This window comes from Arachis ipaensis, chromosome B6 (assembly GCF_059453495.1).
Source record: "Arachis ipaensis isolate K30076 ecotype BB chromosome B6, ASM5945349v1, whole genome shotgun sequence".
NCBI lineage: Eukaryota > Viridiplantae > Streptophyta > Magnoliopsida > Fabales > Fabaceae > Arachis > Arachis ipaensis.
The window spans coordinates 4822992-4935822 of record NC_142441.1 but is presented as its reverse complement, the minus strand read 5'-3'; the positions used below and the strand labels follow the sequence as shown (position 1 = coordinate 4935822).

Genomic DNA, 112831 nt, shown 5'->3' with positions numbered 1-112831 from the left:
TCAAAACTGCCAGAATCATAGATAAGGTCAAAGAAGATTTGGTTGGGCCCATGATCATTAAAATCAGAATCAGTCTCCCCCTGTATCAATGCCAGTTCATCACGTCCTTAATTTTGTCTCCTGGTTTCCTATGAGACAAAATAAACAGAATTAGGAAAACAATCACAATTTCAACAGAATTCAAGTTTATCATTCCCAAGTTGTTCCTTAATGAACAAAATCTATCCTCACACAAAGGTTTAGTGAAAATATCAGCAAGTTGTTCTTCGGATTTCACAAATTGAATGTCAATAGTACCCTTATGCCCATGTTCTCTAATAAAATGATATCTAATTTCAATGTGCTTAGTTCTTGAGTGCAACACAGGATTTTTAGAAATGTTTGTTGCACTCATATTATCACAAAACAAAGGAATACTATTGATTTTCAATTTATAATCCTCCAACTGAGTTTTCAACCAAATTAATTGTGAACAACATGCAGACGCAGATATATATTCGGCTTCGGATGTGGATAGAGCTACTGTGGCTTGTTTCTTGTTCGACCACATGTTGAGTGAGCTTCCAAGGAAGCAACACATTCCAGATGTGCTCCTTCTATCCACCCAATCTCCCGCATAATCTGCATCACAGAAACTCACTACACAAAAGTCATCAGATTTGGGATACTATAAGCCATAATCACTTGTTCCCTTAATATATCTAATGATTCTTTTGACGGCTGAAAGGTGGGATTCTTTTAGGTGAAATTGAAACCTTGAACATACACTCACGCTTTAAACAATGTCTAGTCTAGAGGATGTAAGATGAGTGAACCTATCATTCCTCTATACCGTGTTTCATCCACATCTTTGCCATCATCATCCTTTTCAAGCTTAGTGTTTGGATGCATTGGTGTTCCCATAGGTTTGGAATTTTCTAGGCCAAATTTGTTGATTAATTCTTTAGCATATTTTCCTTGGTGAACAAAAGTGCCACTAGGAGTTTGTTTAATTTGGAGACCAAGAAAGAATGTTAGTTCTCCTATTAAACTCATTTCAAACTCACTAGTCATGAGTTTTCCAAACTCTTCACACAAGGATTCATTGGCCAATCCAAATACTATATCATCCACATAATCTTGAACAAGAAGAATATCATCATTAGATACTTTAATAAATAAAGTAGTATCGGTGGTACCCCTTTGAAAGTGATTTTCCAATAAGAAAGCACTAAGCCTTTCATACCAAGCTCTTGAAGCTTGCCTAAGACCATAAAGGGCCTTTGAAAGCTTGAAAACAGGATTAGGAAATTATTTATTTTCAAAATCGGGGGGTTGTGCCACAAACACTTCTCTATCTATAAAGCCATTAAGGAAAGCACATTTGATATCCATTTGGAACATTTTAAAACCTTTATGGGTAGCATAGGCAAGAAGCAACCTAATTGCTTCCATTCTTGCTATCAGAGCAAAAGATTAATCAAAATCAATACCCTCTTCTTAATTGTAACCTTGGGTCACTAATCTAGCCTTGTTACGAACAACCTTACCATCCTCACCTAATTTATTTTTGAAAACCCACTTAGTACCCGTTACCTTCTTACCATTTGAATGAGGTACTAGTGTCCAAACCTCATTTTTGTTAAATTGAGCTAGCTCTTCTTGCATAGCTTTGACCCAAGAAGGATCTTTAAGAGCTTGCTTCACATTGTTAGGCTCCATTTGAGACAAGAAAGCAAAATTGCTTTGTTCGACTTGCCTTTTGGTTGAGGATCTTGTTGTTACTCCTTGGGAGGGATCACCAATGATAAACTCATTGGGATAAACCTTCATGGACTTCTATTCTCTTGGTTTTCGGAGTAAGGTTGAGCTTTGATGAGCTTCAGCAAACTGGTCTGTTCCAGAATCTCTGACTAGTTCAGGAGACAAAACTAAAATGTCTCCTCCATTCTAATGAGACAAAATTGGATAGACAGGTTCTTCACTTGGGACAGCATTGGGACTTTCTTGACTTGGTTGATGGTTCATTTCTGCTTTACTACCTGTATCATCATCTAAAGTGGCACTGAGAATTGAATTAGTATCACAAAAAGACAAATGTATGGATTCCTCTATGGTTCTATGTTCTTTGAGGTAAATTCTGAATGCTTTGTTAGTGGTAGAGTATCCAACAAACATTCCTTCATAGAATTTTTAATCAAATTTGCCAAGATTTTCTTTATTGTTAAGTACAAAGTATTTGCATCCAAAAATGTGGAAATACTTAAGATTTGGTGGGGTTCCTTTCCATAGCTCATAAGGCATTTTCTTTAAACCCTTCCTAATTATTGTCCTATTCAAAATATAACAAGCTGTATTTACAGCTTCAGCCCACAAAAATTTTGGAACATCATTTTCACAAAGCATAGCCCTAGTCATTTCTTGAAGACTCCTATTCCTTCTTTCAACTACCCCATTTTATTGAGGAGTTCTAGGGCATGAAAAGTTATGTGCAATTCCAAAATCATCACAAAATTTTTCAAAGTCTTGATTTTCAAATTTTTTTTTCCATGATCACTTCTTAAGTGGGCAATTTTCAAATCTTTTTCATTTTGAATTCTTTTACAAAGGGTTGAGAAAGCATGGAAAATATCATTCTTATGAGTAAGGAAGAGTACCCAACCGAATCTAGAGTAATCATTTACTATTACCAAACTATAATGTTTACCTCCTAAACTTTGAGTTCTTGTAAGACCAAAAAGATCAATATGTAACATTTATAATGGCCTTTTGGTAGAAGTTCCATCTTTTGGTTTAAAAGAGGATTTTACTTGTTTACCTAATTGACAAGCATCACAAGTAATATCCTTATCAAATTTAATGTTTGGAATTCCTCTTACCAAGTTTTTCTTAACAAGTTTAGAAATTTGATACATGCTTGCATGACCTAATTTCTTATGTCATATCCATTTTTTAGATTCAAGATATGTAAAGCAGTCACTTTTTGATCTTTCAAATCCTTAAGAGTTAATCCATACACATTGTTATACCTTTTAGCTTCAAACAAAATATTCCCAATTTTTTCACAAATAACTAAACAAACCAATTTTCTAAAAATAACTTCATATCCAAGATCACATAATTGGCTAATGCTTAGTAAATTGTGTTTCAGCCCATCAACAAGTAGAACATCATTTATAAAGGAAGAAAAGCTTTTACCAACTTTGCCTATTGCCACTATCTTTCCTTTGCCATTATCACCGAAAGTGACAAACCCTCCATCATATTCATCAAGCTTAATGAAGAAGGTTGCCTTTCCGGTCATATGTCTAGAGCATCCACTATCCATGTACCACATATTGTCCTTCCGCTTGGATGCTAGGCACACCTAAAAAATAAGCTCAAGTGACCTTAGGTATCCAAATCTTTTTGGATCCTTTAACGTTAAACCATCTCCTTTGTCCCAAGCCATTGTAATCACAAACAACTTTACAAACTTTGTTTCCAATCATTCTTTCAATAAAAAAGCATTGAATGGAAGAATGACCATTCCGATTGCACAATCTACAAAACCTTGGAGTTGCTGTTTTGCTAAAAGCTTGTTGGGTTTTGAAACCTTACATCATTAGAAGATGATGCCATGTTTGTAAAAGAAGGTTTCTTAACAAATTTTTCAGATCTATGAAATCCCAAACCAGCTTTATCATAAAGAGGTTTTTGACTAGCCAGTAATTGATTTAAATTTTCTGAACTTTGAGCAAAGGTGGCTAAGTCCTCTTTGAGTTTTTTTACCTCTTTGAGCAACTTCTCATTTTCTTCAAAACAATTTAGATATGCAATCATAGAATGTTGTTTTTCACAACCTTTTATTTTAGCTTTCAACCGCTTGTTTTCCTCAACAAGATCAACAGCGGTTTCAGCTTCTCTCAATTTTTCTTTTAAAAAGTCATTTTCAGCTTTAAGAATGGTGACTTGTGATTCAAGATCTTGGTTTTCACTTAGGAAGCATCTAATATTTTCAAAAAAGTGGTCTATCATGAGATGAAGATCTTCAGTGTCAGGGTTATGAAATACTACCTGTTCAACGTGATCTGCCATGAGACATGGTTGGGACTTGATTTCTGATTCTTCATCATCTTCTGAGTCGTTTTCCAAGTCCTCCCAAGAAGCCATCAGTCCTTTCTTCTTTCCCTTCTTCGGCTTTTCCTCCTTCTTCAACTTAGGGCAATCTGATTTGAAATGCCTAGACTCTTTGCAGTTGTAACAGATCACTTTGCTGAAGTCTTTCTTTTGTTTCCTTGAGCTGCTTCCCTTGCTTATTTCCTTGAGTTTCACCATTTTCCTGAATTTTTTGGCAAACAAAACACATTCATTTTCAGAGGAGTTATCACTGGATTCATCATCCAGAGGGTTAGAAACAGATGTGAGAGCTATTCCTTTTCTTTTTGAGTTTTTTTCAAATAAGTGTTTTCAAAAGCAAGTAAATTTCCTCTCAAGTCATCATATGTCATAGAATCAAGACCACTACTCTCAGATATTATCAATGCCTTTGTTTCCCACTCTTTTGTGAGACATCTCAAAACTCTCCTCACAAGCACAGCTTCAGGATACTTAATCCCCATAGCATCCAAGCCAACAATGATGGTGTTGAATCTTTCAAACATTTCATCTATTGATTCTCCTTCCTTCATTGAGAACATTTTATATTCTCTGTTCAGCATATCTACCTGGTCTTCTTCACTATGGTGGTTCTTTTATGAGTGACTTGAAGTTTGTCCCATATTTCCTTTGCTGTTGTGCATCGTGATACCCGTCGGTATTCCTCGAAACTGATTGCACAGTTGAGCAAGTTGATAGCCTTGGCATTGAGCTCCACCTTCTTTCTGTCTTCTTCGGTCCAACTGGCTTCGGCTTTAAGAGAGACTACTCCTTCAGCACCTGTGGTGGTTGGAAATTGAGGACCCTCCAGGATGATCTTCCACAGTCTATAATTTACTGCTTGCACAAAAATCTTCATTCTCTCCTTCCAATAGGTGTAGTTCTTCCCATTGAAAAGAGGAGGTCTGTTGCTTGACTGTCCTTCTGTCAGATTGTAGGACACCAGGTTTGAGCCACTGTTCTTTGCCATCTGGATCTTTTTCTCCAAGCTGCAAAGCTTGATCTCTTTGAGACTAAGCTCTGATACCAATTGATGGTTATCAGTGGCTAAGAGAAGGGGAGGTTGAATCTTAGCCCCCTTTTCGCTTAATAACACTTGCTGGCCTTTGAAATAACTTCTGGAGACTTTTTGCTTTTTGTCTCATACCTAGCCACGAGACTTTTTCTTTTTATCTCGTAGCCAGGCAAGAGATATTTTTTAGTTTTATCTCCTATGCAGCAGAAACAGAAATGAAGTAGAAGAGAGAGAGAGAGAGAGAATCACACCACGAAGTATCCTGGTTCAGCTGCCAAGTGCAATGCAGCGTACATCTAGTCTCCATCACAATAATGATGGAATTTCACTATAATAATCATGATTACATACACCAATTCTCCCTAGGAACTACCCTTCCTATCCGGGACAAGTCCAGAATCTAACCCTAATCCTGAACTTGACTTGGTCACCTACCAAGCTTTCAACTGCTAAGTGCTAACCCAACTTGCAAGGGGATTCTCACAGAATCATGAAACACAACACAAATGTACAAAGGACCTCTAGAACATCTATGGCTTTTTCTTTTAATTTTGTATACTCTGTCTTTTTCCTCTCTATGACTTTTTCCTATAAACCTCACTGTTTGCCTCTTTCCATGAGACTTAAGACTGACAAAACTAAATAGAAAAATACAATATGAAACACATTGAAGGAGAAGAACTTCTGTTAGCTTGGGTAGCTATGAGAACTCTGTGCTTTTCACTCTTTTCTCCTTGCTTCAAGCCCTGGCTGTTCTCCCTTATTTATAGAAGGGGAAGCCTCCAAAGTTGAAACTGTTGAACCGAGCCAACTTCTTCTTCTTCATGCAAAAACCGGTTCGGCCAAAGAGAGGAGAGAGGAAACCGAAAGCTATAACCAACATGCAATTACCTCTATATCATCCCTTCTCACCAAGCTTCATCAATCCGAGCCTTCCATCTTGACTTGCTCCTCAAGAAGGATTCCTAGCCCTTGATGAGTCCCTGATTGCTTGACAACTCCTCCTGCTCTTATCTTCTGCCTCATCTTCCATGTAGCTACAGTAGCTACCTCTTGTGGTGGTTGAGAAAAAGTAGAGACGAGCCATGCTTCCAAGGGATCTTCTTTCTCTGACCGAGATGGATTTCTTTCATTTTTGGGTATGGAAGGCTTGAGACTTCTTCACTACACCTTACTTTTAGTAGCAAAGATCTCAGCTACACCATACTGTAGATTTTCTTTTTCTTACCGCCATCATCACAATGGCTTCATGCTTGAGCATAGCTTCACTGCTACAGTGCCTAAACTCTGATAGCTTGCAACTTCTTCTTCTCTGTGACATGACCAAAAGTGATGAGAGAAAGGAGAGAGAAGAGAGAAAACTTTCAATGTGATTTGAACAAAGGAATTAAATTGAATTAATTTTCACTTCCCTTTTTGCTTAGTAACGTGTAGCACATTAAAGGCTATCAAATCAATTTCCTCTTTCTCTTTCCTATTTCCAATGTCTGTATTAATATGCATTTAATCAAAATTTGAAATCCATCAAATGATGAGAATGGGATCCGTTGAAAGGATGCAACCTTGGCTTTCTTCTCTTTTTGATTTCGCACCAAGCTAGTTGGTCTCTCATCAAAATTGATTTGGGCTAATAATTATTAAGTCTGGCCCAACTAGTACAATAACAATTCAGCCACAATTTTTTTAAAATATTTTTTGTAACCAAGGCTGAATATTAACTTTCCATTGGGCTTGCTATTTTTCTGCCCAAGCTAAAATCTGCACCACACAAAATTATTAATTAACAAATGTTAATTAAAGATTAAATTAATAATTTATAATTAATTATTTTAATAATGTTTGATCATCATCAATTTAATTTGGAATTTTCCAAACTCATCAATTATATTTAATGAGTTATTTATAAAAATTAATAAATTAATTATTGGGATTATAAATTTATTGTAATATTTATAACGGTAAAATATAATAAATATAGGGATATTGATTCTTGTAGGTTACAAATTTGGTTAGATACTATTAATTTCTAATTATGGTCATTGGTAATTTTGCAGCCTAATTTGCATATATTTTTATTATTTGTATATTTTTATTTGATTTAGAAATAATAGTTGATTTGGCAAAATTTGAGTGGTTGATTCTAAAATTTTACAAAGTAAATGATGTTGCTGACATAGCATTAATAGGAGAAAAAAGATATCTTAAAAGTAATATAAGTAAACTTATACATCTACTTTTATATATTAAGAATATATTTGGTGTTTGCTCCATTTTATTTGATGATGATCACTTGTACTTTATAAAGCTAATGGTGATAAGCTTATATATAATTGTGATATGCCGATTTTACACATTTAAATGTGTTGCTATATAAGTTTTGTATTTCATGACCTATTGACAATGCTAAAATTAAAAACATCAAAAAATAATAAGAAAAGAAAAAGTTGGAAAGAAACAGAGAAGATAGATTCTTTTGTTTATATGTTATAGAATCAATCAACGTCAATGGTAATAAACTAATAATTGATACAAATATGCAATATATAGATTAATCACCAATAATGCTAGTATTGTGTGTTACATAATAATATTTTATGTAAAAATAATATTTAAATTATTAATATATATTTAATTAATCAATTAATTTAACTAAATATATTGAACTGTTTAACCATTTTTAATTATCATTTCCATGCAAACAAATTTAATAAATAATTATTGAATCATAATTATCTCTTTCCTCTCTTTGTACTTCATAGTAAAATAAATTTTTGGTAAAATTTTTCCTCGTTAGAGCCCTTAGCCCATAGCGAGTTAAGTAAAAAAGTAAGTCCAAAGGCCCATGACTTACACTAGTATTATTATGGATCCAATGCAAAAAATCGAAAAACAGACCATACAACCTTTCTTCTTAGATAGCAAACTTATCTAATACGGTAAAATAAGGAATAATAGTCAAATTAGTTTTTAAAGTTGGGTTTATTTACAGAGAGACAGAATATTAAAATAGAGACATTTTGATAGATAAGATATGGATAGAAATATTGTATTCAAAGATATTAAATTAGTGTATTTTATATTCAATATGATAATAATGATACAGAGATAATAACAAGGAATACAATTTATTTTTTTTATTATTTTTATTATTTTTTAATGCGAAGTTTACTTCCAAGCAAAAAGATGGACTACTGGTCCTTTTACAGCATCATGGAGCCAAGGTCAATTATAATATGAATAAAGTTGCTCCAGCTAATGACCCCAGTCCTGATGAGCATCACTATGCTGTCATGTCCATTTGTTCATACCACAATGACTCTTGGGTCATCGACATTGGAGCCACCATACATGTGACATATAAGTTAGACGCATTTGATTCGTACTATAAAATCAAACCAATAAAAGTTAGGTTATCAAACAACCAAATCATCATTACATCTATTGCGGGTCGTGTCATTTTTTCAAAATCTTTATACCTTACAAATGTCTTATACATTTCATCGTTTACATATAGTTTAATTTCTGTTTCACAACTCATTGCATCACTTGACTGCCAATTTATTTTCAACAAATTTAGTTGTGAGATACACGACCTTCCAACATGGAAGATGATTGGAGCAGCTGATTACTCTAATGGCTTGTATACACTTAACACCCGCACCACTATACATAATACGCTTCAATGCAGCTCACATCACACCTACACAACACTGAACTGTGGCACCACAGATTGGGCCATGTTCCTTTCAATAAATTGCAACTCTTACATGATTTGTTTCCTTCAATTTTTAGTTCAAACTTCAATAAAATTGTGGCTGCAAAGCCGTGTGATTCTTGTCAATTTGCCAAACAAAAAAGGCTCTCTTTTTCTACTAGTCATAGCAAATCTAATGCAGTGTTTGACATCGTACACATTGATATATGGGGTCTTTTGAATGTTCTTTCTATCGATGGTAATAAGTTGTCACGGCCCAAAATGAACCATGACTGGCGCTCAGAGAAATAGTCCCCTAGCAAGCCTAACAAATTCGAATATAAGATATATAGGAAGGTTACAAATATTTTTGATAAATTTACAGTTTCAAGAATGAATAATTACATATTTTTAACAAAAATAAAATATAGATGGATCATGTCTGTGACATATGGAGCAGATGACATCTAAGAACTCAACAAATAATAGATACCCGTTGCAGATCATTAATCTTGAATAGAAAAGCTCACATAATCAAATATTTATTCCTGAAAAAATATTTTTAGAAAAAAAAACGGAGTGAGTTTTGCAACCCAGTGACTAGACAATACATCTATAATTCACATGAGACCATATAAACATTATTATAAAAATAATTTTAGTTAGAAAGTAATAATTTATGTGAATGAGTGAATCAATAAGGGAGTTCTCATACAGAAATCAAATCAAATAGTCCACGCTTGGGCGGCTCCACCTCTAAAGGTACCCCTTTCCTCTCGTGTATCTGTACGGAATAACAGATCCAACGTGTGGCCTACACGTTAGGCTAGCAACGCCCCTGCTAGCTGATGTCTGAGCCAGATGCATCTAGATTAACGTCATAACCACCGTTAACTACGATTTTCTAATACGAGCCTCCCTAACCAATTCAAAACATATTTTTTTTAATATAACAATTTATTCAATCTTTCAAACATATAAGATATCAAATCAAATCAAATAATACTTTCTCATCCAAATCTTTTTTTAATCATATTTTCTCAATCTTAAGGTATTTTAAACATAATTCACAATTTTAAAATTAGTGAGTACTAACGAATACTTCAATTCCTCAAAAATACATATTCGAGTAAAATTAAATGTTTCAAAATAATATAAAACTTCATCAAACGTGCATATAGTCTCATATAAACATATAGTCTCATGTGCATATTAATATGAGCTTAACAAAGATAAATATTTAGTTCTAATAAATCGATTATTCAATCTAATTTAAAACCTTTAATAATAATCTTTGTAAGTATAACTATAAGTTCAAAGCACTGTATATTAAAATAATTATAGATGCAAAGCTAAATAATTATAAATGTAAAGCCTACTCACAAATTGGTCCCAAGGGACTGAAGAAACCAAACCGGGAGTTCCAAAATAAAAGTTGAAAAAGGTTGAAATAGAATGGAATGAAAGAGCACGAATTTCGGACCGGGTCAGCAGAAAATTGCTGCTGCAACAACATAAGTTTCATTCTTACCAATATACACACAAATCAATGGAGCAATGACAGCATCATCACTGGCAGTCCTAGTAGCAACAACATGGGACAACCACAGTAAAAATGGCAGCGAATCCAACAAGAGCAAAGGTAGAAAGGGAATCAAGATAGGACAGAGTCAATAATAGAGCTTTAGAGCAAGACAAGGTAGAACAAGATTAGTCTTACCAAAGGAAATAAGACGATGGAGCATTAGCAGCTCCGGTGACCCCCACCGGCAAGGACAGAACAGGCAGAAGCAAAGTTGAGCTAGGGCAACTTGCAGAGTTTCCGGCGGTGGCTTCCGGCGACGTCAGCGCGGTTCCCGGCGACCAGAGGTGCGGTGCTGCAGCCTACAACAACGGCAGAGGCGTACCAGCTCCCCCTCCTCGCGAGACTCTCCTCTCTCTAACCATTATGTTTCTCTCTCCTCTGTGAGTTCCTCTCTCTCTCTTCAAAGCCCCATACCTACAACCACGACGGCAACAACAAAGCTCCCCTTCCAGCGGCAGGGACAGCCTCCAGGGGCGACGGCGAGGACGACGGGACAGCACCTCCTCTCTCGTGCCTCTTCCTTTCTCCTTCCCCCATTCCCTGTTTCGATCTCCTTCTCCCTCTCCCTACCTGATCCGCGACAACGACGGCGACGACGGCTCCCAACCTCGCCGGCCCTCTTCCTTCTTTTCTTCCTTTCTGCTCTTCCTTCTTTCTCTCATCCACTCTCTTTACTTCTCTTCTCTGATTTGGGGGGAGTGTGTGTTGGTAATTTAGGAATTAGGGTTAGGGTTTAGTTTGGAAGAAAAAGAAGAGTAAGGGTATTATAGAAATTTTATATTCTACCCTTCTTTTCATTTTGAGTTTTCTTGCTAAAAATTTCAAAATCCGAAAATGCTTCATTTTTGTGTGCAAGAAATAAAATCTACCCAAACCTTGTGTAGTAATCCACAATCACTAACCCATAATGTTTACCACCTAAGTTTTGGGCTCTTGTTGGACCAAATAAATCAATATGTAGTAATTCAAGTGATCTTTTAGTAGAGATGTCTTCCTTTGATTTAAATGAACTCTTTGTTTGTTTTCTCATTTGACAAGCATCACAAGTGATGTCTTTGTCAAATTTTATCAAAGGAAGACCTCTCACTAATCCTTTCTTGACAAGCTTATTTATTTGAAACATACTAGCATGAGCCAATCTCTTGTGCCATAGCCACTTTTCAAATTCTTTAGAGTGAAAACAAGATACATTTTGATCCTTTAGTTCATCAAGAGTAAGTCCATATATATTATCACAATGCTTAGCAATAAACAATACATCATTGGCCTTTTTACTTACAACACAACATTCCAACCTTTTAAAAATCACCAAATAACCAAATTATACAATTGACTTATGCTCAAAAGATTATACCTCAAACCATTAACCAAAAAGGCATCATCAATGAAAGTAGAGTGATTGTTACCTACTTTTTCAACAGCAACAATTTTACCTTTTTCATCATCTCCAAAGGTCACAAAACCTCCATCATACTTGTTTAGTTTGATGAAGAAAGTTGACCTTCCAGTCATGTGCCTCGAACATCCACTATCCAAGTACCACATATCTTTCTTATTCTTGGATGTTAGGCAAATTTGCATAAAATTTCAAGCAACCTTAAGGTATCCAAATTAATTTGGATCCTTTGAAGTTAATCCACCTTAGTTGTCCAAGTACATTAAAGTCACAAATAACATTGTAAGTTTGGTTTTCTACCTTTTTTTTTTCAATGAAGCATTGTAAGTAAGAGTGACCAGTTTTCTTATAATTAAGGCAATGATTTTCTGAAACATGTTGCTGAAATTGATTTAAATTTTTATGCTGGAAATGATTAAAAGAATGAGATTTTTTTATTTTTGAAAAATGATCATTTCTCATGACAAACTTATTTTTGTTGTTTTTGTTTCTTTTTGCAAGACCATTCAAATCAGAATTTTTGAAATTATATGGACGTCTTGAATAAGAGGTTCTTTTGTGAAATTGTGGAATTTTGAAAGCAACCTTATTATTTGAGACATAGCCCAGACCCAACTTGTTTGATATAGGTTCGGTTCTTGAAGATGATACAGTTTTATCATAATAGTATTTTTCAAATTTTTCTTCATAGTTGGGAACGTGTCCCAAACCAGATTTGTTGATTATAGACTTTATTTTCGAAGAAGAGGTCATGAAATTTGTGGAAGAGCTATAAAAAACTGCATTATCTTTTATCACATATCCTAAACCAGATTTTTCAAACAATGGTCTTTGGTTTGCAAGTAATTTGTCCAAGTTGCTTGAACTTTGAGCAAATTTTGCTAAATCACTATTTAATCTTTTAACCATTTCATTTAATCTTTCATTTTCAGCAATAAGCTCTTGAGAAGGATCCATAATGTGCTTTCCTTTTAGTTTCTCAAGTTTAGATTTCAGAAATCTATTTTCTTCAATAATATCCAAAGCACATTCGGTTTCATTCACCTTTTCTTTCAAAAAATTATTTTTAGCTTTCAACATTTCTTTCTCAGATTTGTATTTATTGTATTTGTTCAGCTGTTTTTCTGAATTGAGGGTGAGATCATCTATGATAACATGTAAATCATCTATGGACAGGTCATAGTCATTTACCTCATTAAGTTGATCCTCTCCAGCCATGAAGTAGATTTGAGCTTCGCATTCGGAGTCTTCTTCTTCGTCTGAATCGTTCTCAAGATCTTCCCAAGATGTCATGAGCACTCTTTTCTTTTCTTTCTTTCCTTTGACTTCCTTCTTGGGTTTTAGACAGTTGTATTTGAGATGTCCAGCCTCCTTGCAGTTGTGACAAATCACTTTGCTCATGTCTTTCTTGTACTCCTTTGAGCTTAAACCCTTGTACTTTTCTTTGTTCCTCATTAGCCTTCTAAGTCTCCTAGCAAAAAACACAAGTTCATCATCTGAAAACTGTCACTAGACTCACTTTTTTTTGTTCAACTTTTTGATTTAATAGCTATTCCCTTTTTCTTTGAGTCTTGGCTTGTGTGTGTGGTTTCATAGGCAAGAAGTTTCCCTCTCAGCTCATCATAGGTTATGGGACTTAGGTTATTACTCTCGGCTAGGACAGTTGCTTTTGTTTCCCATTCTTTTGTGAGGCTTCTAAGAATTTTTTTCACTAGTGTTTGTTCTGTGTGAGTTAAATCCATAGCATCAAGGCTGTTTATTATGATTGAAAATCTCTCAAACATTTCATCAATACTTTCTCCATCCTTCATGTTGAACATCTCATACTCCTTTCCCTTAAACATTTCATCAAACCCATAGAATTTTTCTCACTAGTGTTTGTTATGTGTGAGTTTCTCCCAGATTTCTTTGGCCGTCTTGCATCTTGACACATTTCGATACTCCTCAAAGCTGATAACACAATGTAGAAGGTTGATGGCTTTAGCGTTCAGCTCTACTTTCTTCTTGTCGTTGTCATTCCATTCAGTTTATTCTTTTGGAGTCACTACTCCATCAACTCTTGTCTTTGTTAGAATTTTGGGGCCGCTCACAACAATCTTACATATATTGTAGTTAATAGATTGAATGAAGATTTGCATCCTTTCTTTCAAGTAGGCATAGTTCTTCCCGTTGAAGAAGGGAGGCCTGTTGTTTGACTGGCCTTCTGTTAGAGTGTAGGCAACTGTGGTTGTGCCCAAGTTGTTTGCCATTGGACCTTTGTTCCAAGTTGTGAAGCTTGATTCTTGAGACTTTGGCTCTAGATACCAATTGAAGGTTATAGAAGGCTTAGAGAAGGGGGTTGAATCTATGGCCTTCTTTTACTTTGCTGAAATTAACCCTTTAATTACAAACTTTCAGTTCGAATCTGTTTGAACTGTGCAGCGGAAATTTTATGAGACAATTCCGTTTTGTCTCATAAATATCAGAAAACAGAACTCAGAGAAGGAGAAGAAAAATAACACAGGCATGTATCCTGGTTCATTTGCCTTGTGCAATGTAACCTAAATCCAGTCTCCACCACAACAGTGATGGAATTTCTACTATAGTTAAAGTATTACATACACCAATGTCTTAGGATTCACACAATCCTTTTTCTCTCAAGTTCTAATCTAACTTGACTTGTTATGCTAATACCTAACTCTTCATTCTAAGTGCTAACCCAACTTAAAAAGGGGAACCTCACAGGTACAAGACATAAGACATGAGAAATAACCTAAAGAAATCTGAAATTACTCTAGGCTTTTCTCTTAAGTGTTTCACTCAGCCTTTTATCACTCATAGGCTTTTTCTTGATTCCTTTATTTCAGCCTTTTACCTCTCAAGAAATTACAAAAAGATATACATTGAAAATAAATTACAAACTGTAAAACACGAAGGAGATTAATGCAATAACAGCCTCTATCGCTATAAGTTGAACTGGATTCAGCTGACTCTGATTGAGTTCTTCATCTTGGCGAAATGTTTCTTTTACTTAGAAAATACTGTCCAAAATTGATGAAGTCTTCACAGAGAAGCTCTTCAAAACAAACTTAAAATATGGTTCTCTCTCATTGTCTTCAGAAAATGAAAATTTTCTTATTTGTACCTTGTGTAAGATCACAGATAGGGTTTCTTCCTAGGTCAACTTCTTGGACTTTGAACTTTGATAATTCATCACTTCACTTTCCTCAATCAACCCCTAAATTAGGTATTTCAATTCTGATTTTCTTACTTGACCGAGGACAACTGAGCAGCCCAGGATTATTGTTCAGTGGTAAGCCCCAAATCCACATCATTAAGAATGTGCTTTGGTTCCAAGTAACTTTGTGGACCATTGATTTACAGCAGCATAGATGAGAGATTTCTTTCTCTATTTGTCCCAAAATGGTGTCGCAGAAAGTTAGAGAATGAGTGAAGAAAATAAATCACCTTTAACTTCTGACTAAGCTTAGCTCATTTTGATTTGGGTGATTAGACATTTGCTTTTGTGATTTACCTTTTATTTCTTTCTTCTCTGGTGAATGAACCAGGAATAAGCTTTCTTCTCTTTCTTTATGTTTCTGACCGAAGTAAACTTGTGAATGATGGCTTTGGATGGCTTCCACTTAAATGATGCATCTTGGGCTGGATTTGCTTCACTTACCTCTCAACCCATGTGATTTCTTTGTTATTTCTTTTGGGCTTGGTTTGTGTACTTTGTATACATCAGCAGCTTCTGTATCTTTGTTCCATTTGAATTGGGCTGCACTAATCATTTGGGCCTGCATCACTTAGATTAAACTGATCAAAACTAATTGGGTATTTGACCCAATAAAATAATGTTTGTCATCATCAATTAAGATTAGTTATATACTTAACTCAACAGATTTTCTTTACAGGACCCAAATCCTTCATAGCAAAGGATCTGTTGATAAACCACTATTTTATGGTTTATCTTGTGCTAATTTGAGTGGTTTTTATCAATTCTTTGCTCACTTATTCATATAATTTGCATGATTTTACAATTCCTTCCTAATTCTGTGATATAATTGAAAACATGTTTCCTAGGCCTTTAAACTGTCAATTTTAATTATTCTTTATTATCATTCGATGTCGTGATCTGTGTGTTGAGTAATTTCAGGCTTTATAGGGCAGGAATGGCTTAGAGGATGGAAAGGAAACATGCAAAAGTGGAAGGAACGCGAAAAATGAAGTTTTGAGGAGCTAGCAGCGACGCGCACGCATGGGCGACGCGTACGCGTGCCTAGCGCAGAAGCCAAGCGACACATACGTGTGACTGACGCATACGCATGACTGACGCGTACGCGTGACATGCGCCACGTGCAGAAAGTTGCAGAAAGCACTGGGGGCAATTTCTGGGCTCCTTTTGGTCCAGTTCCAAGCCCGAAAAACACAGAATAAGAGATGCAGAATGGGGAAAACACAAGAGAGAACTCATACACTTCTCATTCATTCACAATTTAGGTTTTAGATGTAGTTTCTAGAGAGAGAGGCTCTCTCCTCTCTCTAGGTTTTAGGATTTAGGATTTCTTCTTTCAATTTCCCTTTGGTTCAGGTTCAATGTTCTTTTAATTTAGTTTCTCTTCTACTTTTATTTATTCTAGAATTCTAGTTTATTTATTTTCCTAATTTGGTTTATGAACCTTTCATGTTCTAAATTTAATCTATATAATAGACGCCACGTGTGTTGTTTTTTTATATTAAAATTGACGAACGTGTCGTATATTTTATTATTTTAAATATCGACAACCCTGCTGTCGATAAATTTGAACGATCTAGATTACTTTCTAAAATGGAATGAAAGGTCTAAATTTAATCTATATAATAGACGCTATATGTGTTGTTTTTTTATATTAAAATCGACGATTTTGTCGTCTATTTTATTATTTAAAATATCGACACCTTTGCCGTCGATAAATTTGAATAAAATCGACAAACAGGCCATCAATTTTTATCACTAAAAACACATTTTCTCAACTCCTGCTTCCAAAGTTCAGAAACGCATGTCTTCCCCAAATTCAAGCTAGGTATTTTTATTACTAAAAACGCTTTCTCTTCAACACCGCCTCCGTCCGACACCACCACCGGCGACCACCATCGCCTACCCTCTCTCTCTTCCTTCTTCTCTTTCTTCCCCATTTCTCCATTTCTTCGTTCCTGCGTGCGACACCCCTGTTCGTGGAGTCACCCTCTGTCCGCGTCTTCAAGCACCGACAAGCAACCACCAGCGGCGGCGACCTTCTGTGCCACCGCGAGATCACCACCACCCCACCGCCTCTCCGTTCTTCTTCCTCCTTTCATCAATGCAGGTTCCCTTCCCCTGTTCCCTGTCTTTCTTTTCTTTATTTTCACTACTTTTTAATTCTGTTTTTAGAAATTTTGGTTAGGCTTAGGTTTGTTAAAACTTGTGTTTCTGGACTGAAATTATTGTTGGCTGTATCTTTCTGAAATTACTGGGTTGAATGTTGCTTAGATTAAATTGAAATTTACTGTTTTGAACTCTGCACACCACATGTTCGGAGAAATGCCTGAATGGAATTTTTGTATGTAAGGCTTTATTATTATGATTATTATTAGGGAAGAATCTAATAGTTATGGAATTTTGTATGTAAGGCTTAGTGGCGAACAGGTCTGGGAAAGAGTTAGACACTATCCTAAAATAGTTGACACAGGAGGACAAGTGAGATTGAGCGGATATGGGGTGGAACACAATTGGACCAAAAGGAGTATATTTTGGGATCTCCCATATTGGAAAGATCATTTGGTTCGTCATTGTTTGGATCTAATGCATATTGAGAAGAATTTTTTTGATAACATAATGAATACCGTTATGGATACTGAAAGAACAAAAGACAATGAAAAGGCAAGGTTAGACATGGCTGTGCTTTGTAAGCGACCATATTTGAATTTGGTGCAGGTACGCGAAGGTCATTGGGCAAAGCCTAAGGGCAACTATGTCTTGACACTCCAACAACGAAAAAATGTTTGTAAATGGGTACAAGAGTTGAAAATGCCAGATGGATATGTTTCAAATTTACAAAAGTGTGTCGATGTCAAAGGAGGAAAATTGTTTGGGATGAAAACTCATGATTGTCATGTATTTATGGAGTGTTTGCTTCCGTTAGCCTTCAAAGAGTTACCAGACCACGTGTGGAAACCGTTGACCGAAATAAGTCAATATTTTAGGTACCTTTGTTCATCTACTCTTCGGGTTAGCGATCTTGTACAAATGGAAGTTAATATTCCTGTTATTTTGTGCAAGTTAGAAAGAATTTTTCCACCAACTTTTTTCGACGTAATGGAGCATCTACCAGTTCACTTGGCATATGAGGCACGTGTTTGTGGACCAGCTCAATATAGGTGGATGTATCCCTTTGAGCGTGAAATAGGCACGTATAAGAGATCAGTGAAGAATCGGGCTAGAGTAGAGGGTTCAATTTGTCAAGCATACCTGGCTAGAGAGACATCAAGTTATTGTTCTTATTACTTTGAGCCACATGTCATGTCTAAGAGAACAAGGCCGAATCGGAATGATGATGGTGGTGTAAGTTCATCTGAGCCTACCCTTTCTATTTTTGATCAACCGGGTATTGCTGGGGGAGCCAACAAAGACAGATGGTTAACTAGTATGGAAATGAAAGCCGCTCATTTACATATCTTGTTGAATTGTCCTGAAGTCGATACATTTAGAAGTCAATACGAGCAGATCCATGGGAGCAATAATTCTTTATCCAACTTTCCATCATGGTTCAGTGAGCATGTAAGTTTTTACATTTTGTTGACTGTATCAAAATATGTCAAAGTAAATCTTGTTTTTCTAAATACTATATTTTGTTTGACAAAATCAGGTAAAAAATCCCAGTAATGGCATAACTTGTCCTTATTTATTGAGTTTAGCATTCGGGCCAAAAACTAGGGCGATGAGTGTAGGTATGTTCAAGGTTAATGGGTATAGATTTCATACTCCTGAGCATGCAACTGGAAAGAAGACAGATAATACAGGCATATATGTTAAAGGTGATGGAGGGAATGATGCATCTGATTGGTACGGCACTCTTAAAGAGATTTTGATTGTTGAATATCCAAGTCTTGTTAGTTTAAGAGCCACCTTGTTTTATTGTGAGTGGTATGACCCTACTAGGCCTCGGGGAACGCGTAGACACAAAGACTACAAAATAATTGAAGTATTATCCACTAGGAGATATGGGAGTTACGATCCATTCATCCTTGCGCAAAAAGCTAGACAAGTGTATTATATGCCATATCCACAAGGCTGTAAGTCTAATTGGAAGGTTGTGATTACATGTAAACCACGAAAAATAATGGAGGAGGCACAAAATGAATCTGAAACCGAGGTGTATCAGAATGATGAGCCTCCACATGCTAGGATCATTTCAGAAACCGAGTTTCCACCATCATTAGCATCTACGTCAGGAGATGTTGATATGATACAACTTCAAGTAGTTGACCTCCAGGTTCCTAACGTAAATAATGAGGAGGACGATGACATTGAGAACTATGATGACGATGATGCTTACATTGACGATGATGGAAGTTCAGAATTCTCGGATTGAGGTTTTAGTTGTAAATTCTTAGTTTGCAAATTTGTTAATTTACTTTTAAGACTCTTGAACCTTGACTTTAAGAACTCTCAGTCATTGATTCCTTTAAACTTTGAAGCATGCATTTTTCGACATTTTTCTAAATTAAATTACAATTTTTATTCTTTACCCAATTTCACTTTTTTTTTATTAAAGAAAAATCTACTTCTGCTATATTCTTTACCCAATTTCACTCATTTGTGGCATATCTCCCAAAACACGCTAATTTTTACTACTAGCTGATGACACTACTAGCTTATTTTACTTTAATTGCATATTTGCTAATACTCCTCTTGCTGCTGCTGCTTCAATGAGCTAGCTTATTTTACTTTGAAGCATGCATTTTCCTCTCATCTTCCTACTCTTCCTTCCCATGCATTTTCCTTCCTACTCTTCCTACTCTTCCTACTATTTACTGAATTCAAATCCGCAAAAGTATTTTACTACTAGCTGATGACACTACTAGCTAATTTTACTTTAATTACATTTTACTTTAACTAGTATGGATAATAACTTGCTTATTTTAATGTGTACAGGATATGGTTGGTAGAGACGGAGATCGCGGCCGTGGCCGTGGCCGTGGCCGAGGCCGAAAGGGGAGGCCTAGGCTTTCTACTGGTCAGCCCCTTGACTTGCATGCGGATCCATACTCTCTCGTTGGGTCATCATCCGACACGACTGCTCCAACCAATGGGAGACCGCCATCTATTGCTACTACTACCCCTTCCCATCAGGAGCCTCAGATACAAATGATGCCTACTCCGGGTGTGCCAAGATTATGCACTCAACAAGCCAATGAACCTTCCAATACTGCCTCACATGGTGTGCAGAGTGATCCAGCTATTGTAGCTCCCAGTCGACCAGGATCTTGTGGGGAAAGACAAACCACATCTAATAGTACCCAAGATGCTCAGGGTCAAGGAACATCCACTGCCACTGGTCACTCCAGCACAAGTGCTCCAAAGCTTAGATATGATGGTGCCAAATGGTTTGTTATTTGCTTTAAATTTTATGAATAGCATGTCTCATTTTTACTAAGTAATATGTCATTATCATTTTTTTGGTTTTTGATGTAGTTGGCACCCACCTAAGCTTGGATTGAAGCGTATTTCTCAGGTTTTTAAGGAAAACTACAACAAGCCTTGGCTGAGTTTTGATGAGGCAGATGATGATATTCGGAAAATATGGTGGACTGAGTGGAGGGTAAATTTTATCTACCTTGTTTTATGTATTTTTTGTTGTAATGTTATTAACTTATTACTGTGTTAATGACTTAATTAATTCAATTGTTCTTATTATATTTTTTGTTTATTTTGGTTTCCTGAATTTAAGTTGTTCCTCTTATCAGCATTCTAATCTGTATCTGCTGTGAGATAATTGATTTCAAAGGTGTATTTTTCTGGACATCCCTGCAACTGCAAGTGTTGGTTGTTTTTGCTTCTACTTTTAAGTCTTTGCGTGAAGTACTAATGAATGAGTTAATGAAACTAACATAAGTGGAAAGGGGTGTATAGTGATATTAATACTTTAAAGTCTTTTTAATAAACTCTCTTCTGCTTCATTTGATTATTAAAGCCTAATATTGTTGAAGTTTACCCCTGCTGCCATCCATGTGCAAACCTTTGATTTGAATTTAAATCTGCACAAACATCAAACATGACACCCATTGGATTCTCGACAATAGTACTATTAAACTTGTGACTAGCCCAATCATGTGTAGTTGTGTACAAAGTTATGCATATCTATTATTATGCTTCTCTGTTTTACTTTTTTTTTTAATTATTTTCTGTGTGGTATGAGAGAGAGATAGAGAGAGAGAGAGAGGGTGTGTGGATGTGTTTGAGTGTGGTGTTAGTGTTGAGAGAGCGTAGCTGTCTGTCTGCTTGCTTGCTTTTCCCTAATTTATGACTAAAAGTGACTTATGAGAGAGAGCAAGTGTGTGTGTATATGTGCAACTGTGCATTGCAAATTGAAACTAGTTGCAAGATAAAGCTTAAATTATCTTTAGATTTAGCTTAAATTATGATTACAAAGTAAACCAAAAGTACTATAGATTAGTCGTATTCTTGTCCTTTAAATTGATGGCTTATATATAATTGTACCATAGACCTAAAGTTGTGGCTTTTGAGCTCTGAAGGATCATGTCCACAATCTAAATTAATAGCTTTCTTTAATTTAATTATTACCTTAATTTTTTCAACATTGTCTTAGATGAAACTAGGCACTCAACTCGAACTAGAAAAAAGATCAGCATATTTAGATGATTTTCACTACATGATTGTATTATCTAAACCTCATTATTGTTTTTCATTTTATCCTAATATTTTACATAATTTTGCTATTAGAGAGAATTCTGATATCTTTAGATTATTATTACTTGTTAAACTCAGCATTACTTGTTATTTATTTGTCAGCAAAATAAATTTGTATCTGTTCAGAGGCTAAATTTTATTCCAATGATTTTTTTAAAATAGAAATGCTTTGACATTATTGATACGGAAGAGGATGATATCTATCAAGCTTGGAGGTTTAGGGCTGCCAAGCGCTTGCGAGGTATGCTCCATGCCATTCGCAAAAAAGGTGCCCGTCCATATTGGATCCCACCAGAAGTTCTTGGTGAATTGATGAGACGTTGGAACACTGATGCCTATAGACAATTACAGGCGAGAAATACAACTGCCAGGAAATCGACTCGAGGTACTTCTCTTCACACTGCAGGAGGCACCACCTTTCCAGAAGCGAGGTTACACTTGGTAAGTTGCTTATAGAATTTGTAATTTATATTTATATTATACAGAATTTGAATATAAATTGATAACATAAATAATATGTATTTGCATGCACTATACATAGAAAGGACACAGTAGATAGCCTGCTTTATAATTCCTACTAATTATTAGATATTAGATTTGGTTGTCCCTAGTGAATCTATTAGAAATGCAAACAAGGTTGTCCCTAATCTAGGCTTAGTGAATCTAGAGTAGTCCCGGGGCCTATGATTCACTTCCTTGGTCACTTAATGCACTTAATGCACTTCATGGGAACCTGTGCTACTTGATTGCTGTTGCTATTTTTAATTCAGTTGTGAAACTTTCAACCACTAAATCAATCATCTAAGAGTAGACATTGTTGCTGTCTTTCTACATGGGTATGGCATTACTACCACATATAGAAGTAAAGAATTTGTTCTTTAGTTCAGTTTTTGTTTAGGTACCAATTGTTTATTCAAGCTATTCCCTTGCATTTTGATTGTTTTTTCTTCCTTTCCCTTTAGTTATCAAAACTTAATACATCTCCTGAAGTTGCATTGATTTTCATGAGGTTTATCATTAGTAGTAAGGTTCTGCACGAATTTCCTTGCTTATTTTATATCCAAATCTTCTGCATATGTAGATATGATTGAATTGGTTATTTGGTTATGCTTTGGTAAGCCTTAATCAATAGAGAGTGAAATCTGTTCTTAATAATGATCTTGATCTAGTTTCTTCTTGAATTGATGCAAACTGCTGAGTTTTATTTTCTGCTTAATCAATTGCTTAGTACAATACATCCCATATTACATGATAATTTGGTTACATTATGTAGAATCATTCGCTTGGAAGACAATCACGTATGGATGAGTTTTTTGAGCACACTCATACTCGCAAAGAGGATAGGACTCAATGGGTTGATGAACACTCCCGAAAGACAAAGGTAACTTACCTTTATTAATTGTAACTATTTTGTTATCTAATTGTTATACATTATTAATACTTATAGTAGTTTATCAATCATTTCTCCTCATTGTAGGATATATTTCAAGAGCGTATGTTTCAGGCTGAGCAAGAGCGGCAGGCTGCTATAGAGGCTGGTGTAATTGATCCACCACCTGTCTCTGAGGAAAGCATATGGATTGAGACAGTGGGTGGAAAACGAAGAGGTAGGGTATATGGCATGGGTGAGGTAAGGGACTCTTCCATGGTGCGGCCTCGAGTTGATGGGCCAACCACGACCACCAGCGCTGATGTTTTGGATCTTAGAGAACGAATCATAATACTCAATAGGAAAGTTGAACAACATGCCGCTAAATATAGAGAGCTTGAAGACCGCTACCAAAGGGAGAAAAGAGAGTGGCAACAGACTGTTGAATCCTTGCGTGAGGATCTCAACACCAGTAACTCACAGATGGATCAATTTAGTCATCAGTTGAGCAGTTTGACTGAGTATGTGAGAGCCATGGGTCCTAGTAGTTCTGGATCACGTGTTCCCCCACCTCCTCCTTTTACTTTCCCAAGCTCTCAAAAAAGCACAGCCCCAGCCCTAGGTAGAAAACTCCCACCTATTCTGCAGCGACCAGGACAACCACAGAGTTCTCAAAGGGAGGATGATTCTGACGATTTTGATGACTCAGATGATTATTTAGACGAGTATGAGTAGGTTATTTAATTACTTTACTTTGAATATTTTATATTATTAGTAGATTGCAATTTAAACGAATATAACTCTAAGTTTAGTTATTTATCTTGTCTTGAGTCTTTATGTTAGAGGGTTATTTATTATTTTGATAAGTTTGTAAACTCCTTATCTAATATTTAGTATAAATTCTATTTTTATATTCAAAAGTTTATTTGTCTTATTATCTAATATTTTGTTTAAATTTTATTTTTATATTTAAAAGTTTATTTGTATTAACGGTTTACTATTTTTCAAATAGAAAAAAAATAAAACATATAACTATTAAAATCGACGGCAAAGTTGTCGCTTTTAAAAGTTAAAATAGACAAATCTAAATAATTAAATCGACGGCAAAGATGTCGATTTTATTCAAGCACATATCGACGGCCTTGGCGTCGATTTTATTAAACATATTATAGACAAAAGTGTTGTTGATTTTATTGAGTTAAATATCGACACAAAGGCTGTCGATTTTATTGAATCAATTATCGACAAAGAGGACGTCGATTTTAAATAATAATATCGACGGCAATGTTGTCGATTTTATTAAGAATGTAAAATTCTCACATCCATATTACAGACGGAACTAACGTCGATTTTATTAAATTATTATCGACGGCCATGAAAGCCGTCGATTTTATTAGCATTTTGAAAAATCGACAAGCTTTATAGCGACCAACTGCGCCGTTTAAGCCGTCGATTTGGCCGTCGATTTTAACGACGTTTCTTGTAGTGAGAAAACGTTGGAGAGAAACATAAGAGATAGATTCTTTAGTTTATATGTTATAGAATCAATCAACATCAATGATAATAAACTAATAATTGATGCAAATATGCAATATATAGATTAATCACCAATGATGCTATTATTGTGTGTTACATAATGATATTTTATGTGAAAATAATATTTAAATTATTAATATATATTATATTAATTAATTACTTTAACTAAATATATTAAATTATCCGACCATTTTCAATTATCATTTTCATGCAAACAAATTTAATAAATAATTACTGAATCATAATTATCACATAATAAAATAAATTTTTGGTAAAACTTTTCCTCGTTACAGCCCTTAGCCCACAGCGAGTTAAGTAAATAAGTAAGTCCAAAGGCCCATAACTTCCACTAGTATTATTTTGGATCCAATGCAAAAAAGCCGAAAAGCAGAGACGACACAACCTTTCGTCTACATGGCAAACTCATCTAATATGAACAGTAAAGGATAATACTCAAATTAATATCTGAAAGATAAGATATTTTTAAATTTTTCTTAATTAAATTAAGATTAATGTATTGTTTTTGTCTTTAACGGTTGGAGTAAGTCTTAAAATTGTTCTTAACGTTTCAATTGTCCTATTTAAGTTCCTAACATTTTAAAATTGATTCAATGTTGTCCTGCCATTAGGAATCCGTTAATAGAATTGATGGCGGGACAAAATTGTGACGATTTTGAAATGTTAGGGATTTAAATAGGACAAAAATCTTGGAGACAAAAATAATACATAGAAATAAATTTTAGTTTTATCTTTCAATAATATCAATTTTTTTACCGTACATAATATTCAATTATTTTTTAATCACACCTAAGTAAATTACACTTAATCACATTACTTCCATTCTAAATATTTTTTTTATAATTTTACACTTAAAGTTATAAATTAATATAAAAATATAAAAAAATTTATTTAGAATGAAAGTAATGTGATTAAGTGTAATTCACTTAGATGTAATTAAAAATAAATGAATATTATGTACAATAAAAAATTGATATTATTAAAGGATCAAATTAAAATTTATTTTTATGTATCGTTTTTGTCCCCAACGTTTTCGTTCTATTTAAGTCCCTAACGTTTCAAAATCGTTTCAATTTTGTCCCGCTGTCAATTCTGTTAACGGATTCCTAACGGTAGGACAACATTTAGCCAATTTTGAAACGTTAGGGACTTAAATAGGACGATTGAAATGTTAGGAACAACTTTATGACTTACTCCAAACGTTTGGGACAAAAACGATACTTTACTCTAAAAATTAATCATTTAAATATTACGAATTAATTATATCTGTCCTTCATTTACTCAACTCACAATTTTTGTCAATAATTAATAATGATAGTATACATGATACATAATATACTCAACCAGACCGTTGACTAAATATGTTTACGAAAATCTATCAATTTAGTTATTATATCGTATTGGAAATATAGTTTTTGTAATGGGAGAAAATAACTAAATTAATAAATTTTTATAAATATATTTTGTCAATATCCAATTAGACATATTATATATATTATCAATTAATATTTTACAACATTAATTTTTAAAAAAAAATTATTAATAAAACGACTGGAGAATAAATATAATTAATTCATAATCTTTTAAAAGATTAATTTAATTAAAAAAATTTAAAAATAAATTAAAAAAATATTATTTTTCAAGAACTAATTTTATTATTAACAATAAAATAATAAGAAACCTGTAAAGTGTAATATCTGGGTGACCCGAGCATCCAAAGCACTAGAATAAAAAACGGCAACTTTTGCACGCATTGGTGAGGTATCATTTATCATTTATCAGTGTTATGCTATCCACCTTATCTACTTCCACTTGTCATAATATTATTGAGGAAAGTAACACAAGGTTTGAATATCTAGAGTTGAGTCTTCATTTGTAATATAATGCATTTGCTTTAGCTGTTTGTCTTTGTCGAAGTTTTCTAAATAGGACATGAAGTTATGATCTCAAGAAAAGACATGCATATATATGAGAAGTTTATTAGCTTGCATTATGGAATCACATATTTACATAAATAGTTAGCATTGATAATTAAATATTATGGAATATCCGAATAAATTTAGATGACACTCCATTTTTTTTTATGATTACTTGTGATTGGTAAAAGCGTACGAAGTACATAGCCATAGACACCAAAGAAAAGAAAAGTGGCAGCCAGAATTCCAAGAGGAATAGAAAGGTTGAAGAACAAGCGGAAGAGAAAAAGTTGGATAACAGAGTAGATAGGTTATTTTCTACGACTGAACAATACACTAAGATGACGAATAAATCTTAGGTAGCGTTTGTTTTTGAAAACAGGACGCAACAAATATTTAAAACGTGTTTGGAAGCAAGAGACACAAAACACATTGTTTTTAATATACTATTTTATATTTTTGTATCCACTCCTTTACGAAAGACAACCATGGACACATGATTTAAAAAGGTAGACACGGATTTTTTTATCAAAATTTTTTTTCTTTCTATCAGTAGATATTTTTTATTATTCTACTATTATCTCTTCTTATTTTTTCTAATTTTAGCTTCTTCTTTACATCATAGTTCTTCGTTTTTTTCAGATATTCTCTTTTTTGGTTGAATTTCTTACTTGACTGGGATAATTAATTTATTCTTTTTTATCGTTCATTTTCTTCTTTATGGTATGCTGTATTAATGGAGACTTAATTCACTTTTCTGCTTTATGTTACTTTATTTATGCTTAATTTTGTTAATTTAATATCATTTTTATCTTATTGGTTTATAGACCAATTTTTCTTGTAATTTTTTGTACTCCTACATACTCTTATTTTTTATTAAATTAATTTGTATTTGATGTAAAAAATTTGGAATTACATGACTATTTTATTCATTTCGTATAATATCTTAGTTTTGTCCATGTCTATCCAAACATAATACAGGACATTAGTGTTTTATCCATTGTATCCAAATACAATACAAAAAAAATAATTTTTAGTATCTCTATTCTATTATCTCTGTCTTAGTATCATATCCTATCCTATCTTCAAAAACAAACGCAGCCCTAATTATTTTCTATATTAATTAGTTCTGAACAACTTCACTACCATTGGAGATAGGTAACTACTAACAACTGCCATTTTATTTTATTTTTTGATGGTTAACATAAGCTCAAACTGAGCATAGTAGTCCAAAACTGCCATTTGATTCTTAATGGTTAACTAACTATATATGATCTTAATGGTTATTAATGTTAACAACTGTGTATTTAGTTGAAAGTAATGGTAATGGATTTTAGTTGGCTAAATTTGTGCTTGAGGCCTGAAGAATAAAAAAGAATTAATGTTTATAATATTAAAAAAAATTAAATTTTTTAATAAAAATACAAATATATCTTTCATTATTTATTTATTTATACTCCTTTTAAATTTTTGGTCATTTTTCTAATTATTTATTTTTCTTATTTATATGATCTTTCATCCTTTCTTCCTCGCCAACTGAACCTGCCAAGTTCACCATGCTGGCAGAGTCTTTGGAGTCAGCAACATCATCAAGTTCTTCTAGGTCCTTACTTATATTTTACATTACAACAACAACAACAATAATGCATTTACTTTTTTCTCATAATTTTAACATTTTTTTATTGTTGTTTCCGTGTCCAAGAGGACAAGTAGAAGATAATATTATTATGTCTCCAATTGCCTAATTTTTAATGTTCCTTCAAACTATAACAGTGACATAACACATACATACATAATTTATTCCACACTATGCCTTAATACCAAATTAAATAACAGTGGTGTATATATGTTTTTGAATAAGATAAAAAGTATTTCTACAATAAATATTAATTAGACAAATAGTAGTCTTCTATAGATAGTACTTATGTGCCTAAAAAATAAATCATTTGGACAATTTTTCTTATCTTATTATCTCAACTAAGTGTGTGTTTGGATTACAGTTTGCAAACGGGAGTTTGCATAGAATTGATTTTGCAAACTTGATTTTGATCAAAAGTAAGTTTGTGTTAAAGTGATTTATGTTTGGTAATTTTTGTATCAAAATGGATTATAGTAAAATAAATATTGTTTGGCTTATACCATTCAAAATCACTTCTAGATAAAAAATTACTAAAATGGACATCAACTTAATTTTTTTTATATTATTCTATTATTTTAATTTAGATATTTAAATAGATCTTATTAGTTAATTTTATAATAAAATTAATATCTACTTACTAAAATAAAAATAACATATAAAAATAGATAAAATATATTTTTAAATAAAAATAAAAAATATAAATTTTAGATATATATATATATAATCAAATATGTTACATTTTTTAAATATTAAATGTTACTTTAGTATTTTTTATATCGTACTCTTATTCTAGTACTCTCAATAATCTTATTCTTAATATTAATTTGGAAGCCAACGTTTATAATTTTATTATTATCTATGATTAATTTTTTATTTAATTTATCTTTTTTAATGGAATCATAATCTATATTATAAAAATTACACTAAAACATAGTATATGAGAATTACAATTATAAAAGAGAGTACTGAAAATAATAAAAAAAATTAAATATTTACTTTATAGTGATTGAAACAAATTTAAAAGTTTTTGATGATCTTTTTATATAATATATTTTTAGTATTTTTAGTACTCTTTTTTTAGTATGTTATAATTTTTTACTATTATTATTATTTATAGTTAATTTTTTATTTAATTTACTTTATCTAATAGAATCAATAAATTATATTATAAAAAGATAATAACAAACATAATATACAAAAATCACAATTATAAAAGTGTATAATGTCAAACAAACAATTGAAAAAAATAAAAATAATAAATAATAGAAAAATAGAACTCATATAAATAGAAATAACAAGAATTTTATAAATAATACAATAACATATATGAAGGATAAAGTTGGTAAAAGGTAAATAAAAGGTTAGTATCTATGGCCAAAAGCGCGTTAAGAAAACGCAGAAGCTAAAAATAGTTGCTTATTGTAAACGTGGTTTTGGCAGCAAAATCACTTCTGCGTTCAAGAGAAAAAAAATTTGCCAAACCAAAAGTTGAAGCTTTCAAGAAACTTAAACGTTCTTCCCTTCCAACGGGTTTCCCAAACACACCCCAAGGCGTTACGTTACAATGCCTCAAATTAATTATTTCATATCATTTTTAACTACATAATATTTTAGCTTGTGGTGGTAGTGGTGGGCCTTAATTCTCAAAATTGTAAAATAATTTGCAGGAATTATCGGAGACTCAAAGAATCGATACAATAATAAACATAGTTTGTATATTAGATTTCTGTTGTATCCAATGAGAAAAAAAAATCACATAAATGGAAAAATTTAAATATTTATGATGATGACTAAAATTTTAAGAGGAATAAAAATTATTGATATAAAGATTATAAAAAAAATTTAAAAAATAATTAAGGATCTAAGATTTGAGTCATACACTCATACAAACCCCACTGTTTATGTAAAATAAACATTTTCTACTTAAATCACACTTATCAGCAATTCATCGGCAGCTTGATGTGATGGAGTGTTTCCGCCAATTACATTAGTCTCTTAAAATTTGTGATTGGTTAACTTTTTAACACGAGTGAAATAGATAAATAAATAAAAACAAACATCATTAGCATCCAATGCCGTTATGCCTTCCACCAACCCGTGGCGTGACCGCGTGAGACATTAATTCATCTTTGGCGAAGACTTTGGATTTTAAAACTTATAATTCATTGACTTGGCTGCTATAAAGACTCTGAGTCTCTCACTGCATATTTGCATTCTCATCTTCTCCATACTGTCTCATATTTTCTTAGATAACCATCATGGCTGAATCATTCATCTTCAGCATTGCTGAATCACTCGCAACGAAGATTGCTTCTCTTGCATATGAAGAAGCGTCTCGGGTGGTTGGTGTCTACGATGATCTCCAAGACTTGAAAAGCAGTCTCTCATATGTGAAAGCTGTGCTGTTGGATGCTGAGCAGAAGCAGGAGCACAACCACGAACTGCGGGAGTGGCTGAAGCAGATCAAACTCATCTTCTATGATGCTGAGAACGTGCTTGATCAAGTTCACTGTGAAACACTGCGCAAGCAAGTCATCAGAGACTATGGCACTCCCAAGGACAAGGTAGGCCACTTCTTCTCGAGCTCTAATCCACTTGTGTTTCGTTATAAGCTTGCTCTTCAGATCAAAGATATTAGGAAGAGATTAGACAGAGTCGCGGCTGATAGAGATAAGTTTGGGCTTCAAGTAATTGATGTTGATAGGCGAGTTGTGCATAAGAGGGAAATGACTTACTCCCATGTTGTTGAGTCTGATGTCATAGGACGTTCTCATGATAAAGAAAAGATTGTAAAGCTCTTGATGGAACCGTGTCTTGACAACAATGGTGACTCCAAACATATCTCTGTCATTCCCATTGTGGGAATTGGAGGTTTGGGAAAAATCACTCTTGCTAAGCTTGTCTTCAACGACAAAAGGATAAGAGAGTCTTTTCCGATGAAAATGTGGGTGTGTGTGCCTGATGACTTTGATATCAAGCAATTGATTATTAAAATCATCAATGCTGTTACTGTTAGTGGTGCTAATTCTGCTGATGCTCTGGTGGCCCAACAAACTTTGAGAGTGTGTGTAGTTCAAGTATTACTTTGTTACAAACATTCCATTCCCATGGGAATTAAAGATACCCAAGGGGAAGGTGGGAATTGAAATGATGGTATTTTGATTCCCTGGAATCAAACTTATTTAGGAATAGCTTTTCAAACTTTGAACCAAACATGGGAATATGATATTCCCATCTTAAAATTCCTAAGAATTATTTATAATTCCTCCAACCACACACACCCTGAGAGACATGGACATTGAACAATTGCAGTATCTTCTTAGAAATAAGCTAACTGGTCAAAAGTTCTTGCTTGTCTTGGATGATGTATGGAGTGAAGATCGTGCCAAATGGATTGAACTTAGAAGTCTCATCAGAATCGGTGGTGATGGAAGTAAAATTGTAGTGACAACACGTAGTCATTCTATTGCTTCTATGATGGGTACTGTTCCTTCTCACGATTTAGAATGCCTTTCTTTGGAAGATTCCTTATCTTTGTTCGTTAAATGGGCTTTTAAAGAAGGAGAAGAGGAAAAGCACCCCAATTTAATCACAATCGGAAAAGAAATTGTGAGGAAGTGTAAAGGAGTTCCTTTGGCAATAAGAACATTGGCAAGTTTACTATTTTCAAAATATGACATAAATGTTTGGGAATCAGTGAGAGATGATGAGATTTGGAATTTACCACAGAAAAAGGGTGACATCTTACCTGCACTAAAATTAAGTTATGATCAAATGCCATCCTATTTGAGAAAATGTTTTGCTATGTTCTCACTTTTTCCGAAGGATTTTGAATTTCAGACTGGTGACGTTCTTTCACTTTGGAGTGCACTAGGTTTGCTTCGATCATCAAGCAAAAATGAAACTTCACAAAATGTTGTAAACCGATATTTGAGTGAATTGATTTCAAGATCTTTTCTTGAAAATGTTAGCGACTTAGGCACATCCTATTACTTTAATATACATGATTTAGTGCATGATCTTGCACTATATGTTGCAAAAGATGAATGCCTAGGAATTAGTTCTGATAGTCAAAGTATTCCAAAAAATGTTCTCCATCTGTCTTTTATTGAATTTGATTTGTTTCTCGAATCCTTCAAACCAAATTTGTTAGGTGTGAGAACTATTGTAGGTATAGGAGCCAATAATGAAGATTTGTTCCCTACATGGGTATTAAGTTGCAAATACTTGAGATTTTTGGATCTGGGTGATTCCACATTTGAGATTCTACCTCGATCAATCAGCAAGTTGAAACATTTAAGATATCTTTCACTTGGGAATAACAGAAGAATAAAGAAACTCCCTGCTTCTATTTGCAACCTCCAAAATTTGGAAGAGTTGAATCTTCGTGGCTATGTGGAGCTTCAAACTTTGCCAGAAAAATTAAGAAACTTGATCAATCTGCAAAGAATGTCGATAACCACAAAGCAATCTGTCTTGCCAGAGAGTGATATTGCAAACTTGTGTTCCCTTGAATCTCTAGACATTTATGGTTGTGACAACCTGGAATCCCCGTTTGTAGGGGTAAAGTTGCCTTCCCTTCGATTTTTGCGGGTTATGAGGTGCAAGAATTTGAAATCTTTGCCACTTGACACACACCATTTTCCTCAATTAGAGGAATTCATTGTCGATGAATGTGATAATTTTGAATTGTCCGATGTACATGAGGACATGAACTCTGCCTTGAGGTTGAAGAAACTTTTCTTTTGCATGATGGTGAACTTCCCTCGTTCTCTCCACGGATATGCAAACACATTACAAACTTTGGTGTTTTTAAGGTGCTACGAGCTAAAGGAGCTTCCTGAATGGCTGTTAAATATGACTTCTTTGAAATTTCTTCATATCTGGGGTTGTCCAAGGTTGTTGTCTCTCCCTGAAGGCATCCACCATCTTAAAGCCCTTGAAGTTTTGCGTATCGAAGGTTGCCGTAAATTGTACAAAAAGTACCGGCCACATGTTGGAGAATATTGGCACCAAATATCCCATATCAAGCATATTCAAATCTTCCAATAGCCGGAGATGGTGGATTGATCTCTAGTTGGAGAGGATTGTTATGACAACCACGAGACCACGACTGATGTTTATGAAGTATCTTTCATTTTTCCAGTGTGCATAATGTATGATGTTCTTGTTTCATTTTGGACTGTGTCTTTGATGATTAACAGCGTCAGTTTGTTGCTTTCATAATAATTGTGGTACTTTCTCTATCAGATTGTAATTCAATAAATTTTATTTAACTTCTTGTCTCGGTTGAATTTCTCTACAATCTCAATGAGGCACATACATATATGAGAAATCAATTAGCTTGTTGAAGCATATATTTGGGTAAATAGTTAGGATTAGTATTTAAAAATTATGAAATTAATGAATAAATTTGGTGTTCACTCCATTTTATTTGATGATCACTTGTAATTTATAAAGTTAATGGTGATAAGCTTACGCATAATTTGATAAGTCGATTTTACACATTTAAATGTGCTGCTATATATGTTTTTCCTTTTTTGGCCTATTGACAGTGCTGAAATTAGAAAGATCAAAAAACAAGAAGAAAAGAAAAGTTGTGAAGAACAGAGGAGATAGCTTCTTTTGTTTGTATGTTATAGAATGAATCCGCAATGATGCTATTATCAGTGTGCATTACTGCTTTGGATTTGTGCATCTGTTACTTTCCTCTCCTCATAGTAAAATATATTCTTGGAAAAACTTTTCCTCATTGTCATTATTTATCGATGTTCTATCTTAAAATTTTTCAATTCATAAAATCTCGAGCATAAAAATAAGAATAAGATGACTTAGAACTTTATTAATAACAAAATTAAATAATTTAGATACAAAAAATATATATACATTCTAATAGTTACAAAAAAAGTGAATTATTTTTATTTATATTTTAAGTTAGTAAACTGTAAACACTAATTTATAAAATATTAGTCAAAAACAAAATTTTGGATAAAAAATAGTATGGTTAAATTATTTACTTTACATAGAGTTAAAAAAAACCTACACCTCAATAATAATATAAGGTAGAAAACATACCCTAATATGAATCGTCACTACTTATAAAACTACTTTCCATAATATATAATGTTCTTGTTTGGTTTTGGACTGTCTTTCACGATGGATGATTTTTTCAATTTTTATTTGTTGCTTTCTGACTGTAATAATTGAGGTACTTTCTCTATATCATATTTGTAATATAATACATTCGATTTACCTGTTTGTCTTTGTTGAAATTTTCTAATTAAATAGGACATGAAGTTATGATCTCAAGGAAGGACATACATATATGAGAAGTTTATTATTAGATTGCGTTGTTGAATCACATATTTGCATAAATAGTTATCATTGATAATGAAATATTTTGGATTATCTGAATAAATTTAGATGGTAGGCACTCCATTTTATTTGATGATCGAAGTACAGCTACAGGCACCCAAAAAAGAAAAGAAAAGTGGCAGCCAGAATTCCAAGAGGAACAGAAAGATCGAAGTTATTTGCTAGGTTGCAGAATTCATCAAAACTGAATATACATTGAGATGATGAATAAAGACATCTCGTAATTCTATTCTATGTTAGTTGAAGTTATTAAACAACTTAACCACCATTGGAGATAGGTAACTAGTAGCGACTGCAGGTTTACACTTTTACTGTTGCATGCACCACATGTTTTCTCGGTTCTCGTCCTTTAAGTCCATTCCTACTACTCAGTCACCGCTGTTTATTAATCCCAATGTTGATCTTTTTCCTAGTGATGATTTTACAGATTCTATCTCGAGTGACCCTCCACAGCCTCCTGTTCTTCTGCCTTCTCCATCTCCCAATGATTCCAGACCGGACGATGATCCTGCTCCTACCGCCATACCTCCTCCTCCCGCTCGTTCTTCTAGGGTAAGGAATCCACCTCCTCATCTTCTTGATTACCACTTCTTTTCTACTATCCTTCATCAAAATGAACCTAAGTCATTCAGAGAAGCCTCCTCAAACCCGAATTGGCAACAAGCAATGCAGGAGGAAATATAGGCACTTGAAAAGGCACACACTTGGGATTTGGTTGATCCTCCCTGATCAGGAAGTTGTTGGCAGTAGATGGGTATACAAGATCAAGACTCGCTCTAATGGCTCTATTGACCGTTATAAGGCCCGCTTGGTTGCTCAAGGTTGTACGCAAGAGTATGGTATTGATTATGAAGAGACTTTTGCTCCTGTCACTCGTCTTACATCTGTTAGAGCTCTTCTTGCCATTGCCGCGGTTAAAAAATGGTCTCTCAGTCAGATGGATGTGAAGAATGTGTTTCTTAGTGGGGATTTAAAAAAGAAAGTCTATATGAAACCACCTCCAAGATATCCTTGTCCTTCTAATAAGGTTTGTCTCCTTCGCAAGGCATTTTATGGACTTAAGCAAGCTCCTCGTGAATGGTTTGACAAGTTCAGCACTACCATATGCAGTCTTGGTTTTACTTCTAGCCCTCATGAGAATGCCCTCTTCATTCGTACAAGCAACATGGAGTTGTTCTTCTACTTTTGTATGTTGATGACATGATCATTACTGGGGATGATGTTGATGGTATCTCTAATCTCAAGGCCTCACTTCACCGTACCTTTGAGATGAAAGATCTTGGTTCTCTCAGCTATTTTCTTGGTCTCGAGGTCATCTCCACCGATGATGGCATCTATCTCTCTCAGGCTAAGTATGCTTCAGATCTTTTTGCTCGCGCTGGGATTACAGATAGTCGCACTGAGTCTACTCCTCTTGAGCCTAATGTTCGATTTACCCCTATGGATGGCACTATTTTGGATAATCCGACTCTCTATCGCAGTTAGTTGGCGGTCTCGTCTACTTGACTGTCACCCGACCAGACATCGCCTATCCGGTTCATGTACTTAGCCAGTTCTTGTCAGCTCCTCGTACTACTCACTATGCGGCAGTTCTTTGCATTCTTCGCTACATCAAAGGCACTCTATTTCATGGCCTTTATTTTTCTGCCCACTCCTCTTTGTCTCTTCAAGCTTACTCCGATGCTGATTGGGCTGGTGATCCCACTGATCGTCGTTCTACTACTGGTTACTGTTTTTTTTGGCGACGCTCTCATTTCTTGGCGTGCTAAAAAGCAAACGTTCACTGCTCGCTCAAGCACAGAAGCTGAGTACCGTGCTCTCGCTGACACCACTGTTGAAGTTATCTCGGTTCGTTGGCTTTTCGAAGATCTAGGTGCTCTTCAGTCGTCCCCTACTGATGTTTTTTGTGATAACCGCAGTGCTATTCAGATCGCCCATAATGATGTGTTTCATGAACGCACCATACACATTGAGATTGATTGTTACTTTGTTCGGCAACGTATCCTTATTGATGCTGTTCATCTCATTGCTATTGGAACACTAGATCAGACTGCTGATATCTTTACGAAAGCTCATCACCCGATTCGTTTCCAGACTTTGTTATCAAAATTCAAGTTGGTATCCTTAGCTCCCACTTGAGTTTGAGGGGGGATGTTAGAGAATCATTAGAATCAATTAGTATCGTCTATATTTATATAGTATATCTGTATATTAATTGTAAGATTCTATGACTTTATTACTCTGATTCATTTAGCACCTATAAATACCCCTTATATATTGTACATTTGATCACACTCAATAATACACTTTTCAGATTACTCTCTCAGTCTCTTGTTTCTAACATTTGTGATGCACTTATAGGTGACATTGCACAAAGCTATCTGTCTAAATTGAGATATGAACTCAGGGTGGGAATTCTTAGGAATGAGGGCCAACAAGGTTTGGTTGATGTTTTTAATTTCCAAGGGATTTCTCCAAAGGATTTCAATGTATTGACAAAAAGAATCCTTCACCGTCTCCCAATTTTCTTTATAGAACAAAGCTTGGAAACCATCTTTCCCCGGGGATTTGAAAGATCTAATATTAAAAAGGGTTGTCTTAATATCAATTCTGCTGGGAAAAGCTTTTAGATCCTTCTTCATGCTGTCTTCAACAGGGGAGTAGGTCATGCCAGTCACCAAGTCTGTATTTTGATATTGTTCTTCTGAATAAAGGTTCTTGAAAAACTCAATAACCATAGCTTTAAGTTCTTCGAGATTGTCACACCAATTTCCATTGTTCCTTCTCAATTGAGGATGCGATTCCTTTTCCTTTTAATATTCATTTCTATACCAGAAATAAAATAACATACTAAAATTTCATAAAACAATAAACTGAGTTTACCGATTTAATCAAATAAAAAATGACATGCTCTTTTCCATCTAATTTCTTCCTCTCCCTCGACACGGGAGACCTGGTTCGTATTTCTTTCTTTCTTTCAAAAACAATTGAAAAAGCTTCTCTCCAGTTTCTTTCTTTTGTTTTTGTATTTAATTTGTGAGCCCCACTTAATTGAAAACCCACCAACAACAATATCCCAAATTAATTATTTCATATAATTTTCAACTACATAATAATTTAACTTGTGGTGGTGGTGGACCTTAATTCTCAAAATTGTAAAATAATTTGCAGGAATTATCGTAGACTCAAAGTCGATACAATAATAAACATAGTTTGTATATTAGATTTCTGTTGTACCTAAGGAGAGAAAAAAAAAAAGGAAAATCACATAAATAGGAAAATTAAATATTTATGAAGATGACTAACATTTTAAGAGGAATAAAAATCATTGATATAAATATTATAAAAAAGAAATTAAAAAATAGTTAAGGATCTCAGATTTGAGTCATACACTCATACAAACCTCACTGTTTATATAAAATAAACATTTTCTACTTAAATCACACTTATCAGCAATTCATCGGCAGCTTCATGTGATGGAGTGTTTCCGCCAATTACATTAGTCTCTTAAAATTTGTGATTGGTTAACTTTTTAACACGAGTGAAATAGATAAATAAATAAAAACAAACATCATTAGCATCCAATGTTGTTATGCCGTCCACCAACCCGTGGCGTCAGACATTAATTCATCTTTGGCGAAGACTTTGGATTTTAAATCTTGACTTATAATTCATAGACTTCGCTGCTATAAAGACTCTCAGTCTCTCACTGCATACTTGCATTTTCATCTTCTCCATACTCTCTCATATTTTCTTAGATAATCATCATGGCTGAATCATTCATCTTCAGCATTGCTGAATCACTGGCAACGAAGATAGCTTCTCGTGCATATGAAGAAGCGTCTCAGGTTGTTGGTGTCTACGATGATCTCCAAGAGTTGAAAAGCAGTCTCTCATATGTGAAAGCTGTGCTGTTGGATGCTGAGCAGAAGCAGGAGCAGAACCACCAACTGCGGGAGTGGCTGAAGCAGATCAAACTCATCTTCAATGATGCTGAGAATGTGCTTGATCAAGTTGACTGTGAAACACTGCGCAACCAAGTCATCAGAGACTATGGCACTCCCAAGGACAAGGTAGGCCGCTTCTTCTCGAGTTCTAATCCACTTGTGTTTCGTTATAAGCTTGCTCTTCAGATCAAAGATATTAGGAAGAGATTAGACAGAGTAGCAGCTGATAGGGATAAGTTTGGGCTTCAAGTAATTGATGTTGATAGGCGAGTTGTGCATAGGAGGGAAATGACTTACTCCCATGTTGTTGAGTCTGATGTCATAGGACGTGCTCATGATAAAGAAAAGATTGTAAAGCTCTTGATGGAACCGAGTCTTGACAACAATGGTGACTCCAAACATATCTCTGTCATTCCCATTGTGGGAATTGGAGGTTTGGGAAAAACCACTCTTGCTAAGCTTGTCTTCAACGACGAAAGGATAAGAGAGTCTTTTCCGATGAAAATGTGGGTGTGTGTGTCTGATGACTTTGATATCAAGCAATTGATTATTAAAATCATCAATGCTGTTACTGTTAGTGGTGCTAATTCTGCTGATGCTCTGGTGGCCCAACAAACCTTGAGAGACATGGACATTGAACAATTGCAATATCTTCTTAGAAATAAGCTAACTGGTCAAAAGTTCTTGCTTGTCTTGGATGATGTATGGAGTGAAGATCGTGCCAAATGGGTTGAACTTAGAAGTCTCATCAGAATCGGTGGTGATGGAAGTAAAATTGTAGTGACAACACGTAGTCATTCTATTGCTTCTATGATGGGTACTGTTCCTTCTCACGATTTAGAATGCCTTTCTTTGGAAGATTCCTTATCTTTGTTCGTTAAATGGGCTTTTAAAGAAGGAGAAGAGGAAAAGCACCCCAATTTAGTCACAATTGGAAAAGAAATTGTGAGGAAGTGTAGAGGAGTTCCTTTGGCAATAAGAACATTGGCAAGTTTACTATTTTCAAAATATGACATAAATGTTTGGGAATCACTTAGAGATGATGAGATTTGGAATTTACCACAGAAAAAGGATGACATCTTACCTGCACTAAAATTAAGTTATGATCAAATGCCATCCTATTTGAGGAAATGTTTTTCTATGTTCTCACTTTTTCCAAAGGATTTTGATTTTCAGACTCGTCATGTTCTTTCACTTTGGAGTGCACTAGATTTGCTTCCATCACCAAGCAAAAATGAAACTTCATTCGATGTTGCAAATCGATATTTAAGTGAATTAATTTCGAGATCTTTTCTTGAAAATGTTTGTGACTTAGGCACACACTATTACTTTAATATACATGATTTAGTGCATGATCTTGCACTATATGTTGCAAAAGATGAATGCCTAGTAATTAGTTCTGAGAGTCAAAATATACCAAAAAATGTTCTCCATATATCGTTTTTTGAATTTGATATGTTTCTCAAATCCTTCAAACCAAGTTTGTTAGGTGTGAGAACCATTGCAGTTCCAACTGAAGAACATATAGGTATAGGAGACAATAATGAAGATTTGTTCCCTACATGGGTGTTAAATTGCAAATACTTGCGATATTTGGATCTGGCTGATTCTACATTTGAGATTCTACCTCGATCAATCAGCAAGTTGAAACATTTAAGATATCTTTCACTCAGGGATAACGGAAGAGTAAAGAAACTCCCTGCGTCTATTTGCAACCTCCAAAATTTGGAAGAGTTGAATCTTAGTGGTTGTGTGGAGCTCCAAACTTTGCCAGAAAAGTTACGAAACTTGATCAATCTGCGAAGAATATCAATAACCACAAAGCAATTCGTCTTGCCAGAGGATGACCTTGCAAATTTGTGTTTGCTTGAACGTTTACATATTTATGAATGTGACAACCTGGAATCCCCGTTTGTAGGGGTAAAGTTGCCTACCCTTCGATTTTTGTGGATTACGAGGTGTAAGAATTTGAAGTCTTTGCCACTTGACAAACACCATTTTCCTCAATTAGAGCAATTCGTTGTCGATGAATGTGTAAAGTTTGAATTGTCAGATGGACACGAGGACATGAACTCTGTCTTGAGGTTGAAGGCACTTTTCTTTTGCATGGTGGTGAACTTCCCTCGTTCTCTCCACGGATATGCAAACACATTACAAACTTTGGTATTTTTAAGGTGCTATGAATTGGAGGCGCTTCCTGAATGGCTGTTGAACATGACTTCTTTGAAATTTCTTCATATCTGGAGTTGTCCAAGGTTGTTGTCGCTCCCTAGTGGCATCCACTGTCTTAAAGCCCTTGAAGTTTTGCGAATCGAACGTTGCCCTAGATTGTACAGAAAGTACCAACCACATGTTGGAGAGTATTGGCACCAAATATCCCACATCAAGCATATTCAAATCTTGCAATAGCCGGAGATGGTGGATTGATCTCTAGTGGAAGAGGATTGCTATACAACCATGAGTCCATGACGGATGTTTATGAAGTATCTTTCATTTTTTCCAGTTCCCATAATGTATGATGTTCTTGTTTCATTTTGGACTATGTCTTTGATGATTATCACAGTTTCTGTGTGTTGCTTTCATAATAATTGTGGTACTTTATCAGATTGTAATTCAATAAATTTTATTTAACTTCTTGTCTCGGTTGAATTTCTCTACAATCTCAATGAGGCACATACATAGGTGAGAAATCAATTAGCTTGTTGAAGCATATATTTGAGTAAATAGTTAGGATTAGTAGGTAAATATTATGAAATTAATGAATAAATTTGGTGTTCACTCCATTTTATTTGATGATCACTTGTAATTTATAAAGCTAATGGTGATAAGCTTACTGCTTACACATAATTTGATAAGTCGATTGTACACATTTAAGTGTGCTGCTATATATATGTTTTGCCTTTTTTGGCCTATTGACAGTGCTGAAATTAGAAAAATCAAAAAACAAGAGAAGAAAAGTTGGAAGAACAGAGGAGATAGCTTCTTTTGTTTGTATGTTATAGAATGAATCACCAATGATGCTCTTGGGAAAACTTTTTCTCATTGTCATTATTTATCGATGTTCTATCTTAAAATTTTTCAATTCATAAAATTTCGAGCATAAAAATAAGAATAAGATGACTTAGAACTTTATTAATAACAAAATTAAATAATTTAGATACAAAAAATATATATACGTTCTAATAGTTACAAAAAAAGTGAATTATTTTTATTTATATTTTAAGTTAGTAAACTGTAAACACTAATTTATAAAATATTAGTCAAAAACAAAATTTTGGATAAAAAATAGTATGGTTAAATTATTTATTTTACATAGAGTAAAAAAAAAACCTACACCTCAATAATAATATAAGGTAGAAAACATACCCTAATATGAATCGTCACTACTTATAAAACTACTTTCCATAATATATAATGTTCTTGTTTTGTTTTGGACTGTCTTTCACGATGGATGATTTTTTCAATTTTTATTTGTTGCTTTCTGACTGTAATAATTGAGGTACTTTCTCTATATCATATTTGTAATATAATACATTCGATTTAACTGTTTGTCTTTGTTGAAATTTTCTAAATAGGACATGAAGTTATGATCTCAAGGAAGGACATACATATATGAGAAGTTTATTATTAGATTGCGTTGTTGAATCACATATTTGCATAAATAGTTATCATTGATAATGAAATATTTTGGATTATCTGAATAAATTTAGATGGTAGGCACTCCATTTTATTTGATGATCGAAGTACAACTACAGGCACCAAAGAAAAGAAAAGAAAAGTGGCAGCCAGAATTCCAAGAGGAACAGAAAGATCGAAGTTATTTGCTAGGTTTCAGAATTCATGAAAACTGAATATACATTGAGATGATGAATAAAGACATCTCGTAATTCTATTCTATGTTAGTTGAAGTTATTAAACAACTTAACCACCATTGGAGATAGGTAACTAGTAGCAACTGCAGTTTTACACTTTTACTGTTGAAGCTAAGCTAACTATGATCTTAATTCTTAATGGTTATTAATATTAACAACTGTGTATTTAGTTGCAATTAATATTACACGATGTGACAAGACACCAATCTTATCTAATTAAATGGAAAAGTCTGATATGTTAACTAGAAGGACAGCCACAAAGACTCCCTAGCATCAACACATACATTACCAGCCTTATTCTGATCTCCATTATTGCTATCTCTATTCTTTCTGATTCTGTGATAAGTGATAACCATGGCTGAATCATTCATCTTCAGCATCGCTGAATCACTCGCTGCCAAGCTTGCTTCTCGTGCATACCAAGAAGCGTCTCGGCTGGTTGGTGTCTACGATGACCTCCAAGAATTGAAAAGCAGTCTCTCATATGTGAAAGCTGTGCTGTTGGATGCTGAGCAGAAGCAGGAGCACAACCACGAACTGCGGGAGTGGCTGAAGCAGATCAAACTCATCTTCTATGATGCTGAGAACTTTCTTGATGAAGTTGACTGTGAAACACTGAGCAAGCAAGTCGTCAGAGACTACGGCACTCCCAAGGACAAGGTAGGTCGCTTCTTCTCGAGTTCTAATCCACTTGTCTTTCGCTATAAGCTTGGTCATCAGATCAAAGAGATTAAGAAGAGATTAGACAGAGTTGCGGCCGATAGGAATAAGTTTGGGCTTCAAGTAATTGATGTTGATAGGCGAGGTGTTCATAGAAGGGAGATGACTTACTCCCATGTTGTTGAGTCTAAGGTCGTAGGGAGGGAACATGATAAAGAAATGATCATGAAGCTCCTGATGGAACCGAGTCTTGACGACAACGGTGGCTCTAAACATATCTCTGTTATTCCCATTGTGGGAATCGGAGGCTTGGGAAAGACCACTCTTGCTAGGCTCGTCTACAGTAATAAGAGGGTAACTGAGTCTTTCCCATTGAAAATGTGGGTGAGTGTTCCTGATGATTTTAATGTTAGATCATTGATTATCAAAATCATCAATTCTCCTAGCGACTTTGCTTCTTCTACTGATGCTCCTGCGGGCCAACAAAACTTAAGAGACTTAGAGATTGAGCAATTGCAACATCGTCTAAGAAACATGCTTGAGGATCAAAAGTTCCTGCTGGTCTTGGATGACGTATGGAATGAAGATCGTGTTAAATGGGTTGAGCTGCAAGATCTCATTTCAGTGGGTGCTCAAGGAAGCAAAGTAATAGTCACAACACGTAGCCAGTCCATCGCTTCCATGATGGGTACTGTTGCCTGCTCGCACAATTTAGAAAGTCTTTCTCCCGAGGATTCATTGCGATTGTTTGTTAGATGGGCTTTTAAAGAAGGCGAAGAGGAAAAATATCCAGAATTGATAAGGATTGGAAGAGAAATCGTAGAGAAGTGCAAAGGAGTTCCTTTAGCTGTGAGAACATTGGGAAGCTCACTATTTTCCAAACACGAGACACAAGAGTGGGAAGCACTGAGAGACAAGGAGATTTGGGATTTGCCGCAAAAAGAGGATGATATCTTACCTGCATTAAAATTAAGCTATGATGAAATGCCATCCCATTTGAGGCAATGTTTTGCTTTGCTCTCCCTTTATCCAAAGAATCATGCATTTATTTCTTTAGACGTTGCTTCACTTTGGGGGGCAGCAGGTTTGCTTTCATTGCAAAGCCAAGATAAATCGATGGTAGACATTGCACACCAATATTTGAGAGACTTAATGGCAAGATCTTTTCTCCATGACGTTTTTGATTGTGGTTCTTTTTATTTTTTTTTAATACATGATTTAGTGCATGATCTTGCAGTATATGTTGCAAAAGATGTGTGCCAATTGGTCAGTTCAAACACTCAGGATATATCAGAAAACGTCCTGCATTTGTCTTTTGTTGAGAATGGTTTGCGTTGCAATTCCATCAAGCCAAGCTTACAAGGTGCAAGAAGCATTCTGTTTCCAGTTAACGAAGTGGGAGCCAGTGAAGCTTTCTTGAATGCATGGGTGTCAAACTGCAAATACCTGCGATATTTGGATTTAAGTGATTCTACATGTGAGACTTTGCCTCAGTCAATTAGTAAGTTGAAACATTTAAGATCTATTTCTCTTTGTAATAATACAAGAATAAAGAGGCTCCCTAGTTCTATTTGCAAGCTCCAAAATTTGCAAGTTTTGCGTCTTGATGGGTGTTCAAATCTGGAAACTTTACCGAAAAAGTTAAGAAAGTTGATCAGCCTGCAAAGATTGGAGATAACCACAAAGCAATCTATCTTGCCAGAGAGTGACATTGCAAAGTTGAATCGTCTTGAATATTTATGCGTCCAAGATTGTGATAATTTGGAGTCCTTGTTTGTTGAGACAAGATTGCCTACACTTCGAACTTTGCAAGTTAGTGGCTGTGCGAATCTAAAGTCTTTGCCACTTGATACTCACCATTTTCCTCAGTTAGAAACTTTGGTAATCCCCGGTATTGCCAATGAAGATTGGCTTGATAGATCGGAGGATACTAATGCTGTCTTGAGGTTAAAATCTATTTATTTTTATGGAATGGTAACATTGCCTCATTCTCTCCAACAATATGCAAGCACGTTACAAACTTTGGTGATTGCATGCTTCTACGAGCTGGAGGTACTACCCGAATGGCTGTGGAATCTGAGTTCTTTGAAATCTCTTTATATCTCTGAATGTCCGAAATTGAAGTCTCTTCCCAGTGATATCCACCGACTAACTAGTCTCCAAGTTTTGGGAATCATAAAGTGCCGTGAGTTATATAGAAAATACGAGCCACAAGTTGGAGAGTGCTGGCCCATGATATCTCACATCAAGCATACTTACATTAGGGACACATGGGAGTAGCTAATGGAAGATGAAGAAGATTGGAGTCAAACTTCCTTCTGTTTCTTCATCAGTTTCCATAATGTACACTGTTGTGCTTGTTTTGTTTCGAACTATATGTCTTTAGTGGTTTTGCTAGTTTCTGTATGTTCTTTTGTAATTCAAAATGGTAATTCATGAAGTCTGATTTAGTGTTGTCTCTAATGAAATTCTCTGACATTATCTAAGTTGCTGAAACATACTTGAGTAAATACTTAGCACTGGTAATTGAAATTGTGGAACCATGAATTGGATAACCCACAATCTTAAGTACACAACACACCCACACATTCTTCACACACTTACCACATTTTTTCCTTGTTTGCAACCGATAGGGTTTAAACCTGAGACCTTTAAAGTGAGAAATGGGAAATATGCCATGTGAGCTAAAGCTCATTGGCAATAGCATTTTATTTGGTGTGATGATCACCAGGTGAGTAGGTGCATCGCAAAAGCATAGCAAAATATTGATTAGATATAAAATATAGCTTCTTTTGACTTCGAACTATATGTCTTTAGATATAATAATTGATGCAAATATGCAATATATAGATTAGTCACCAATAATGATATTATATCTATGTTACATAATGATGTTTTATGTGAAAATAATATTTAAAATATTATTATATATTATATTAATTAATTTAATTAAATATATTGAACTATCTAATCATTTTTAATTATTATCTTCAAACAAACAAATTTAGTAAATAATTACTAAATCATAATTATCTCTTTCAGTCTTTCCTCTCTTCAAAGTAAAATAAATTTTTAGTAAAACTTTTCCTCATTAGAGGCTGAGCCCACAGAGAGTTAAGGAAAAAAGAAAGTGTAAAGGCCCATGACTTACACTAGTATTATTATGGATCCAATGCATAAAACCAAAAAGATTGGTACAATGAATTGAGAGACATAGAGCTGTTAATGCCATGACCTAAAAAAAAAAAAAAGTGGTGTTATTGTAATCTATGGAGTGTCAATTTACTTCGCATGAATTGAGAATATTGTTCGAAAATACAACATAGTAGTAGCATAAAAATTTAATGGTAGAAATTAGAATGAAAAGAGATCATTTACATAGTATTTTACTAGTCAATTTTGTTAAACTACATTTTAAACCGATTATTCCAAAATTAACTGAATTGTTTTAGACATTAAAGTTTAAACTAATGAAATTTGGTCACTTCTAGACTGCCAAAAAAAAAAAAGAGTAACTTCCAGTTTTGTGTTAACTAATTAATAAATTTACTTTTTTTTTTCTTAATTAAATTACTAATATTCAATTCCTATTATCACTTACTAAAGAATTGGATTAACACATGCATCCCAATCTTTTCTTCAATGTCTTATGGGTGGCAACAAACAATTCACATGCAATAATTAAAAAGAGATAGTAATATGGGGTTGGGGAACCTAAGAAAATTCCAAATAAGAGAGAGAGAGAGAGAGAGAGAGAGAGAGAGAGGGAGAGGGTGAGACAAGAAAAGATAGATAGAAGGGTGATAATGCATGTCTAGCAAAGAGAGAGCCCAATCTCAATCACAATAAGATACCATCATATCATATGCTTTTTATTTCTCAGTACTTTTTTGGATGATGGGGCCATATGCATGACAATAAAATCACCAAGATCATCACTTTCTCCCACACCCCATCATCCATGCACATGCTTATTGCTACAATGCAAAGGAGGAGAGTGGAGTCATGTCTTCATAAAGTGCAAATCTTATTTTATTTTGGAGGCCAGGGTTCCTCTCACTAATTTCTCTTCTCTCCCTTTTTTTTTTGTGGAATTATGTTGTGTTAATGATGTCATAATAAATAAATAGTGTTAATGATGTCATAATAATTAATAAATAATATTTATAAATATTTTATATAAGTATATAACCTATTATCATCCTTATTATCTCTTGAAGATATGAAATATTAGGCATCTTTAACAATGATATCTAATGCTTATATAAATGACCATAAATATCTTTAGGATTATGTATTAAGAGCTTTAAATTTGATGCCAATATAAAATGTTTTATATAATTATTTAATTATATTCATTTTTTTAAATAATTATTTATATATTTAATAAAAAATATAATATTTTTTTGGCTGATATAACAATATATAATTTAATATACATATAAAATTATTTTAAACAGGGCATCAAAATTAAAATTATATATTAATAAAATTCTCATTATTATTGAAAGATGACCACCCGTTTTGCTGATAATCATGGCATGATTTTGCTATGCACAACTTAGTGATTTCATCTAAGTATTTTTTATTTTTTATGAAAGTAATATTTGTAAACGAGTTAAATCAAGTGATAATAATCATTATTAGTAAACATTCATGGGGAAAAAAAAGTGAAACTAAGTAGTAGGCATCAATAATATAATTGGTCAGATAAGGTTGCATTCTTACCTAAATTTTCTTCATATATGATAGAGAGGTGGCCACACCCTTGTTTTTTGGTCCTACTTGTATTCAAGATGCATCCTCCTCTGCCCATTCTTAAGGGCCCCCACTATCCCTAAAAAATAATTCAATTTTCTAATTTGCATATTTTTTTTTCTATTTTTGTTCTTTGTTTCTTTGTGCATAAAATGACCAAAAGAGCAAAAGGAATCACATTAGTAATTTAGTACCATGATAGGAAACTTATTTAATGGTCTCAAAAATAAAATATACTTAAATGTTTAACTGTTGGTTGTATTAATTTTTTTTGGATATAATATTGAAATGTATTTTAGATATAAATTTTTTTAACATTAATCAAGAAATCATTATAAAATTTATATTTACATCCATCAAAATCCTTATAATTAATAGATGTATATAAAATTCACTTTTGTGCTCATTCTTCCTTTGCTTTTTGTTGGAATTTTTCAAAATTTTCGGTGTAATTTTCATATGTATTATGGTTTGTAAGCAAAAACATCAACACCTTTCCTCTTTCTCCGCTTTATTTGCAGGCCAATGGTCCACAAGCATATTCATTGTAATTGACTTTGTACAAAACTTTTATGTAGTGAATCTATATCTATATCCATATTTATATATTTATATCTATTTCTATATTAAATAATACAATGCCTGGCACAAAGTATAGTGGTAACTTGTTTAGTAATCAATGAAGGCAATGATGATTACATTTGTGGGAACAATTAAAGGACAAAATGTGCTTTCTAAAGTATGCTTTTTGACACCACATTGTATATTGATTTTTCACTAAGAATAAAGTTAGATAATTAAATTTTTTAATTAATATTAATTAATTTTTAAAATTATTTTATTTATTTTAAATTATAAGATTTAAATCATAAACTCTTAATCTTTAAAATTAATATTAAGTAACTAAAAGTTGATTTCCAATAATTTTTTCTTTCACTAAGCATGATTTGTTAATGTTGTACCTAATTATTGTGATGAATACTTTGATTAAAAAATGCACACACTAGAGAAGGCATATATATATATATATATATATATATTAAATTAATTATGATGATGCCACTTGTTATAATGTTGCATTCTATTGGGTTTTTTCCTTATTATTCCCATTGTTCTTTTTATTTAGAAACATTTAGTAATCTAGTTATATACTAAAAAAACATAGATGAAAACAACAGATTAAAAACGATAAAACAAAAAAGAGTATTATACTTTGTAGAGATTCAATAAAATTTTCTTTCCCAATATTGCAGAGAATCCAATAAGGTGTTAGAGTTTCTGCATATGTAGTAGTGATGTCTGATCTGCAGAGGGGAGAAAATAAATAAATAAATTAATAAAAATAAGGCTTGCATGAATGGAGAGAGGTGGAAATCAAGCCCTATAGGGAAGACTTAATGGATAGTTTAATTTGATTGCTTAATCATAACCTTAATTGCTCTATCAACAATCATAATTTAACTTAATTACTTTATTTCAGAAGTTATACAAATGCAAGTATCTAATTTAAGAATAATAATGTAAACTCTTCTAGTTTACACACTTAAATCTTTGTATATGAATTATTAAGAAAAGTTCAAAATTACTTACAATCCAATTACCTTATAATTGACATTATAACTTGGAGATGGAACCATTAAAGGTTTTATATATGGTGTACTTAATCACAATCTGTGATTTAAACCGAGTATAACAAATTATCTGTCTGATACAAACCTCAAATCCATTTTCTTGCATACATGTTAAGATATCGCTTTCATATATAACTAGAGGTTTTTTTTCAAATATTTAGTTTATTTTTTAGTTATATTTGATTCTATAATAATACATAATCACAATTTCTACTAATAATATCTTCCAAATTCTTATTATTTTCAAACATGATTGAATTTCTACTCATCCAAATTGAACTTATGATTAAAGAGGCTTATATATTATATTCATGCATTCTAGAAACTAATTAGAATAATTAAATCTGAGTTTGCACCTAAGTAACATGCTTTAGTCATTACTATTAGTGAAGCAGAAAATTTTGATCATGTAGTTGACTGGGAGACCCTTGAATTGGAACACAAGCAAGTTAGGGGAAAAAAAAAAAGTTAATGAACAAATAATTTTTAAATAAAAAGACAGGTCCCAGAAAATCAGAACTTCTGCCTTGTTCAGAAATTTTTTTGTTTGGGTGTATACTTAATTAACAAATAAATTGAATGTCTTTTGGAAAATGGCATGACTCATTTGACTCATATCCAATATAAAATGTGGAGGGAATCCTAGGATTAGGTTTGAGAGTTTTTGTTTGAAAGACAAACTTGCATTCCCCATCTCAAATCAATTATAATAACTTTGAATAAGAGGCAATTGGGACATTACAAATTGATATCATATTAGGCCACTTTTCCTTATTTTAATTTGCTGTTTTTTTTCTAATGATTTACTTTAAATGTATATGATGATAGCAAAGAATAATAGGAGCACTTTATCAAGCTTTTTTTTTTTTATTTTACTAAAAAAAGGTAAATTTTTTATTTGATTAGTGAAAGTTGAAACATGCTATTTTTCTTGCTTACAATTAATATGAGGTTTATTCTTCATTCTTTTTTAAGAATTAAAACTAAACTAACATTGCATCTGTTTCCTTTTTTTGGTGTAATTATTGTTTCTTATTTTCAAATAAGTGATTTTATAAGTCAACTTTTGTATATAGTTAAAAAGAAGTTGAAAATTAATTTTAATCCACATTATCCGATTCCACTTTTTTTTTTTTACATTTTGTTTAATTATTTTATAAAGTTTGTACTTTGTACAAATGCGTGGAAAGCATTTATTTTTAATAAAAAATGAAACAAACGATTTAATGGGCATTAATATTAAGCTTCAATTCATTTACCAAACACCACCATATTGGGAAAATGTCATAGGAAGTTAGAAACTGTCTTCTTTTAGGTCTTGTAACATATTTTTTTATTTTTTTATATGTTTCAAAAACAAAATTAGAAAATCACTAACAACAAGAAAATAATATCTTTTTGAGAATATATATATATATATATATATATATCACAAATTAGTTCTAAAAACATTTAGACAATACACTTTGATTGATTCTTAAACAAATTTTTATTATTCTAAAAGTTTTAAAAATTATTCTATCATATTGATACTTTTGTCATTTTTAATAAAAAATTTAACATATTAATCAAAATATATCTTTAACAAATTTTATTATAAGATTATTAGATTTCAAAAATATTATTATAAACAAATTAAACCCTCTTACAAAATGATGGATAACATCTAAAATAATAAAAATGTATAAATTATTCGATAATCAATTTGAGTGTTTATGTAAAAGAATATTAAGAATAAATACAATATCTTAATATTGTGTGTAAACATAAATTTCTTAAAAAACAAACTTATTTTTAAATATAAAATAATTTTTGCTTCTTTAAAATATTTTTTAAAATAAATCATTAAAAAAAGTATATTGTTTTTTTTTAAAGAAAATTGAGCCAAACAAATCCTACAATCTTTATGAATCCACATAAATAGTAGAATAATGATCCATTATTAGTTGGGAAAAAAATCTTAACCCAAAGTACCAAACAACAGATACATAGCAGAACCCATAGGACCCTGAAACTCTTCCAAAACTATTACAAATTTACAACTAATACATCATTATTGTACTCACTCAGTAATTATTTTTCTTTATGGTTTACATCTCCCCATGAAAAGTACATCTCACTTGTTGTAAGTGTAACACTGACACCAAAAACAACATGCTGCTTATCACTTGAAATTTAAACACCATTTAAAAATTAAAAAAGATAAAAAAAAAAAAGAAATGTAAGCAACAACAATAATTCATTAACATATGATAGGTATAGATTAGTGAGTCCCTTCACTCCCTTGTTGAATGCACTACACACAAGTGGTGTGTTTGGAGAAGGATATGGCCCACATGTAGTCACATAGAAAATACTAGAATTTTATGCACCTTTTATTTATTTACCTAAACATTTAAAAATAAAAAACTTTTTTAAAATAAAATTTAATTTTGATGCAAAAATAAAATAGTCTAATATATCAATAAAAATAATTATTTTTTATATTAGCATATACATATTTTTTAAAATAACAGATATGATAAAATAATTACCTAAATTTTACTTTGTATCAAAATTAAGCTATTGTAAAATTTACATTTTCATGGTTATTATACATGTACTAATATAAAGAAAAAAGTAAAAAATTTTCATTTATGAATTATGGTTACCATGAATTTGCACTTAAAAGAATTTTAATCAGCAAGAAACTCAGCTAATTCATTCATTCATTCTCATCACTGCACTCATTTCTCGTGAAAACGCCATTTTTACACTGCCAACACACTAAAACAATTCCTCTCTCTCTCTCTCTCTCTCTCTGGTGGAAGCAGAAACACCTGCTCCGTGAGCACTGTACCTCCTTCTCTCATTCATTTTCGTCACCAACTCAACTCACTCAGCATTGCTTCACACTTATCAATCACTCTGCCTACTCTCTCTGCTTTTGTTGCTTCCATCACTTTTATCTTCTGCTGCCAAAGTATGCACCATGCACTGCACTATTCCCTTTTGTTTTCTTTTCTTTTCTCTTTTTGAATTTGTCCTTCTTCTTCTTGCTTCAGATATGGTTTAGTTTTGGACCGGACTCAAAGTTAAACCTTTTTTCCTTTTTTTGGGAAGTTCGCTTTCTTTCTTTTTTTTTTTTCTCTCTTGAAAATAAAAATGTCTTTTTTCTTCTAGGGAGTAGCAGTGGCGAGTAACAGTTCTTGGTAGTAGCATATGGGGATCTTTTATTTTCTTCAAAATGTTGGTTTCTGATCTGGGGTTATTGCATTTCAGGGCTATCTATTACTACTAGAAAGCTTCCAAAGATTTTTCATTGAAGCAAGCGGTTTTTGATGGTTTCAACTTGTGGCATCTCTTTCCAAATCTCCACATTAAAGAAAAAGGGAAGGTACATTGTGAAGGAAAGTTGCAATTTTTGTTGTTGTTGTTGTGGCAGAGCATTGATCACAGTTTTGGGGTTTATTTTTGGAAGAACGCTGTTGAGAGTGTGGGGGGTGAAAGCTCTAAAAGCACTTCACTTCAGCAGAGAACAGTGTTCGGTGATGGAAATTCTGTGCTTCTTGCATCTTCTGCTAGGTTGGTATCTCTCAAACTCTAACCTTGTTAATGCTCAGCTACAAGACCAAGCTATATTACTTGCCATCAACAAAGAGCTTGGAGTTCCTGGCTGGGATTCCAGCAACTCAAACTACTGTAATTGGCAAGGAATAAGCTGTGGTAATCATTCAATGGTGGAGAAGCTTGATCTTGCTCACCGGAACCTTCGAGGTAATGTTACTTTGATGTCTGAGCTCAAAGCATTGAAGTGGCTTGACTTGTCAAATAATAACTTTGATGGATTGATTCCTCCTGCTTTTGGAAAGTTATCTGATCTTGAAGTCCTAGATTTGTCTTCAAATAAGTTTTCAGGCTCAATTCCGCCGCAATTGGGTGCTCTCAAAAGCCTCAGATCATTGAACCTTTCTAGTAATGTGCTTGTTGGAGAGATACCATTAGAGCTTCATGGCTTAGAGAATTTGCAGGATCTTCAAATTTCTAGTAATCATTTGAGTGGTTTAATACCTTCTTGGGTGGGCAATTTGACCAACCTGAGGGTGTTTTCTGCTTATGAGAATCGTTTAGGTGGCAAGGTTCCGGATAATTTAGGCTCGATTCCGGATCTTCAAATACTTAACCTGCACTCAAATCAGCTTGAAGGCCCTATACCGGCAAGCATTTTTGTCCCAGGGAAGCTACAAGTTCTGGTTCTCACCCAGAATAATTTTAGTGGTGATCTTCCTCAGGAAATTGGGAATTGCCATGCCCTTTCCAGTGTTCGAATCGGAAACAACCATCTAGTAGGTAATATTCCAAAGACAGTTGGAAATCTTAGTAGCCTAACCTACTTTGAGGCCGACAATAATAATCTCTCCGGTGAAGTAGTGTCTGAATTTGCTCAGTGTTTGAATCTTACCCTCTTGAATTTAGCTTCAAATGGATTTATGGGAGCAATTCCGGCAGAATTTGGAAAACTTATGAACCTTCAGGAATTAATTCTTTCTGGAAATAGCCTGTTTGGAGATATCCCAAGGTCGATTCTGAGTTGCAGAAGTCTTAACAAGCTTGATATTAGCAACAACAGATTCAATGGGACAATTCCAAGTGAAATCTGCAACATTTCTAGGTTGCAGTACTTGCTCTTGGGTCAGAATTCCATAAGAGGAGAGATCCCTCATGAAATTGGAAATTGTGCAAAACTTCTTGAACTACAATTGGGCAGCAACTATTTGACTGGAACTATCCCTCCTGAAGTTGGCCACATTAGAAACTTACAGATAGCACTGAATCTGAGCTTCAATCATCTTCATGGACCACTGCCCCCTGAATTAGGAAGACTGGACAAACTTGTTTCCCTCGATGTCTCAAACAATCGGCTCTCGGGTAATATACCACCTGAGCTTAAGGGAATGTTGAGCTTGATAGAGGTCAACTTCTCCAACAATCTTTTTGGAGGCCCTGTACCAGAATTTGTACCATTTCAGAAGAGTCCTATTTCAAGCTTCATCGGCAATAAAGGGCTTTGCGGAGAGCCACTGAACTCTTCATGCGGAGATCTTTACGATGATCACAAGGCCTACCATCACAGGGTTTCTTACAGAATCATACTGGCTGTAATTGGTTCTGGTTTGGCAGTTTTTATGTCGGTAACTATAGTTGTCTTGCTTTTTATGATCAGAGAGAGGCAAGAAAAAGTAGCCAAAGATGCTGCCGGGATCATAGACGATGGAACCACTGAAAAACCAACTATAATAGCTGGGAGCATTTTTGTTGATCATCTCAAACAAGCAGTAGACCTTGATGCTGTTGTTAAAGCGACTCTGAAAGACTCTAATAAGCTCAGTAGTGGAACTTTCAGCACTGTTTACAAGGCCGTCATGCCTTCTGGAGTGGTCTTATCCGTAAGGAGACTGAAGTCCGTCGACAAGACAATAATGAACCACCAGAACAAGATGATTAGAGAACTCGAAAGGCTGAGCAAAGTTTGTCATGATAATCTAGTGCGACCAGTTGGCTATGTTATATATGAAGATGTTGCTCTTCTCTTGCATAATTATTTTCCAAATGGTACTCTGGCTCAGCTTCTTCATGAATCTTCAAGGCAACCAGAATATCAGCCTGATTGGCCTTCTAGGCTATCCATTGCCATTGGAGTCGCAGAAGGTTTGGCTTTTCTTCATCATGTAGCAATTATCCATCTTGACATTTCTTCTGGCAATGTACTTCTAGATGCAAATTTCAAGCCATTGGTTGGTGAGATTGAGATTTCTAAACTCCTTGATCCAACCAAGGGCACGGCCAGTATTAGTGCAGTTGCTGGTTCCTTCGGTTACATACCACCAGGTATACTATTTTCTGTCATGCAGTTCTTGCTATGATTCTATATTCCTTCCTATTTAGTGTGTTTTGTGAGCTTCATGTTACATTTGTTCTGTGTTGCAGAATATGCTTATACAATGCAAGTTACAGCACCGGGAAATGTTTATAGCTATGGCGTTGTTTTGTTGGAAATCCTTACTACTCGACTGCCAGTGGATGAGGATTTCGGTGAAGGCGTAGATTTGGTGAAGTGGGTTCAAAGTGCTCCGGTAAGAGGGGAAACTCCAGAGCAGATACTGGATGCAAGGCTCAGCACTGTTTCCTTTGGTTGGAGGAAAGAAATGCTTGCTGCTCTTAAGGTTGCGCTGCTCTGCACAGACACCACACCGGCAAAGCGACCAAAAATGAAGAATGTGGTTGAAATGCTCCGAGAGATAAAGCAAAACTGAGGACAGCAAGCCGCCCGAGTTTTCTATTCCGTCTACACCGTCGAAGGTTTTATGAATGTGAAACTATCATGGCTAGTTGGCTACCAGGAAACTGATGAGTTCAAACTTGCAACTTGGAATAGTAATCTTGTATCAGGAATTATTAACAGATGAAGGTTGTGTCAAAGTAAAATTAATATCATTGGCATTGTAGACCTTCATCTTTCTAGTTTGACCAAAGAATTAGGTTGGGGAGAGGTAACAGAAGCAAGAAGAGAACTTGAGGCATGATATATCAGTTCCTTCTTTCACATGAGTTAGCCAGCAGTTTTCATGTTGTATTTTACTCATTTGGGAGATGAATCCATTTTCAATTTTAATCTCTTCCCATTGAAATTGAAGGTTCTACTTGTTTTCTTTTTTAGATGCATATTGTAAATCTGAACTTTGTCCATGCATGCAGAGCCTTATGTGTTTCTAGTCATTGCACTGAAGTGATTTCACAACCCGATCTAATATGGAAAAATACAGATTTCCTAACACCATACTTAGAACTAAATTCTTGTTTTAACAAAGAATCAACTCTTTCATGGCCAAATATAGTTTCAACAAAATTAGGATGAGAGTCTAAAACAAGAGATGATACTAACTCCAACTTAAGAGAGGAAAAGGAAAACAGTACAGTTTGACATGCATACACGGTTTAAAAGAAATGTAACAATTACTCCCCAATCCATGGCTAAGGAGGCAAGGCACCAGTTAAGTGCTACCACTGTTAAAGCCTCGCTTTGGAGTGTTGACCATCTCCTTCAAAGACAGACAGAAAGCGGGAGAATTGCCTCATACATGCAACTCATATTGTACTCGATGCATTTGAGCCAAGGCAGCTTGCCAGCTTCTTGCTCTTGCTGAGGTAGGATTCAATCCTTCCTAACATATGGTATGATCCAATTGAATTAGTCGATATAATATAAACACATCAAGTTATCCTTTGCTTCTTTTATTTTTTAAATAACTGGAATGAGACCCGCGCGATGCACGGAGCAGTAAATTAATGATACTATATAATAAATATTAAAAATTGTTATATTTTGTAAAATTAAATTAAATATGTAAATTAAAGTTAAATTTAAAAGATATTTTATTTAAAATAATTTGTAGTACAAAAGATTTGGATATTAGAGTTATATGTACAAAATGACATTTTTATTTAGTGGTTTGATTTTTGTATTTATTTTAGTTGATGAACTGAGTCTTCTTATATGGCGCTTGTTCTTTGTTTTTTTATTGGTTGTTGTTAGAGTTGTTACTTTCTTCTTTCTGTGTAGATTCTTGTGAAGGCATGTTCTTTATGAATTGTTGAGTTATATGCACTTTCTATTGTGTTGTTTGTTCCATCTTTGCAAATATGTTCTTTCGAATATGTGTCTTTAATTTGTATAGTTTTCTTTCTCCTTAATCTCTTGATGGTATGTGATCTTCGTCTGATGTTATTAGTGTTGGCGAAGTTAATTCCTATAATCAATGAATAATTTAAATTAGAAATAAAAATGATGTCTAAAATAACTAAAATAAGTAATTTTTTTTAGTATTACCTGTTTTATTTATTGTAATAAGTGTTGAGGTTCAGTGTTTTTTGTTGGAACAAATGTCTTGGTAAGAGTGTATTATTTAGAACTTTTTTTTTTTAAATTAAAATCATTTACATTGAGCTCAAATATAAGTGAGGTTGCACAAATTTTCAATTGGGATGGTATTTCAATGTCATTACTTTTCTAGAGTGCCATTAAATTTAAAACAGTTGTACCCAACAATTTTTTTGCTTCGCCATCAAATAGTACAAAAGTTGTTGTACCACTTTGATCTGAAACCTTTAATTGAATTTCGAACCTAAAATAAGTATTGAGTTAGTAACTAATAATTTGATAGATGGAATTATGAAAAATATATCGAGTTACCTTTCTTCTTACACTTTTCACATTCAACATAATTATCTTCATTGAGTAAGTTTGAGATGGTGTGTAGTTCGAAAATAAATTTTTTGTGATAAATTTGATGTTATTTGAAGGAATAGTAATAAAAGACTTATATAAATAATTCAAATAGTATGGAATTTGAATATTTATAACGTAAAATTTATTATGATTAATAGTATTATTATGACATTTGTAATATGAATGTTTATTACATTGAATGAGTTATTTATAAAAATTAATAAATTAATTATTAGAATTATAAATTTATTGTATTGTTTACAATGGTAAGATATAATAAATATATAAATATGAATTTAATATCTTTGTAAGTTACAAATTTGGTTAGACCCTATTAATTTCTAATTATTGTATTTTTTTGTATATTTTGTTTTTTTTTTGTTGATTTGAAAATAATAGATGATTTGACAAAAATTGAGTAGTTGATTCTAAAATTTTGCCAAGTAAACGATGTTGCTGACATGGCATTAGTAAGAGAAGAAAGATGTCTTAAAAGTAATATAGGTAAACTTATGTATCTACTTCTATATATTAAGAATAGATAGATAGATTATCCTTCAATTATGAAGGAGAGGTAAACCAGTCTCAAGCAGCAGCTACATTAAAGCCTCATTTGCATCATAAAGCCTCATAAATAACCTTATCCTTTTTCTCAGCATACTTAACATCGTCTCTGACCAAAATTACTATGACAAATTTTACACATCCCTACTAAACATATTTGTAGTGTCATTGATTACTAATGATACCATGGTGGGATGGTAAAGGCAAAACAAATTTATAATTCCAACCCAAGAATACGTATCAATCAATTCAAGATTTCATCAGTAACATTTTATTTAGACATAAAAACATTCGACACTAAGGTCGGTAATGAAAGAGTAGGCATCACTAATTGAACTACAAGAGTATAGCCTCAAACATATAGCTCATGGATCCCATGAACAAGGTGAACCAGCCAACTAAAAATCAATTAACAAAATTCAGGAATCAAGACTCGGAACGAGACTTCACAATGAAATTCTGGCGGCTAATGGGGTTCATGACCACTGGTGGACCAGCAGTGCGTGGCCATGCCTGGAATTTCTTGTCGGTCTCTTCCCACCATCCCTTGTTTGCAACAGTGCCAGGGGTAGTTCCTGAACCAACAAAAAAGGAGTTAGCAATTACAGTCAGCTAAAAATGGCCACAGGCCAGATTAATTCTTACGGCAGCACTACCTACCTCCAAATATCTTTCTGTCTGAAATTACAGAATCACAGACATATGCAATTCCAAATGATCCAACAATAGCAGATATGATATACTTGCCTGACATGATTAGAGAGTAAACTGCACAAAACAGTAACTAATTAAGTAGGGCCAAAACTCAAAACATCAGGAATAACTCAACAGAGAGGATACCAAATCAAACAATGCAACAGATGATATATCGAAATTGTGAAGTTGACAAGTTGAGACCCATTTCAAATATAACCATAGGTTCTAAATGAACCGGATCATTAACCACCACCATGTTAGAACAATTGAATTCCTAGTCACCCATGAATATAATAAACTGTATACCCCATTAGCAGTAACATTACATATAAATTCTCAATAACACATAGTGAATATCCTTTATATTTCCAGCCACTCATAAGATTAAAAATAAACCCAAAATGTTGGGCTCGGGGAAACACTACAAGGATCAACATGATTAACAGCATGAAACAATATATGAATTACAGGTAACTAAATACGTCAAAGCAGCTGAGATATTTCAACTGAATTTTGTGAACAAAATACTGCTAACATCTATAACCGCCCAGAAACCAAAACACCGATTATGTCTGCACATAACAGAAGATGGATTATGCATTGTCCAATCTAGCACATAACAGAATTAAGGGAAATTTTATGTTATCTCCATCTAAAGGGCATCACTGATATTAAATACGATCTTTACAGAATATAAGAATTTAAAACGGGTAGCTTTGCGTTTAAATTATAGTTTCCATGTGAACGTAACGGAGCATCAAAATCACCAAAATTAGATACATCTGATAAAAAAAAACATCTATAGGGGAAATAAATGAATATTTAGGGCAAATTTTGGAAACGATAAATAGGGTCAGATTGTATGAGAACTACTTAATCAAAACCTCAAGATACAAATACCTAAAAAATTAATCATTTAACAATAAATGGGAAAACTAGGATTAGGATTATGGTTAGCGAGTTGGTAATGGTACCTGAGGGTGTGAGGGAAGAAGCTTGAGATCTGATGAGCGAATGGTGGAAGAGACAGCAATCAGCGATGACTGAGTTTAAAGAGACGCAGCTAATAGAAATCTTTCGCAGCTTCTAAATTCACATGGGCTTCCCACTCGGCCCATTTTTTATAATGGGCTTCTAGTTTTTTTATTTTTTTAATACAAAAATTTAATTTTAATATACTATTCAATTATGTATTATATTGATAATTTGATATTATAGTGTTCATGATTATCTACAGAAATAAATATGACTAAATATTCATGTGTAAGTTCTTACCTCCGTCTTGGTGTAACAAAATTAAATAATATTACTATGAAAAGTTTAATTAATTTAAATTATTTTTTTTAAACATCGGTTTTACATGTTTGGTTCATAAAAAATAAAAAATACTAAAAACATGACGAATTTATTTACACTTCCCGCTGAAAGGTATTCTATTTGATATTATTTTATATATATATATATATATATATATATATATATATATCATTTATTAGACAAGTCCCAAAAAAAATGAGTTATTGTAGGGGTGAAGGAAAGTTCTAAGGAATTTTTTTAAATAAATATTTTAAATATTTTATTTATTAATATATATAATTTAAATATAATTTATGTTTTCATATTTTATTATTTATTTTGTTTATCGTATAAACAAATTAATTATAAAGATATTTTATTTAAATGAGATAAGACACTTTGATACATGGAAATTAACGTACTCTACATATTTCGTTAATAGTGTAAACGAGATATATTCATAATTAATTCGTTTATAATATATATTTAAAAGTATAAAATTTTAATTTTTAAAATAATAAAAATATTAATGATTTATTTTAGATCAATTTTAAAAAAATCCATATATTTAAAACCACCTATTATTTCTTAAAGAAAATTTGAAACAACACATTGCCACATTTTTCGGAAGAGCGAAGATCGGGAGTACGAGGGAGTACAAGAATTTGAAATCGTAAAAAGAATAAAGAGCGAGAATCTCTACGGTTAATTCAATATTTTAAATTTTTAACACGATATTACTCTAAATAGAATAATAGACGATTTTAAATTTAATTTATAGGGATTCCAAGAAGAGAAATCAATAAATTGAATAAATTTAAATAAAACTTTTATGTACTCTTTTAAATATTAAAAATTTAAATATACGTATTTTTTGTACGAATAATTTTAAAAAATAATAAAATAATGATCAATTTAAAAAGCTTACATTAGAACAAAATAGATGTTACATATTTTCAAAATTATACCTAAACTAAGCACCATTGTTAACTGCTTGATATTGTTGAAAAAAAATTTTTCTTTTGAAAAATTAAAAAGTGACTATTTAATAAAACATAAGACAAATTAAAAATTAACCCTTCTTTAATTTTGTTGAAAATGTCTGACTTAGTTATCTTAATTTGAATGAATTTAGATTCACACGGAGTATATTAAATGTATTTATCAATCTCAACGGTGATAAAAATACAAATAAACCAAAATTTTAACATACTAATAAACTGAAATGTATTTTTATCGATCACATTATATATTCTGTTTTTCTCTAAAATACTTGTAACACAAATAATAAAATAGTGATTAATTTAAAAAGCTTAAGAGTACTGCACAGAACAAATGTTACATTTTCTCAAAATTATACTGAATTATGCACTATCGTTAATTGCACCAGCACCATTATTAACTTTTTGACATCGTTGGGGAATATTTCCCGCACGATGCAAGCATAAAAAATGCTGCCCTGCCACGACAGTTCCCAACAAATGATGGTCCAATGGGACAGTAGTATGATTATTCATACCGTCCACTAAATATGGTGTAAGTTAATTCAACAACAGATCTAAAAAATGAACGGTTAGAAATCTTAAAATCTTTACGTTGGTAAACTGATTTATCATAATTCATAGTGTATAATGATCATTTTTGGATTTTCGATCCTAAATTCAGCCATCCTAAAGTAAAAGTAAATTGACAACACTAAACAAATCAAGTAATTTAGAAGAGATTAATTTAGAGAGAGATCGAAACAAAATTAAACAAATCAAGTAATCAAGTAAATTTGAAACAATATATTCCCACGTTTTCTAGAAAAGAACGGGAGTACGTGAGAGTACGTGGGAGTACGAACATTTGAAACCAGTATTTTAATTTTTTAGCGTGCAGTTATTTTAAATAGAATTTTTAAAAAATTACGTTAAATTAAAAAGATTAAAAGTTAAATAAATTTAAATAAAATTTTTATGTACTCTTTTAAATATAAAAAATTTAAATATTCCTATTTTTTGTACCTGTTATAAATTTATAAATAAATTTAAATAAAATTTTTATATACTCTTTAAGTATTACAAATTTGGATTATTGTAATTGTTTTTTTTATAATAATACATATATATTTATAATTATCTCATTTATATCAGATAAATCAAGTGACACGTCACAAATTACATATTTTGATAAATAAAATAATTAAATTATTTATTAAAAAAATCTAAATCCCAAATAAAAGTAAATAAAATGAAGTAGGGTTTATGAGAAGAAAGATCTTTACCTTTAATAGATTAATATTTCAGGTTAAATGTAATATATTTTTATTTTATATTTTTTTGTTTGGTCTTTCTTGTAGTCTCATCCATCATCCATGATTAAGAATTCTCTAACAAATTTTTTCATATTTAATAATTTCAATCTATAATCTATCTATTTTTAATATATAAAAATAGATACATAAATTTATCTATATTATTTTTAAGATATCTCTCTTCTCCTACTAATGTTATGTCAGTAACATAGTTTACTTGGTAAAATTTTAGAATCAACCACTCAATTTTTGTCAAATTATCTATTATTTCCAAATCAGTAAAAAAAATATACAAAAAATAATACAATAATTACCAACGACAATAATTAGAAATTAATAGCGTCTAACCGAATTTGTAACTTACAACGACATTAAATCCATATTTCTATATTTATTATATCTTACCGTTGTAAACAATACAATAAATTTATAATTATAATAATTAATTTATTAATTTCTATAAATAACTCATTCAATGTAATAAAAATCCATATTATAAATATCATAATAATATTATGGAAAAAAGACAGATAGGTTCCTGACTTTTCAACTTTTTGACAAATACATCCCTAACAAAATTTAAATACAAAAAAGTCCCTAACTTTAATAAACGGAGGACAATTTAGTCCTTCCGTCTATTTGCCTCTCATACACCAAACGGAACTAGCTAACGTGGCTGAAACGGTGTCCAGGTGTCCGTTACAGTGCCACGCTGAAAGGAGAATAAAGTTCGAAGGACAAATAAGTCATTGACGTCATTTTACAAATAAAGTTCGAAGGACAAATAGGTCCTTCAGAATTTTTTTTTTCAAAATTAATAAACTCCTTTCCTAAATTCTCTCATCTACCTCTCTCCATTTTTATATTTCTCTCTACTATTTTTACTCTATATATAATTATATTTTATATTAGTAATTTGACAAATCAAAATATGTTATTAGATATTTTTTTACAATTAAAATATTTTAAATGTAAAAGTAAACACATTAAATTATTTTAAATTTTAGATAACGAATGTTAAAATTAATTATTAATAAAAAAATTAGACTTTTTCATATAAAAATAATAACTAAAAGTCTTATTATTTAATTTTTTATCTGCAGATATCTTGGTCTTCTTAGTCAGAAAATTTTGTCAACTTAAGACTTTTTTGTAAAAGTAGTTTGATTTTATAAATCTTTTGTGTCATGCATAATTTATACTGTTAGAACAAAGTGAACTATAATTTTAAAAAAAAATTATTCTCGTAATGTTATTATGTATAAAAATACTAGTTCTAATATAATACACAAATGCACTAATGCTAACTTAATACATGAATGATGCACAAATGAACTAATGCTAACTTGATGCATAAATGAACTGATGCTAACTAATGCCACTGGTATGATGAAAATTGAATTAATGCAATTTAACAAATTCTAATATAATACACAAATGCACTAAAACTGAATTAATGCAATTTAAGAAAAAAAAAAGTAGAAACAGAACAAGCTCAATTTCTGCAATTTTAATACAAATAATTTAAATTGCAGAATACAACAAGTTAACTAGATTTCAAAATACAAGCATAATTTTATAAACTAAATTCTCATAATAGAAGCATAATAGAAGTATAATGAAAAAAAAAAATTCTCAAGGACCTATTTGTCCTTCGAACTTTATTTGTAAAATGACGTCAAGGACTTATTTGTCCTTCGAACTTTATTCCTCTTTCAGCGTGGCACCGTAACGGACACCTGGACACCATTTCAGCCACGTCAGCCAGTTCCGTTTGGTGTATGAGAGGCAAATAGACGAAAGGACTAAATTGTCCTCCATTTGTTAAAGTCAAGGACTTTTTTGTATTTAAATTTTGTCAGGGATGTATTTGTCAAAAAGTTGAAAAGTCAAGGACCTATCTGTCTTTTTTCCTAATATTATTAGTCATAATAAATTTTACGTTACAAATATTCAAATTTCATACTATTTGAACTACTTATACAAGTCTCTTATTACTATTCCTTCAAATAACATCAAATTTAGTACAAAAAATTTATTTCTGAACTACACACCATCTCAAACTTACTCAATGGAAATAATTATATTGAATATGAAAAAAGTGTAACAAGAAAGTATATAAAAAAGAAGATAACTACATTTCTGACACATGTAATCAAACACCACACTATTCAACAATAAGGTAACTTTATATATTTTTCATAATCCCATCTATCAAATTATTAGTTACTAACTCAATATTTATTTTAGGTTCGAAATTTAATTAAAGGTTTTAGATCAAAGTGGTACAACAACTTTTGTACTATTTGATGGCGAAGCAAAAAAATTGTTGAGTACAACTATTTCAAATCTAATGGCACTCTAGAAAAGTAATGACATTGAAACACCACCTCAATTGAAAAAATTGTGCAACCTCACTTATATTTGAAGTCAATGTAAATGATTTTAATCTAAAGTAAGTTCTAAACAATACACTCTTACCAAGACATTTGTTTCAACAAAAAATACTAAACCTCAACACTCATTACAACAAATAAAACAGGTAATACTAAAAAAAATCACTTATTTTAGACATCATTTTTATTTCTAATTTAAATTATTCATTGATTATAGGAACTAACTTCGCCAACACTAATATCATTAGACGAATATCACATACCCATCAAGAGATTAAGGAGAAAGAAAACTATACAAATTCAAGACACATATTCGGAAGAAGAATATACTTGCAAAGATGGAACAAACAACACAATAGAAAGTGCATATAACTCAACAATTCATAAAAAACATGTCTTCACAAGAAGCTACACAGAAAGAAGAAAGTAACAACTCTAACAACAACTAATAAAAAAAAGGAGGACGAACGCCACATAAGAAGACTAAATTCATCAACTAAAACAAATTCAAAAATCAAACCACCAAATAAAAATGTCATTTTGTACATACAACTCTAATATCCAAATCTTTTGTACTACAAATTATTTTAAATAAAATACCTTTTAAATTTAACTTTAGTTTACACATTTAATTTAATTAACTCCGCATATGTTACACTTGCGGTACATAGTTGGTCCCAAGGCTGGATAAAAGAGGAGGGTTGTGTTAGGTCTTTGACAACCAACATAAAAATATAGTCAAATCCCCATGACATGAATCAAAGACATTATTGCGCTAAAGCTAGGTCGTTGCCCGGAAGCAACGCGCTGTATGGCTCGAGTACGGTGTCAAATGAGCAAGAGCTGATGCATCGATGCCCGAATGTAGTGTTAAATGAGCAAGGGTTCTCGTGTTTTCGTGAACGGACGAGGGTAAATAAGCTAGTTCACAAAGTAAAAGGTAAAGGTCGGAGCGACAGAAGGTTGAGATTCGAGACATAGAACATAGGCACTCTAACAGGAAAGTCCATGGAGGTGGTAGACACCATGACAAGGAGGAAGATTAACATTATGTGCCTACAAGAAACAAAGTGGGTTGGTGCGAAGGTTAGGGAGTTGGATACTTCTTATTTCAAACTTTTGTATACAGGAAAGGTGAAGAATAGGAATAGGGTTGGAATAATTGTGGATAAGCAGTGGAAGAAGGACGTAGTGGATGTCAAGAGGGTGGGAGATCGGATCATCTCTATCAAACTTGTGGTGGAGGGAGGTGCTTTCCATGTGATTAGCGCCTATGCACCGTAAGTGGGTTCAGACGAACAACACAAGATAAGGTTTTGGGAGGATCTAGAGAGTTTTGTTCAAAACATACCTTTGGAAGATAAGATTTTCTTAGGAGGAGATTTAAATGGCCATGTTGGGAGAGGAGTGACTGGATATGGGAGTATTCACGGAAGCCATGGTTTCGGGGTGATCAATGTCGAGGGTAAAACTATTTTAGACTTTTTCTCAACCTTTGATCTTCTCATTGCAAATACATGTTTTAAAAAGAGAGACGAACATCTTATAACCTATAAGAGTGGCATGACAAGCTCTCAAATTGACTTCTTCTTGTTGAGGAGAGTCGACCGAAAATTTTGCATTAATTGTAAAATTATCTCGGGAGAGAGTTTGACAACACAACATAGGGTGTTCGTCATGGATTTTCGCGTTGAGTAAAAGTTGAGGAAAAAACATCATACGAAGAACCCAAGGACGAGGTGGTGGCGGATGAAAGGTGAGGAACAAAGAAACTTCCTAAGACAGGTAGGAGAAGAGGCAAAGTGGGATGAGAATGGAAGCGCGGAAGAGATGTGGAGGGAGATGGCAGAAGTTATTAGAAGAACAGTAAAAGAAAGCTTTGGTGAATCTAAAGGAATAGGACCAAGAGACAAGGAATCCTGGTGGTGGAATGCGAGTGTACAAGAAAAGATAAAGATAAAAGGGAGTGCTTTAAAGAGTGGTCTTTATGCCGCAACGCAGATAACTGGAAAAAATATAAGGCGAATAAGAAAGAGACAAAAGTGGCTGTAAGTGAAGCAAGAACAAGAGCATATGAGGGTCTCTACCAGTCTTTGGGCACGAAAGAAAGAGAAAAAGGTATATATAGAATCGCAAAGAGCCGTAAAAGAAGAACGAGAGATTTGGATCAGGTTAGGTGCATAAAGGATAAGGATGTAGATGTGTTGGTTTAAGAGAATAAGATTAATGAAAGGTGGAAAAGTTACTTCTACGAGTTATTTAATGAAGGACAGAAGACTCTTCCGAGTCTTGGTCGGTTATGCACAAGGGAAGAAGATCAAAACTTTGACTACTATCGAAAGATTTGAGACTTCGAGGTAAAAGAGGCTCTAAAGCAGATGAAAAATGGCAGGACAGTAGGACCTGGTAATATTCCGATTGAGGTTTGAAAGGGTCTTGGAGAAAAAGGCATCAACTGGTTACCCAAGTTTTTTTAATGAGATTTTAAGGTCAAAGAAGATGCCTGATGAGTGGAGAAAGAACACCTTGGTACCTATCTACAAGAATAAGGGGGATATACAAAGTTGCGAAAACTATAGAGGGATCAAGCTTATGAGTCACACCATGAAGTTATAGGAAAGGGTGATAGAACGGAGGTTGAAAAAAGAGACACAAGTAACAGAGAACCAATTTGGATTTATGTCAGGTAGATCTACCACTGAAGCGATATACCTATTAAGAAGGATGATGGAGAGGTATCGTAGTAATAAAAGGGATCGACAAATGGTGTTTATTGATTTGGAAAAAGCGCATGATAGAGTACCAAGGGAGGTCTTATGGAAGGTTTTTGAAAAGAGGATAGTAATGATCGCATATATTCGTGCAATTAAAGACATGTATGATGGAGACACAACTAGTGTGAAGACTCAAGGTGGTGTGACAAAAAAATTTCCTATTGGTATAAGGTTACATCAGGAATCATCCTTAAGTCCATACCTTTTCATGTTAGTCTTGGAAGTACTCACAGAGTACATCCAAGAGCCTGTGCCATGGTGCATGCTTTTTGCCGATGATATCGTCCTTATGGGAGAGTCAAGAAAAGACCTAAATAAAAAGTTGGAGTTATGGAGAGAAGCTTTAGAAGTGTATGGTCTGCGTATAAGCCGTAGCAAGACGGAATATATAAAATGTAAGTTCAGTCTGAGAAGAGAAAACCCTAATATAGAGGTGAAGATTAGAGAAAATATCCTACGAAAAGTTAAAAGTTTTAAGTATCTTGGGTGCATCATACAGGATAATGGAGAGATTGAACAGGATGTAAATCATATGATCCAAGCAGGTCGGTCAAAATGATAGAGTGCATCTGGTTTTATATGCGACAAAAAGTGCCTTTAAAACTTAAAGGTAAATTCTATCGCACTGCTATAAGACCGGCTATGCTTTATGGTACAGAGTGTTGGGCAGCTAAAGGGGAGCACGAGTATAAGCTGAGTGTGGCAGAGATGAAGATGTTGAGATGGATGAGTGGTCATACGCGATTGGATAAAATAAAGAACGAAGATATAAGGGAGAGAGTTGGAGTAGCACCCATTGTGGAAAAGATAGTTGAATCGCGTCTCAGGTGGTTTGGACATGTAAGAAGAAGACCGATAGAACATCCAGTCAGGAGGGTGGATGAGATGAAAGATGGACAATGGGCGAAAGACAGAGGAAGACCTAAGAAGACCATCCATGAGGTGGTCAAACGAGATCTACATGTAAACGATCTCTCTGTTAACATGATACATGACAGAGCACAATGGCATTGTTTGATTCATGTAGCCGACCCCACTTAGTGGGACAAGACTTTGTTGTTGTTGTTGTTGTTTGTTATACATTTAATTTAATTCTACAAAATATAACAATTTTTAATATTTATTATATACTATCATTAATTTACCGTCTGCGCGATGCGCGGGTCTCATTCTAGTGTTCAATCATCTCAACTGTATGCTTCATTTTCATTCTTTTCTTTGTTTTGGTTATCATTGATTTACATAATTTTAAGTAAATTACTTTAATAACAAACCTAGTAAGTCATTATTTTCATAAATCTCAGTATAGTAATTAGTGAAAGATTAACATACTAATGTAATAATAAAGGAATATAAATTTAATATTAAAAAAAAAAAACAGTTGTTAGATGTACAGAATTAAAAGTTCCTTCTGTAAATGCTATATTATTATAATAAAAATAAAATAAAATCTGCATATTCTGTTTATGTATGTACATGAAAAAACCAAAAACCAAAACACATTATACTTTACATGCACTGCATAACAATGAAGACTTTTTTTCTGGATATCACATATCAGATTAGGTGAAGAAGCAAATTGGATGTCAACATATAGAAACTAAAGGTAAAAACTCAACGTTGTTTTCATGTGAAGTTGATAGTTTATAATTAAAAACCATTAGATGACAATTTAGTCGAACATGTCAAATCATTTACTAGCTTTCAACTATCAATTTCATATGAAGACAGATACATATGAGCATCTACCAACTTAAACACATCATATGATCAAAACAGCAGCCGTAACACATCATGATACATCTAGGCCTTGCGCACCAGCGAAGTTACGGTGCTTCGAGGCCTTCCAATTCCAATCAACTACTTATGATTTTGTAACTACATGCTAGAATATATTTTAATTACTACAAAGGATCAACAACCAGCAGCTTTCAGAAAGTTGTCGTAGGGGCTCGCGGCCGGCAGTTTGAACAAAGGAGGTTGGTTCTGATAGTCAGTTGTGCATGGCATTGGAACAGGACCAGAATTTGGTTGGTACAAATCCACATTGGTATTCTCACCGATAAAAGGATTGGTTAACTGCATCTTATATATAACTTGGTTAGATATTACATATAGAACAGTTTCATGTCTATAAAGGAGGTCATGTCACATTTTATAACTAATTTTAGAAAAGGTTAATGCATGCATTTACAAAAAAGATAGGTGTTGTGTGTAATATCATCCAACCTTAGATGAGGTCAATGCATTCATCCTAACGAAGTTATTGTCATCAAACCACTTATTTCAAAAGCTGATAAAAGGAAGTATATGATTATATCTCTAAGGCATTCCTCATGCAAGGGTATCTTTTTGGGTTTGAGTGAATTTTTGCATAGGCATTACTTTTCTTTTTATTTGCCTTATGTTGAATTTCTTTTTTTTTTAAGGTCAAAGATCAAACTCTAGACTTTTAGATCATAAAAACTATATCATGTTATGAAACTGCTTTTCCCAAAAGTTTAAGCTGATAGGAGAAGGGAAATAGTACTAATGTAAGCAAGGAATTTTTACCTTCGGATCGACGGGGAAAGTAAAATCCAAATTGGGCAATTTATCCTGAGGATTTGTTAAAGGGAAATCCATCAAAGGTTCTTGCTTTGTTTGGGCACTCATCAGTCTGGACATGTTCTGCTTTTCCATAAGAAGAACTTCACATTTATCAGCCATATCCTTATAAGGCATGTTATATACATTTGATACAGAAACCCTTCCAGCTTGAGGCGTGTCCAAAACCTTTCATGTTAATGATATCATAAGAACTTAAAACACAATTCAAGGAACCAAGAAATGTATGATGGTAAGAAATGGATGGTGACATACTAATTCTAACAGTTGGTTAGCACTCAAAAGGCTAGGGGCCTCTGTTGACAATCTCGCATTGTTTTTCATTTGATTCTCGAAAAAATCGAAAGAAGAGTCATCCTCAATTGAAGTAACTGAAACATCCTGTAAAAGGCAAGAATAACCAAGCAATATAAGAACCTTTTTACAGAAGTCATGGGATATGGTTATTGACTCCAAACAAAATCCACTTGACAAACCTTTTCAGGCTGCTTCATGATCAACTGCGATCGAATTTGACACATGTCATCCGGTGCGAATTCTTCTAGAAGCTGCTCTCTTATTGAGGATAGTTCATCCTGGACAAAGGAACAAAAGGCTCATATCATAATATCTAGAACCTCACAAATATTCTATATCTTCTCACAGCCGAAATATACACAAGAAGTAAAAGTGTTACCTCTTCCAACACTTCCAGGTTCTGGATGATTTCAGAAACAAAGAATTCCTGTGTTTTCTGTGTAAGAGTCATTAACTCTGGAAGCGAATTTGAGGCCCTGTAATCATCTTCTTTCGATCCATAGGCGATGGTCGAACCATCACATGCAGTGCTGAAAGCTTGCAGCTTATGATCATCAACTAAACGAAGGAAGGGATCAATCTGGATACATAAAATGAAATCATTTAAGGCAAAATAATACTTTTTTATCTTGAGAGTTAGAAGATCAGTTTGCTATTTCAAGTTTCTTTCAATTATCATAACAGTAAAAAGAAGATCTCACCTGTTTCTTTGTAAGTGTTTCCTTGGCACTCTGAACAAGAGATTTGATTTTGTAGGCTTTTGAAGAAAACAAAATCATCGAAAGTGCTAAAGTAAAGAGTGATCTCCGTCGAGATGGTGGCAATGACCCTGCAATAAAAACTAGGAACTTATTCATTCTTGGCATAATTTTCAAACCCACTCCTGAGGCATATATATCTGGTTTCTAATAGTTATCAAGAATATTAATTAATACTATGAAAAGACTTGCTTAAGAAACATTACATCTCAAAGATAATTTTGCTATCCACTAAGAACTCAAGTTTTCTAAGAAATACCAAATAGCCTATTAGGTGTGACTGAAAACTCACCTTCTTTAAGAGAAATTTTCCACAAAGAAAAAGCAAGCTGAAAACTCCGAACTAGGACTTCCTGAAAAGAATTCTGCAAAGGCAATAAATTTGTGAAGTTATTTTAAAGGAAAAGAAAGTCTTACTCATTAAAAAGAGAGAATAGAAGCAAATATGACAGTGCCAATAATAATGTAGACAACCTTAAACCTCTTTTATATTACAATCATGTAACTGAGTGCATTTAATACCTTAGCTCTAGAAAAAAGCAACACCAAGCTGTATGTATGAGCAATGGCTTCATAATTTTCAGGCAAATTTGTAGGAGAGATAGACTGAACCCAAATTGATGATAGCAATTGATTTATCTGAAGACTACTTAACCTGAGAGCTGCAATTTCCTGCATTCAGGTGAAAAGAAGATCACCAAGTAACCATGATTATAAACCAGATTACAGCTAACATACTCGAGATACTTGAAGTTTGTTTAAAATGCAGGACTAAATTCAAACACACATACTCATCAATGCAAGACTCACCAAATTCCCATTGTCATCATCTGTACTATTTTCATCCACTGTAGCTAGCTGACTCCCACTCCCACTACCACTCCCACTCCCACTCCCATGATGCACACGATTATTAGTCGACTTCAATCTGTTTAGGAACCCGCCAACACCATTAGTTGGTTCAGTCTCTCCAGCATTATTTTCCTTGTTATATTGACTTAAATTTTCATTTGAAGAACGTTTCTCTGATTTTAGCTTCTCAAACAAGGCAGCTGAAGAAGAAAAGACAGAGACTGCTCTAGAGAGTGTTCGTGGAACATCCGATGCCTTATTGGAAGCAAGCATGCCTGACCGAGGGGAAACTGAGGTTGGCACAAGAACTACTGAAAAGACACGGTGAGCCGTTGCTTGTGTCTCATGATCTTGATGGACCATAGCCAGGAGTAGCTGATGAAACAATGATTCAGGGAATGCCTGAGGATCAAAAAAGATGATTTTAGTATCAAATTTATTCACAGAACTCAAAGTAGCATACCAACATGATATAGATAGACTATGAATACTCACTCCTTACCTTATTTTGATAGGATAAATTTGGTAAGGAGGCAACAATTTGAGCAGTCCGGTATACAGCAGCGACTGTGGTTCTGGATATTGCTGTAATATTTGAGATATTCTCTAACATCACAGCCATAACATCTAGAATAGGGCCTGGTTCTCCAACCTATTCATGTATGGCAGCTTAGTTCCTTTGTGATAAGTCCAATAATGCAAATAAAGTTCAAAAGAGCAGATAAAACTACCAAATGTGATAATCACATAAAGCATTTTATCAATCAGTTATTCTTAAAATGTTAAGGAATAAATTTGATTTGAAGTGTGGATAATGTGAGGTACCTTAATTGATAACTGTACAAGGCACTTATCCACAGCTTCTCTAAAATTCTTGTTCCATTCGATTACATCACTTGCTAGATTTGAGTTTTCTAAGGAACATTGTATGCTCTTCCGCAAATGTCTCATCACATCACTTAAAGCACCAATTATTGATACAGAAGGTTGAACCTTTGCATATTGAGCAAGGGAAGTGGTCACCTCAACAATGTCAAGCTGCATTTTGGGTTCTTTAAGGACAATTTTATGATCCAGATGCTTAATTAACATTGACAACAAAACATGAGTGTTTTTTCCTGCAAAAGCAAGAATGAAGAAAAAATAAAGCAAAAAGTGCCTTGTTAATCAAGAAAAAGATTGTATGACATTATATATGATCAAATAAGAGAAATAGTATACCAGAATCATCCATTAAAAACAACATATCCTTTAAAACAGAGAAAGCAAGGCCATCATTTATAGACCACAAGTTTCCATTATCGAAGTATCGGAATATAGATTCCATTACACGGCGTATGGTAGAACCATCCTTGGCTAAGTTGGCCATGTTATGTAGGCAAACCCCAGACCAGAAGAAGGGATTGCTGTTTTCTTCCCTGAATGAGTTTATGACAGATTAATCATTGAAATAGAAAGAAGATAATACAAAGCTACTTTATGGAGCTTCTAATGATAAAAAAATATTACATTGACACATGCAATTCACGTTTGTCATCAACAATTACACTCCAGGATCTGTTTCTCTTTCTGACATCTACTAACGTAGAGTTGTTATTTTCATTTGTTATTGCTTCTTCGCCATGCATATTGTCAGAATCTTGTCTCTCATGATGAAAGCTGCCTAAAGTTTGCCCAGGACATTCATAGTTTTCCAAGACAACAGTAACAATCTGGAATTAAATTGAGAAGGAAAATTACTCTAGAGAAAACAAGAATAAATATATAATATGAGTTATCTTGCAAATGAGCAAGGAAACAGTGCATAATAGGTGGATATCTATGAAGCATAAAAACTGACACAGACTCGGAGAATTGTAGGAGACACAAACATAGTAAAATAAAATAAAATAAAAAATAAAATAAAATAAATTCTCAATTCTTATATGTATGTTAAACTATCAGTTTTCAATATGTCTTAGTACTCTCCTGCTAAGTATTCAAGCCCGATGTTTGTTGAATAGAACACTCCATTTGAAATGAGAATACAGATATGTACATGATAGTATGAAACTTTGTCCTTTTTGAGTTGAATCTTACAAAAATTTTCAGGGAGATTAAGCATATAAATTTATGCAAAGGGAAACACTAGCTCTAAACTCCTCATATACAGTAATGGAATTTGCAAGAAACTCTATATTGACCAACAGAATGGCATGGCTTCTGGTGTAGATTAAGAAAAACAATGGATAAAGTAGCTTTCAAGCTAGAAACAAAAAAATGGTCACCTTCAACTTTGAAACAATTCCCAGTCTTAAAATAATGCTCTTGTCTGAAATCTCCTTGGGCCTCACCCCAATATTGTTCATTACTATAATTAATATAATCACATCAATTATGATCATTTTCAATTCCAAGCAAAAGTGCTATTCATCTAAGAGTGTTCGTGTATCAAAGCTGTTTAGGATCTTCCCTCATATTATCCACTACCAATTTATTCTGTGGCATACCTATGTGGTAATGGCAATAAGGAGTATTTTGTTGAAATAATAAGACCACAGAAAATTATATATGTGCAAGTTGCTGAAACTACTTAAGAATTTACATTCTCCTAAATTGAAAATATACATTATCAGCAGGTGTGATGATTGATTAAACTGTATAAGTATGAAAGGGAAAATTGAACTTACATTGTCAAATTCAACTGATATGTGAGAGTGTTCACCCATAAACCGCACCTACATAGAAAAGTAGTTCATTTTCATTCTAAACAGACAAATATAATTCATGCTAAAGGAAAGAATGAAGTGAAGTTATTTAGAAAGCAGGAATTAGGTGGCAAAATTGCGTGATATCCAATTGAAGGTATTCAATGAAAAAGAAAACATGAATATTATTTGATAGAAAAATGGAAAATTCCTTTCTTGTGCTTCTGGAATTGATTGCAAACTATGAAAAACATAATTCTGTTGCACAAGCTTGAAGCTCATCTGCTTCCTTCGAGATGTGTATCGTCCTGTTGTTAAAGTAAAACTCTTTATCGAAAGTTAACAATTATAAAATAAATACCATCGACGAAAGGCCTTGCAAACCAGCCGCACGAATTTTTCTTGCCCTCTCATCTTCCCCAGTTTCTTGAGCCAACTGACATAGCTTTGGGATAACATTTTCTAAGTTGAATAGGTAACTTGCATCAGTCTGAAAAATGCTAAACATATGTGATTCTCTAGTGTTGTCCCAGTCAATATAGAAGGATAGTAAGAAACAGAAGATCATATTGAAATGTCAAATCCATAAAGTTGAAAATTGGAACAGTTGAAGCACTAGTGAAACCAACCTGATTATTTACAAAATCAAAAAGAAGATAACATCCTATAATTCTCATTTCATCCTGCCGTTGTTGATCCAGTAGTGTGTGAATAATACTTATCAAGCTACTTGCAAATAGTGGCCTATCAAGAGATAAACAAGTTAATACATGCACCACATGTCTTAAATCTTTTTGTTTCCGGGAAGTTAGGCATAGATATGAGAAAGAACAGCATCTAATATGAGAGGCACGAACTTACATTTGTTCAGTACAAGAAGATAGTAATTTCTTGTAAATGGCCATGACTATTTTTGTTGTATGTAAATTCTCATTTCGAAGTTCCTTATAACACTTTTGCTCAAGGGCGGTCACAATCTGATCACCAATTAGTTATCTTCAGTGAGCATAGTAACAAACCTTAAGGAATTAGAAGCATAAGTCTTTCATATGCTATTTTCTAAAGGTCAGAAAAGAAGGATTTGATGTCTGTAAAATATTAGAGTATAAGGTATGGTGGACTTGTATTCTCTATGACAATTTTTTATATGTAACAACATACACAACTCATCTAAGTAAAACATATTCAAGAATCAACCTATACTGTAAGAGATTCCATACCTTTGGGATTCGCAAAGGATTTTTGGCAGCGTAATCACATAGTTTTCCTATTTTCCTATCATTTGGCCCTTCCTCCTATCAACTCATAAACCAAATGAAAAGAAAAATCAATATGCCATGCATTTTGCAGTCTTAATATTAGTTCATAAAGAACAAATAAGTCTGTTAAAGAGACATTTATAAAGTTATCCCTATAGAAGCATAGATCTTTCAACTAACATGGACCATGCTTAAATTGTTTAGCTACATAGAATCAAACACAAAAACATATAAACACAAGAAACCGATAAACCGCTTCACAATTGTCTAGTGTGCTCTATAACATGCTGCCTAGTCTTCTGGAATGAACAATGTTTGCCTACAACTTAACTTTCCTACTTTAACAGCTTAATGTGCATTAAACTAACATGACTTACAATGAGGATGTGACATGATCAGATAAACATGGAACCTTTACAAAGACAGAATTAAGAGAAAAATGATAGACAAGATACCTGGTTACGAGGGAAAATATCAGCAATGAGCCTCTTGTACCTCTTCACAGGTTGTCTAGACCTTGCCCTCAATGAAGGGCAGAAGAAACAAAGATTCCCACAAGCTGGCAGAACTTTCCGGGAGATTACACCAGAGACAGTCATTGTTGAATTACAATTTGAATTTGATGAAGAAAATCAATCACAATACAAGAAAAGAAGAGATTTTTATATATATTATATATATTTATTTATTTATTCTTTTTTGTTTTTTAGAGTTTTTACAGAAAAGAAGGTAGAACAAATTTGCTTCAAATTGTGCTCTCTTTCCCTCCTGACCCAATAAGAAAAATCTAATTTTGAACGCAGAGAAGGGAAAGAAAGGCTAAAATCTCAAATGGGCACCCTTCAAATGCAACCAGCAGCCTCAACATATCAAATTTTAAGGTCATCAAGCTGGGCATGAAATGAAAGAAAATGCAACACTGGAATTTGAAAACCCCCAGGAAAAACTAGAAACAAAAAAAATAAGAAATTTGATCAATGTTATAGTTTGATATTGATATTGATATTGATGTTAATAATAATAATGTGAAGATTTAAGGAGGAGGGGGAATGCATTGCCTCCTCGTACAAAAATTACAAATGCATGCAAAAGGGGGAGGAAGAGGGTGGGGGAATCCCTCAATACAAGGAAGAATGTCTGTGTTTTTTTTTTTTCTTTTTTCTTTTTTTTCAAAAAAAAAATCTCTTTTTGGTTGTATTTCTATATATGAGAAAACAAATGAGACGTTATGGTATGCAACTATGCATATGTTATTGATATGATACCCTCAAAAGAAAGAAAGAAAAAAGAAAAATATATTGATATGAAATCATAGTATGGTAAGTATTAACTACTAAGAATTGCCAAAGAGTAATAGCTCAAATGACATAGTCTCTTCATACTCAATTAAGAGGTTGCAGATTCGAGTCTCCTATCTTTGGTAAAAAAAAAAAAAAACTACTAAGAATTTAATTTAAAGAGGCAGAGTTGTTTGAAAATTGAAATGATATTAATAGTATGTGGTGGTGGTGGGGTGCCGGTGGCGGTGGCGCCTTATATAACTATAATGCATTGCATTTGCAACGGTTAAGGTGGAGGTGGGTCCTATTTACCTTCCCATGGCTCTATACTCTACAGAGATAAGTTAATAAGTGGTTCATTATTGATATATTTAATTATTAATTATTTATCCATACAAAATACAAAGAGCCAGATTTTTCTTAACTCTCAAATATTTTATTAAAGATATTGTAGAGTAATATGATTATTTCTATACGATAATTTTTATTATACTACTACTATTAGAATTCGTAATTTAGGATTCGTGTGTCTCAACTTTTTCAGCAAAAACAATTAATTATTTATTTTCTTCATATTTTTATAAATTCTATAAAATAATCATTTTTTCCTAAGAAAATATATTTTCATGTTATCTACAACTATAGCCAGAGTATTTAAGAAAAAAAAATCATTTTCAATTTTTTTATCATAAAAAAATAAATTATAAAATAATTTTTTTTTGAAAAGCTTAAATAATTTTTATTCATTATATATATATATATATAATTTCCTCAAATAAAAATAAAAAAATTGTCTACGCTCATTTTTGTCCTTAGTTTGATCCAATAAATATATGCTAATGTAGCAAATTAAATGAAGATGGATTAGTGTCATATCGTAAGGAATTTTATATATGTTATATTTGATCTAGTTAATAACAATTTTTAGTTTTAAATTTTTTAAGGAATAACAACTTTTGGTTAAACGATTGAGGATTCCAATATTAATGAAAAGTTAGACCCTCAATTTTTTTTTCCTGCAACATTATTCTTACTTGATGGATTAAGATTGTCTCTTCGTAGAAGTAAGTTTCGAGAACGATTTTTTTATATATAAATTTCTCAACAACTAGACTTTGGGATTTCTTTTCCACTTCACTTACCTTTTGAGCAAGTGCAGAACAAATTTAGAGTATAGAAATCATACATTTCACAATCAAATGTAAGATTCTCTCAAAAAACAATACTAAATAGTCTTTTCAATTATGCATGAAGCCAACTTTCTTTGTTCATGGAAAGGGCAACAAAAGAAACCGGTTTGCATTGATTATTATTGGAGGAAACATCAAACATGCACACATGTTGCTTTCTTGCCAACTTTTGAAACAAACAAGTAAAGGAGCAATGTCTTCATGACTTATCATTATTACACAACACTACTAACAAGGGAATTCAGCAATTTGCATGGCATAATCACCAATCCGCATGCATATTGTGGGGGAAAATGGTTGGAAAGTGAAGCTGCTTATTTATATTTTAGCTTAAAGTTTTTTCTATCATAAAAATGAAAAATATTTAGTGGATAAATTAGTCCTTTTTTTTGTTTAATATTTTATTCTAACTCATATCGCATACATCTTATGTATACGGAAATAAAGTATAAATAAATATAATATATAATAATCATTAATGAAAGGGCCACATGAGTTTAGGGAACAGCATTTGGCATGCTGAAATTTCACTATTCAAAATTATTTTGGTTGCACTAAGTCAGGACATTCTGATTGGTTTTTACTTTTTATCTTAGAAGTTTCTTATCTAAATTTCTACTTTTTTTCATCTGAAAATGAGGGAAAAAATGTTGAATTTAGTTGTTTCATTTGGAGATTCAAAATTTATGGTGCAAAAGGTGTATGGCACTGTTAAAAGAAAGCTCTGGAGGCTAACAAACAAAAACTATGAGGATGTTAAACAGCAAGAACTTGATGGGCTTGTCTCACTTGAAACAAACACAACTAACGTGCTTTATAAATATAATGCCATGACAGATAATTAAAAGTATTATACTCTTTTTAAGTATTGAGATAATTTAGCATCTTTACTTATTCTGCATAGCTGGAAGGACAATAAAGCATTCGACACTCCTATTTGTATCCATAAAATATTTTGCCCCCATCTCTACGCCCATACCAAACTTACCTACATAGTTTTATACAACAAAATTTGAACCACTCAGACCATAATAATATCAACAATAATGATAATGATGATGATAAAATATAGAATTTGAACCGCAAAAAACAGTGCAACAAAGATGGTTCCACCACCGTTTGAAATGTTTGCATTGACAGGATTACTCAGGAAGTAACCTTTTTCTATGCTAAAATTACAATTCAAGAAGTTAGATTAATTCCAAGCAAGAAGAAAGAATCTATATTATCAAATAATCAAGCTGTCAAATAAGGCTAAAATTACACAACTGATCTCTCTGAACAAATTAAATTGGTATTGACAATTTGACATCCTTTTGCTATAAAATTTGGTAGAAAAAATGTCTATAAACTCAACAATCCACTGCAATTTCCTCAACAGTGTCTTAACCCCACACCTAAGCTCTGGAACTACCACCATGGTCCCTCTCAACATGTTCCACAAGAGCAACTGGGTCTACAAATCCCCTACTACACTTCGGACATGCATCAATTGTCACCTTCTTTGCCCCAGGACGGTTGCCACTCCTTTCATGAACTTTTTGCACATGATCGACCAAGGTGGTGACCGAGGAAAACTTAGCACCACACTGAGGACATTGCTCCACTAAACCGTTTCTATTTCCACTGCCACTGCTTTGTCCCGTCCCATTCCTTGTCGTCTGCTGGCTTTGGTTAGTTTCACCGCTCAATTTGGAAATGCCTGCTTCTGCTGAAGCCATAATACTAGAAGCTACATTAAAAAGGCCTGTTGTCCATTTAGATGATGAGGCTGAAGTCAAATTGGGTTTCGGCTCCTCTTTTCTATTTCTATTTACAAGACTCATAAATGAAAAGCTTGTTTCCAACTTTTTGGGACCAGGACACTTGTGTGCAGGTCCAAAGCGGTGCTTCAAACAATGGTCTATCATGCAGTCCCTGCACTTAATGGTGTTTGAGAATACTAACACCTCTCTGCATCCAGGGGCAGGGCATTTTTTCTTCTTTGTGGCTTTCTCATAATTTGATGGATCGCATTCAGTGTTAACATGATTCTCCCAAGTTATATTTGGATCTTGATCTGGAATTAGGCGAACTCCTTTGGCACAAAGAGGACATATAACAACAGTGACATCATGTTTGTTGGGCTTTGTACAATTATGTTTAATATAACTTCGGTGCTCCAAACAATATACCTGTTGGAGATTGGCAGATATAGTGATATAGTTAGCTCAAACAAAGAGTTTTAATATCAAAACGAGCAGAAAATTCATTCATAATTCGATACTTGAAGATCCTCAGAAAGCTATAATCCTTAATCATTAGTCAATATTCAAATCCCAATGAACTACAACTGTCAAACTGCTCATTAGAATTGAAGGAAAAAAAAGAACTTCTTGGCTAAATATGCTGCAAAACACGATGATTTTAACTACCAAACACTACATGCCTATAAATATTATCAAGTATACAACAACCTGCAGGGATTTGGTGCAAGCTTAACAGGAACCCGAATACAAGTTGTCAAAAAGGCTAAACACTTCCCTTAACACTATATATGAACTACTTTCATTTTCAAATATAAACCAAGCACCTAAATTATGTCTAAGTTAAAAGGCAGACAATGAGAACAAAGATAAGAGCAATCGGATGGTGGCCTCGATATTATAACTTCAAAGTTTTTGAGTGCTGAACGAGATACCTTTAGAAGAGTGTGTTCACTTCAAGAAACAGAGAGATGGATAAAGCTCCTAACATTCAAAACAACAAATTCAACTAACACTGAGAGCACTTCTCCTGAAAGATTAAAACATCAACAAATTTACCTCCAAAGAACTAAACAAACCCATGGTACCTGAAAAAGATATGCCTCATTAGACTACATCTTTCAAGTACCACATACTTGTTTAGTCCTTTTCAAACTACAATGTTGGTGTTCCAGTCTTTCATGAGACTAAATTGGTGGGTTTTTCTTAATTTTTGAAATAAAAGTCCATTGCTTATATGCTCATAACATGCATTTGAGAAAGCAAACAATGGTCAAACTAAGATCGTTAAGTTCTAACATTTCGACAAGCATCATACCAATGGTGATCTATAAGTTCCCAGCATATCAGTTCAATAATCAATATCCACACGCTCTCGTTTACGAACCATCCAGTTTAGGTTTAATACTTTTCTTTCCTTCAATATTTGCATTTCAATTCAACAAACATTTCTATTCCTATTGGCAGAAAACATCTCAGTTTTCAGCTCAATCGCTAATCTCTTCCACTCTCCTTAATCAAAGTCAAAACAAGATTTCCACAAAATAAATTTCTATTTTCTAAAAACAAGGCACAAAATCGAAAAGCAACCAAGAAATGCAGGTGAAATACAACAGAAACAAAATCATAGCAATAAAGAAAAGGAATAGAAATTGAGAAACCTGATTGCAGCGATCGCAAGTGAAGGGCAAGAAATCGATGAGCTTGCAATCGGAAACGGAGCAATGCTTGCCTAGGTTAGGGAATTCCGGAGTCCCCATCCGAATTCGGATTCTAATTCGGATTCCGATTCCGATTGCAGTTCAGCTTGCTCGATCGTTCTCTCCCTCACTTCGGAGAAAGAAAGCGGATTGAAATAGGCACCAAGATTTGAAAAAGAAAAATGGAATCTGAATATTTGGGGCGGATTTTGAAATCCGCGTATATAGATCAAAACAAACTCAGAGCAGAAAATCCAGGAATACAACAAAATCGGATAATCCCACCTACTAATTACAAATTCTACTATTTTTTTTTTAATTAATACTTAATAGTAGTTATTTTTTAGAAAAACTAGCCAAAATGAATAATTCATGAAATATTTTTTTTTTAAAAAGAACAAATAAGGTTTTTATTTTCTATTATGCGTGTGGACTGTGGACGGTATAATTCACGTTGATATAGACCAAGTCCAACCAAATCAAGACGTAATTATAAATATTTTTATTTTAAAATATATATTATTAAATTTAGTTATGTGATTTTTATCAATTTATTAAATTTATAATTAAATTTTTATATTATTTTTTAATGAGTATTTAATATAACAATATTAAAATAAACTAAATATTTTTGTATAAATTAAAGATATTTATAATTAAAAATTTAATTAAATTTTTTATTATATATATATTTTTTTAAAATATTTTATTAATTTTAATATTTTTAAATTTTGACATAAAAAAATCTAATTACAAAATTAAAAGTAATGTAAAGACAAATTCAATTGAAAAAAAATATGAACCTAGAGGTGACAGTATGTATCTTACTTGTAGATATTCAATATGGTCCGATAAGATTGTCAACCCGATCTGTTGCAGATAGAGTTGAATGTACAGGATTGAGTCTCTACTCTACTCGACCAACCCGCATTTTATATATATATATATATATATATATATATATATATATTAAACCAAGATCATCAATTAATAAATTTATACTTTATTGATATAAAAATCAATTTCATTTTAGTAATATATAATTACAATATTATATTACAATATTTTGTTTATATTTGTGTTATTAATTTAAACAAAAACTTTTATATAAAATTAAATATATGATGATTATGTTGTTTATAGGACGATTATGTTATTTATAGAATAATTATGCTGTTTGTATTAAATTTTTAATTTGTATATTTATTAAATTATATAATAATATTGCATATTTATAAAAATATGTGGACAGAATCATATAATCATAGATTAACTCCAGATAAAATTGGGATTGTATTGTTCTCAATTTATAAGTAGAATTAGAGTTAAATTCAAACTCTACCCATTACTATCCCTACACACTCACGCAAACCCCTGTTTGTTTTATAATCCAACCAAAGGCTTTGTAAGAATCTTTTTTTTTTTTTTTTTTTTTTGGTGATTAATCGGGGCCAAAACCCAAAAGAAGACTAAATACAAACTAATCGGGGCATAGAAACCCCTTGTTCATCATCAGCTAAGATGCTAATAACCTCTCTAGGAGGCAGGTCCCAAAAATAAAAGCCTGGGTCTAAGTTTAGACTTTTTCGAGCTAGGCAATCAGCACATCTGTTACTCTTCCTATAAATATTTACAAAAAGAATTTCCCAAGGCTTTTTTTTCCACTGGTTAATGTCTATTCAGTCCAAATTGTCAGCTTCCAGAGGACTTCATTTTTCTTTTTTGCATTTTCTAAAGGCCTTCATTTTTTTATATAGCTGCTAAAGGTAGTCAAGAAATATAGGCTAAGAAAATTTTTTATATAATAAGCCCAAACCTAAGCATATCACACATTGCAAAAACCAAAATATCTATTTCAAAAGTCTATATTTTTTCCCTTTAATTAATCTAAAACCTTCATAAAAACAGGCCCAAACTCAAATACATCACACATATGTTAAAAAAATAATTCTATTTCAAATTTGTAAGAACTCGCAACACAAAAAGTCAAAAACAATTATTTACACATGATGAATATTCCTATAATAATATTTTTATATAAAGATAAAATTATGAACTACTAGATAAATTGATATATTTAATTAAATATATTTAATTAAATATATTTAATTAATTATCTAAAAATTCATAATATCATTTTAATATAAAAATATCATCATACAAGTATTTGACATTACATCCATCATTTGGCTCACACTACAAATACATCAAAACCTATTCACCCATTACGTTCTGAAAAAACAGTTCACACGCCAAGTACTTTTGACTTTAAACACGTGTCATCACCAAAAAGTGTTAGCACAGCAAAAAGTAAAGGCTAATAGTAAGCCTAGTTCAGGTGAGGCTAAATTTTTGTATTTTATTAAATTTAATTAAATTTTTTATTTAATTTTTGTATTTTTTAATTTTATAATTAAATTTTTTTAAATATAAAAGTATAGAATTAATTAAATATTTTTTATAAATTAAAAATATTTATAATTAAAAATTTAATTAAATCTTTAATAACATATATTTAGAGAAAAATATTTTATTAATTTTAATATTTTTAATATAAAAATAACTTAATTATAAAATTAAAAACAATATAAAAATATAATTATAAAAATTTAATTAAAAATTTAATAAAATTATAAAGAACAAAATAATTAAACCAATTATTAACTATACTTGTATATTATATATATACAAAAAATTAAATAATCATATTTATAGAATATATATTAAAATATAAAATATTTATAAAAAATAAATTAAATAATATATCTTTATATACAAATATATAATAATTAATTTAATAATTATTTTAGTGTACACCTAATATTTTTATAAAATTATTTATTCTTGCAATAGTACCATAAGGTCAATAAATTTTATCATTTTTTATTATTAATTAATCAGCATCAATATTTTGTTACGCAAATGACAAATCTAAAAAATTTCAAATACAACAAAGTGTTAAAAGTTTAATGTTGGCCCTGATAATTTTCTTTATTCTTATATATATATATATATATACCTGAACGATGAATGATTTTTTAAAAATAATAATAATTATTTAAAAAAAAAAAAAAGAAAGAGCACAAGACAAGTACCAATAACCAAAGTCTATATTTTCAAAGTTTCCCAAAGCAGCCCAATTTCCTATAATTTCTATAATTTATATTCGTGTTAAAAATCTAAAGAAGTATTAAAAAAAACAAGTAATAGTAGCAGATAAAAAGTTAACAAAATTAGTACTATTATCTCGATTGATCCAAATAAAAAGTTTCTTAAATTATTAACAAAAAATTGTGGTTGAGAAAAAAATAATATTTATTGGCATTGTAAATTATGTATGTTATGAACTTGTGATGGTCCAAGCTACGGTGATGAAGAAAAGCATCATTGTGAAGAGTGACACTACTAAAAGGGTGTGTCCTACACACTAGTCCTCTTCACTCCTTCAGATTCACACACTCACAACCATTAAAGTGTTTCTGCAACTTGACAAACCAATCCAATTCGGGACACTATTGAGGTGAATGCAGAAACTCATATATAGCTCTCTTATAATAACATGATTTATTTACTTTGCTCTAGGAACATATAAAGGACAAATAATACAATACAAACAAATAACATCACCAGTCTCAGACAGATTAAACATTAACATGTGACACCACATAGGACAAACTTGGGACAAGAAAATTAGAAAATATTTTTCTTCTTTTTAATTACTGTGCAATTCAATATGTTATTAAGATCTCTCACTGACAATTATATTAATGAGTTAATGGGGTACTCAGAAACACTTTTGGCCTCAATATATGTCTTAGCTCCTCAAAAGTCACACCCTGCTTTCTTTCTCCCTTTTTTTGTTTTAATTTTATAAGGTGAAAAACAGTGGTCAGATAAAGTAAACAAAATTTGAAAAATTGGAACATAATAAAAGTAACAAACGGCAATATAAATCATTCATTACAGTAGCCATTGGATTCCCATTAAAATTAGGTGAAGTAGTCTACCGTACCCTCTTTAAAATAAAGAATAAATTATTCCTCGTGATATATACAATAATTATCATAAATTATTCTTTCATCAGAACTTCAAGATTCATGTTCTCTTCTCTTTTCTTTTCAATTGACATTATGTTTCTCTTAAAATTTGATAACAATATCATTACATTTTTGAAAATCTTTACACATAATACCAAAAACATTGCCTGACAAGACAGATTTCTCTACTGCAGTAGAATTGAGGGATGAAGTAGCGTTTACAAGATTATTACTATTTGGACCATTGTCACTACCGTCCTGAGTGAGTCCACCTGAAAAACTCAGAACCGTTTGATAAATTGCGGTCACAATGAGAGTAGCAACTACCATGACAGTGTTGCGTTGAGACCATCTCCAGTAGGGAACTCATCCCAGTTCCTGTTTATGGCCCACCTGTCATAAAAAGTAACTCCACATCAGCTTTTGCATCATAAACAATAAATAGGAACTCAAAGCATCTCTCTCTTCTCCATTAGGAGGAACTAACTTTAGTCCTTATTGTGGTCCCACTTAATTAATTAATTAAAATACTTAAAATTAATATAATTAATTTTTTTCAATAATATTATTTAAATTTATAAATTTAAAAATAATTCATTATTAAAAGATATTAATATTAAATAAATTCATATATAATAATAATACACAATATATAATTCGAGATTATACTAATTTATAGTTTTGTGTTTACAACTGCTAATTTTAATAATATCATTAGCATTTTAAATTTTAAAAATAAAAATAACCAACTCAACTAAAAATTATTTTATAAGGTATAAAAATTAAATTTATTTTTTAATGTAAGTAAATTTAATTAATTATAATTTAATATAATAATATAAATAATATTCAATATTAATTATAATATAAATCATTAATTAAATAAAAACTTAATTATTTAATCTAATTAATTATTTAATTAATTATTATTTAAATAATTAATATAAATTATTAATTAAATAAAAATATAATTTTTATTATAATTATTATTAATTTAATTATTATTTAATTATTTAATTATTTCAGATTTTATATTATTATTTTTTTATAATAACTTGCCAAATGGCAAGTTGTTATTGGTTAATTTGAGTCCCTGCTTAGAGGGCCTCCCTTACCTTGATCCTTGTGGGGGAACTCACTCCTTCTCTTCTCCAATGGTTAGAGTTCCTATATGTCAGAAAAAAGTCAAAGAGGAACTCACCATTGGAGGTGCTCTGATGTTCTCTTATTTGCATTATACCGCGATCCATTAGTATGAAAACAAGTAATCAAAGTAACGTAAATTTTAGTTTGTCTTCACGGTTGGAATCATCATCAACCAATGCACCACGTTTTGTTTTAACTTTCAATAATGTTTCTGTAATCGTTGGCGCATGAGCTTCAGTTAAGTCTAATCACTTTATATGTCGCGAGGAATAATTTACCCTTTATTTTAAAGAGAATAAGATAAGATTCACCAAAATTAATTATCAATATAAATTACACATATATTTATATATAAATATATAATATATAATTTTAATATACAAATAATATTTTTTAATACAATATAATACAATTCTCATCTGATATATATATATATATATATATATATATATATATATATATATATATATATATATAGTAGTCAAATTCACTTAGCAAAACTAAAAAACTACTTTGTTTGTTTTGCCAAAATATAATATGTACTTTGGTATCAAGATTCTACTTAACTAAGTAAATTAAAGGTATATAAATACACCCCACCATCTATTATATATTACAGAGTATCCTTTTTTTATGAGCATTAATTAATGATAGCAGCAAACTCAGTTTGACACTAATACTGTACTACTACTATTACTCATCAGTGTCTGAAAGTTTTGATGATCAGTCTCATTATTTTCACCATTCTACTCTCTATTTGCTATTAATAACTACATACTCAGCCTTATTATTAGCTTCTTGAATTTGAAAGAAAGTAGTTGTTGTTCATCAGAATCTGTATGATGGACACAACAAGGCAAGGGAGTAGTAGTAGTAATGAGATGCAACCCTTTGTTGTTAATAGCAATAGGAACAATAATAATTATAACTACTATTCACATAGATCAATAGAGACACTTGTGGTTGTGATAGCAGTGATCACAATAGTAGGTGTCATTGCTGGAATGATAGCAAGGTTATGTGGTGGAAGACACTTCAATGGTGACCATGACATTGAAGGTTGGGTTGAGAACAAGTGTAGAAGTTGCATTGATGGAGGACTACCACCACCTCCACCACCTCAAGAAGAACCACAACCACCACCAAAACCAGCAGCAGCACCAACTACAACAACAACAACTGATGAAGCAGCAGCAAGTAAATGAAGAAATTAACACAAAACATTATTGTAAGTTTGTTACTACAATAATAATATATATAATAATAATACAAGTTCATGCTGATTATGTATGTATAGAGTTATGTTAATTAGTAGAACCTTAAAAGTATAGTAATCTACCATTGATGTTAGACTATTATTACTGCATGCTTTAGTTGCTGTCACTGCACTTTTTTTCTATCAAGGAAATTTAATATGGGAACTTATTGTTTTATGTTATTTATTAGTTCATCTTAATCAAGTTTTTTTTTCTCTTGTTTATCCATTACGAAAGATCTCATTATTGAGACTCTCATCTTCAAAATATAGAATAAATTTGCTTTTTTTTTTTTTTTGTCTGTTAAGTTTCTTGCTAGATACATGAACAAGAATAAAATACATCTAATTTCTCTTTAATAATTAAAAAAATACTAAGGAAAAAAAAAAAGATGAGAGTAAATACTCAAATTGGTTTTAAGGAATTTCAAATTAAATATTTGGGTTCTTACAAAATTTACTCTTTAGAAGTTTTTGAAAATTTTTTTTAATTAAATTTTTTAATATCCCTATTTAATAAATAAGTTCTTAATAAATTTTAGGTTTAATTATCCTGTTGATCCTTATAGTTTCGCAAAATTTTCAATTAGGTCCTTATACTTTTTTTTTTTAATTGAGTCCGTGCACCAAATTTTTTTTCAATTGAGTCCCTATACTTTTTTTTCTTTTTATCCTGCACCAATTTTTTTTTTTAGTTGGGTCTCTATACAATTAAGCCAATTACTATTAAGAGGGACCTAATTAAAAAAAAATTGGTACAAGGACCCAATTAAAAGGAAAAAACGTATAAGGACCTAATTAAAAATTTTGCAAAATTATAGAAGAATAGAATAATTAAACCTAAATTTTATTATAAGATAATTAGATTTTATAAAATGTCATTATAAAATAATATAGAGACCAAGCTGTTGATGATCATAATTAATTTTTAAAAATTTATAAGGACTAAAAATTTGTTAAAAAATAAGTGTATAGTCTGATTTTTTTTTAATTAATTTAAATATTTATTCATAAAATAGGTAGCACCTGCAAACCTAGTATGATAATGGTAGCTAGCCAAACATGCATTACTTTTCATTCATATATTTTTTTCCTTGTCTCTCAAATTCTTTTTAGTTTGACTATCATTGCCCATAAGCCATGCTCAAACTATGAATCCATTTTTGAGTGGCAACATTATTATTATTATTTTTCCTCTTTTCTTTTTCCCCTCTTTTTAGGTACAATTCAGACATCATTCATAGTTATTAAGTGGAGCCACTTATATGATGGATGAGTAGGACCTAATATTAGTACCAAAAATCTTGTGGCGATTCCGTTGGGCCCTATATCTATAATTAACTTTTGGCATAAAATAATCTGAAATCTGTGTTCTAAAGAGTAAAGACTAGAGAATAAAGATGCATGCACGCCAACAAATCATGAATTCTCATATTCAATTACACAAAGCAAAAGCTTTTATTGTTACCATAATACTAAAAAAACAAAAAAAATAATTTATTTTATTTAATATTTATTATTTACAATAATAATTAATAAATATTAAATAAAATAAATTTAGACTGTTTTAGTTTTAGTTTTTTTTTTTTAAATATTATTGTATTGTAAATTATATAAAAAAAGAAGAAGAAAAAGGTAAAAGCTCTTCAAGCCGTTACCTATTGCTATTAAAAAGGCTAACAAAGCTTTCAAGCTTTTCTTTCATTTTATCATGATATCTTACCGTTGCTAGTATAGTATATAATGTTTAAATTAAAATGTTGTTTCTATTAATTATATAACTAAGTGAATATAACTCAATCTTAAGAGATCTTTTTATATCGATATTTAATTTTCATTTATAACATATAACGTATATAAATTAAAAGCTACAAGCATGATCAACGGATTGAGCAACATAATAATACTTTGGATTATATATATTTATGTAGAATCAAGTGACAAATTAAATAATAATTAATAGCAATATATGTATATATCCATTTTTTGGAAAGAAATAATATGGAATTTTAATATCTAGATAGTTGTTTTAATTTTACACTCTACACTCTTATTATTTATTTTATTTTGTTTTTTCTTCTACTCTTAATTCAATCAATGATACATCTATTTGAGTGTACTGTACAACTATATCTTTAGCATCATCATGACAATATAATCATTGTTTAAAGACTAATTTTAATTAATAATAATAATCACCCTAATTAACTATATTGATCACTACACACTACATACCCTATATGCAATGATAAAGTGTCATTGCAAATTAAAGCATGCAATGATATACATTCATGCTTCAATAATTCATGTCATGAATTATTAGTTTAATCTAATCATGGCAATTATGTATATTTCTATGAGCAGCAGCTAGGGTTAACGTCTCCATAATAAGAGACTTTTACATTGTTGCATAAAGCTTCAGCATCTTTGTCTCCTTCAAAACTTTGGAGGTTAATGTCCTCCAATATTATGTCTTGGCATGGAACTGAGTCACTACAATCAAACTTCACAGCCACATCTGAAGCACTTGTCCCTGATATGTTTTGGTACAACACATTTGATATCTGAACCGCTGATTTCTGTACATCCACACCACACAAATTATGAGTATATAATAATACGAAAATGTTTGATAATAAAAAAATATTAGTAAAAAATTATCAAAATTTATTATTTTTTACTTTATTCAATGTACTCTACAATAAATAATAAAGAATAAATTACCATTTGTACCCATAAAAGATATAGACGCAGACAAATGTACCTATATAAGAATAAAACGACAATTATAACCACGGAAGATGACTTTCGTGTGCCAAGAGTACCCGAACGTTAGTTACACAATTGGTCCGTTAGGGTATTCTTGGCACACGGAAACTATCTTTCGTGGGTACAATTGTCGTTTTATTCTTATATGGATACATTTGTCGGCGTTTGTATCTTTCCTGGATACAAATGGTAATTTATTCAAATAATAAATAATAAATAAGACAAATTCAGATTGTTATTGTTTTTTGTCTCCGATATATCTTCTAATTTAAGTTTTTGGTAGGACTATAAAAATAAATCGAATTTTTTAATTTATTCTATTTAACCAGCTTAAATAGACGGAATTTTTTTTTTTAAAAAATAAACCTATAAAAATGAGACTTTAACGAATAAACTAGTTTAACTCGTTTTTTTTATTTTATTTTAACAATCTTTTTAACATTCTAATCTAAATATGTTAAGTTCAATACGGAATTTTTTTTTGTTGACTTTTATTGTTTTATAAGGGAATAATTAATAAGAATAAGAATTTATATTACTTGTTTTGGGCATGACTTATTTGGTTTGTCACAGTAATTCTGGTCTATCAAAATTGGATTGGTCACATTTTCCATCACAATGTGTTTAAACTGGATGTAGCTAGCAAGTCCTGACCCTCCCTGCAAATACATACGTTATTGATTAATCACTAATAAAATCATATAATTAGAAATCGTATAAATGAATTAGAAATTAATTAGTTAATTACCTGCCATGTCTTAATTCTAACTCCATTTGTAGTTCCAGAAATCTGAGCTCGCTTCACTGTTACTCCTGAAACATATGCCTCGGAGTTTCCCTTCCCCAAGCTTCCAATACTGACAACCATTATTGCAAACTAATTATCAAGGTGTTTCCAATTGAAGCTATTATTATGAATTTAGCTATCATGATAATAGATTTATCAGTGAAAAATTTTAAATATTTTTATTTAATAAATATAAAATAAATGTATTAAAAATTTAAGGGTGTAGTGTATTTAATTTGCGTTTTTATTTTTTATTTTTATTTTTAAAATTTTCTATTTTTGAGTTTTGTGAAAGAAAAAATGAGAATAAAAGAGAAAAATAAAAAACAGAATTTTATTATTTTTATTTTTTTTATAAAATTCAGAAAATAAAAAAAATTAAAAATAAAAAAAATATAAATCAAATATACTCTAAATTTTTTATATTTTCAATAAAGACTTTTTTGTTTGTAATCTTAATAAGTATTCTTAGAACATATGATAGATAAATCTTATTATTATTAGTGATAATCAGAATTAATTGAGTAATTAACTATGGATTATGTGTTTTAATAGCATATGATAAATTTACCGCTAATAAAAAATTTTAAATGTTTTTATTTAATAAATACATTGAAATGTGTTTGGTTTAGGTTTTTATTTTCTGTTTTTATTTTTTATATTTTCTGTTTTTTGGATTTTGTGAAGGAAAAAATTAAAACAGAAAATAAGATAAAAACAGAAAACATAATTTTATTTTTTTTATTTTTTTTCACAAAATTCAAAAAACAAAAAATATTGAAAGTAAAAATACAAACCAAACGCATCTTAAATTTTTTATATTTTTTAATAATTTTTTTTTATTTTTGTAATTTTAACAAGTGTCCTTAATTAGGACACATGATAAATAAACGCTATTATTATTAGTGATAATCAGAATTAATTGAATAATTAATTACCTGATACCATGGCCAGGTCCGCACGTTATATTTGTAGCTAGAATATTTTTTGATCCACTTACAATTGATATACAATCGTCACCTGAAAACATATTATTAATTAAATTCAATCAAATTAACTAAAAGATATTTGCATATATTTAATTTAATGAAGGTTAATTATATATGATTAATTACCAGTTCCTATAACGGAGTCAGAGATTTGGACGTTGTGACTATTAGTGACATGAATTCCATCAGTGTTAGGGCTATCCCCTGGTGCCGTCACATTAATCCCAGAAGCTATAACATTTTTGCAACCTTGAATTCTAACATGCATTTGTTGGGCATTTGATATATACAAATTCTCAACCCTCAAATTACTGCAATTTGAGAATGTCAAAGCCTGCAATAATAATATAATAATAATGTTAATTGTTGTTATTACTATTATTATTATTATTATCATGATTTTGAATAATGTCCAGTTAATATACTTGATTAATAATAATTAGTTAATAACATGTATACATACCGTAGGGGCATCCTTGCATGGCTGCAAATTAAATTAAAGAAACCATAAGTGTGGTTATTATATGATAATATGAATATGATTTATAAAATATGACAGTGTTTATTTCTTAAAAAATGTGAATAAGTATAAATTGAAGAATCAACTTTTAATTAATTAATATTAATTAATTTTTATTAGAAATTTTTTTATTCTAATTTAAAAATTAGATTTTAGAATTAAAATAAGGTTTAATTACTCTATTGGTCCCTATAGTTTCGTGAAATTTTCAATTAGAACCCTATACTTTTTTTTTCTTTTTAATTGGGTTCCGCACCAAAAAATTTTTTTCAATTAAGTCCCTCTTAGTAGTAATTGGCTTAATTTTATAGGGACCTAACTAAAAAAAAAAATTGGTACAGGGACTTAAATAAAAGGAAAAAAAAGTATAAAGACCAATTAAAAAAAAATTTTGGTGCAAGGACTCAATTAAAAGAAAAAAAAGTATAGGGACCTAATTAAAAATTTTGCGAAACTATAGTGACCAGCAGAGTAATTAAACCTTAAAATAAAGTAATTTCCTAGTTAAACTCATTTTGAAGGCAGTTCATCATATTTAATTTTTTTTATAAGCTTCAAATTTTATAAAATGATTTTCAAATTTCAATATAATAAATAAATAAATGACTTCCAACATTATTATATATGATATGTATGGTAGTGTTACCAAGGTTTTGTCCCTTTTACACGATTTTTGCCACCATATTTTGCCATTTCCATCAATGGTTCCACCACCATGGACTAATAGTTTCTTAACATTATCAAATACAAGCCAGTATTTGCTATCATTGCTATAATAATCTGATGCCTCATCTGTTGCTTCAATTGTTCCTTCAATCTGATCACAATTAATTTCAACCATTCATTCTATTAATTAATTTTCTTCACAGGGTGAATCTAATAATAATGATCGTGTATAATAATCTTAATTAATTATTTTGAGTATTAATTACTAGCTAATTACCTGGACTTGGATGTCAGATTTGCAAGGACCAGAGAATCTGATTGGTTTGAGTTGGTAAATATTTCCTTTAGGTACCAAAAGAATTGTTTTGCCACTAGAACATGCTGTTTGCCATGCCTTCTCAAACGCCTGAAAATTGAGTAATATCTTATTTTATTCATCAAATTTAAATACACACATTAAATAATATTATAAATAATTACTTTAATTAGTCTTTATTTTATATATTATTATTAGCACTTAGCATAATTCTTTTAATTATATCATAGAATTACTTCTCTCAATATTTAAATTGATAAGAAGAGATACGTGAATAATTATATCTTTAATACATTTTTTTAAGTAAGAATTTTTTTTAAGTTTATTTAAATATTTTTGTATAGACTTTTTTTTCTCTTTTTATTTATTTTATGCTATTTTTTTATCTTTTAAAAAATAATAATAATAATTGAATTTTAGATATTTTAATTATAAAAATTTTGATATTATATCATAAAGCCACTCTTTCCAAAAAATTAAGCTAATATAATAAAGAGACACATGAATTAAGTATTCAAAGTAGTTACACAATTGAAAATTTCTTATTAAGTGTTTCAAGCATATATACAAAAAAATATTTGCTCTATTCAATTTATATTGTAACACATCAAGAATATTGAGCAAACATGAATTTTTTAAATTTGACAGATTAATCCATTTTGTGTCATCAATTTAATCCTACAAAAATGGCAGAAGATACGGTGTATTATTTTTAATTAAATTTTAGGTATTTATATTGTAACAATGATTTTTAATTAAATTTTTAGGACCAGAACAGGGTTATAAAAATCAATGTCATTTTTCAGTTATGATACAAAACCAATAATTATATATATTTTTTGTTAAAAAAAAAGAGCATTATTTTGGTAAATTATTCTATATGTTCCTAAAATATGAAAACGTTTGTTCAATTCCATTTATGTCTTTTTATACATGAAATAATAAAATAAAGACTTGACTTCATCTTAATTACTCTAATATTACTCATCAAGAATTACATTTTTTATATATATATCTCTATTAATTTCAAGTGGAAACTCAGGTGTAGTCGACTTCACGTGAAGTTGATAGCTGAGAGCCCGTTAGATGATTTAACTAATTTGATTAAATTTTCATGTAACGACTCTCAGATATCAACTTCACCTTCACGTGAATTCAACTTCACCTGAGTTTTCACCTTAATTTAAGCTATTAGCCATAGGTACTTAATTATTACCTGTGTATTAGAAGAAGCATCCCCTCCATCACCACAAGCTCCATAATCATTTACATTAATAACTTTACGCAAATGTGAAGAAGAAGAAGAAGAAGTCCGATCGCCACCAACAACATCTTTGCTTTGCATGACTAACCCCTTGAATCTCCACCATGATCTATCATTAATATTATAATCATCTTCAACATTTGTACTCTCAACAAGTGGGCCCTTTTGTAATTTTGCATTATAACAACCAACAAAAGGAACTACTATGCTACTAACAAAGAATGAAAAGAGAAGAAGATATCTATTCATGATGGCCAATATAATAATAATAATAATAATAATAAATAGGGTATGTATGGGGAATTTATTATTGTTTTTTATATATGAAAAATAGATATAGAAATTGGTAGTTTGGTATGTGTTTGGGTCTAATGAGGGAGGAAGCTTATTGTATTTATAGAGAAGCAAGGATGAAATAGAGAGAAAAATATTCAAATATATATATGTTGGTTCATTCTTAAATCTTTATCTACAATATGGGCATATATGGTATGGAATGATGAGATTAAGATGAAATTATCACTCAAAACCTATCCCTCTTTGTCTTTTTCATCATACCTATTGCAATCACAAACATTTCATGTATATATATCTACGTATTTATGTGTAATTATGCCTCAACATTATGTATATATATCCTCTTGTTTAGGGAAAAACCATAAGAATAATATACCGGATATATGAACAATAATTAGTATATATGTGAAGTTTAACAAAGATAATAAAAATATATTTAATTTTGTTTTACACTAGGAGTCCATGCACGTTTGAAAATCTTAAGCTATTAACTGTGAATGATCATCACGCTTTAATTATTTGATAAGTAGTATTAAAATGCAAAAACATGCAATTAATAAGTAGTATTACTGTTTTCATGGTATAGTATAATCTTTTTCACCAAATAATATAGGGATATAATTGCATGAAATATTCATTAATACACCAAATAATATATCTATATGGATAATTATAAAGTTTACGTAAATGATATTATTAATTAATTCACGATGCACATTACATATGTTGCGTATTAAGAAAACACATATATGTAATTATTACCCCTGTTGACACATCTGAATATATATTCTTGTTCTTTCTTTCTCTGAGTGTTATCATTTTGTGTTTCTAAAGAGTTTTATTAATTAGATATTCCGTGAGATGTTTGGTTTTTTTTTTTTTTTTCATGCATTATTTTTAGTTTTAAGATATCAAGCATTGCGTACGAGTGCAAGTCACAGTAGAGTTGATGATAATCATATAGTTCATTGTATTTGTGTGTGCTGGATAATTGTCCAATTTCTTTTCAGACGATTACTGTAGAAATTATAGAATTTTAGGTATTTTATTATTATTATTATTATTATTATTATTATTATTATTATTAATTAGTTCGAATTATGGCGACCACTTCTATCTCCCTAATATATAGAAGCTTCTTTTGTTATTATTAATTTAAAGACTTAAGCTCGATAAAATTGAAAAACGACAAAATCGACTACTATTTGATTTTTTCCTTTTTATTTTTATTTTGTAATAATTATTTTATACACACTATAAATCAATCATAAAATCAATTATTATATATATATATATATATATATATTAATTGACATCTTTTTTTAACTAAATAATCAATCAACAGAATAATCAAAGTTATTGTATAATTAAATATATAATAAGAAAAATCAAATATCTTTACAAAAAATAAATTTAGATTGATTTAGTTATTACTTCACTAGTCCATTTAAATAAGTGTCAGATATTTGAATTATGTTTTGTGCATGCAACAACTAATTGACTAACAATAAACTCTTAAATATAATGGAGTTCAGATTTATGATAGATTAATTCTTAGCCTAATATTAAATTAGAAGATACTGTAAAAAAAATTATAAAAGTAAAGTAAATTAGTTTATGAAATACAAAATATCATTATATTATCTTAATAATAAGTAGCATTTTAGTGTCAAAAATATTGACATGGCGCATTCTAATATCAATATGTATATTTTTCTTTTCTCAGAATTTTTTAAAAAATTATCTTTTAGGATTATACAAAAATTAATATTTAATGACTAAAATTCTACTAATTTTTAATTATTTTAATAAATTTAGTTTATATATTTTTTTATTATGTATCAACCTTAATTAATATGATTTGTAAATAAAATATATACATTTCTTTATTTGAATTGATTAATTAAATATTCATTAAGTAATAAAACCTACAAATAATAATATGCACCTCAAATATATGAATTATAATTATGTTGATTTTCATCATATTGATAGGAGTTAGCTAAAGTTTGTTGATTTTGGTCAAATCTCCAATAAACTTCAAATATTCTTTAAAATGATATTAAAAAAAATATGAAAATATTTATGATTAATTATAATTATGAAAATATGTTTATATTATTTTAAAATAAGTAATATTTTGGCGCTAAAATATGAACGTGACACATTTTGGTGTCAGGATATATATTGCTCTCTTCTCATAATATTTTAAAAAAGTATTTTCTTTGAAATTATATGAAAATTGGTATTTAATAACTAAAATTTTAATAATTATCAATCATTATAATAAATCTAATTTATATTTTTTTTATCGTGTATCAATCTTAATTAATATAATTTATATATATATATATATATATCATTATTTAAATCAATTAGTCAAATATCCATTAAAAAATAAAAAATTCATTAAATTAAAGAATTTAATCAAGATATGATGGAAATTGAACTATAAAAATTGAAATTTTGAATAATAAGTAGGGTTAGAAAACAAATTTGATGATGTTTTCGAATTGATTTCTTCATATTTATCTATTTAAGGGAATAATAATATAGATGTTTATCTCATTTAATTTACAATACTGTTATTTTAATCATTTTCTTTATAAATCATTGCATTGTAACATATTAATTATATTTTTATTAATCATATATGAATATGTAATATAGATTTATATATCTTTAGTAATTATCGAAAAATATTGATACAAAAATATAATTTTAGAATAATAAAATATAAATAATGATTAAGAGACCTGTTTTATCATTCTAATTATCCTCCTAATATTTAAATGAATAAAAATGTAAATATATATTATTTTTTAAAATATTAAAAAAATACAAAAAATTTTTATTTAAAAATTAAAAAAATAATTAAAAAGATAAATTAAAACTTCTAATAATTTTTATATAAATTAAATAAATTAATAAAAAATAAAACTAAAAAATATAAATTAAATAAATATTTTTTGCACATCACACGAATACATAACTAGTTTATTTCTATATGGTAATTAATTTTGTATATATATGTAATATAATTAGTATTTTTCAAACCGTGATGTTGCAATAATCGATTAATGTGGTGGATCTTATTAATCGACATGGTAATTAACACTATGAAGCAACAACGTAACCCTAGATATAGACACTTGTCATCATCACTTCATTATAAGAATGGGTCACTACACATTAGTAAAGAGCTGAGCCACACACATCTTAATCCTATCCTTTTATATATATGTGCATGTACATTGTACATTTTGTTTAATTAGAATCATCAAATAATAATGACAGCTTTATTAGAAGATTATTATGGGTAAGGGAATGGCTTTGGAGTAGAAGGCACTATATGATTCATGTAGCATCTATCACTTTATTTGAAACTTAATTTAGAATGAACCTTTTATGGCCTAAACTTTCCTTAACTATTATCATAAATGTCATGATGATATGTTAGACCCCAAAGAGTATGTGCAAAATGTGAAGTCTTCATTTTATGATATTGCCATCTCAATAAATTGCACATGTATGGCACGTACGATTTAATTTAATGGGTTATATATCTAACAAGCTTTCAATTTTTTTTATTTATTTTATACTAATTTGTTTTGTCAATAAAAATTAAATTTTAGATTTTAAAATTATAGAATTTTTGATATCATATCATCAACTTATCATGTCACTTTTCAAAAAAAATGAAACCGGTAAAAAGAGACACATTCGTATCTCTAACATAGAGGAAGTAAAAAAATATAAAATATTTTCTCCTAAGCCCATAAAATATTTGCATCCTCGCATGTGGCAGTAGGACAATATGCATATATTAGAAGTCTACAATACTATGATTGTGGTGCTGGATTGACGCATGAGATGATATCATTAAAACTTAGATTGTTTCAGGACATCAAAGCATGAGAGATGTCGTTAATTAATGTAGAACACAATCCTCATTTATTTGGCAACTTAACGAAGTTAAGAAATTTGAGGTTGATCTTTGGAAAACTAAGTTTAATTTGAAAAGATATATATGGTATCAATTGATTTATGTACTTGGATCATATCATATCATCTATCGTAGCGTATTGCTTTGTACTATATATGAATTCTAATTAGTTACTTTATGTATGTTTATTTGCAAAATATAAATTTGTTATTTGTGGAACCATAAACATTGAATATTGTGTGTGACTGAAACAAGTAAGTTGGATCATCCAAAATTGGATAAACAAACTTGAACATTTACTTGAATATAATATTTCTATGTATGTATATCTAAATTATCTATTAATAAATATACATGGCATAACCGATCGTTTTAAGAAAGATTAATTAAGCAAGGGGAGTTTTTATTTATTTATTTATTTTAAGACCACAATGGTACCTTTCTGTGTCTCTCTAGAAAGGGATAGATGACCCTTAGCTTAATTATTTTACAAGAGTGCGATCATTTTTTTATGGATAATTATAGTGTACAGATTTTATTGTATAAAGATTTACAAATATTCTTTTTTTTTTTGGAAATGTCAAAAAGGATAGTTAGAGCCAAGCATGCTGTTGTAATGATTGGGCCGGGAGACCAAAAACATTTCACATAAGGCCTTGGTTATTTTAGGTGTTATTATGGATAGGAAAAACCATGATGTAGGAGGAATATATCATTGAAGAGTATATGACTCCTGAACAAAAAACAAAAGAGTATATCACCCAAATGAATATAGTAAATGTGATAGAATCTGATAGTATGGTCCTCATTCAAGCTCTGAAATCACAGGCATCAATTGCAGAAATTTAAGTTATTCTAGACGAAATATTGGATTTAGCAAGAAGCATCCCGAATTGTGAATTCATCTGGGTGCCTCAAGAAGGGAATGTCTTGGCGTACAAAGTGGCGAACCTTACACTTGACAGTACTCTTCAGCAAAATTGGTTCTTTTGCAAGCCATAATCCATTACCAACATTTTGAAAAAAGAGAATCATATGTCACTACAAATGACAAACAGATCATGAATAAGAGAATCTGATTTGGACTGGGTGCCAATAAAACTAAATCAGTAAGAATATAACATCTGTATACCTTTGCGGTCTCGGTTGAGGAGAAATGCTACTCCATCAACACCTGCATAATTGGCAGCATCAATCAAGAATGCGGTTGATTGCAGGAGAGATAGGTGTTGCTGCCAGAGAACTGGTGATTGTTGCAGCTTCGGGTTTTCTCTCTCTTCACGCTGGAGGAGGATAGCAGCATACCTGCGGGAACAAAACTTTGACTTTGTCAACGGCACGTGTGCAATGAACGGTTGCAAAGCGGAAGCTGTTGGAAAAGGAGAATGTTGAAACCATGATGAAGAAGAAGATTAGGGAAAGAAGTGCTGCTGTCCCGTTGCTTTGGCTGGAAGGGGCTTGGAGCATGTCTGGTTTGGGTTGGGCTTCCAACCTGGACTTTGTCCAAAAATATATATATATATAGTAAATGTGACCAGAAAAAATTTCTAAGTTAATATAGTAAATGTGATTTAACCAATATTAAATATGCGCCAATGAGCCTTAGCTCACATGGCATATCTCTTCCTCCCCATCTCAAAGATCTAGGGTTCAAATTCTAGAGATTGCAATTGAGGAAAAAATATGGTAAAAATGTGGTAGTATTAATAATAGATGTATGACATATTTTGCCCAAAAATTACAATAAAAAAAATATTTGTAAGTTAATATACTTTAGATGTATTAATTACAGTTATTTATTATAATATTGTCTAACTAATATACATGAAGATTCAAAAATATAAATACATTAAGATTAAATATTTTAATATTTTCGTATATTATTTTTGCCCAAAAATCAAAATTTTTCTATATCCGTCACTGGTTGACACTATAATTACTGAATGCTAAACCCCTAATCTGATGTGGAGTGTTCAGGTGACATTTTTTTTTGTATTCTAAGTATTATTTTTAATTAAAAGAAGGCAATAGAAAATGTTAATTTGATTAGTGTAGATGTGAGTATGCCTTTGATGCGAAAATAGTATTGGTGACGAGTAGAAGTAAAATCAGAAAACAGTTGGCAGTTGGTCTTCAGGCCATTTTGGGTGGAAGTTATGAAATAGTGGAAGGAGAGGGGTGTTTGTGGTGCGGTTTGGTTTGATTTTTGAGAGAAAAGTCATCTGATCCGATCGTCTAATTAAACTGCGATTGGGTTTAGTACGGTTTTTTTATCAAGGCTATCCAAACCAAACCAAACCAATTAAAATCGATTTGGTTTAGTTCGGTTTGTTCAGTTTTTTCAATCAATTCAAAAAAAAATACTACATACTATTTCACAAAGTCATAACATTGACACTATAATTACTGAATGCTAAACCCCTAATCTGATGTGGAGTATTCAGGTGACATTTTTTTTTTTGTATTTTAAGTATTATTTTTAATTAAAAGAAGGCAATAAAAAATGTTAATTTGATTAGTGTAGATGTGAGTATGCCTTTGATGCGAAAATAGTATTGTGACGAGTAGAAGTAAAATCAGAAAACAGTTGACAGTTGGTCTTCAGGCCATTTTGGGTGGAAGTTATGAAATAGTGGAAGGAGAGGGGTGTTTGTGGTGCGGTTTGGTTCGGTTTTTGAGAGAAAAGTCATCCGATCCGATCGTCTAATTAAACTGCGATTGGGTTTGGTTCGGTTTTTTTATCAAGGCTATCCAAACCAAACCAAACCAATTAAAATCGATTTGGTTTAGTTCGGTTTGTTCGGTTTTTTAATCAATTCAAAAAAAAATACTACCATACTATTTCACAAAGTCATAGCATTGAAATCGACAAACACAAATACACAATAGCTAACAAAGTGTTGATCTAATGAAATTTAACGACAAAAGAAATTCAAATACGACAATTAAAGAAGTTTAATAGTTCAACAGTCAATACAACTGAAAATAAAAATAAATTGTCATTAAACAATAGCAAAGTTATGGTGTCTTCTCATGTGATTTTTTGCATTGTGACAACAAGTGATTTTTCATGTTACTAGTGCCATTTTTATGTGTATCACAAGCATAACTAGCCCCCACACCAATTACATTTAGCTCTAGAGTACTGTGGATTACTAGTTTCATCTTTAGTAAAGTGATCCCATGTCCAAGACCTAGCAAGGTTTTCTCTTACCTTTGTCGGTCTCAGTTTCAGCGGAGTCATCAATGGGAGCTTCTTCAACAGCTCGCCTTTTCCCTCGACCTCTACTAGCAAGCTTCCTTGTGTTTCTATGAGGAGCTGGCAAAGTAGGCAATACACTCGGAGATCTGATGCTTGTTGATTCATTCGGAAGAGGAACTGGCAGCAATCCGGTTGTCGCCCATATTCTCACTTGAACTGACGTCAAACTACATAAACAAATACAATAAATCAACTAATCAAGGACAGAAACACAACAACAAATAAATTAAAAACCAGCAACAAACTGAACAATAAATCAATAACCAGCAATACCAAATTACCAACAATAAATTGAACAATAAATTGATCTCAATAAACTGAACAATAAATCAATAACCAGCAATACCAATAACAATAAATCAATAACCAGCAATACCAAATTACCAACAATAAACTGAACGATAATATGAACAATAAACTGAACAATAAATCAATAACCAGCAACAATACCAACAATAAAATAATTCAACAATACCAAGTTACCAACATTACCTGACAAACAGCAAGTAGCAACAATGCATCAATAAATAGCAATTGGTAAACATTACCTGAATCGGTGGCTTGGGCTCCATATTGACTTGAATCGGTGGCTGGGTGGGAGACTAGGAGGTGCTGTGTTGAACTGTTGATCATGGCCAGAACCCAGAAACGCTGCTGGGTGGTGGCGTTTCACTGGCGTGGTGCTGTGCTGACCTGTTGGGTCAGTGGTGGTGGCATGGTACTGGCCTGATGGGTCAGTGGGTGCTGGCCTGTTGTGCGAGCTGGCTGTGGCTGCCTGACTGGAGCTTTGTGTTCGTGGTGCACTGGTGGTGGGGATCTCTGCTCTGTCTGCGAAGAGGAAGGCTTCGGCGTTGGGACTTGGGAGGAAGGCTTCAAGGTGGTGGGAGGAACGTGGGTGCCGCCGGCCTCGAGACTCAAGGACATGGGTGGCTGGGTGTGCAGAGGGCGAGATTGTGAGAAGAGAGAGCTAGGTTAGGTTTCGATTGGGGGTTAGGGATGCGCAGCAATAGCACTCGTTTGGGGATCGGGGTGGGGGCCTGGGGGTGGGGTTGGTATTTTTTAGGCTTTTTTGCCAAACCGATTCGGTTCGGTTCGGTTTGGATTTTCATGGTCAGAACCGAAAACCAAATCGAACCGTAAAAAACAGCAAAACAAGTTTTTTATTTCATTTTTGGTTTTCGGTTATTTTGGTTTGGTTCATCGGTTTAGTTCGGTCCGAATCGGTTTTGAACACCCCTAGAAAGAGTGACGATGACACAAAATGAAGGTTAGATTCATGAATAATGTTTGTTTGTTGTGGTGAAAGTAAACCGTCACACTAAACCATAACAGTAAACCCTAAATGATAAATCCAAAACCCAAAAAATCTACTAATTTGTGAATTTCTTGTTGGGAAAGTACAGGGTAGCACTAATTCCAGAACATCATACCTGAATCTGATACTCGAAAACTCGAAACCGAAAAAACTTGAACCATAGTCCTAAAACCCGAAAACCGAGAACAATAAAGCCTATACCCTTAAAGCCTAAATTGCAGTTGATTTGTCTATTTCTCTAGGTGAGAGGACACCGTAACACTAATTCCTGAACCATGAACCATGAACCATGTAAGTTAAACCGTAAACTATAAATCCTAAATTTTAAACCGTAATTCATGATCTATAGTCCTTAAACGATAAACCGCAATCCAATAAACCGGTCAGTAGAATGGACTAAATCATAGTTGTAAGAATTGACGCGATGATTGAATCGGTCAAATAATTAGTTTACTGGTTTGTTGGTTTAACAGATAAGTTATTAGTTGAACCGATAGAATGGATCCTACGAAAGTAAAGAAATTAAAATAGTCACAAGTCTAAAATTACAATTTAAAATAGACATCACCACCAATATTTTAAAAATAATCAAGTTTTAACAAATTATAATAAATAAGTTATTATTCAGGGATCATGACATAAGTATATAAAATTGTAGTACATTTTTATAATAAAGAATTTATAATTTTATTTTAATGCTAAAGTAACAGTTTTTTATTCCAATAAGTGACTACCTAGTTTATATTTATTCCGTTATTATTACTGGAAAATACTATGCAATGAATATCGTTTAATCACAAAAAGAATAATGATGTCGTAATTAATATCATTATTTGATGTGTTTGTTTACATATGTGTAATGACATTTTTGTTAATAATTATGAATAATTAGGGGTGTACATAAAATAATTAAATTATAGTTAATTAATTAAAAAATCATAATCACATTTTGGTTAATCAATTTAATAAAATAATTTTAAAAATTATATCCACATTATTAAAAAATGGTTAATCAAAAGTCAAAACCAAATTATAAAAATCAATTTTTAACTAGCTTTTAAATTTTTTAACCGGTTAATAACTAATTTTATCATATAAAATTAATTTGGTTAATTAACCAAATAATAAACAGTCCTATGAATAATAAAAAAGCATGATTAATTTAAATACAAGTGAGTATGAAATAAAAATAATTTTTAACAAAACTATGGTATATTTTAACTGTATAAATAATAATTAACATATACAATAATAAAAAATAATACAGCTTAGTGGTAATTTAGGAAGCATCCAATAATAAAGAGGACTTATTTCAGGTCATGTCTTTAGTAATTTTGGAATTCTCCAATTTGGTTGAACTGATTTTTTACCGATTTTAAAAATAACATTCTGTAAATATTGTATCGAGAGTTGAATATTTTTGTTTGTAATTTAAATTTTGTGTATTTTTCAGGGTACTAGCTGGAGGATGATTTTCTTACGGATACTTAGAGATATACATTGGAAAAGAATTTTAAAAGCAGTTAATAAGAGGAAAAAAAAATTAAGAGTTCTATTTACGAAACAGATATAAAGAATATGAAGTTATTAGTTAGTTATTAAAGCTTGGCATGAGATAGTATATCGAAACTGTTTTAACATAGAATTCATCAAGAAAAATGTTGCAAGTGACAAAAAGAAATTTATTATAATTAAAAAATACACTATATCACTGGTCAACTTATAATTAATATATTAACACTCATTATGTCATTAGTGAATTCATCGGCACCTTCGCAAAGAAATAAAAAAAATATTTTTTTCACTTAACTAAACCAGCAACAACTATTTTGCCATCTCGTCTTCTACTTAACTGATTGAACTTAATTCACCTGTTTTTTCTTTGAGTGAAAACGAAGATTGGCCAATGTATTCCTTTCCTTAACAAAATTCACCAATTTTATTTTTTTTCACTAACTTAAAAACAGAAACTAACAGCCTATACACCATATTAGGTACAACAAAATTCTCAGCACAATTGTTAACACGAGAGTAAAAATCCTTTCCAGATTTTAATCACAGGAATTAAAAAAGAAAAAAATTTATGTCTATTATAATTTATATCTATTATAATATCAACAACAAATTAATATCTAATTATAACTCATTTACAAGCTTCATTATAATTTACATATATGGCCTGACCCTATGAAACAAAATTTTGGAATTACCATGTCCATGTGTCTACTGTCTTTGAAGTTACCCATGCTTAGTAGAGTGCAACAAGTCTTCAACTTTACAACAACTCTAATATTCAGAGGCAATCAAGCATAGAACATTTCTTTCTGAATAAACCAAGCAATTTACAATACAACACATGGAACTAATAGCTTAAATCAATTTTCATGGAGAACATGTGAACCATCAAAGTACATACTAAAAGATGACAAAAACCTATATGGGAATACCAGGAAGTGCCATCTCAATAATTATATATTCATTATCATGCCTACCATGCTAGCAGTACCCATAGTAATAAGACCTTTCAAAACCCAGCATCATCATACACATGTTAAAATTAAATTCTCTATAGTTGTCCATGTTTCAATTACAGTGCTTATTCCTTCAATTCTTTGCCTTTTCACTCATATTTTTCCTACAAAAAAAAATTACTCCTACAGTTTGATCCCACAATTAACGACTTCAACAGAAAAAAGATTGGTTATCTTAAGTTCTTAACTAATCTTACATCAACTATTCATTCACATATAAATAATGACATAACCAAGAACAAGAAATCAATTATGTTCGGAAAAAAATACTATGCTTATTATGTATTTCGACTCTAGCAAACCTAGAATGACATAAGCGAAAAAATTATTTTGATCTCATGAAGATGCGTTTGCTAATAATTTACGGAGAATAACTGAACATAAATGACAAGCAATGGCGGGGATAACGCCACTGACCAGGGTGAAGGGCCGGGGGACAATGACTCCACCGCTGCAATGAAGCAACTGGCGATTTGCGAACTAGGAAGCGAGCTTTACCACGACGAACACACGCAGATCCCAAGCTCCACCAGCAGCGACAGCGAGCAGACTGGAGGCGACGACCCTCGTAGATGGAGCTAGGTTTTTCTCTGTTGAGAGGAGAGGCGTGAGGTGAAGACCCAAGTTGCCTTTTTTTTCATCCATTGTTTTTTTTTTTTTTTGCGTCCACTTAAGCCCAAAACGCAAATGTCTCACCAACGGAACCCGGCGCACACAAACCCTGTTCTATTTCATGAAACCACCTCGGCTCACTCGGCCCACCCTTGAGCGCCCACACGGCCACACCTCGCTGAAAGCCTGCTCCAGCCGCACAAGGGAGACAACACGTGTCGACAGGAGACACAAGGAGATGGTATATCCGTAAATCTGTACAAAATTACATCTGTATAGTAGAGCGACCCTCTTTTTATATATGTAATTAAATTCTTGATATTTTATTTGTTATCTGTTCATACCCCAACCCAACGCTAGGGGCCAGGTCCAAGTAAGCTAAAAGGGTCCAATCCAAAGATTGGTCTTCGCTACCCACCGACCTCCTCAGAAGAGGTTGGATTCAGCACAGGCTCCATCCCAAAGAAGTCGAGCTCGAAGGATAGCTGGCAGATAACACTTATTCAAATAAGTAACTGTCCCTAAAATCTCTCAACTCACTTCCAGGAGCCATATCTCAACTACCCTAAGATAAAGGGACGGTTATCCACCCTGAAAAGTGGAACCACTCCAACAGTGGTTATTGGATCACCACTATAAATACACTGACACCCCTCAGATATCTCTAAGTTCCAATACTCTTAAAACCTGCTTAACCCCTTGCTGACTTAGGCATCAGAGTGTCTTTGCAGGTCCCACCCCTCATTCTTTCAAATACACAGCTCAGACGGCAACTCCCGAACGCCAACAAATCGGAGACCACCTTCTCATAATACTTGGGCCAATCCTTCAAGCCCAAACCACAAATTTCAGGTTACCTACATAACATTAGCACCGTTGCCGGGGACCTGAACGATCATCCAGTAATGGCGGACGACCAGCCTTCGGATGGGCACACTGCATCTGATTCAGAGCAAGAGCAGTTAGATGTAGCCAACAACGACAGGGCTATAGTATCCCTGCACGGAGCAGGTGCCTAGCACCACCAAGGCCCTTCTGGTGAAAAAGACCCCAGGGGGATTCCCTCCGAGGTGTACGGACCAGAAAAAAGGGAGCAGCCCCTCGCTGCCGACCTCATGGGATTACTCCACGGCCACCAGGGACGGCTGGAGCAGCTAGAACAAGAACTAGAGCGGCAACGAGAGGCAGAGAGGAACCTGAGAAGAGAGGCCGAGCACCGAAAAGAGCTTGAAGAAAAGCTCTTGAGGTTGGAATCCAATCTCCGAGGTCGAAATTCTCGTAGTGACCGAGAAGACTCTCCGTTGGGAGAGAAGACCCATTCAGTGAGGACATAATGAGGGCGAAAGTTTGAAGAAACTTCAAAAGCCCCGACATGGACCTATATGACGGGACTACTGATCCAAAGCATCACCTGAGCAATTTCAAAAGTCGGATGTACTTAGCCGACGCTTTTGATGCTACTCGCTGTAAGACCTTTCCAACAACCTTGACAAAGGCAGCGATGAAGTGGTTCGACAGCCTCCCCCCTCCCCCAGGCCGGGTACTAGTTTCGACGACCTCTCGCGAAAGTTTCTCATGCGATTTTCAATCCAGAAGGATAAAGTAAAGCACACACCGAGCCTCCTGGGAGTAAAACAGGAGGTCGGAGAACCTTTGAGGGATTACATGGAAATGTTCAACAAGGCGTGCCTAGAAATTCAAGACCTACCTACAGAAGCAGTGATCATGGGCCTAGTAAGTGGACTTCGAGAAGGCCCTTTCTCCCAGTCCATCTCCAAAAGGCACCCGACTTTCCTGAGTGATGTACAAGAAAGAGTTGAAAAGTACATCAACATGGAAGAAAACGCCAGGCTACGAGAGCCAAGCTGGCGATCTGGGCACTCTCACTCATCAAAAGAGAAGGAGAAAGAGTCCAAGAAAAAAGAAAAAGTCGGGACTGAAAGGCCTATGAGATATCACTCTTATACTCCCCTACGAGTTTCCCTAGTTGACGTCTACAGGAAAATTTGTCACACTGAAAGGCTACCGCCCCCTGGACCCATCAAGAACAAGAAAGGGGGAAGCCGTAGCGAGTACTGTGAGTACCACAAGCTATATGGTCACTCAAAAAATGATTGTTACGACCTGAAGAATGTGATAGAAAAGCTGGCCAGGGAAGGTCGGCTTGACAGATATCTCATGAAAAGGTCGGACCATCATGGCAAGAGGAAGCGAGATGAAGAGGACCGAAGAGATCCACTAGCACAGACCCCGAAAAGGCATACACATGATCTCAGGAGGGTTTGCTGGAGGAGGCCTCACAAAGTCATCTCGCAAGAGACACCTAAAGGAAGTCTACCAAGTCGGAAGCGAATCGCCCAACCTCCCAACCATCTCTTTCACCAAAGAAGATGGGCTGGGCATTGTTCCCGGACACGATGATCCAGTGGTGTTCACCATGATTCTTGTCAATCCCCGACCCAACGCTAGGGCCAGGTCCAAGTAAGGCAAAAAGGTCTAACCCAAAGATTGGTTTTCGCTACCCACCAACCTCCTCAGAAGAGGTCGGATTCAACACAGGCTCCATCCCAAAGAAGTCGGGCTCGAAGGATAGCTGGCAGATAACACTTATTCAAATAAGTAACTGTCCTTAAAATCTCTCAACCTACTTCCAGGAGCCATATCTCAACTACCATAAGATAAAGGGACGGTTATCCACCCTGAAAAGTGGAACCACTCCAACGGTGGTTATTGGATCACCACTATAAATACACTGACACCCCTCAGGTATCTCTAAGTTCCAATACTCTTAAAACCTGCTTAATCCCTTGCTGACTTAGGTATTGGAGTGTCTTTGCAGGTACCACCTCCCATTCCTTCAAACACACAGTTCGGACAGCGACTCCCGAACGCCAACAAGTCGGAGACCACCTCTCATAATACTTGGGCCAATCCTTCAAGTCCAAACTACCAATTTCAAGTTACTTATATAACATTGTCATTGTTGGTTCTCATAAAAAATTTAATTTTGCTCAGATTTTTTCTTTTTCTTTACTCTTTAATGTTATTGTCTATTAACTTAATCTTGCATGACAAATAGTTTCATGTAAAATCTAATTTTTATTGACCCAAAAGAATAAATTTTAGCATAAGATAAGTATAAAGAAAAACCTATACAAATTAAAAAAAGAAAAAAACTTTTCTGTGTGTCACACACTTATTAAATACCAATTCTATGACCAAATTGTAGGTCACACGCTTTTTTTTTTCTTATTTAATTTCTTCACCTATACTTCTAATAGATATAAAAATTTTAAGGTGCATAAAAAAATATTTTCAGTAAATTTAGTTGTTGTGGATCTAAGAAAAACTATCAATAAATTGAGTCTTATTTTTTTGGTAATCAAGTGTTAACATATCCGTGCAACGTACTACATAAACACATAATCATGCATCTGTCTTACAGTCTTGCTTAAGGTTTTAGAGTCAGGGTTGGCTTAGCTAACTGCATTTAGTTAGCCCAGCTTATACATTGAACTACAATTTAAGTATCTAACTAACCTTGTCTTATTAAGAATCTGAAGCAAATATATATGGGTTGATTTTTTTTTCTTTTTGCTAGTGTCTTTTCTATTAGCTCTGCTCTGGGCTTCATCTGATAGTTCTTTTTTTTTTCCTCTAAAAATAGTATATGTTGTTGCTAGTTACTATATTTTGGGCTATAGGATTTTCATTCTATGAGCGTCCAACTTAAAAATTAAGTTATACAAATTACAAAATAAACAAAGGGTCCATAGCTCAGTGGTAGAGCATTTGACTGCAGATCAAGAGGTCACCGGTTCGAACCCGGTTGGGCCCTTTAAAATTTAAATTTTCAGTAGCAAAAAAATTAAAATGTTTTCGGTATTAATTTTGTGCATTATAACTAATTTATAGTAAAAAAAACCAAAATTCATTTATAACTAATTGAAATTTTTTTTCTAATGGCCCAATAATTTATCTACAAATTAAACTCTAAGTACCATATATCATTACTAAAATAACCTTTTTCACATTTTATATTTTGAATCATCTTTCAACTATAATAATAATAATAATAATAATAATAATAATAATAATAATAATAATAATAATATTGTGCGTAAAAAATATTATTCCATAAATCTAACAAAATATGTGGTAAGAATTAAATATGGTTTTCTGTTATAAGTTAATTTGGACAATATTTAATTTAGAATTAATAATATTAATACGAGATTAAAAATTGTGATTAATTATTATAATATGATGGGGTTATATGCAAAGTGGCAGTGACTTTAATATACTAATTAATTAATTAATACATTTATTAAGGCTGATGAAATGTTGATTAAGGATGAGTATCATCCATTATCAAATTCATATTTATTCCAACGCGCCATTAACTACTTTAAATTTAAGTGACATGCATAAAATTAAAATTAAAATTCAAATAAATCATTCTAACCCAAAAAATAAAAATTTTTAAAATTTCAATTACTCACTGTATCTTTATTTCAATACTATTTAATTACTAGCAAATTAGATAATAACAAATTAAATAATTATTAATTAAATATTTTCCTTCACATTAACAACTAATCTACACATTTAGTAAATTACATTACCATAACTAACTATATGATAATTGAATTTATGCATATAAATTAACAATTAACCGAAAAATTTATGAAAAATTCCGTTAACGAATTACCTCATTAATATTTATTAAATGAATTAATAACTAAATTAATATTATCATGTAAAATAAATATTATGATAAAAATTAAATTTTCAAAATTTAAATCAAATTCTCAATCTTCCACTTTAAATTTCTTATCATTAAATCCTAAAATTCTAAACCCTCTAATCTTAAAATCAAAATCTTAAACCATCCATCTCTAAACTCTAAACAAAAAATAAAAATTATAATTTAATTTTTAATTATAAATTTTAAACCATCCAATTCTAAACTCTAACCAATTTAATTTTAAACCCTAA

At 32.0% G+C, this 112831-nt stretch overlaps 10 protein-coding genes, 1 non-coding gene and 1 pseudogene across 11 annotated transcripts; 8 read left to right on the top strand and 4 right to left on the bottom strand.

The window, feature by feature from the left end:
- Positions 1-17609: 17609 nt before the first annotated feature.
- Positions 17610-18983, top strand: LOC148554456 (uncharacterized). The gene is made up of 3 exons (XM_088490325.1): positions 17610-18584; positions 18673-18915; positions 18966-18983. Exons 1-3 carry the CDS (start codon positions 17610-17612, stop codon positions 18981-18983), a joined length of 1236 nt encoding a protein of 411 aa, XP_088346451.1.
- A 332-nt stretch (positions 18984-19315) lies between these two features.
- Positions 19316-23841, top strand: LOC107644256 (uncharacterized). Its single transcript, XM_088491872.1, has 6 exons — positions 19316-19399; positions 19962-20413; positions 20502-20628; positions 21900-22178; positions 23011-23118; positions 23215-23841. Exons 1-6 carry the CDS (start codon positions 19316-19318, stop codon positions 23839-23841), a joined length of 1677 nt encoding a protein of 558 aa, XP_088347998.1.
- Positions 23842-30414: 6573 nt separating this feature from the next.
- LOC107645475 (disease resistance protein RGA2-like) lies at positions 30415-33495 on the top strand (annotated as a pseudogene).
- A 4703-nt stretch (positions 33496-38198) lies between these two features.
- LOC107645474 (disease resistance protein RGA2-like) lies at positions 38199-41173 on the top strand. Its single transcript, XM_016349505.3, has one exon. It carries the CDS (start codon positions 38358-38360, stop codon positions 40944-40946), a length of 2589 nt encoding a protein of 862 aa, XP_016204991.1. The 5' UTR covers positions 38199-38357; the 3' UTR covers positions 40947-41173.
- A 1438-nt stretch (positions 41174-42611) lies between these two features.
- On the top strand, positions 42612-45555 carry LOC107645473 (putative disease resistance protein RGA1). Its single transcript, XM_016349504.3, has one exon. It carries the CDS (start codon positions 42764-42766, stop codon positions 45347-45349), a length of 2586 nt encoding a protein of 861 aa, XP_016204990.2. The 5' UTR covers positions 42612-42763; the 3' UTR covers positions 45350-45555.
- Positions 45556-52101: 6546 nt separating this feature from the next.
- On the top strand, positions 52102-56126 carry LOC107645472 (Leucine-rich repeat protein kinase family protein). The gene is made up of 3 exons (XM_016349503.3): positions 52102-52420; positions 52720-55326; positions 55426-56126. The coding sequence occupies exons 2-3, from the start codon at positions 52779-52781 to the stop codon at positions 55749-55751; spliced, it is 2874 nt and encodes a 957-aa protein (XP_016204989.1). The 5' UTR covers positions 52102-52420; positions 52720-52778; the 3' UTR covers positions 55752-56126.
- A 2375-nt stretch (positions 56127-58501) lies between these two features.
- Positions 58502-60063, bottom strand: LOC107645471 (ozone-responsive stress-like protein (DUF1138)). The gene is made up of 3 exons (XM_016349502.3): positions 59959-60063; positions 58949-59056; positions 58502-58863 (listed from the first exon to the last, which is right to left on the bottom strand). Exons 2-3 carry the CDS (start codon positions 59040-59042, stop codon positions 58715-58717), a joined length of 243 nt encoding a protein of 80 aa, XP_016204988.1. The 5' UTR covers positions 59043-59056; positions 59959-60063; the 3' UTR covers positions 58502-58714.
- A 9231-nt stretch (positions 60064-69294) lies between these two features.
- Positions 69295-77290, bottom strand: LOC107645469 (protein SEMI-ROLLED LEAF 2). Its single transcript, XM_021103769.2, has 19 exons — positions 76662-77290; positions 76168-76242; positions 75809-75924; positions 75577-75691; positions 75309-75437; positions 74930-74977; positions 73770-73972; positions 73482-73678; positions 73086-73378; positions 72763-72912; positions 72219-72662; positions 71931-72080; positions 71701-71773; positions 71352-71479; positions 71030-71230; positions 70830-70928; positions 70609-70734; positions 70300-70521; positions 69295-69825 (listed from the first exon to the last, which is right to left on the bottom strand). The coding sequence occupies exons 1-19, from the start codon at positions 76803-76805 to the stop codon at positions 69661-69663; spliced, it is 3078 nt and encodes a 1025-aa protein (XP_020959428.1). The 5' UTR covers positions 76806-77290; the 3' UTR covers positions 69295-69660.
- A 2585-nt stretch (positions 77291-79875) lies between these two features.
- LOC107645470 (zinc finger (C2H2 type, AN1-like) family protein) lies at positions 79876-82510 on the bottom strand. Its single transcript, XM_016349501.3, has 2 exons — positions 82083-82510; positions 79876-80850 (listed from the first exon to the last, which is right to left on the bottom strand). The coding sequence occupies exons 1-2, from the start codon at positions 82179-82181 to the stop codon at positions 80074-80076; spliced, it is 876 nt and encodes a 291-aa protein (XP_016204987.1). The 5' UTR covers positions 82182-82510; the 3' UTR covers positions 79876-80073.
- A 5445-nt stretch (positions 82511-87955) lies between these two features.
- Positions 87956-88657, top strand: LOC107647923 (fission regulator-like protein). The gene has a single exon (XM_016351973.3). It carries the CDS (start codon positions 88144-88146, stop codon positions 88507-88509), a length of 366 nt encoding a protein of 121 aa, XP_016207459.1. The 5' UTR covers positions 87956-88143; the 3' UTR covers positions 88510-88657.
- A 1899-nt stretch (positions 88658-90556) lies between these two features.
- PGAZAT (polygalacturonase ADPG2-like protein) lies at positions 90557-96228 on the bottom strand. Its single transcript, XM_088491297.1, has 9 exons — positions 95823-96228; positions 94568-94696; positions 94271-94441; positions 93568-93588; positions 93231-93438; positions 93054-93135; positions 92077-92185; positions 91868-91987; positions 90557-91138 (listed from the first exon to the last, which is right to left on the bottom strand). The coding sequence occupies exons 1-9, from the start codon at positions 96117-96119 to the stop codon at positions 90914-90916; spliced, it is 1362 nt and encodes a 453-aa protein (XP_088347423.1). The 5' UTR covers positions 96120-96228; the 3' UTR covers positions 90557-90913.
- Positions 96229-111599: 15371 nt separating this feature from the next.
- On the top strand, positions 111600-111671 carry TRNAC-GCA (transfer RNA cysteine (anticodon GCA)). Its single transcript has one exon. It is a non-coding gene; the product is annotated as a tRNA-Cys (tRNA).
- The last annotated feature ends 1160 nt before the right edge of the window (positions 111672-112831 follow it).

Bases quoted from the DNA above. Each gene is read 5' to 3' on its own strand.
- LOC107645472 (XM_016349503.3), top strand. From the start codon at position 52,779: ATGGTTTCAACTTGTGGCATCTCTTTCCAAATCTCCACATTAAAGAAA. The intron at 55,327-55,425 runs GTATACTATTTT...TCTGTGTTGCAG, and splicing joins CTTCGGTTACATACCACCAG to AATATGCTTATACAATGCAA.
- LOC107645474 (XM_016349505.3), top strand. From the start codon at position 38,358: ATGGCTGAATCATTCATCTTCAGCATTGCTGAATCACTGGCAACGAAG.
- LOC107645471 (XM_016349502.3), bottom strand. From the start codon at position 59,042: ATGTCAGGCAAGTATATCATATCTGCTATTGTTGGATCATTTGGAATT. The intron at 58,864-58,948 runs GTAGGTAGTGCT...TTGTTGGTTCAG, and splicing joins AGACAGAAAGATATTTGGAG to GAACTACCCCTGGCACTGTT.
- LOC148554456 (XM_088490325.1), top strand. From the start codon at position 17,610: ATGCATATTGAGAAGAATTTTTTTGATAACATAATGAATACCGTTATG. The intron at 18,585-18,672 runs GTAAGTTTTTAC...TGACAAAATCAG, and splicing joins CATCATGGTTCAGTGAGCAT to GTAAAAAATCCCAGTAATGG.
- PGAZAT (XM_088491297.1), bottom strand. From the start codon at position 96,119: ATGAATAGATATCTTCTTCTCTTTTCATTCTTTGTTAGTAGCATAGTA. The intron at 94,697-95,822 runs GTAATAATTAAG...CTCAATTTTCAG, and splicing joins ATGCTTCTTCTAATACACAG to GCGTTTGAGAAGGCATGGCA. The intron at 91,139-91,867 runs GTAATATAAATT...GTGGATGTACAG, and splicing joins ATAAGTCATGCCCAAAACAA to AAATCAGCGGTTCAGATATC.
- LOC107644256 (XM_088491872.1), top strand. From the start codon at position 19,316: ATGAGGAGGACGATGACATTGAGAACTATGATGACGATGATGCTTACA. The intron at 19,400-19,961 runs GTTTTAGTTGTA...TAATGTGTACAG, and splicing joins TTCAGAATTCTCGGATTGAG to GATATGGTTGGTAGAGACGG. The intron at 22,179-23,010 runs GTAAGTTGCTTA...TACATTATGTAG, and splicing joins CAGAAGCGAGGTTACACTTG to AATCATTCGCTTGGAAGACA.
- LOC107645470 (XM_016349501.3), bottom strand. From the start codon at position 82,181: ATGGGGACTCCGGAATTCCCTAACCTAGGCAAGCATTGCTCCGTTTCC. The intron at 80,851-82,082 runs GTTTCTCAATTT...AATCTCCAACAG, and splicing joins CTTGCGATCGCTGCAATCAG to GTATATTGTTTGGAGCACCG.
- LOC107647923 (XM_016351973.3), top strand. From the start codon at position 88,144: ATGATGGACACAACAAGGCAAGGGAGTAGTAGTAGTAATGAGATGCAA.
- LOC107645473 (XM_016349504.3), top strand. From the start codon at position 42,764: ATGGCTGAATCATTCATCTTCAGCATCGCTGAATCACTCGCTGCCAAG.
- LOC107645469 (XM_021103769.2), bottom strand. From the start codon at position 76,805: ATGACTGTCTCTGGTGTAATCTCCCGGAAAGTTCTGCCAGCTTGTGGG. The intron at 73,379-73,481 runs GTATACTATTTC...TTGCTTTTGCAG, and splicing joins GTTTTTAATGGATGATTCTG to GAAAAAACACTCATGTTTTG. The intron at 70,522-70,608 runs GTATGTCACCAT...TTAACATGAAAG, and splicing joins CTAACCAACTGTTAGAATTA to GTTTTGGACACGCCTCAAGC.